General features: G+C 39.6%; 1 protein-coding gene and 1 long non-coding RNA gene across 7 annotated transcripts; both read left to right on the top strand.

The window, feature by feature from the left end:
• The first annotated feature begins 12,285 nt into the window (after nt 1-12,285).
• LOC122541859 (uncharacterized) lies at nt 12,286-23,300 on the top strand. Its single transcript, XR_006309693.2, has 2 exons — nt 12,286-12,595; nt 20,679-23,300. It is a non-coding gene; the product is annotated as an uncharacterized LOC122541859 (long non-coding RNA).
• Nucleotides 23,301-70,439: 47,139 nt separating this feature from the next.
• On the top strand, nt 70,440-135,170 carry LOC122541842 (testis development-related protein). Of its 6 annotated transcripts, none has more exons than XM_043678892.2 (5): nt 70,446-70,565; nt 71,304-71,383; nt 72,228-72,287; nt 105,178-105,272; nt 131,058-135,170. In XM_043678892.2, the coding sequence occupies exons 2-5, from the start codon at nt 71,312-71,314 to the stop codon at nt 131,392-131,394; spliced, it is 564 nt and encodes a 187-aa protein (XP_043534827.1). In that variant the 5' UTR covers nt 70,446-70,565; nt 71,304-71,311; the 3' UTR covers nt 131,395-135,170. The 6 variants fall into 6 exon arrangements, with proteins under 6 accessions (XP_087834343.1, XP_043534827.1, XP_087834341.1 ...); XM_043678901.2 differs by lacking the exon at nt 70,446-70,565 and adding an exon at nt 70,717-70,860; XM_087978217.1 differs by lacking the exon at nt 72,228-72,287 and having other exon boundaries at nt 70,440-70,565.
• The last annotated feature ends 9,009 nt before the right edge of the window (nt 135,171-144,179 follow it).

Here is a 144,179-nt window from a genome sequence, read left to right as displayed (position 1 = left end):
ACTGCGTTGGAGTATCAGCCTGGATTTTTGTGCTGAGATCCTGGAATAGGATTGGAATCCGCCTTCGAGTCAAAGATGACAATGCTATTCACATAAAATGTGGGTTTTTTTTCATCTTAAGTCAATTAAGAAAAGGTTATTCCTTCTTAATCAGTTGGAGATTGCCTTAACCTGACTTCCCCAAGTGTCTATATAATTAAATTGCTTGAACTATTCTTTTAAAGCTCTTCTATATGCTCTTGAATGCTTTCATGTTCTTCCTAATGTGTGAGTCCCAAACTGCACATAATGCTGTGGCTGAGGTCTAACTTGTGTCTTGCACAAGTTAGACCTCATTTACAACATCTCTGTTCTTGGACTGTCTGCAACTGTGAATAAATCATATGGTGTCCTCGGATTTATCAACCACTCTAACCATTTGTTCTAATGCTTTAAATGGCTTATGCACACATATATCTAGGTATTTCTGCTCCTGTGCATCCTTTAGATTAGTACTCTTTGTCTTACACAGTATTTCCATTTTTCTGCTGCCGTATACTTAACCAGATTGAACTTCATATGTCATATATCTGCTCACTCCACCAACTTTCCAATACACTCATAGCAGCAGTATAATAGGATAGCAACACAAAACATAATAACGAATCTTTCTTGGTTGTGGGTTCATGGTAGTCTTGGCATTACGCATGAGCAATCATAGTTCTGTCCATTGAGGGCAAGGATGCTCTTAAAGCTATTGAGCAGACAGGTATTGAACACCCCACTACCCACCTTATCTCTTTCTCTTTCTCTCTGCTCTATTGTGGGATATTTCCCTCTGAAATGAAACAAATGAAGGGATTAGTTGGACAAAAAATGACTAACATTACAGTTAGTACTGGTGCAAGTGGGCGATAGGGAGTGAGACATTATGAATGAGTGAGTAGGAGACACGCCCCATGTAGGGTTAGTAATGTGGTGGGTTGAACAGGTGAAGGTGAGCGTGAATGAGGGAAGATGCTACATGTAATAGTCAGAGTTGCAGATCATGAACCTTGTTGGGAGTTAGATCCAGGAGGGATAGAGTGAGAGTGAGGCTCCAATTCCTTGTCAGCAAAGCAGGGAGCTAACTTACCTTGCTCATCCATCTTTGTGATCATTCTTCATACACATGAGCTATGAAGGGCAGCACTTGACCTGGTGCACAGTTGTAGTTTAAATATGGTGCTAGGACCAGGAATGGCAGGAGATCCTAGCAGTGACAAGCACATTCACCATTACTGAGCACACAATAATGTGAGAGATGCACCGGAAAGGTTTGGTCCCCATAATGATACGTGAATAACATGAGGTAAAGCACAAGAGCTTAGGTAAAGAAACTCTCCATGAAAGTCCTCAAATTGGGCACTTAATCAATCTTGGTAAAATTTAGCCCACAGTTTCTGCAACATTTCTACTGAGAATTGTCCTCACTTTTTTAAAATTGTGGTTATACCCCAATAGATTGGTCTGTCAGTACCGTAGAATGTGATGCTTTCTGTACAACTTTCACTGTAGATGTAGATACATTGACAATTAAAAATGGATTATTTTATAGTGCTATGAGAATTGGAATCTAGAACTGCTGCCTATTTCAGTAGTACCCTTTAACAATACCCAGGTCTTGTCAACGTATGAAAAGATTGTGCAAATGGCCAAGTACTTGTGACAGTATCACTTATGAACAATACTGTTTTTTTGACTATACAGAATCATGAATAATGTTCCTATGCAGAGATTGGATCAGTTTTTAATAAACAAATAGACAGTTTAGTAGCTTATGAAGATCTAATTTAGCATTGTGCTGAACAACTGAATTGTTCAAATCACATTGGCAGTATTCTCAAAAAATTGTTTCTCTGCCTAGTCCTGGACCACTTTTTTATCCAAGGAAAAGCATCTTTTATATCTAATTTCATATTTGAGAATCTGAATTGCATATTGTTTCTGTTAATTTAGTACAAATGTTTGACTCATCAGATAATGGAAACTAATCAATTTTTTTGCTTCTTGGAAATGTTAACTTTGCACAATGAATTACTTCCAAAGTATCCAAAAGGGTCGTCCTTTGCACAATAGGTTACCTGTTTGACGTAAAATGTGCGTCAGTAGTTGGTCAATAATCAATATTTGTTTCTTTGGAAATTTCCAACATTGCACGTAAATTATTAAGTTACTGCTTTTCAAAATATTAATACTGTTTTCTTTTTTTCCCAACAAGTTTACTGCTTTAGCAGATATAATGAGAAAAATGATGATTCTATTCATATCAGGCCTAATCCTGACTACCTTTACCTGCAATTTTGTAGCCAGTGGAATCTGGATTAAGAGTGTTTTTTCAAAACATATTGAAGCAATTTTATGCCAGCTACTCTCCCAACACATAAACAATGCAATGGCCCAGTATACCCCATGCCAAAAATTATCAATTACAGTACATAACCAAGTGTTCATCTGCTAATTTGTTCTACCACACCAGGAGTGATCAGTCAGAAAAAAATTAAAATAAATTATAACCATTCTACCACTTTTAATTGCTGTAAATTTCAGCTTTTGGTGGAAATATTTTGATGAAGCCCTGTCTACTGTCACTGGTCTCTGCTCCTGGTTGTTCCACAACATGTCAAGGTAAAAACATGTGCCATTCTCTTCAAACATAAATACCTTGCATTTTCATCTCACTGAAACAATATATTTAGGGTCTAATTGAGAATGCAGGCCATGTTGAGGTCTTATGTGTGAATGTTTTTGAAGTGTGTGAAGATTTTTAACCCATCCCTTTAAAAAAGGGCCAGTGAGATACATAAAGAATGTTTTCCTTGTGGTGAATGGGAACTAGTTTTTACACAGTCTAGGAAATATGTAATATCCACTGCATCATCTTCTGATGGACCCCCACTATGTATGTAACACTTAGGAGATTGATTAGGTTGTAGAATTTTTAAACCATGTCTTTAAACTTTTGGATAGATGTTGAGCATTACAAGACCTGTTCTAAAGTCTTCAAAATAGCAAACCTGTGTGGTTTCATATGGATCAAAGTGAGGCCTAGATTGTTTCAGTGAGATGAAAATGTAAGGTATTTATGTTTGAAGAGAATGACAGCAGTGTCTGAAGTAACTCTGAGTAATCCAGAGAGCTGATGAAGGTAATGGATTATGAACAGTTATGCTATAAACAATCCATTTACAAAGGAACCTCGATTATCCAAAGGGCACTGGCGGGAGTATTTTGTTAAGTTAATCGAATTCCTGACAATCAAGTGCCGGATAACACTGTTTAGCCAAGCTTCGGTACCTTGCAATCTTGCTGGATAATCTGATATTCGGATAATTGAATGCTGTATAATTGAGGTTCTTCTGTACTTTGAAATGGAGTTGAGATCGAGAATAGTTCATTAGCATTTCAATCAAGAATCAAGTTTAATGTATTCATATTATCTGAGGGAAGAAGTCAGTAGAAGCCATTTTCAGATCATATAAAGTGTTTCCTGCAAGTCGATATGTAATATGATAACCATCAATTCTGTGTGATCTACAAAGATAAGAGAATTCTTGACTTTGTAAGCTACATTGGACAGATATGGGGAGGAGATGGCCTCTGGTCAAAGAGACATGCCCTCATGTTTCCTTTTATGAAATTTGTTGGATTTGTTCTGACGTATGTGAATTAGAATTATCAGGACAGCCTTTTTGACCAATAGGGAATTTAAGAAAGTCACTGAAAACTGAGAAAGGTACTTTCAAAGTAGCTAGGTGAAGTCAAAACTCAGGAATCCTTTTGGAGCTGGGAGCAAGTGTGAACAGTTTGTTATAAGAACTGTAATTCCACAGAGAGTGCAATATATTTTACATATAAAAGGGAAATGTTCTTCTGTGTACATTGCTTATAGCAAGAAGATGCTATTTTATGAGTTGTGCTTTCAGTTATTTATTCCATTAAATGATTAAAACATGGAATGTTGGCATCATTCCTTCAGCTATTGACTGAAAGTTTGAATTGCTTTTTAAACATACTCAATCTCTACAGAGATAGTGAAATTTTTAATGGAATCAGTGAATGCCAGGATTTCATTGAATAAAGAATTGCCGAACACAGAAGGAGGTCCTTTGACATGTTGATTCTTCACAAAAGCAATTTATAGTCAAGATTAGAGTGGTGCTGGAAAGGCACAGCAGGTCAGGCAGCATCCAAGGAGCAAGAAAATTGATGTTTCAGGCAAAAGCCTTTCATCAGGAATGGCCCTCCTGATGAAGGGCTTTTGCCAGAAAAGTTAATTTTCCTGCTCCTCAGATGCTGCCTGACCTGCTGTGCTTTTTCAGCACCATCTGATCTTGACTCTAAGCTCCAGCATCTACAGTACCCATTCTCGCCACAAAATCAATTGAGTTCATCCCAATTCCTGGTGTTCTTCCCAAAACTCTTGCAATTTTTTTATAGAGTCATAGAGATGTACAGCACAGAAACAGAGCCTTCAATCCAACCCATCCATGCCGACCAGTTATCCCAGCCCAATCTAGTCACATCTGCCAGCATCCAAACCATAACCCTCCAAATCCTTCCTATTCATATACCCATCAAAATGACTTTTAAATGTTGAAATTGTACCAGCCTCCACCACTTCCTCTGGCAGCTCATTCTATACACATACCACCCTCTGCGTGAAAATGTTAGGTTTCTTTTATATCTTTCACCCTCACCCTAAACCTATGCCCTATAGTTCTGGATTCCCAGACCCCAGGGAAAAGACTTTGTCTATTTACCCTATCCATGCCCCTCATAATTTTGTAAACCTCTATAAGGTCACCCCTCCGCCTCCGACGCTGCAGGGAAAACAGCCCCAGTCTGATCAGCCTCTCCCTATAGCTCAAATCCTCCAACCCTGCCAACATCCTTGTAAATCTTTTCTGAACCCTTTCAAGTTTCACAACAGCTTTCCGATAGGATTTCAATATTCCAAAAGTGGCCTAACCAATGTCCTGTATAACTGCAACATGACCTCCCTACTCCTGCACTCAATACTCTGACCAATAAAGGAAAGCGTACCAAACGCCTTCTTCACTATCCTATCTACCTGCGACCCTACTTTCAAGGAGCTATGAACCTGCACCCCAAGGTCTCTTTGTTTAGCAACACTCCTGAGACTTTACCATTAACTGTATAAGTACTGCTAGGATTTGCTTTCCCAAATGCAGCATCTCATATTTATCTAAATTAAGCTCCATCTTCCACTCTTCAGCCCATTGGCCCTTCTGATCAAGATCCCATTGCAATCCGAGGTAACCTTCTTTGCTGCCCACTACACCTCCAATTTTGGTGTCATCTGCAAACTTACTAACTATACCTCTTATGCTCATATTCAAATCATTTATATAAATGATGAAAAGTAGAGAACCCAGCACCGATCCTTGTGGCATTCCATTGGTCACAGGCCTCCAGTCTGAAAAATAACCTTCCACCACCACCCTGTCTTCTACCTTTGAGCCAGTTCTGCATCCAAATGGCTAGTTCTCCTTGTATTCCGTGAGTTCTAACCTTGCTAACCAGTCTTCCATGGGGAACCTTGTCGAACGCCTTCCTGAAGTCCATATAGATCACATCTATCCTCTGCCCTCATCAATCCTCTTTGTTAATTCTTCAAAAAACTAAATTAAGTTTGTGAGCCATGATTTCCCATGCACAAAGCCATGTTGACTATCCCGGATCAGTCTTTGCCTTTCCAAGTACATGTATATCCAGTCTCTCAGGATTCTGTCCAACAACTTGCCCACCACCGACATCAAGCTCACTGGTCTATACTTCCCTGGCTTGTCCTTACCATCCTTCTTAAACAGTGGCACCACATTAGCCAACCTCACCTGTGACTATCGATGATACAAAATCTCAGCAAGAGGCCCAGCAATCACTTCCCTAGCTTCCCACAGAGTTCCAGGGTACACCTGATCAGGTCCTGGGGATTTTCCACCCTTATGCATTTCAAGACATCCAGCACTTCCTCCTTTGTAATATGGACATTTTTCAAGATGTCACCATCTATTTCCCTACATTCTATATCTTCCATGTCCTTTTCCACAGTAAATACTGATGCAAAATACTCGTTTAGTATCTCCCCCATTTTCTGCGGCTCCACATACAGGCCGCCTTACTGATCTTTGAGGGGCCCTATTCTCTCCCTAATGTCCTTAGTGTATTTGTAAAAATCCTTTGGATTCTCCTTAATTGTCTTTGCCAAAGCTATCTCATGTCTCCTTCTTGCCCCCCCCCCCCCGATTTCCCTCTTAAGTATACTCCTACTTCCTTTATATTCTTCGAAGGATTCACTCGATCTATCCTGTCTATACCTGACATATGCTTCCTTCTTTTTCTTAACCAAACCCTTAATCTCTTTAGTCATCCAGCATTCCCTATACCTACCAGCCTTTCCTTTCAACCTAACAGGAATGTAGTTTCTCTGGATTCTTGTTATCTCATTTCTGAAGGCTTCTCACATTCCAGCCGCCCCTTTACCAGTGAACATCTGCCTCGAATCATCTTTTGAAGGTTTTTGCCTAATACCATCAAAATTGGCCTTTCTCTAATTTAGAACTTCAACTTTTAGATCTGGTCTGTCCTTTTCCATCACTATTTTAAAACGAATAGAATTATTGTCGCTGGCCCCAAAGTGCTCCCCCACTGACACCTCAGTCACCTGCCCTGCCTTATTTCCCAAGAATAGGTCAAGTTTTGTACCTTCTCTAGTGGGTATATCCACATACTGAATCCGAAAATTTTCTTGTGCACACTTAACAAATTCCTCTCCATCTAAACCCTTAACACTATGGCAGTCCCAGTCTATGTTTGGAAAGTTAAAATCCCCTACCATAACCACCCTATTATTCTTACAGATAGCTGAGATCTCCTTACAAATTTGTTTCTCAATTTCCCTCTGACTATTAGGGGTTCTTTAATACAATCCCAATAAGGTGATCATCCCTTTCTTATTTCTCAGTTCCACCCAAATAACTTCCCTGGATGTATTTCTGGGAATATTCTCCCTCAGCAGCTGTAATGCTATCCCTTATCAAAAATGCCACTCCCCCTCATCTCTTGCCTCCTTTTTTATCCTTCCTGTAGCATTTGTATCCTGGAACATTACGCTACCAGTCCTGCCCATCCCTCAGCCATGTTTCTGTAATTGCTATGATATCCCAATCCCATGTTCCTGACCATGCCATGAGTTCATCTACCTTCCCTGTTAGGCCCCTTGCATTGAAATAACTGCAATTTAATTTATTAGTCCTACCTTGTCCCTGCCTGCCCTGACTGTTTGACTCACTTTTATTCTCAACTATACCAGTTTCAGATTGATATCTTTCCTCACAACTCCCTGGGTCCCACTTCCCCACCTTACTAGTTTAAATCCTCCCGAGCTGTTCTAGCAAATCTCCCTGCCAGTATATTAGTCCCCTTCCAATTTAGATTAGATTAGATTAGATTAGATTAGATTACAGTGTGGAAACAGGCCCTTCGGCCCAACAAGTCCACACCGACCCGCCGAAGCGAAACCCACCCATACCCCTACATTTACCCCTTACCTAGCACTACGGGCAATTTAGTATGGCCAATTCACCTGACCCTGTACATCTTTGTGATGTGGGAGGAAACCGGAGCACCCGGAGGAAACCCACGCAGACACGGGGAGAACGTGCAAACTCCACACAGTCAGTCGCCTGAGGCGGGAATTGAACCCGGGTCTCTGGCGCTGTGAGGCAGCAGTGCTAACCACTGTGCCACCGTGCCGCCCACTAATTTAGGTGCAGTCCGTACTTCTTTTACATCTACCCTAAAAGAGATTCCAATGATCCAAGAATGTGAATCCTTCTCCCTCCACCAGCTCCTTAGCCATGCATTCATCTGCTCTATCCTCCTATTCCTACCCTCACTAGCTCGTAGCACTGGGAGTAATCCAGATATTACTACTCTCAAGGACCTCCTTTTTAAATTTCTGCCTAATTCTCTGTGATCTCCCTTCAGAATCTCAACCTTTTCCCTTCCTATGTCTTTGGTTCCAATGTGGACAATGACCTCTTGCTGGCCCCTCTCCCCCGTGAGATCATTCTGCACCCTCTCTGAGACATCCTTGATCCTGGCACCAGGGAAGCGACACAACATTCTGATTTTTCGCTGCTGGCCACAGTAACATCTGTCTGTACCTTGCACTAGAGAGTCCCCTAACACAATTGATCTCTTGGAACCCAACATACCCCTCATTGCCTTAGAGCCAGTCTCAATATCAGAAACTTGGCTATTTGTGCTACGTTCCCCTGTGTATCGATTACCTGCTACATTTTCCAAAACAGTATACTTGTTTGAAATGGGGATAGCAACAGAAGACTCATGCACTAACTGCCTATCTCTCTTACCTTTCATGGAGTTAACCCATCTATATGACTGTATCTGCGACTTTTCCCCTCTCCTATAACTGCCATCGATCACATACCGTTGCTGTTGCAAATTCTTCATTGCCTCTAATTGTCTCTCCAACTTAACAATTCAATCTGATAGGATTTGCAACTAACAGCATTTATTGCAGATATAATTCGCAGTAACCTATAAACTCTCCTTAAACTACCACATCTGACAAGAAGTGCATATCACTCTACTAAAGGCCATTTTTGCTCCTTCTCAATCTACAGACCCAGAAAATAGCACTGTCTTATTCCTCTACAAAACACTGTCCCAGGCTAAATTAACAGTTATGGCTTATATTTTAAGTTTAATCAAGAGACATATCTCAAAAAATATATAATCAAGAAAGAAGCCACTCTGCTCACTACCGCAGACTTTCTCTAGGCCACACCTAAAACTATTCACTTATCTGATTCTGTGCTGTGACTTCATCTAATAGTTCCTCCAAGATCAGTTGTGAATTTCACTTTTCTTAATTTTCCCAGATGCATTCCAATGTCCATGAATTCAAACAGCAAAGGCAGTATCTGTGCAGGTTCACTGTGATGTCAGTTTCTTTCTCTCTCTCTCTCTCTCTCTCTCTCTCTCTCTCCCTCCTGCACTGACTTCACCAGAAGTAAATGACTTCTGCTAGTTGGGGATTCTAGAACTAGGGGTCATAGTCAGATAATTAGGTCCAGACCATTCAGGAGATATTAGGAAACACTTCTATATACAAACGTTAGTAGATGTTTGGATCTGTCTTCTGCAAATGATAGCGGTTGCAGGATCAGTTGTTAGTTTTAAATCTGATATAAATTTTTGTTAAGCAAAGGTATTCATGGATATCAACCAAAAGCACATATACGGAGTTAGACCCAGATTAACCATGATCTCATTGAAAGTTGGAACTGGCTCAAAGGGCTTAAAGCCCTACTCCTGTTCTTATGTTGCGAAGTGGGTTGCTTTATCCTGAATGATGTTGTGTTTTCTGAGTATTATTGGAGTTGCATTCACTCAAACAAGTGGGGAATATTCCACCATTTTCCTGATTCATATCATGTTGATAATAAAAAGGCTTTGGGAGATAGGCAACGACTATGCATCACAAAATTCCTGGCCTGTGACCTGCTCTTGTAGTCATAGTATTTATATGGATAGTCCAGTTCAGTTCTGGTCAATAGCAACCCCTTGGATGTTGATAAAATTTGAAAAAGTTGTATTGTAAAGTATTGTCTGATATATTAGTTTATGACAGGTTTTGCCTTTGGTGATTTGAATAGAAACATAGAATGGAATAGGAATGCTCTTTGGGGCAGCACACTGGCTCAGTAGCACTGCTGCCTCACAAAACCAGGGACCCGGGTTCAATTCCAGCCTCAGGCAACTGTTTGTGGAGTTTGTACGTTCTCCCGTGTCTGTGTGGGTTTCCTCCGGGTGCACCAACTTCCTCCCAGAATCCAAAGATGTGCAAGTTAGGTGAATTGGCCATGCTAAAATTGCCCATAGTGTTCAGGTATGTGTAGGTTAGATGCATTAGTCAGGGCTAAATATATGATAATGGAATGGGTCAGTGTGAACTTGTTGAGTCGAATGGCCTGTTTCCACACTATAGGGATTCTAATTCTAATTCTTAAGAAAATGGGCACAATTGTAGGTAAAATTTGTGTCTGAGTTGCCAATTGCACCCAAAATGGAAGAGAATCAACAATGAGGAGACATTATCTTAACACTAGAACTAAACATCAGCAGATACATTTTTGGAATATGTAGCAGAAATCTGGAATTCTCTTCTCTAGAAGAAAATAGATGCTGGAGCACTTAAAACCTTAAAGATGGAGATCCATAAAACCTGATAAGTAAAGGGAAAGTAAGGTAGATAAATGGAGTTGAAATACACATGAATTGTGAAATCATGAATCATGCAACAAATCAGAGAGTCATAGAGTTTTAAAACATAGAAAGAGGCCCTACAGCCCATTATATCTGCAGCAATTATCAAGTGCCTATCTATTCTAGAACAAGTTCTCAGCACTGGGCCCATTGCCTAATGTGCTACAGCATTTCAAGTGTTCATTTAAATACTTCTTAAATGTTGTGATGGGTCCCATCTCTACTCTTTTAAAAGGTGAGTTCTATATGCCCATCACCCTTTGGGTAAAAAAGGTTCTTCCTTAAATCTCCTTTAAACCTCCTGCCCCTTTTTAAATCCATGCCCCTGTTTATTGACCATTCTCTGAAGGGTAAAAGTTTCTTCCTATCTATCCTATCCACCCTATCTTTAATTTTGTACACAAGATAACCCAGCCTAGAGAAAGTCCCTTCCATAGATGAAAATTCTCCAGCCCAGCCAACATATCAATGAGTTTCCTATCACACTCTCTACTGCAATCACCTCCTTCCTTTAGTGGCAACCAGATCTATTCTAACTGCGGCCCAACTAAAAAATTATCTATCTCCATCATAATTTCACTGTTCTGGCATTCAATGCCTCAAGTAACATGCTTCATTAACTACATTATTCACCTGTCCCTATGGATCTGTGGAAATGCACACCAAGATCCCTCTGATCTTCTATCCTTCATATTATTCATTGCCTTGTTAGTCGTCTCAAAATGCATCGCTTCATACTTTTCCAGATTAAATTCCATTTGGCATTGTTTTGGCCATTTGATCAACACATTAACGCTGTGTTGTCAGTTAAGCCTTTCCCCCTTGTTTTTTTAACACATCATCAATGTTTATGTCATCTCCAAGCTCACTGATCTAGCCAATATTTGTGTCTAGATCCCAAATTTACCCAACAAATAATAAGGGATCCAGCATTGAACCCTGTAGTGTGCCACTGGACACAGATGTCCAGTCACAAAAGTAATCTTTGACCATCACCCTCTGCCTCCTACCACTAAGCCAATTATGGATCCAATTTGCCAAATTGCATGGATTACATGGGCTCTTACGTTCTTGACCAGTCTCACATGTGACACCTTGTCAAAAGCCTTACTGAAGTCAAAGCATAGTGTAAGTGTACTATCCTTATTCTGATGAGCTCTATGGCTCTGTTTCAAACTCTGTAACTATCAATTTTCTGGCCACACTGGTTCAACTTTATCAAAATAAAAATATGATTCGTGTGTAGTAAAAATGCAGAATCATTTTAAAAATTCTTTGTGATCTGAATAAATAAAATTTCAATCTGAGTATTATTTAAAATGTAAGCCAGGGGGCAAAAGGCCAGAAATCTGAATACCCTGCACGTATGCTACACAAATGAAATAAGCAAGTTCAATCTGTCAGGTGGATAGTAAGCCCGAATCAGACATCTGCAATATTGGTTCAGCTTCCTCCCTAGTCACCCTAATCCTCACCTTAACCCTAAACTATGCTGCAGTCAGATTCTTCAGTCTTCAGGAACTACTGGAGATTTCAATATGAAAATTAGATTAAGATTTTCCCCATCCCTTAATGTGGAGCAAGCAAGAATAGGAATGCTCCTTCTGGTTCCAAATTAAATCCACAGACTAATTATGCCATCACAAACATCCCACTCTTTCCCAAATGAAATCCCTATTCTGAACCATTCTGAAAATCTCTGTCCAAAACCTCACCGTGACCACCAAGTTGTTTCAAGGGTTGCAACTAACACCAGTAGTAGTAGTGAAGAAAGTGAGACAGGTGCACTGATTTTCTGTGGCTGTGCTGGCAACACTGCTGGCCCCTTGCCAGCAATTAGGCACAATGTCCTACCTTTCAATTCTGAACATCAACATTGTGTAAAATCAGATAAAGCTGAGCCTATCTCTGTAAATATATTGCAGGTTGTCTTAGCCTTCTAGCTCAAGGCCTTTTGTCAACATATAAGCACTCCAGATTGACATGTGACAGATCATGCAATTTATTTAGTTTATTCTTACTTGAAGCTTGTATATAAAGCGCTCACAAAGACAGTTGAGTGCATTAGTCAAATTTACTGTTTTGTTAATTAATATTAATCTGTGAAAATACTGTAATTTTGTAAGCAAAAGATCCCAATGAAAATATAATTCAGTTGCAACCTCCAATATCTCTACAGCATCAAAAAAGAAATACTTGATTGAAAATGTTTATTCCACTACGAGCTATGATACCTGGATACATCAGACTGCTGCAGGTGAGCATTAGAAAAAGGTGGTTTGAGTGTGGAGAATTTGTCTGAAGTTTAAGTCAGTGTATTTTAGTTTTGTATAATAACTTTTAGTTCTTGCATATCAAAATTACTGAATTCACATGTACATGCAGTTAAATGATACAGTTTTGAAATCTATGTCAATAAATTAAACTAGTTTTTGGGAGACTTTGTAATCTTATGCTTTTAACTGAGCTTTTGCAAATTGGACTCATTCCATATAAAGCAAATTTTATTCTGAATTATAGATTATACATTTTCTAAAATTATAGAAAATGTTGCAAATCTCCTTAAATCCAAAATAAATGTCTTGTTGCATTTAGGCCATTGTTGATGTTCTGCATGAGAAACTCCTGAGTGTACTCAGTGTTATGACTGATATCACTGCCAGTTTCTGTTGTTTTGAGTAATATTACAACAAAAAAGCACGCAACTTCTAAAATGCCCATTTCATCATATGGCATAGGCACAGGGGGTAGTCTTATTTCTGAGCTTTTGCCTCCGAGCTTACGTTTTAAATAGATTTCAGATTAAAATCTGATTTACAAAGAACACAAAGATGAAATCCAGTAATGAATGGTAGCTACTGCGATACCTTGAATTACACACATCCATTTAAATGACGCTAAGCAATTTATAAACAAGAATGAGGACAGACAATTATGATGGAAACATGGTTATTGGGGGTAAAATATATTAATAAATTAGAATTTTGTAATGCATAGGATTTTATATACGTAATTTATGTAACATGGTCAACAATTTTGTGACAGCAGCTGGCAATGGATAACAATAGCATTATTATAAAATGTTGAATGTATTGTTCCTTTTGTTGAGCTGCTTAGTTTAATACTGTCTTTCTCAAAAAGTAGGCATTGCTGCATTGCATGAAAGAGCCAGAGAGCTGGATGGAAGTTTAACATTGGAAAGTGAATCAGGAATTTTTAAAGCTCACAACCAGTAGTAAATTAAGACAATTTGTGAATTCTGGAAATCTCAGGAATAGCATCAAAAACTTTAAAAATGTTCATCATGTCAGTAATCTCTTTATTAAAATGTTAGTAGTATCCTTTATCTGAATTGTAAATTAGTATTTATTTCAAACATTTTTAGAAGAATGTAACAAGAAGCACATTATTTTTTGAAGTACAGTATTTTACACATAAATAATGTTAACCATCATGTTAAACTTCTGTTTATATTGCCACAAAATACCCATATTATTAAAACTCAAAAATGTACTAACATATAAAGAATGGACAGTGGTCTCTCATCTCTTGACCAATAATAATTGATAATACTCTGGATGATTAACTAAGCTGCAAAAATTGAAAGTCTTTTAAGTTTATATGAACTATGGTACATTTTACAGACTCATTAAACTCACCTTCAATCAACATTCTGCAGACGTCCTCGGAATATTGTCATGCTTGGTAGGTTCAGGAAAAATTACAAGCTAAATGGATAAATCAAAATTTTCCACCAATTTGCAGCTCCTATCTTTGTATAACACCCCAGGACCTATGCAGTTTCACCACTCTACTTTTCCGTCACTGAAAATTCTTTTCTTAGCACATTAGACCTTTCACGCCATGATTTGTGCAACATTAACTGCCTCTCTACAACATTTATTAGTTTAGGTAAATGTTATTTCACTTTGCCTGACTGAGATTTTTTTCTTTCTTGTGTTTTCCAAGTGTTTATAAGACATCAACACCTGACAATGAACTTCCAGAAGCATAATACTGGGTTGTCCTTACCAGTTCTTTTTGGGTCACCTGATGTTTAGTAACCAATCATAGGTTTCACTCAGTGGTCAAATGTAAAACAAATAGAGCAGACAGAAGCAAACAAACAAAAGTATTAGTGTACGAGAAGATCGGGCACAACTGGAATTTTCCAGCTACACTGTAAACACACAATATGTTGTCTTCATTGTGAAAAAGAAATTAAATGCCTGATTTAAAAGCAAATTACTGCGGATGCTGGAATCTGAAACCGAAAGAGAAAATGCTGGAAAATCTCAGCAGGCTTGGCAGCATCTGTAAGGAGAGAAAAGAGCTGATGTTTCGAGTCTAACTGATCCTTTGTCAAAGCTTTGACAAAGGGTCAGATAGATTTGAAATGTCAGCTCTTTTCTCTCCTTACAGATGCTGCCAGGCCTGCTGAGATTTTCCAGCATTTTCTCTTTTGGTTTTAAATGCCTGATTTGTTAGGTGAGCATTTCTGAAAATCTGAATACTCTTAAAAATATAACAGCCCATCTGTGAACTTCATAAAAATTTCTTGTCATCCAAACTTGATGAAGCATTATGCCAGGTATGCCTTGTTTTATAAAATACATTCATAAAAAACAGGTGCTCCATTACAAGCATGATAATGTTTAGAAATTGCTATATCAAATAACACCTATGTACAGAGAGCACACTGACATCCCAGCTAATATTTGAGATATTCTTATGTCCATTGTTGCTGCCAGTTAACCAATGAGAAAAGAATGTTGCTCCCATTTGGCATTGCGATAAATTGTCATCCAATTTTGTGGAAACCACGAATAGTAGTAGGTGGCACAGTGGTTAGCACTGCTACCTCACAATGCTAGAGACCCGGGTTCAATTCCTGCCTCAGGCAACTGTCTGTGTGGAGTTTGCACATTCTCCCTGTGTCTGCGTGGGTTTCCTCTGGGTGCTACAGTTTCTTCCTACAGTCCAAAGATGTGCAGGTTAAGTGAACTGGCCATGCTAAATTGCCCAATGTGTAGGTGTAGGGGAATGGGTCTGGGTGGGTTGATCTTCGGAGGGTCAGTGTGGACTTGTTGGGCCAAAGGACCCGTTTCCATACTGTAAGTAATCTAATCTAGATTGTACATAACAATTAGTGCAGCAGTAGAAGACTTGTTTCAGGGAATCCCTCAGGTCAGAGTTTCAATATCAGCATGGAAATGTTTGCTGAAGAAACCCAAGTGTCAGTTATCTTAGGTATTTTTAGACTTTAATTCCTTACAGACACTTCAAACAAAATGCAAGTATCCTCCCCACTCACCTCATAGAGCAAAACTCCCAGCTTCCCGCGGAGGGATATTAGTAACATTTCCATCTACATGTACAGTTTTGAACTAGTCTACACTATTTTCATTAAGAGCCTTTGGGAAGAGAATTTGAAGAAAGAGTACATATTGACAACTTTCCACTGAAAATGTTACAAAAAGCAATTGATGACATAGACCTGGAAAGGTGCAGATGCACAGATCTTTGAAGGTGGCAGGTCATATTGAAAATGTAGTTAAGCAAAGAAATGAGTTTGAGCTTCATAAATAAAGACCTTGAGTAAACAAGCAAGAAAGTTATGTTGAACACTAATAAAACTCAGGTTGAGTCACAACTGGAATTTCACATTGAGTTCAGTTCACTCTCTATTCCTGATGAAGGGCTTTTACCCAAAATGTCGATTTTCCTGCTCCTCGGATGCTGCCTGAACTGCTGTGCTTTTCCAGCACCACTTTAGTCTAGAACCTGGTTTCCAGAATCTGCAGCCCTTGTTTTTTAACTAGTCCAGTTCACCATACTTAAGGTTGTGAGAATTCATGAGAGGATGCAAAGGATGGGGAATTTTGACTGTAAGGTTACATCAGAGAAACAGAGGCTGTTGTAATTTGAGTAAGGAAGATTAAGGGAATACTTGAGAGAGATATAGAAGAATATATTGGTTTGGATGAGGTAGATAAAGATTATTTTTTTTAGATAGATTAGATTACCTACAGCATGGAAACAGTCTCTTCTGCCCAAAACAACCCTCCGAAGAGAAACCCACCCTCCCTATATTTATCCCTGACTAATCCACCTAACACTATGGGCAATTTAGCATGGCCAATTCACCTAACCTGCACATCTTTGGACTGTGGGTGGAAGCTGGATCACCCAGAGGAAACCCACGCAGAACATGCAAACTCCACACAGACAGTTGTCCGAGGCGGGAATTGAACCTGGGTCTCTGGTGTTGGGAGGTAGCAGTGCTAACCACTGAGCCACTGAGCCACCCCAAATAATCTGTTCCCATTAGCTGATGGTGCAAGGATTATGGAAGATAGATCTAAGATTTTAAATCATGAAATGGAGAGGTTTGTGAGGAAGAAGCAGTGACTATCTGGAATATGCTGCCAGTAAGGGAGGTGGACATAAAGTCCATCAATGATTTCAACAGTCAGTTGGATGTAGATTTGAAACAAATAAACTTTCAGTACTAAGGGGATGGTGCAGAAGAATGTGACTCTCTGTTTTGCTCTATGGAGCGTCATCTTGGACCCAATTTCTTAAAAACAATTTTTTTTTTCTCTTTGGGTCAGGACACTACCACTGCATCACAAGAGGGCCCCACAGCAATTTTCAGACAGTGCTCTCTTTCTTTACTATAAAAGACTGATCTTTTCTATCTGTTTAGCATCAACATGGAAATGTCCTTGGAACTTTTTCAAGTTCAGTTTCAAGTTGTGAGAAGGTGCTTGTCCTATCAGCCATTCCTCAACACAGTTCATGTTCATAGTCAAAGAAAATGACAGGTTGCAGGATCTCCACATGCCTTTCTTCTCTGATGATTGGCTCATCAAAACCTTCCACTGGAAGTCTATAAGTAGCGAGAGACAACAGGATCTCAATATTTGCTGAGTTTTCTGATTATTTCCAAAGTGTACTGTCATATCTGAAGCAGCAATATTGCAAGTTAGTGTGAGCTACTTTTATTTGGATCACAAAGAGATCTTGTTTTATTCGAGCCATTTCAGAAACTGTCTCCTTGGTTCCAATGGTTTAAATTAGGTAATCAGTTTAGACTCACAATTCAAATTTTGTTTGAATTCATTTTTATGATTTAAAAGAGACTTATGGGGCAACGTTTTCATGCAAGGGGTGGTACGTGTATGGAATGAGCTGCCAGAGAAAGTGGTGGAGGCTGGTACAATTACAACATTTAAAAGGCATCTGGATGGGTATATGAATAGGAAGGGTCTGGAGGGATATGTGCCAAGTGCTGGCAAATGGGACTAGATTAACTTAGGATATCTGGTCGGCATGGACGCGTTGTTCTGAATGGTCTGTTTCTGTGCTGTACACCTTTATCACTTTTTATACTGTGTTTCTATTCAATTAGTAAAGCTATGTTGGAGATTAGATGCATTCAGTTTGGCATGTTAGCAGACAGTCTTTTGGACTCACGCAAAGCTTTTAACCTAATGTTATTTCCCACTTTCACTTGATTTAAATTGACTATCTGTCTTTTTATCTGCTGCTATACAGAACAGAATTTTGTTTCAACCCAGATAAACCCAAAAACCTAACTGAGAATAACATTCATTTCCGTGGAATAGGTCAAAGGCAAACAAGTAACTCAAGCAGTAGCAGGCCAAATAAATGAGTTCAATGTATTTCACATTGCTACAACCTTGCACCAAAAGACTACCACTTCTGACACAATTGCATCATGTGTTTGCAATTAAACAAACCCTTTTATCAAATTTTGTACAAGTACAGATTGATTTAAATGTAGGGTAATAGGGTAGGGCTATGGGTCTGGGTGGATTACTCGTGGAACCAAGTATTTGAAGTGTGTTAATATTCAAACTTTTTTCAAACTATCCTGTTACATTTCAGCAGCATGGTGTCTAAGTGGTTAGCACAGCTGCCTTTCAGCGTCAGGGATCTGAGTTCAATTCCAGCCTTGAGTAACTATCTATAGTTTTTAGCTCATGCAGCCAACCCACATTGACCAACTACAAACTTAAGGAGTTCTGTTTCCATAAAGCTGATTTTGAAAATGTATAGAATTTTGTTATATTTGCATTCATCATAATAAATTAATACCGTCATTTCCTGTGATTTCTGTAATAAACTAATAGAAGCACCAAAAATTCTTGGAAGTTAATGTTTCTAAAAACAAAGTTAGCAACTTAAATTGCTCAAGTAATTTACTGGTTGTGAAATATTATTTTAAAATAACAGAAACACAAAGGTATGAGGTCCTACTATTAAAAGGGTCAGATTTAGTGTGCGCCATTTGTAGAAAAATTGTAAATGCATTTATTAATAATTCCTTTACAATTTCACTACAAACCTCACATTTTATTTTATAATGCTTTCTATAAGGTGTGTAGGATTGGTTTTGTTCAACTTTGAATCATCATTGCTGTCAGAGCCAGTAATGGATGTTCTGGTAAGTCCACCCAATTTACTCTATGTCTTTGTATGATTAAATCAACAGTAGAGAATCAGTAAAAATGTAATAAAAACAAAGTACTGCGGGTGCTGAGGATCTGAAATAAAAGGAGAAAGTGATGGACAAACTCTGGCAGCATCTATGATGAAAGTGACAGAGTTAACATTTAGAGTCTAATATGCCTCTTCTTCAGAACTAAAGTGGACTGAAAAATGATCATTTTATGCCGTTGACAATAGGGGAGGCGGATTGAGTGGAACAGGTGGTGCCAAAGTAAAAGACGAAATACATTCTAATGGCAGTACAGGAAATATGTAGATTAAAAACAGTGGCGTTAATAGCAAAAATAAGCCAGCTTTGATGACCGCAAACCCATTCAAACAAAATGCAAGGTTGGGGATAGGTGATATAATCAAAATGGAGGATCAAGTTCAAACACTGTTCTTCATTCTGATTATACTTCCAACGACATACTTGTTTCCATGTGTTGCTCTCATTAGAGCTATTTTCTGCTATTAACGCCTATTATTAATATCTATTCTTCTATATCTCTCCTCTACTTCCATTAGTGTTCCCTTTGCCTTTTCTGATAGGCAGCCTCACCACTTGTTCCACTTGCTCCTCCTATTTTCTCAACAGCATAGAAACCATCAGTTTTAAGGCCCCTTCTGAGTTTCTCCAGAATTTTCTGTTTCTATCGTGATGAATTAGTAATTGTGATGAAACATGTGATGTTTCATTTCAATAGATAATTCATTTTATGATATATTATTGATAACTCTCATTATGTGTATGTATAAATTAAGGCAGCACAAAATATGAGTGAGACTAGACCATATGATCCTTGTAGCCAGCTCCATTATTCAAGAAAATCATGCCACAACTCCACTTTGAATACTTGCTCTCCGTAGTGGTTCTCAGAGAAACAAAATCTATTTATTCCAGCCTTAAGTATGTTGAACAATGGGAGCATCCACAACCCTCAAGGCATGTCATTTATAATGATTCCCAGTCCTTTGAATGAAGAAATTTCTCATCTTAGTCCTAAATAACTGAAACTTTTCTCCAATTTACGAGTCCCGCATGAGAGGAAACAACTTTTGTGTTTGTCAAACTTCTTCAGAATTCTGTAGCGTTCAGTGGGATCACTTTCCATTCTTCTAAACGACAATGGAGATAGGCACAGCTTACCTAGTCTCATAGGACAACCTTCTCATTGCAAGAAACAATCTGTTGAATTTTGGTATGCCACCTGCAAAGCAAGTATATCCTTCCTCTGGTATAGAGGTTGATGCTATGCACAGTATTCCAGGTGTGATCTCACTAAGGCCTATTCAGTTATAGCAAAACCTTATTATTCAGATACGATAATCCCCTTGCAATAAAGGCCAGCATGCTATTTGCCCTCATGGTTGTTTGCATTAAATGCATTCACCTGCAATTGTTCTGTCCACACAAAATTAATGTTTGAAGTTTCAAAAATTCACTATTGAAATATTTTAATGTTTTAAAATATTCATTTGAAAATTATTTTGCATTGTGTTACAATAATAGAACAATTCAATGATGTGTCCCAAATATGCAATGCATGCTGAATAAAATAGTATTGATTTTCTATTGTTGCAATTTCCTGTACATGATTACAGGTAAGCATAGATGGCTGCCCAGCAGACTCTTTGGCATCCTGACTGGCCTTAGTATTATGAATGAGAAACTGATTGTATGTTACCTGGAATCATACATAGGCAAGAGTAGAGTTATTGATTGTTCACTGTTATAAACAAGTATCCATTTCAAAATGGTTGCCTATAATATAACTGCTTATCTTTTATTGAAACTAAGAATAGTTTTTTTTGTCTTTTAGAGTCGATCTGCTGGCAAAATGACACTGAACAATACAGACACATTGATGCATGGGACAGCTCTATTTCTCGGCGTGTTAGGTTTCAGCATGTCCTACTATAGTACACGACAAATGCAACTTCAGCAGAAATCATTAACTAACTTTAAAACATCTACCTGATAAAGAAGTGGATACAGAATGTTCACTGTCAGGCCATGAAAGTGAGATTGTATTTGATGGTAAATGTTGTCAGATCACCTCCTGGATTTCGCCTGCTGTCTTAAAGTTTTAAAATCCAATAAGCTTCGCTATCATTACAAATGCACTAATGATTTGTCGTGGTAAAGGCAATCGGCCTTTAACCTAATGCAGACTGTTAAATTTTGAAACTTTGTGCATAGAAATTTGAATCTGAAGCTAAGTCTAAGCCATATTGTAATTAATTATGCAAAATGGAGACTGCTGTCATTCACTATGATGGCTGTGTGCAGAGATATATTCAAAGTGATTCCATGTAACTAGCCACAAAATTTTGCAGAAGTTAAAAACTGTTTTTACCATTAACCTCTGAAAACGTGGCTGACATAGTAGGCCAAATGCACCATAAGAATGGAAGGAGCAAATATAGGCCATTTGGCCCTCTGTGCCTACTCTGTTATTCAGTAAGATAATAGCTGATCTTCTACCTCAACTCCACCTTACTGCTTGATAACAAAACACCTAAAAATCCATCAATCTCTGACTTGAAAGTATTTGATGATTGAATACTTACAGCCCTCAGGTTTAGAGGATTCCAAATATTCACAGTCCTTTGAGTGAAGAAATTTATTCTCATTTCAATCCTTACTGTTTAAACCCTCCTTGTGAGGCTGTGATTCCTAGCTCTAGACAAGAAAGACAGCCTCCCTAGCAACTATCCTGTCAAGTCTCTTGAGAACTGTATATCTTTCAGTGAGATAACTTCTCATTCATTTAAATTTCAGGCAGTAGGCTTTTTCCTCTGAATTTCTCCTCATAGGAGAATCTCTGTATCCCAAGAGTCAATCTACTGATCCTTTGGTACCTTCCTTTGAAGAGAAGTGTATCCTTCGTTTGGTATGGAAATCAAAAGTGTTCTCATCATTGCACTTGTAATTTCCCTAAGGTCCTCTATAATTGCAGCAAGACTTATTTAGTCTTACTCCAAAACCTATGTAAGAAAAGCTTATATTCCACTTGTCTTCCCCTAATTTTGTATTGTTGACTGTGCTTGTTAACTTCCTGTGAATTGTATGTATGCAAATGCCTTTTGAAAACCAACATCTCCCAAACTCTTGCCATTTAATAAATATTTTGTTTTTATATTTTTGTTACCAAAATGAATAAATACATCTGGCTTCAAATTATGATCCATGAGGAACAATTTTGTTTACTCACTCATCCATATCCCTTTGTAACTGGTCTGCATTCTCCTCAGACCTTACTTTCTGATCAAAGTTTATATTATCAGCAAGCATGGACACACTACAAATTGTTGATGTAAATTATAAATAGGTAAGCCCCAAGCACAGATCCTTGCAGTACCACAATGCAGTTTGTTAGTGTAAAATGTCCCATTTATTCAGATTGTCTGGTTTATGTTGGTTAACCAAACTTCAATGCATACAACATATTACCCTCAATCCTCGAAGCCATGTTTTTTCTCCCCCTTCTTGAATAACAAATTTGTCTTTGCTGTTTCCAATCCCTAGAGATTATTCTAAAAGCTAAAGGATTAAAATGCTTCTTCTAATTTTGTAGCCATCTCCTATGACATAAACCATCAGGTCCAAGGGATTTGTCAGCTTTTAGCTCCATTAATTTGCCCAGTACAGTATGTGTACTAAAACATTTTTTTAAAAGTTCCTCAATCTCACTAATCTCTTTGTCCCTCATTATTTCTAGAATGCTCTTTGTGTCTTCTAACATGAAGGATACAAAGGGTTTGTTTAATGTTTCTGCTATTTGTTTATTCCACTAGCAATTTATCTGTCGGCCTATTAGAAAGATGCTTGCTACTATTAATCTCCTTTCTTCCATTAATGTTTTTATATACCTACAGAAACTTTTCCAATCTATTTCTATGTCTGTTCCTAGTTTACTTACAACTTCAGTTGTCTTTCTATCTTCTTCTTGGTCATCTTTTTCTGAATTTTAAGATCATCCCCAATCTCACACTTGATTTTCTTTGGGAACATTAGAAGCTCTTACTTTTAATCTATTCTGTCTTTAAATTATTTTATTAGCCAACTCTGTACCACTTTTCATGCTGGATTTTTATTTCTTAAGAATTGTTATGTGTTGTGGGTAATGATTTTAAAAATATTAGACATTGCATATCTACCCCTTACTTTACTTACCATATCTTTACAAAGGTATCAGAAAAATATACATTGCCAGTATTCTATTAATAATTTCATTAACTTTTGTGAATTAGTAACAGTACTGGATTAATATGTGGTTTTAAAGGATCATGGTATCTTTGTTCAAAATGCCATTAATTTCATTATCTGGCAATCATTGTAATCAATCAAATGCAATATTTTAAATATGAACAGAAGCACATCAATATGATGCTATGCAATGATATATATATATATTTGGCAATTTAAAGAATAACATTTATCTTACTGTATAAAGACCATTATTGACTGCAAATCATGACATACTTAACCAGAACGTAGCAGCAAAAATATAAATGAATTACCAGAGCAAGAGAAAGGCAAAAATTAATTGCTCAAGACAAAAATAAAAGTTAACTTTTGCCTCAATACTCAACTACCTCTGCTGACACTTAGAGATTAAAAAAAACTCTCATTACAAAATGAAAACTGCCAGGCTCAACTTCATGATCACAAAGAAAAGTGTATTTTACAGAAGTATGGCAAATGGAAGTAACTGTAATTTGTTTTAGCTCTGTCCTTTCAGTTTATTGTCCTTCAGCTCTCTGAAGGAAGACAGATCTGATGCATAGCACTCAAACCTCCACCATACAGGACAAGGAAATAGATATCAAATCCAACCCAAGGCGTCCATTTGCTATGGTAACACGCACTATCCATCCATGTCGTGGTCTGGAGCTACAAATACTGATGGTACAGGTTCCAACATTTCTGTCTTGTTCAAAGTGCCTCTGATTCAGCAATGTGACTAGGTTGGTATAGAAAACACGTTGGCACACTCTGCCTAATGCCCACTATCATCTTGGAGTGAATTCCTTCATCACGAATGGAGCATGACATATGGGTCAACAAATGAACCAAGCATCTTGATTGTGTATGTTCATCAGCATTTTCCAATCAGATTTTGTAGCAATGACAGATCAGACCCCATTTTATGATCCAGATAGAGACTATAACTTTTTATTTCAAAATAGACAAAATTTGAAATCTCCAATACTTATTTAGAGAATAACCATACGATTTTGCATTTTAAAAATCTTTAGAAAATCAGAAAGATAAAATAATCTATATTACCTTTTTTTTATCTTTAACACAGGCTAAGCATAAATTAACAACCAAATTGTAGTAAAACACAGCCCAAAGGAAAAATAGAGACAAAAACTGAAATTGCTGGAGAAACTCAGCAGGTCTGGCAGCATCTTTGGAGAGAGAGCTGAGTTAACATTTTGTGTCTAGTGATCCTTTTTTAGGACACAGCCATTTCATCTACTGTTTACCAAAATGTATTTCCTATCAACCTGCTCCACTTCAACTTTTAAACTCTGAAAATCTGCCCTTTTCCGGTCTGGAATCTTAATCCTTGACTGATTTTTAAAAAAAAAATCCTTTCCCAATTTAACATTGACCTTTATTACGTTATAACTGTTATTTCTCAAATGCTCCCCCACTTTGACATTCTCCACTTGGCCTGCCTTATTTCCTAGGATCCAATAAAGCACAGGTCCATCAATAGTAGGACTGGAAATGTACAATTCCAGAAATTTCTCCTGTCTCATTGCAGGATTTTCTCCCCCTTCTATGCCCCACAATCTCACTTTTTTCCCAGTCTACCCTGCATAATTGAAATCACTGACTATCACAACCTAATTGTCCTGCAGATTTCCATAACCTGCTTACAAATGTTCACTCCTACTTCCTTACCACTATTTGGATGTCTTTAATAAATGCTGCTAACGTCACCGCTCTCATCCTGTTTCTCACCTCGAACCATATAGATTCTAATTCAACAACGTCATCTCATTCAAAGGCAATGATATTATTATTTACCAAAACTGCTATACCTCTTCTCTTTTTACCCACCCTATTTCTACAAATAATCTTAAAAGCTGGAATGTTAAGTATCTAATCCTGTTCTGGCTTGAGCCATGTTTCTGTCAATGGTGTTATATCATATAATTTCTACTTCTAGTTTCCCAATTTGTTCACTACACTCTGTGTATTTACATATATACAATTATTTTTGCCTTTATCTCTTGCTCATTAAGATGCAAGCATGATTTTGTTCACTGTCAACACTCAAGCCTTCCCTCACTTCCTTTTCTCTGTTCCCCATTTTCTCTCTTTTGCCCTCTCTGGTACTTCTAAAACTGGGCTCATTCGTCAATTCACCTGCCTGCCTTATAAGTTTAAATCTATCTCCACTACAGTATTTAATCTCTCAGCCAGATGCTTAGTTCCATTTCTGCGCAGGTCCTTTCCCAAAAGTGATCCCAATGTCCCAAAAATCATAACCCTTCCCTAATAAACCATATCTTAAGCAACACATTTACCAAAACATCCATCCAACACATTTACCTCTACGCGGGTGAAGCTCATGGCACAGGCAGTATTTTTGAGATTACCAGTCTGGAGATCTGGTGTTTCAATATTCTCCCTAATACCTGAAACCGATTATACAAGATGTCCAATCTATCCTGAAAATGTTGATGGTTCTCACATGAACCTCAACCACGGGTTGTGCATTTTCCATTTCCAGATGTTTATTCAGCCTTCACCAGCACTTGCATCCCCGAGGCAACCGACCATGCTCAAAGACTCAAAATCTCAGCTGCAAACTCGCCTGTCTATCCCTCAAGCTGTTGAGTCAACCACTTTCTAACACACATCCACCAACTTCAATACCACTGAGTCACCAACATCACATATCATTCTGTTCTCCTCCTGAGGGGTTTCAACTCTTTACTTTCAAAGACCCAACTTGCCTCAAAAACCACACTGACTTGGACTGCGTCAGAGACTGCTCACTTCTGAGTGGCTTAATCTTGTCTCCTGAGGCCATGCTATTCTGGATTCCCAAGCTTACACTCCAACATTGACTTATGGGCACCATTCCATTTCATTAGCCACATTGAGCCGATATTCGCTGCTTTAGAGATTTGCGTCTGCAACAAATGTCAGCAATACCGAGCCAGTGACTTTATACCACCTTCTAAACTCCGAAAGACTTCTTCCCGGCTTCAACTGGAATGGTTTGACTGGACTTGTGGCAATTGCTAAATGTCTGAAAGGAAATCAAAGGGGATGATAGAAGTCAGGAAAGGGGTCATACATGGGAAGCAAATGATCCGTGATCACACTCACAGCGGTTTGCTCAGTATGGTGGCAGAATCAAGGTAAGCTGACAGTTCAGGAAGATCATGAAGCAACCATCCTCAACATTCTCAGTGACATTAGATGCTTTGTCACAGTTAATTCCATGATGTTGAAAACCAATTCCACCAGAGGATGTAGGAAATAGAAGGATACTTGTGCCCTGCCAATCCAGTTCTATTCTTCTCCTTTCTACTTTGTGTGACCTTATCCTGAAAGGGACTGGTCAAAATGTCACTATTTGTATTGCACTACGTTTAGGCAATATAACTGCCATGGCTGAATATCCAGCGGTGTATGGGAGCAATATTGGTTCAAATATCTGAATATTAGATATGAGTCTGAAGTGCTAGTGACTACTGATAGTTTAGTTATGTACTGAGCAGTGAGAGAGGCGGGTGATGTGATGCCGGTCAAAATGTGTGGTGCTAGAAATGCATGGTCGGTCATTCAGCACCCGAGGAGCAGGAGAGTCGATATTTCGAGCATGTAGTGCATGAAATAGGATGCAAAGCCGTGTTCACTGACTATGACTATCTATATAAGATCATTAGACTTCTTGAGTCACTCTGTTAGCTCAGTAGATCCAGATTAAAGGGACTGACCTCCGTGAGCACCTGTTCCCTTCTGAGGGATGTCCTTGGAGACCTCCTGAGCTCCTGCCCCACCACCATTATTCGTGGAACCATGTCTTGCCATTTACCTCCAACAACCATCCCTGATGCTGGAGCCCCACTTTGGCTCACAAACCATTCTTCTTTTTAAGCAATACACAAATAGAACTCAGCACAGCCTGCTATTATTTAGCGTATATTCCCTTTAAGAGGATCAGACTGCCTTTAAAAACAGAGGTCTGGTTAGACCTCATATAAGCACGATACTGCTTTGCTGCATGCTGAGTACAGAGGCAACCAGCAGCACAGAGACTACACAGCTCAATAGTACCACTAATGTAAATGACGTGACAATACCAACTTTGTGTGCTGTCTACTTGTACCACAGTTAGTGCAAGCGGATCATAACTGGCAACCCATTGGAAAGTTAAAGATTCAACAAGTTTAATACAAGGACAGAGATCAGAAAAGTGGCAGAGGTCAGGATAAAAAACCAAGGGAAAGGATTGTAATGGGATGAAAGGCAAAAGAGTTTAATGACAGAAGAGCGCAAAGTGTAAAGCTAAAGATGGCAGTGGGGTTGTGAAGAAACAGAAGATGGAGCTGGAGAGATGTGAGTGGGCATGGCATTAACAACAACAGTCATCCAAAAGCAACTTAAGATTTGTAGTTATTGAACTCAGCGTTAAGTTTGCAAGACTGTGATGTCCCTCATCTAAAGGCGAGGTCTCATTTCTCAAACTCATGTTGAATTTTATTTGAACAGAGTAGGAAGTCCAGAACAGATGTCAGAGTAGAGATGGTGGAGCGGGAGAATTAAAATGACCAATGACTGGAAACTCAGGGTCACGCTTGCATACTGAAATGAGGTGTTCTACAAAGTAGTCACCAAATCTGGTGATGATATTTCCAGTGTGGAGGAGCAGCATATATACTAAAGAATTAATTCATTGTTTCACATATTTGGGGACTTGGATGGTGAAAAGGGAGAGATAAAAAGACACGTGTACCTCCTCTGCTTGCATGGGAAGGGGAGGCAGTGTTGAGGGGGTAACTGTGTAGTGAACCAGGGTGGTGCAGAGGGAATGGTCCCTTTGCAATACTGAAAGGGGAAGGAGGTGGAAGATATATTTGGTGGTGGCATCACACTGAAAATGGCAGAAATGGTGCTCAATGATCCATTGAATATGAAGGCTGATGGGGTAGAAGGTGAAGATGAGAAGAATCATGTTCTGGTTCTTAGAATAAGGTGGAGGGTTTAGAGTTGAGGTGCAAGAAATGAAATGGAATAGTCTGGTTGACAATCTCAGTAACAGCAGTGGGGTTGCTCCAGTGACAAATAGAGGAGACATATGATGGATCAGATGCACCAGAAATGATTGGTGGAAAGTGTAGTCAAGGTAGTTATTCAAGTCAGTGGGCTTAAAGTGGATATATCCAGAAATGGAGACAGAGAAGTTAAGGAAGGAAAATAAGATTTAGAGATGTATCATGTAAAGGGAGGAAAGAATGGAAACTAGAAGAAAAGTCATTGAGATTTCTACATTCAGACTAAAGCAACAAAAGACACAAACACAGTCATATGCTGTAAAATGTTGTTAGGAATGCACCTGAATAGCACTGAAACATAATATTTTCTATGAAAAAGAAGAGAGGACCTATACAGTTATCATCCCTTTCTCAAAAAATTGGTACTATTTTCTGTATTATTTTCCCAGATGATTGCTCTCGCACCTCATGATGTTTGCATCTTCTGGTATGTTGTACAAGGTAAGGGTTGTTTGAGACAATGTGCTGACACCAATCTTCCTCCAAAACCATATTACCAACTCCATCCCTGTCCCTTTGGTCAGACAGAGATGATGAAGAGCTTATGCTCGAAACATCGATTCCCCTGCTCCTTGGATGCTGCCTAACTGGCTGTGCTTTTCCAGCCCCACACTCTTGACTCCAGACTGAGATAAGCCAGACTGTTCACAACCTTGTGTCACATTTGACCCTGAGATGTGCCTCTGACTTCATATTCACATGATAACTAAGATTACTTATTTCCACCTCATTATATCACCCAAATTCACCTGTGTCTCAGATCATCTGTTGCTGAAACCCTCATTCAGGGCTTTATTGCTTAAGGACTCAAGATTTTCAATGCACTCCTGGCTCTTGTCCCACATTCTACCTCCAGAAGATCTTTTATCACTCTGCTGGCCATTTCTTAACTTGAAGCATCACTCCTGTGTTTGCTGACCAACATCAGCTCCCAGGAATGAGAAATGTCTTAATTTTCAAAAATATTATTCTTGCCTTCAAATTCCTCCCTATCTTTGAAATCTCCTCCAGCTCTTTCATCTTGTCTCTAGAGGTCCATGATTGTAACCCACCAATGGTGCCTATACCTTTAGTTGCCTGGGCCCCAAGCTCTGGAAGACCATACCTGCATCTCTATAATTTCTACCTCTCTTCTGACATTTAAGACACTTATTAAAACCTACGTTTTTGACTTAATATCACTTTATACAGTTTAATATTAAATTTTGTTTTATAATGTACCTGAGAAGTTCCTTGCAAAGATTTATTAAGTTGACAGCATTCGAGAAATCTAAGTTGATGCTTTAGATTCCATAAAGATAATGAATGAAGGTAAAGTAAAAATTGTTCAAATGTGAGAATAAGTTTATCTTGACAGAGGTTGGGTTAGTTTGTGGAAACAATTTGGAATTCTTTACAAGGAGGAAACAGAAACATTGGTAATTGAAATTCCATATTGAAAAGAGAATGAAGAGGTTTTTTTTATCTCAGCGGGTTCTGTGATTATGGAACTTCCTGCCTCAGAAGCAAGAAGAGGTGAGGAGACAATGAATATTTTAAAGTGTTGGCAGATAGGAGTTTGTTAGGCAATGAAATCAATCATCAGGATTAGAGAGGAGTGTGGAATTTGAAACATAAACAATTTGGCCATGAACTTATTGAATAGCAGAGTAGGCTAGAGAAGCAAATGGTTTACTTATACTCCTAATTTTTATATTTATATTTTAGTCCCATGCAACTGGAAACTGATAAATTGGTAGTTTTTTTCTCTAGAATTTTTCTCGGGTGCTAGAAAATTTGAACGTGTGGCTGGGAAAACCTGGGACAAAGAGAGAGAAAGCAGAGTCAATGTCGGAGGCAATATGTTCCATGAAGGAAGAGCTGACAGAAAATTCCTGGTCTTCACTCTTAAGAAGGAGGTAGATGTGGACTATTTGGGTTGAGAGATCTATGAGAAATTCAGTCTATCTTTGACTTACTTTGAACAAGACATAATTTCTGCTTTACATCATCAGGCATATGAATTTTGAATGATTATTGGCTACATTTCTATTTTAAAGTTGTATTTTAAGAGACATACTTATGTCATAAACTCTAAGAATTCCTGAAGACAACAGAATTATTTCTTCTGAATAAGCAACAATGAGATGTTTTATTCGTATTTCATGCGTGAGTAACAAAATAATGTTTCATTTATAAGATACTAAATGCTAGTTTACAACACTGTTACAATTGGTTTGCCCACTTATATATTGTTACTTTGTCTGTGAAATTTATTAAAATATATGTAAATATTTAGGGAAATAGTTAGGGAAACAATTAGATTAGATTAGATTCCCTACAGTTGTTAGATTCTTCTGCAGCTTGGTAAATTTAAATAAATAAACTTTGATTTTTTTTCCACTATTTATAAGTGCAAAATGCTGTTGATGCTGAAAATCTGAAACAAACAGGAAGTGCTGGAGAAACTCAACAGATCTGGCAGCATCTGTGGAGAGAGAAAAACAGAGTTAATGTTTTGAATCTGATATGACTCCTTGAGAAACTCAAAACATTAACTCGGTTTTCTGTCTTTCTATTGATGCTGCCAGACTTACTGAGTTTCTCCAGCATTTCCTTTGTTTGTTCACTATTTCTTGGTTTTGTATGAATTTGTAAAAAAAAAAATCATGCTTCCAATCTTTGCATGTGCTAATAAAAACAAGTTGTTTCAACAGGAGTTACAGGACTGTATGTTAATTTGGGGTTTCTATGAATAAACCATAAGAACAATGATTCTGTAATACATAGCTCAGTGTGTAGCTCTTTGATTAAATTATGGCCTTCGGTTCCATTCTCAGCAATTGTTTTCATTGCATATAGCCAATGTGCTTTAAATACATCTTCTTAAATGTTGGAACTTATCTGTGCTACAATAGGACCATAGGACCCTGAAGTAATGTAAAAAGCAATCAAATGAGATAAGCTACAAAAATAGCATGTGAGACTATAAGTAAGATAATATTGCTGCAAAACTTGGGAACAAAACTGCAATTAGATAATCAATTAGAAGAAATACTCATGTAAAATTAAGTGCTTGGTACTCATCAAAGAATATGATCCGAAATTTACATGAGGTTTCAGAATTGTAAGCATGCTACATCTCAATACACCTTTGTACAACTGTTATTAAATGTTTCCATCCCAGTGACTGAGTGCTTAGGAGACCATGTGCACCTATCACTAGGTGGCACTATCGTTGTGCAGGTCCTATTTCCAAAATCAACTCAGTGAAAAGGAACTCACTTAATTCTTAAATAAAACTGTAATTATGACAGATCATTTATTTTGCATGACTTTGGTTGTTCCTTTATGATTATGAACATGAAAACATGTTCAGCAAATATGCAAAAAAAAAATAATTATTATGGAGTCTACAATATTCATTCCCACTTATCAAGTTAGTCAACTGTAACTAGGAAATTGCTATACAGTGACTAAGGTAAAGGACTGCTCTGCCATTAGACAGAGGTGACCGGTGGTGGGTTTAACCTGAATGTCACGGTGCCTCAGGCAAAGGGAAAGGTTGAGAATGAGATGCTGTTGGCATCATTCTATGTTGCAAACTGACTGTTCAGTCAACTCAGCTAACCAACCCCCACACTGACTAAAATAGTTTGCAAACAGTTAACATCTAAATTAACCTTGTTAATGAGTAAATACTGTGAAAAGATAATCACTGGTGCACTAGAGAATCTAGGTGTACCTTCTTTACCTGTCAATGTCTTAAAAAAACATAATCAGACCATAAGAATTTTTCAGCCCAGAGGAAAACCTTTTGGGCACTGCCAGATGAAGTATTTTGATGTTAACCTAGTCACCCATCTCGCTCAATTTTCCATCCCTTCTTCCAAGAGAAACACCCATGTCTTAATTTTGAAATTTTATTTCATATCTTTCAGTGGAAGTTCATGGCAACTCACTTCTCATTTCTATTCCAGATTTGGAATTAAATTCTGCACCTGCTATCCCTTCATATTCTTTCTTTTGTTTTAGCCACAATGAACAATGCACTTTGTAGCATATTCTTGTAAACTCCAAAATGATGGAAATGAAATTCCTCTTTTTCCAAGGAAATAAGTTCTACTTTCCTAAGCTTTCTAATAATTTTGGTATTTTCTGAAAAGTAGTAATTTTCTTCAAACGATTAGTACTCCACAGCACACAATACTCCAGGTAGAATCCAGCTAGATTGCAGTAGCATTTCTTCTTTAGCTGCAGTGACATTGCAGTTTGGTTCCCAGAGGAAGCAGCTAACTGAGACACTTGCTTACGTTTATCATAGAATCCCTCCAGTGTGGAACAGGCAATTTGGCCCATCAAGTCCACTCTGACGCTCCAAAGAGCATCCAATCCAGACACAGGACCCTACTCCATCCCTGTAACCCTGCAGTTCCCATGGCTGGACCTGCATATCCCCGGCCACTATGTTCAATTTAGTGGGATCAATCCACCTAACCTGTACATCTTTGAACTGTGGGAGGAAAGCCACACAGATATGAGGAGAATGTGCAAACTCCACACAGACAGTCACCCGACAGCGGAATTGAACCCATGTCCCCAGTGCTGTGAGGCAACAATGCTAACTACTGAGCCATCATGCCGCATGTTTATTTTACAGCATGCGTAATGTCTTTCTGTGAACTGGTTACAAAGTGGATACTCAACATTCCAGGTAGACACAGGCTGATTGTGAAATTTTGACCAACAGATGTTCATGGAGTTGCATCACTATATTTTGTGAATATCCTACTATGAAAATAATGCGAAAACATCCTGCAGGGTAGCATTGTGCAGCACCATGCCATCATTACCATTATGGCATACCTGCTGAGGGTGGAACAGGACATTTACTAGCCTCATCAAGAATGCTGACAACAAAAGAATCGGTGGCATGGTGGCACAGTGGTTAGCACTGCTGCCTAACAGCACCAGAGACCCAGGTTCAATTCCCGCCTCAGGCAACTGTCTGTGTAGAGTTTGCACATTCTCCCCGTGTTTGTGTGGGTTTCTTCCCACAGTCCAAAAATGTGCAGGTTAGGTGAATTGGCCATGCTAAATTGCCCGTAGTGTTAAATGTAGGGGAATGGGTCTGGGGGGGTTGCTCTTCGGAGGGTCGATGTGGGCTTGTTGGGCTGAAGGGCCTGTTTCCACACTGTAAGTAATCTAATCAAAAAAGCCCACATTTTCAGTGGCCTAAAATGTACTGGCAACACAAATTGTTGGAGTTGTTTTCTGTAGGAGACATGTGCTACATAGTGATTGAAGAGAAATGTAAAAGCAGTTCCTCGATTTGTTTTCTATTTCATCAATAATGCCTAATAATTTCAAACAACTAAATACTGTGTTCACTGTTTCATAAATGTATCTGCTTTCCTGACCAGCAAGCTGTACCACTATTCCGATTAACGCACAAGTTCTTTGATGGTTTACTCCCATTTATACCAATCTACAACTAATTTGATTTTATGTATTTATTTTATTCATGACTTTACATATCTAAATCCTTTGGTTGAAAAGTAACACAGAATCAGGAGAAAACCATTCAAGTCTATCAAGCATTATCTGCCGTTTAATTTGATCAAGAGTGATTTACATCTTTTCTCCATTTACCTGTCTTGGACATGCTTATGTAACAAAAATCTTTCAATCTCAGTCTTGAAATTTTGAACTGATCAAGCCTAAACAATGGTGATGCAGGTTTATGCTGTCCTTTGACTGAAGAAGTGTTTCCTAGCATCAGCTCTTAATAGTCTTATTTGAATGTTATGCCTTTTTGAATTCGGATGTCCCAATACAGGAATGAAAGAGAATGCCTGTGGTTGGACCCTGATGTCTCCCTGTTCTGTCGCAACATCTTATAATTTAATTGATACCCTGACCAACACTACTTGTGCCTAAAGCAGATGACTAGACATGCAACCCACCCCAACTTAATATGCCCCATTTTTCCTTTCTGTGAACAGAAAACAGAATTAATCTTCCAATTTCTTGAATTTCCTTGGCAATTTCCATTTTTGCTTGTTTCAGACCTCCAGCTTCAGCAGTTCTTTGTTTTGTTTCTGCTTTTGTTACTTGTTCATAATTATAGTCTTCATGTTATGTCTTTATGGCAATAAAAAGCTATACATTCTTATATTATTTGGTGAAGCACTTTGAAATATTTCACAATTCTTAGTGGTAAAAATGAGTCATTGCAATTTCAGTGTAATGGTAATGTTACCAGATTAGTAATCTGGAACACCCGTCTAATGTTATGGGACATAGATCTGAATCCCAACCATTGCAGATGATAAAATTTGAATGCAATACAATGTGGAATCAAAAGTCAGTCTAATGGTGATCATTAGCCATTATTATAAATAAAACCAATCAGATTCACTGAAGTCTTTCAAGGAAGCAAATCTGCCAGCCTTACTGTCACAAAGCTGGTCCTTTTCTCAAAGCTGTTCTTTTTACTCAAAGTTACTGTGCCCTTGATTTTTTTCAGAGGGATCGTAAAACAGCCCAGGCTCTGAAATGGCTGGGTTGGTGCAGAGATGATTGGTTTATTGGGTCCCTTTTTGTTTACACCTAAATAGATGATACCTCAGGTCAAAGGCTTTCATGTTTTAGAAATGTATAATGAAAGGGGAGTGGCCAGTGCAGACAGCTGGGGTTTTTTTGGTTCAGTTGCAGCAGGGGATGTGCTGCTGACTTCTCTCTCTCTCCTTGCAAACTCTAAGTTGTCTGTGCCATGTTTTACTGTTTGTGCTAAGGGATGTGTGTATTGGGACTGTTGCAAGTACTTTTGGAAGAGCAAAATGAAATTGGGTTTGGATAGGATTAGTTATGCAGTATTCTGTTTTCTGTTCTTTGTGTTTCATTCCTTAATTTTGTAAATAAATCTTGTTTGTTTAAAACTTGGCAGTCAATCCAGCTAATTTACACCAGGAATATCCACTATACAAGAGGCTAAACAAATAGCAAAGCTACAGTCTGGGCTAACCGTGTAAAAATGTTTTGAGGGGTCTGGCCTAGTCCATAACATTACCAGTTCTGTGCTACATGCAACTCCAAATCAACAGCAATGTGGTTGACTCTGGATTGTCTTCTAAAATGGCCTAGTGAGCCACTCAATTGTGTCAAACTGTGACAAAATCTAAACAAAAGAAAGAAACTTAGCAGAACACTTGGCATTGACCTAGGCACTGGAAAGGACAGCAGCAAACATAGCATGAGCTGAAAAATGTGTTGCTGGAAAAGCGCAGCAGGTCAGGCAGCATCCAAGTAGCAGAAGAATCAACATTTCGGGCATAAGCCCTTCTTTTTGATTCTCCTGCTCCTTGGATGCTGCCTGACCTGCTGCGCTTTTCCATCAACACATTTTCAGCTCTGATCTCCAGCATCTGCAGTCCTCACTTTCTCCTAGCAAACATAGCATGGTGAACCCTCCAACATTCTCCCTCCGAACATCTGCGGACATGTGCCAAAGCTGGATGAGTTGTTCCACAGAATAATCAAGAAACAATGTGGCATTAGCTATAATGCTAGAATTACCATTTATAGGCAATGTTCCAGTCACAACCATCCACCCTCCTTGAGAATGTCCAATCCCACTGGCAGCATTGATTCAGACCCCTCCTCCCCTTATAGATGATGGAAAAAAAATGCAATCAGAAAGAAATTGTTCTGGGAGTCCTGAGCATTGACTTTGGACCTCATGAAGTCTCATGGCATCAGATCAAACATGGGCAAGGAACCCTCTCCACCCCCCTCAGCTGATGCATCAATAGTCCACCATATTGAACACTTCTTGGAGGAATCACAGAGAGATGCAAGGGCATAGAGTGTATTTTAGGTGGAGAATTTCAATAACCAAGAGTAAATCATTGGCATAATACTGAATAAGCTGGCAGGGTGCTGAAAGGCATAGCTACTGGACTGGGTTTTCAGCAGTTGGTGAGGGAACCAAAAAGGGACAAATCTACTTGACCTTTTCCTCAACAATCTAATGGTATTAGTAGGAGTGAACACCACATAGTCAATGTGAAGGCAAAGTCCCATTTTCACAATGAAGTAACCTCCATAATTTGTGTGGAACTGCCTTCATGCTAAATCAGTTGGGTTCCAAACAGATCTAGCAAATTTCAAGACCAGGTATCCATTAGCACAGTGGAGCATCAGCAGCATACAATGGTAAGTAGTTTGTAACCTCATGGCCTGCCAATTCTCCAATATACCATTACCATTAAGCTGGGCAATTATCTCTTGTTCCATACTGTAGGAGGACATACCAGAAGCAGCACCGGATATAATTAACACTAAGGTGTCCACTTGGTGAAGCTACACTATGAGGCTACTTTTATGCCAAACAATCAAAGTAGTTTGAATTGAACAGAACTAAGCAATCTATTAGCTAACAGATCAGATTGAAGCTCTGTCCCTGCTGTATCCAGTCATGAATGGTGGTGGACAATACATTAACTAACAGGAGGAAGAGGCTCCACAAATATCCCTAACCTTGATGATTGGGGAATCTAATACAGCAGTGCAAAAGACAAGATTAAAACATTTGCAAGCATCTTCAGCCAGAAATGCCAAGTGGATGCCAGGTCTTGTCCTCCACCTGAGCTCCCCAACAGATTCCAGTTTTCAGCCAATTCGACTCAGTCTACTTGATACTGAGAAATGGCTAAAGACACTGAATACAGTGAAGGCTATGGTGTCTGACAACATTGCAACAAGATAACTGAAGACTTGTACTCCAGAACTTGCCATGCCCCTAGCTACTGTTCCAGTACAGCTACAATACTGGCATCTATTTGACAATATGGAAAATTGCCCAAGTACATTCTGTGAACAAAGGGCAACCCCAACTGGCCAGTTGCCATGTCATTAGTCTAATCTCAGCCATCAGCAAGGTTATAGAAAGGTGATAAACAGCACTGACAAGCGGTACTTGCACATGAATAATCTACTCATTGATGTTGTGTTTAGGTTCTGCCAGGGCCACCCAGTTCCTGACCTCATTACACCATTGGTCCAAATGTATACAAAAGAGCTGAACTGCAGTTTTGAAGTGAGATGTAGCGGCCTCAACATGAATATTTTGTTCCACAAAGTGTGGCATCAAGGAGCTGAAGTAGAACTGGAGACAATTGGAATTGAGGGAAAACTGCTGGAGTCATATCTTGCTCAGTTCAATCATTCTAGCCACAAGGCATCACTGTAGACTTTCTTAGGGCAGTGTCTCAGCCCACCATCTTCACCTACATCCTCAATGATCTTTCCTCCATAATAAGGTCAGAACTGGGGATGACCGCACAATGTTCAGCACTATTCAGCACTCCTCATATACTGAAGTAGTACATGTCCAAATGGAGCAAAATCTGGGCAACATCCAGGTTTGTACTGATAACTGGAAAGTAATACTTTTGCAAGACAATGACCACCTCAACAACATTGCCCTTCAAATTCAATAGCATTACCATCATTCCTCCATCATTAGCATCCTGGTGGTTACCATTGGTCACAAAATGAACTAAGTCAGCCATATAAATACAGTGGCTGTAATAACAGGTCAGAGACTAGGAACTCTGCAGCAAGTTGCTCGCCAGTATTTTTTGTCATCTACAAGACACAAAACTTGAAACTATGCAGGGCCAAGCAACCCACATGATTGCCACACCAACTACCACTTCCAACATTCACTCCTTTCCCCACTAATGCAGTTGCAGTAATGCATGTTGTCCGCAAGATGTACTGCTGTAACTTACAGAGGCTCCTTCCAAGCCCATAACCTCTACCATTTAGAAGGACAGCAGATGGGAGCACCACCACATGTGAGATCCCTGTAAAGACACAGATCATCCTGATGTGTGTAATGGACCATACCAAACCCTCAAAATATATTAAGAAGATAATTTAGACCCAAACTTTTTCTTATATTAAAGGCAAGGGCCAGGCATTGCAAACCAATGGGTCAAACTACCAGATTTGAAGCAAAACACACATGGAAATGTATCACCATTCCTTCACTGTAGCTGGATTAAATTCCTGGAACTCTCTCTTTAACTGCACTCTGTATGTCTCTGCATTCCATGCAATGCAGGGGAAAAAAGACAGCTTACCATAAATTTCTCAAGGGCAAATAGCGATGATCACTAAACATTGGCCGAGCCAGTGACACCCACATCTCATTTAGGTAGGTTCTGATCAAATTATTCAGGTATGTTATTACATACACCTGTCCTCCTGGTTCAGAGGTGGAGCCACAAGAATAGCCCCTTCTGGCTCCAACCCCACAATCCCATTTATAAATATTAAAAGATCCAAGTGGGATTTGCTTAATATAGAATTAAAAACATCTTTACTGAAAAGTCAAAATTGAATGGAGTAAAAGCAGATTCCCTGTCTGAAATTGTATAACATGCCAAATTTTACAATCTATTCAGATATCTGCAAACTATGCAGAAGCTTATGATTTGATTTATTATTATTGTCACATGTACCTAAGTACAGTGAAAAGTTTTGTTTTACATGAAGTACAGACAGACCATAACATACAGACACAAAGATCATCGTGTGAATGAACAGAGCGAGGAATACAAAGTTACAGCTGCAAAGAAAGTGCACAAAAAGCAAGATCAGCATTAGATTTGAAATTTGTGAGGTCCATTCAGAAATCTAATAACAGCGGGGAAGAAGCTGTTCTTGAGTCGGTTGTTACGTGTATGAAAACCTTTGTATCTTCTGCCTGATGGAAGAGATTGGAAGAGATTATAACTGGAATGGAAGGAGCCTTTGATGATTTTAGCTCCCTTTCTTTGGCAATAAGAAGTATAGATGAAGTCAATAGATGGAAGGTTGTTTTGCAAAATGATCTGGGCTGTGTTAACAACTTTCTGTAGGTTTTTTTATGATCTTGGGCAAAGCAGTTGCTATACCAAGCCGTGATGCATCCAGTTAGAATGCTTTCTATGATGCATCTATATACGTTTATGAGGATCCTTATGATGTATGGACTGTTTAGGAATTCTGTCATTTTCTCTCAAAGAGAAAACTTACATCCAAAGCAGTACTGCCAATCAAAATTCTTTACTTATTATGGCATATAAACCCATTTAATAGCCCGCGATTATTGAAAATTGCTGAATTTTGCAATTTGTTTGGCTGATTCACAATTTATACATTCCATTATCAATCAGTGATATAGGAAATAGAAGTTGTGACGGAAGTATGATAATATTATAACAATTTATTGACCCTCATGATACAAAGGTCTTATTTGTTAAGGTTCATATAATAGCAATTTATTTTATAGTTAACGTTTTCTTTGTAATTGAATTTGGAAATAGGCCTGAGGCAAAGTAAGTTAAATGAGAATGGGAAAACATCCCTGAAGTACAGGTATATGTTCTATAGGGTGCAATGCATGTATGTAATGTTGGAAATCATGAAAAATGGGATACTGTGTTGGTGTCATCATGTTCACGGAATATTAACATAATCTAAGACAACACAATGATGTAATTATGAGGAAGCGCTACTCTGCTGGAGGTACTATCTTGTTGATAATCCAGAAATAGGAAAGGCTTATTTGTTTGGGGGGGTAAACAGCAAAACTTCACCAGAAGGTGTCGCTAGTTTCAAAAATAGTTGAAGCTTTAATCACCATCCAATTATCAAAGAATATATTGTATGATTCTGACATGATTTTGATGGAACCAAATATTGATATATTAATATATCCATTACCACTCACATTCTCAAAAATAATTTAATAAATTTACCAAGATTTGCAAGTAGCTTGACGTGCATTTGGCTTCTTGAATTCTCTGCCAGAAGACAGATCCAACCAATAGCACCACACCTCCACACCACCTTGTAAAACAAGGAGGCAGTTCCCAAACATACCCCAACTAAAACAAGGATCAAATCTATGATGTTAGCATATTGTCAGCAATCTGATACATATCAGCTGACCATCCAACTTCGCGCCCCTCCTCCAAAGAGTCCAAGTTGCTATGGCAACATATACTTTTGCATAGCCTGGAGCAATGGATAGTGATGATAAAGACTCTAAATTCCTTCCATCAAACAGCTGAAGTAGAATCTCTCTTGACCTGGAAGAATTTACAAGTTGCTATTCAACCGGTTGGTTATGTTATGTCATACACCCTCTGGACAGCTGTATGACTTGAATCTGGAGCTTTTGTCTCAGAGGTAGATGCTACCTACAACACCAAAGGACCACCTCCATGTGACTCCCTTTACTTAATCTTGTCTGTCATCATCTTACAAACTTCTAAAATGTCAGCGTAAACAATTACTACACCTTATAAAAACTTATACTGATGATCATTAAGCAATTTAAAAGTCATGCCTGCAATATTTAATACAATATTGTTACAAAAAATATTCATGTAAACACTGGTATTGAAAGCAATGGTGTTTTTTTCTAACAATGGAGTAATCTGATAATTCTAGTTATTTAATAACTGTGCAGTATTTGAATATTATCTGGAGAAAAAAGATGAGTGGCGAAGCTAATTGGCCCACACTTTCTGTTGCAGACACTAAGGAATTTCCTCTGCATTTTCAGCACATGATGTCTTTATATTAAACTTCCTATCAATGATTTCCATTTACTTTTGCAAAGGTTGATGTAGCTACTATTAAATTCTGGCCCTTAATCATTGTGAGACAAGAATTGCAATCTTGATAGCTTCATCTTTAGATCACTGGCTTGAACTTAGTTAAATGCAAGTACGAAGGAGGTACTGAAGGGAAACACTGATAGAGATCAAAAACAAGCCAGCAAAGCATTTGCTTTACTATGAAAATGACTGCAACTTAAATTCATTAACAGAGCACTTATGTATTACCCTCAGACGAATAAAAACAATCCCCTGGTGTAAAAAAAAGTGAAACCTGATGTCTTCTGTGATAATGAGAAAAATGTCCTTAATAGTGCCTGTTCATATATTAGCTCACTGGCAACATCTATGGAATGCAGACTCTTGTGATTCTTGTCTCAATTTTTTCTGTTTTGCAAAATTAATTAAGTTTCCCAGTTTTTTTTTAACTGCTTACGAGATTTGCAAAAGTTATAACAGGGAACATAAACATAATCAGCATTTCCCTTGACATCCACTATTTCACCATTACTGAGAGCTTTCAGTTGATTTAGATCTTGGCAAACATTTTCCAAACTGATTGATTTTCCAGTAGCAGTGCTATTCAGTGCTTCGATAACACCCTGCGATCGAATGGCTGGTTTCCCTGGGGATGGCGATAAAATGTGTCTGAGGCTTCATATTGATTTTTTTTTCATTTTATGGCTTTTGTTTTGTATTATTAATGGGCTTTAGATTCACATGGTGTCAGTCCATGGAATTGCAGAGTGCCAGTAATCAGCATACAGAACTGGGTTTTCCATCCATTTGTACACAATTGGCAGAAAATGCAGTTCTTTAGAGTTCAATAGCCAAAATGCTTGGGCTTACTAATCAATACTTAATATCATTCAGACCAGTACATCCCCTGTTCAAAAGATATTACAATGTTATACATGCTTTATACTATTCTTACAAAATGTTCCTATTGCATTTGGGTAACAAAATTAATTATTTTGATTCAACTTCAGTACTATTATATAGTGTAAATATTAGAAGAGTGACGACTATCTGTTGGACTAGTACAAATACAGTCAATGGAAATCAGTTAATAATGGAGCAGATTTTCCACTTACTAAAGGGAGGGTGTGATAGGCACAGTTTAATTCTATTCTTAATATTAGCTGATGCTTAAATATTCAGGTGACAATTAATTTTGCCAAAGTCCATCAGTTTCTATGCCTGCAATTATACTTAATTTTGATGCTTTTCAAAAATTGATATGTGTTTTCAATTGTCATATTTTGTATGCAATAGATCTTCCTAACACTTTGTTCATAGGCAAAAGTAATAAGTACAAGAAAATAACACGTGGGTGATTTAGGAAATTCACTTCATCCAGTAGTTCAGACAGTATCATTAATCTCAAGAACAAAATTTAAACAGTTCTATGTTGCCCGTTGGTTATTTGTTGTATAATTGTTTTATGAAGCTGTGTTATATTATGACTTAGAACTGCATAATTGTGAGGTGAAGTAATAATTTTTTTGCTTTGATGAAGATATATTCACCTTCTTATCTCTAGTGTGTTTCATAATGTTGATGTTGTCACAGAGGATATGAATGGAAAGAACACTTCACATAGTAGGTAGATAATTTTGACAGATTATGTTTATAACACAATTTCTGCAATTCAACTACAGTTCCATCTACTGTAGATTGCTCTAAGATTGCATTATTTTGGATATTATATAAAACCTTTTTTAGTGATATTGGGAGAAAAATTTTGGAAAGCTCTAGAGAAGAGCTGGCATAGAAAGTATGGATTGAAATTTTGTTTGACTGCAAGGTAGGGCCAGAGACAAGGGCATTTTCCCCAACTCCCATTGACTCCAGTTTTACTAGAATTTGGTCACTTGATGTAACACTTTTTCAAATTGACCCTTTGACATCTATGGAAGAGAAAAAGTGTTCATGTTTCATGCAGTGGATATGAAAGAATAAATCTTTTTTTTTCTCCATTAATGCTGCCATACCTGCAGAGATTGTCCAGCACTTCTTTGAATGACTGAAAATACTTGGTTAATAACCTCATTTATTTTTATGTTTGTAATGACCTGATGCTAGTGGAATCCCTGCTTGATGATCTTTAGGACTTCCCTGTATTAAAATCTCATGTTTCACACAGGAAAGCAGAGCAACACGCATTACTGCAGTCGGAGAAGTGGTGACGGGGAGAGACATGATAGGCAAAATGTATTAAAGATTTCTCTCTTTCTCTTTATGTGTTTCCCCTCTCTCATAAAATTCTATCCTCTGAAAATCCAGCATCTATCTCCACTTAGCAAATGACAGATGAAAATATTCTAAACAGTCATTATTGAAACATAAATAGAAATTGCTGGAAAAATTTAGCAGCTCTGGTAGCCACCTATGTAAAGAAAGCAGAGTTAACATTTTGAGTCCAAATAGGTTTTTGTTTCTGATTCCCAGCACTAGAAATTCTTTCCTTTTTTTCAGCTTATTATTGAGTATGGCTTAGATTATTCTCGTTACAGTTGACAACCTAATGATGGATTTTCAAAATTAAAGGGTGCATGTTTTCATGGAAGTCTGATCCATGGTAATCTTATCACTGGGCAGTTCTACAATTCTCTCGCTCACTCAGAAGCACATGTTTGATTAAGATTAGGGGCCCTGCAACATGAACAAGCAACAGAGTCCATGATTTCTCTTCTGGATGCTGTACATTAGTTCTAAGGTAGCAAGTTGGCATCTCATACAAAATCTATAAATTTAGCTTTACTTGCATTTATCCAGATTGGTTGGCCTACATTTTAATTACAAGGCAGCACATAATCAATGAACGTACAACTATGCCACAAGGGCAGTGACAGTATGTGAATCCATAACTAAAATATTTTCCATTCCTGTTTGACTGCTTCAAACCAAGCTGTATCCAATAAATACTCAGAGAACTTTGTTTTTTATAATATTGGTACTTTTATTATATCATTGCAGAGTCAACACAAAGTAATAGAAGAAATAGACACATGTTTTATAATAAGCTCACTTGAATTATGAATTCTAGACAATGCTGTAGGAAAACACAATCCTGTATAGCTTGGATGTTTGCCTCAGTCTCAAAAGAATAGCATTTGCTTTTCCCATCAATAGAGGTATGCTCTCTTCAGTCATTCTTTGCAAAGTGGAAAATACTACAAGAGATCTTTGGTGTCTGTGAAAACCAGATTGAAAAATTCTCACTGTAATGTGGATAGTTCAAAACATTAAATATAAAGAACAAAGCATTCATTTATTTTAAATATTGTGCAGCAAGCAAAATATGAATAGCACAAAAGAGACAGAAAATGATTTTTTTTAAATACATGCACAATTTTAAAATAATCTCCAATACTAAATTTCTTTTAATGCAATGAAATCCGACAATGGTAAAATTACATTTTTAGGACCAAACAAGTTATTCAGTAATTATTATTACGTAACTATTTTTTAAAAACACGCTTACTTCTAAAGGCATGCATTCTAACATTCGCAGTTATTTTTAATATGGAGTGAATAGGTAAGTATCTCAAGTTTATGCTGTTGCATTCATTTCAACTCTGAGAATATCGGATGGCAACCATGTTTTTTTGTGGGGAAGCAGAGTACCTCTGATGGGAACCGTTGGAATGTCAGGTTTAATTGCACAAATGCATAAGTGCTGATAGCTTTACCATTATTCTCATTGCAAATTCTAGACCTTTGTCCTTCCAATCAAGACTAGTGTTTGGACATTCAACACTCTCAACTATTTAACACTGAGGTGATACCATTGGAAGTGATATTACAGAGAACTTTGTTTATATTTAGAACAATCTATCTCCATTTAGCAAATTACAGTTGAAATTATCCTTAACAGTTATTATTGAAGCAAAAATAGAAATACGTGTTTTAAAGGGTAGAATGTGACTTAATGATTTGCAAAACTAGAATGTCTAGGTCCCACTCCAGGATTTGTTGTCCAAAGAAGAAACATTCATGATGACTTTAATAAGTTGTTAATTAGCCTATTAATACTTCCAACTTCCCTACTATTTTCCAAAGGGAAAAAAATGTTTGTGAGTACATGAAAGAAATATTTGCAGGCCTATATATGTTTGGTAACTTTATTTCATTGACTTGTGGAGAAAAATCCCCATGACAGAAAACCTTTATTACCCTTATGACAACAGTGCACTTGCACAGTAATTCAAGTGATATAGTTTGCTCTGATCTTTGAGCTCAAGCCAATGAATTGTATGCTAATTAAGATAACAAGAAGATGACAATTATATTTAAATTATATGCAAAAAAAAGCACTCAGATGAGGCTGCACTTTGCTTCAACTGTGCTACACAGCTCTCAATTCACTACGCTTAATGGAGCTACTTGATTTTCATACTAACTTGTAGTCTACACATATTAACAGAATATTGTGCTGCACCCTGACAATAAGTGACAAATTTCCTGTTGAGTAGTTTCCTTTCTGCAAAATAAGTCTCCATCTGTCTCCATTTCTCTCCACTCCTCCCTCTCATTCTATAACTTTCCCCACTGGAAGCTGATGACCAATGTACTTCACACTTTCCATCTATATGCAATGAATTGTATCAGCACCTGGCCAATTCATTGTGTCACCTGAATAGATCTTCCTGCATCTGCTGCTTGATCTAGTTCCATCAATTAATCACAGAAGAAAGAACAGCAACACATTGCCTTGCAAGTTCAGAATAATATCCTTGATCAAAGTCATTGTCATAATTATCTCTCATCTCTTACATCAGCTTCAAACTATTTTCATTGCTCATTCTTTTTCACCTAATGTTCTTAGCATATGTACAAAATGCAATGAATCAAACACTCCAGCATCTGTCCTATTAGTCATTAAAGTTTCATTTCAGTCATTCTGTGCAATTATTATCACTTCACATAAAATTTACACATTCTACTTAGTTGCCAGCTTCAATTTGTAATCACACAGAAGATGCTTCACCACATCTTTTGCATTGTCATTTTTAAGTCCTTTGTTATGTCAATTATCCAAAATTATTCAGCTACCTGTAAAAGGAATAGGTGCAGTTGTCCAGTTCCTGAGGGGGCAGTGAGTGTGACATGAGTGTGAAATTCATTTAAGAAACTAGTTTCTGACTAGTTTCTGCATAGCATATGGTAAATCAGAGAATTGGAAGTTTTAAAAGTCATCAGAACATTACCAAAGAAAAACGAAGAGGGAGAAAATAAACTAAGAGAGCAAACTAGAAATCTACATAAAACAGACAGTAAGAGCTTATTTAAATCAACCAAAAGGAAAAAAGAGTTTGAACTCAACATAATCCCCTTAGAGTCAAGAGTGAGGATCTGGAAAAGCACAACGGTCAGGCAGCATCTGGGGAGCAGGAAAATCGATGTTTTAGGCAAAAACCCTTCATCAGGGTGCTGCCTGATCTGATGTGCTTTTCCAGCACCACATTCTCGACTCTAATCTCCAGCATCTGCAGTCCTCACTTTCCCATAATCCCCTTACAGAACAAGACAGAGGAAATAATACTAGGGAACCATGAAATGGCAGAGGAGTTGAATAAATACATTGCTCGGTCTTCATAGTAGAGGACATTAATAACATTTAGAAAACATTAAATAATCAAGAGGCTACAGGAGGGGTGGAAATAAACATAATAATTATCACTGAAGAAAACATTCCAGGGAAACTAATGTAGTTGAACACCAAGACATCCCATGGATTGCATGTAAGGATTTTAAAGAAAGTAACTTCAGAAATGATAGATGGTACAGGTAGTGATCTTCCAAAATTCTTTAGATTCCAGAAAAATTCCAGAGGATTGGAAAACTTAATGCATCACTCTTATTCAAAAGTGTGGGAGATTAAAAAAGATCAGTTAGCTTAACATCTGATATTAGGAAAATGTTAGTGTCTGTTATAGAAGATGCTATAATAGAATATTTAGAAATGCATGTATTTTCAACTAGAGTCAGCAAGACTTCACTAAAGAGAAACATGCCTGACAAAAATTATGAGTTTTTTGAGATAACAAACAGGATGGATTAAAGGTAACCAATAAATAATATATTGGATTTCCAAAAGGCATTTAATAAGGTATTGCACCTAAGACTGCCTAATAAGTTGGAGACCCATTGTGTTTGAGGCATTGTATTAACATGGATAGAGGATTGGCTAATTAATAGGAGACAGAGAGTTGAGTTTAAAGGTTTCATTTTTAAGATGGTAACCTGTGACAATGATCAGCATAATCTACAATACATACAAATAGCTTAGATGAGGGAAATGAACATAATATAGCCAAGTTTGTGAATGACATAAAAATAGGTGGGAAGGTAAATATTGAGGATAAAACAGAGCTATAGATAAGTTCAGTGAATGGGCAAAAAATGATAGGTGGAATATATTGTTATAAACAGTTGTGCATTTTGGCATTAAGAATTGAAGAGGTAAATATTATTTAAATGGAGAGAAACTGGAGAAAACCATATCACAGAGCTGTTTGTGGTCATCGTGTATGATGCTTTTTAGCTAGCATCCAAGTTCAGCAAGTATTAGGGAAAGGAAAATGATGGTAGGCCATTATTTCAAAGGGAATGGAGTATATAGCGTAAACAGTATGGGGTTTTCCCCTTGGTAGAGGGATTAATGCACAGGGGTGATAAATTTGAGATAAAAGGCAGGCAATTTAGAGAGGATGTGAAGAAAACATTTTTCACCTAGAGGATAGTAGGAACCTGGAACTCAGGTGTTCGAGGAAGACACCCTCATAACATTTAAATAGTATTTAGATGTTCACATGAGATGCCAAGGCATGCAAGGCTGTGGGCCAAATGCTGGAATATGGGATGAGAATAGTGAAGTGGTTGTTTTTGACTAGCACAGACTCAATGGGCCAAAGGGCCTTTTTCTGAACTGTACACTTCTATGACTCTATAAAAATAAAAAGGTCTTACTAAAACTACAAAGTGACCATACCTGGAATACTATAAACAGTATTGACCTCTTTATCTATTTTGTGAGTATTTTGTTAACCCCGGTATTCTTTTCTAATATTCTCTTATGATCTTATAAGCTCATAAGCAGATCCAAAATGCAGCTAGCTGAGGCTGTCATTCAGTATAATGGGTATGAGACCTGCCTCCTTTCGATAGCAATGTTGGTCCTCAGGTGTCCCTTGACAGTGAGTACACAACAGCTAGAGGACTGCTTGTTTCACTAGGTTGATTCAGATATGGATGAAAGTTCAAATGGGGATAGGTTGAGTATCTATGGCTTCTACCCATTCGAGTAGAAAAGAATGGTAGGTGATCTTAGTGAAATATAAATTCTTAGGGGGCTTGATAGGTAAAAATATAGAGAGTTGTTTCCCCAAGGGAGAATTTAGGTTTGGAAGACTTAATCTCAGAAAAAAGGGTTGGCCAATTAGGAAGAGATGAGGAGGTTTTTTTTTTCAATCAGCAGGTAGTAAATCATGGATCAAAAACAAAAATTGCTGAAAAATTCAGCAGGGCTGGAGAATGAAATGAGACTTAATGTTTTGAGTCCAGTCACCATTCTACTGTTAAAAATAGGGTCACTGGACCAAAACAGATGCTGCAAAACCTGCCTGAATTTTTCCATCAATTTATACTTTTGTTTCAGATTGCTAGCATCCATTGTTCTTTGTTTACTTGAGGGAATCTGAGGAGTTGTTTACTATAGAGGTCTGTCAGGGCTGGATTATTAAGTATATTCAAGGCTGAGATAGTCATATTTTTAATTGGCAAGTAAATTCAGGGTTAAGGGGATGAAGCAGGAAAGTGGAGATGCATGTTATCAGATCAGCCAGGCATGATCTCATTGAATGGCAGAGCAGATTTGATGGGCCATATGGCCTACTTCTGCTCCTACTTTATGGTCTCATGATTTGTGTCTCTGTGAGCCCTGGTATTCTTCTTTAATATTCTGTATTGGTTCCCACACCCGTACCAAGTTAACTTAAAGCCTTGCCAATGGGATCAGCAAAATACCCAATAAGAAACTCTGTCCCAGCTATGTTTGGATGCAAAATGTCCAGTTTGTACATGTGACATCTTCCAAGGGAATTTAAAGCCTTCCTTCTTGCATCATCTTTCCCATCACTCATTCAGCTGCCTTTTCCTCTTTATTTCTGTCCTCACTTTCACACTGCACTGGGACTAATTTTTTTATTCATCTATGGGATGTGGAAATCACTGGCTAGGCCAACATTTATTGCCCATTGCTAATTTCCCAGAAGTTCTGTTGCTGTGGATCTGGAGTCATGTGTAAGCAGTCCAGGTAGGATGGCAGATTTCCTTCCCAAAGAATATTACATGTATTTTCCCAAAAATCATGATCGGGGCAGCAGGGTGGCTCAGTGGTTAGCACTACTGCCTCACAGCACCAGGGACCCGGTTCAATTCCCACCTTGGGCAACTGTCTGTGTGGAGTTTGCACATTCCCCCGTGACTGCGAGGGTTTCCTTCGGGTGCTCCGGTTTCCTCCCACAATCCAAAGATGTGCAGGTCAGGTGAATTGGCCATGCTAAATTGCCCATAGTGTTAGGTGCATTCATCAGGGGTAAATATAAAGGAATGGGTCTGGGTGGGTTGCTCTTCGGAGGGTCGGTGTGGACTTGTTGGGCCGAAGGGCCTGTTTCCACACTGTAGGGATTCTAATCTAATCATTATCAGACTCTCAATTCTAGGCATTTGTTTACAGAATTCAAGTTACAACATCCAGTGGCAGATGGAGTTTATTTCAGATAAAGGTGCTGCATTTTGGGAAAGCAAATCTTAGCAGGACTTATACACTTAATGGTAAGGTCCTAGGGAGTGTTGCTGAACAAAGAGACCTTGGAGTGCAGGTTCATAGCTCCTTGAAAGTGGAGTTGCAGGTAGATAGGATAGTGAAGAAGGTGTTTGGTATGCTTTCCTTTATTGGTCAGAGTATTGAGTACAGGAGTTGGGAGGTCATGTTGCGGCTGTACAGGACATTGGTTAGGCCACTGTTGGAATATTGCGTGTTATTCTGGTCTCCTTCCTATCGGAAAGATGCTGTGAAACTTGAAAGGATTCAGAAAATATTTACAAGGATGTTGCCAGGGTTGGAGGATTTGAGCTATAGGGAGAGGCTGAACAGGCTGGGGCTGTTTTCCCTGGAGCATCGGAGGCTGATGGGTGACCTTATAGAGGTTTACAAAATTATGAGGGGCATGGATAGGGTAAATAGGCAAAGTCTTTTCCCTGGGGTCTGCGAGTCCAGAACTAGAGGGCATAGGTTTAAGATGAGAGGGGAAAGGTATAAAAGAGATCTATGGGGCAACTTTTTCACGCAGAGGATGGTACATGTATGGAATGAGCTGCCAGAGGATGTGGTGGAGGCTAGTCCAATTGCAACATTTAAGAGGCATTTGGATGGGTATATGAATAGGAAAGGTTTGGAGGGATATGGGACGGGTGCTGGCAGGTGGGACTAGATTGAGTTGGGATATCTGGTCAGCATGGACGAGTTGGACAGAAGGGTCTGTTTCCATGCTGTACATCTCTATGACTCTATGACTCTATCTGCCATGGCAGGATTTGAAGCCAGGTCCAGATAACATGACCTGAGTTGCTGGCTTAATAGTCCAGTGATAACATCATTACACCATCATTTCCCCAGAGGTTAATCACTTTCAGGTCCTGACTGCTAATTCTCAATCAAACTCCCTAAATTCTGATTGCACAACCATATTTCCCCTTCCTATCTAAGTCATTGATACTTGCACTATCCAGATTTCTGACTGTTCTTATGGTTCTTGTGATCTTCACCCTCCTCAAGTCCAACGTCCTGTCAGCTACAAATTCTGGATCCTGGTACCAGGCAACATCTCAGCCTGGTGTTACATCAATGACCATAGAAATGCCTGTCTGCTCCACCCAAGTAATAAATCCCCCCTCAATATGGCACTTCCCGCTCCCATTCAGTCGAGCTGCTCATGACGCCACAAAAAAGGCTCATTCATTCTCTTCAGGAACTGGTGCCCTCATCAGAATCCGAAATGGAAAACCAATTTGCTAGGGGGCTATTTCACTACTATCTGTTTCTCCTGAACTGCCTGGTGGTCAATGATTCCATCCCCCAACCACCACTTATTTTGCTCTATGCCCTTCAGCTGCCTATCTCCAGTGCCGATTTGGAGATGCCAGTGTTGGACTGGGGTGTACAAAGTTAAAAATCACACAACACCAGGTTATAGTCCAACAGGTTTAATTGGAAGCACACTAGCTTTCGGAGTGTCACTCCTTCATCAGGTGGTAGTGGAGGGCTCAATCCTAATACATAGCAAAATTTATAGCAAAAATTTACAGTGTGAATTGATTGAAAAATTGATTGTCTGTTGAGTCTTTCATCTGTTTGAATAGCATGGTAGTTTCACTTCTTTCATGTGTAAATCACAAAACCTTTTTTTTAATAGTTGCATTCTCAGGTTAGCTGTTAACAATGGGTGATAGCTAGAAAATGTGTTGAAGGTGTTATCCTCCTGTGTTCTCTGTCTATGCCATGATGTTTAGATTGATTCTAATATTAAAAGTGAGATAACGGAGTTTTACATGAATTCATGCAGTTTTTGAGCTCAGAGTTTTACATGAATGCATACAGTTTTTGAGCAAAGTACAATGTAACTCTGCAAGTACAAATTCACCCCACAAAATATATGTATGCATGCGGGTCTTTGTATGTGTGTGTGTCTGTCTGGGTTGGGGGTTGTGAGTGTGAGAAAGTGCATGTGTGGGTGTGTAGTGAGTGTAGAGTGTCTTAAGTCTGTGAGGGGGGTACATGTGTGTGTGGGAGTGTGTGTGTGGGTGTCTGTGTGCGCGTCTGTGTATATGTGTGTCCATGTGAATGTGTGTATAGGAGTGCGTGTGTGTGTGTGTGTAGGAGTGTCTGTGTATAGTGCAATGGCGATCACCTGTAATGTGACATGAACCCAAGGCCCAGTTGAGGCCCTCCCTATGGGTACCGAACTTTGCTATCAGCCTCTGCTCGGCCACTTTTCGCTGCTGCCTGTCCCGAAGTCCGCCTTGGAGGATGGTCACCCGAAGGTCCAAAGTCGAATGTCCTGGACCACTGAAGTGTTCCCCACCTGAGAAGGAACACTCCTGTCTGTTGATTGTTGTGCGGTGCCCATTCATCTGTTGTCGTAGCCTTTGCTTGGTTTCCCCAATGTACCATGCCTCCGGGCATCCTTGCCTGCAACATATAAGATAGACAATGTTGGCTGAGTCACATGAGTACCTGCCATGTACAAGGTTGGAGGTGTCCCCACACGTAATGGTGGTATCTATGTCCACACTCTGACACGTCTTGCAGCGCCTACCGTGACAGGGTTGTATGGAGTTGTCCTGAGAGCCGGGCAGCTTGCTACGAACAATGACCTGTTTGAGGTTTGGTGGTTGTTTAAAGGCAAGTAGTGGAGGTGTGGGGAAGGTCTTGGTGAGGTGCTCATCCTCATTGATAATGTGTTACAGGTCACGAAGAACATGGCGCAGTTTTTCAGCTCCTGGGAAATACTGAAAAACGAAGGATACCCTGTCGGTTGCAGCACGTGTCTGTCTCCTGGGGAGGTCATTACGATTCCTTGCTGTGGCACGTTGGAACTGATGGTCGATGAATTGGGCATTGTACCCCATTCTTGTGAGGGCAGCCCTGAGTACTTCCAGGTGTCCGTTTTGTGATTTACACATGAAAGAAGTGAAACTACCTTGGTATTCAAACAGATGAAAGACTCAACAGATAATCATTTTTTCAATGTATAATTTTAGTTACATCACACTGTAAATTTTTATTATAAATTCTGTGTTAGGATTGAGCCCTCCACTATCACCTGATGAAGGAGCGACGCTCCGAAAGCTAGTGTGCTTCCAATTAAACCTGTTGGACTATAACCTGGTGTTGTGTGATTTTTAACTATCTCCAGTGCGACATGGATAATATCTTAACTCTCAGCAGTGTGACTCCAGCCACTGCTCAAGCTCCAAATCTCAGAGCTCCAGTTTCTGCATCTGGCAGCATCCCCTACGCATCTGATTATCTAGAGCACCAGTCATATTCATAAATGTTACAGGCTACAAATTCTAGTCAATGAGCTGTGCTGCCATGTCTTAACTTTATTTCCTTCCGTTGGAATTATTCTGTTTAGCTTACTTATATTACTTCATCATATTGTCCTTGATCAACGCTTATTCTACACTAGATGAAAATAAAGCATGTCCTCCCCACCTATCCCCAACTCCCAACTCAGCATACATTACTTATTTTAATAAATCTTACTTAAGGATCCTGTACAATTTTTTACCAAAAGGCTTTACACAATTACCAAAAATGGTGGGTTTATTCATTAGGATATATGAGGAGAATCAGTAAAATAACACCTACATATACATTAAAAGTAAAGTGTGAGCATTCAAAAACATAAAAGTTAATTTACAAAAGATTTATAGATCAGTAGTTGCTGGAAAAGCTCAGTAGGTCTGACAGCATCTGTGCAATCAAAGAGAAATCAAAATTAATGTTTTGGTTCTGAGGAAGGGTCACCAGACCCGAAACATTAACTTTGATTTCTCCCACCCGCTGAGCTTTTCCAACAACTTCTGTTTTTGTTTCTGATTTACATCATCCACAGTTCTTTTGGGTTTTTTTTATACATCAGTCTCTGAATTGTTCACAAAGATTAGATTGCATTACATTACAGTGTGGAAACAGGCCCTTCGGCCCAACAAGTCCACACCGACCCGCTGAAGCGCAACCAACTGATACCCCTTACCTAACACTACGGGCAATTTAGCATGGCCAATTCACCTGACCTGCACATCTTTGGACTGTGGGAGGAAACCGGAGCACTTGGAGGAAACCCACGCAGACACGGGGAGAATGTGCAAACTCCACACAGTCAGTCGCCTGAGGCGGGAATTGAACCCGGGTCTCTGGCGCTGTGAGGCAACAGTGCTAACCACTGTGCCACTGTGCCGCCCACAAAGATGGGTACTTATGTTTTGCAGCTGTTGCAGTAAACATTTCCAGTAGCATTCATGTTGGTAATCAAATAGATCCTTAGTTTATGGTTCAATTGAGATTCTGTAGTCCTGATTCCTTTCAAGCATAATTGAATTCAAGCATTCAGTGTGAGTGAAAGTCTGTTATTATCTTATTTATTTTTGTCTGTTTTGCAGCACAGAGAGTGAGAGAAAGTCTTTCTTTACCTGAGACACAGGAGTGTCTCGTGGACATCTCTAAGGCTGTGACCCTCACAGCACATCAGTGTTTGAACCAAGATTGATTCATATGAGAAGGTTCAGTCCCACTTGATAACCCCTGTCCTTGTGTATTCTTCAAAGGGAAAACACAAAATGTGTCTAGTTTTGGGCATAATCTGCAGAGTAGGGGCTTGCAATTGATTAGGAGTCTGTCAACCCCTCATAATCTTTCTAGTCACAAGAGATCATAGTTCAGTCTTTCCTTGACATCTTTAGGAACTACTTTAGAGACTGGATAGTTCTGTTGGCTGTACAGGTGGTTTGTGATGCAGAATGATGGCAACAACTTGGTCTCAATTCCCTTACTGTCTGATGTTACCATGAAGGGCTCTCCTTCTCAACCTCTCCCCTCAGCAGAGGTATGGTGACCCTCAACTTAAACCACTATCAGTCATCTCTCTAATGAGAAAGCAGCTCCATGGTCTGGTAAGACCATGATGTCTTTATCTTTATCTAGTTTGAAATTTAGTTGCTCCCCCACAGAATTCTTACCACTCAGCACTAAAACTCTATCTCCAGTTAGTTTTTCTTTGTCGTAGTCCTCTTTTTTAAAAACCCATTTTGGAAATAATGAGCCAAAAACACCTAAAATATTTCAGGGTTTCAACCCACTGTTGTAACACAATTAAGTTATCATGGCTGCTTCTTGAATAACATGCATAAGTGTGCACGATGGCATTTCTGTGATGAGGTACCAGATGTACAATCGTTGATGACAATCCCTTCATGTTCATTAGGCCTTGGAGTTGATGTGGAACCTGATGTTCATATAATTGACTCTTTACATTCAGTAGAAGTTTTTCATTTAACGTAAACCCTATGCCTTGTTTGGCAGATGGTTCCTTTCAGGACAAAATGGTATAGTCTCTGACAGACTGTTTGTTCCTATGATATGGAGGTGTGTGTGTGTGTGCATCTGTGGTGCAGTAGGGTCACCTGTTGTGTGACATGAACCCAAAGTCCTAGTTGAGGCCATCTCCATGGGTACCGAACTTTGTCATCAGCCTCTGGTTGCCACTTTGGGAGGGAACACCCCTGGCTGGTCATTATTGTGTGGTGTCCATTCTTCCGTTGCCTTAACCTCTGCTTTATCTCACCAACATAACATGCCTCAGGGCATCCTTGCCTGCAGCGTATGAGACAGACAACATTGGACGAGTCACATGAGTATCTGCCACGTCCTTGCTGTGTGGTGTCGCCATGTGTAATGGTGGTATCCGTGTTGAGACTCTGATAGTCTTGCAGCATCTACTGTGACAAGGTTGTATGGTGTTGTCCTGAAGGCTATGCATTTTGCTGTGAACAATGATCTATTTGAGGTTTGGTGGCTGTTTAAAGGTGAGCAGTGGAGGCATGGGGAAGGTTTTGGCAAGGTGCTCATCCTCATCATTAATGTGTGGCAGGCTGCGAAGTACTGGAAAATGAAGGGTATCCTGTCAGTTGCAGCTTGTGTCTGCCTCCTGAAGAGGTCATTCAGGTTTCTTGCTGTGACACATAGGAACTGGTGGTCGATGAGTTGAGCATCCTACCCCGTGCTTAAGAGGGCATTCTTGAGTACTTCCAAGTGCCCATCACGCTCCTTCTCATTTGAACAGATCTTGTGTATGCTTTGGGCTTGTCTGTCGGAGATGGCTGTTTTAATATGTTTTAATATGTTTTGGGTGGAAGCTGGAGAAATGTAGCATCATGGGGTTATCTGTGGGTTTGCAGTAGAGTGAAGTACTGAGGTGCCCATTTTTGATGGAGATGCATGAGTCCAAGAATGAGACAGATACTAAAAAGTAGTCCATGGTGAGTTTGATGGGGGTGAAACTCATTGCTATCACTGTGTAGTTGTTTCAATGACTCCTCGCCATGTGTCCAGAGGAAGAAAGTCTCATCAATGTACTTGGTGTATATTGTCTGTTCCTAGTTAGATATAACCTGCACTGCAGACTGATGTTCCCCAATTGGCTTTGTAGGGTTCAGTAATATTTAAGATTTGAGGTATCCTTATTCCAGATGTCATTTGCAGATTACCTTGCAATAGATATTAAAATGCAGTCATTGTCCATTTTGCAAAGAGTAGCTAACCAAGACAGATCTCTACACTTTGCTGTGTGAGTGGAGGTATGTATAAACACACAGGATAATGTGCAAGAGATGGACAGAGCTAAGCAATTCCACAAGCTCTGCAGTCCTGTCGTATTTAGTCATGAATATTGATGGACAGTTAACTCACTGGAGGAGAAGGCTCCATAAATATTTCCATCATCGATGATGGAAGAGCCAAAGGCATCATTGTAAAAGATAAGGCTGAAGCATTTGCAGCAATCTTCAGCCCAGAAGTGACAAATCAACGGTCCATCTTGGCCTCCCTCTAACGGTCCCCAACATCACAAACATCGGTCTTCAGCCAATTCGATTCATTACACACAATCAAGAGATGGATAGAAGCACTGGATACTGTTAAGACTATGGACCCTGATAACAATCCGGCTATAATACTCAAGACTTGTGCTCCTGAACATGCCGCTCCCCTAGCCAAGCTGTTCTAGTGCAGATACAACGTTGGCATTTACTCGACAATGTGGAAAGTTGCCCAGTAAGGTCCAGAATTGAGGTGAGGGTGACACCTCTTGACATCAAGGCTGCATTCAACTGGGTGTGGCATCAAGAAGCCCAAGGAAACCTGAGGTCATTGGAAATTAGGGGAGAAAGTTTCCGGTGGTTGGAGTCATACTAAGCACATAGAATGATGGTTATGGTGTTGGAGGTCAGTCAGTTAATCTCCTGGACAAACTGCAGGATTTCCTTAGGGTAGTGTCCTAGGCCCAATCTTCTTCATCTGCCTCATCAATGACTTGCCCTCCATCATAAGGTCAGAAATAGGGACGTTTGTCGACAATGACACAATGTTCAGCACCATTCGCTACTCTTCCGATAGTGAAACTGTCAATGTTCAAATGCAACAAGATCTAGACAATATCCAGGTTTGGGCTGATAAATGGTGAGTAAATGCCAACCAATGACCATTAAGTGGTCATTGGTTGGCATTTAAGTGAATTGGCCATGTTAAACAAAATTTGTGCAGGTGAGTTTGGTTAGCTGTGGTAAAAATCCCCAAACACAGTTATAGGGGTGGGGTAGTGGGTCTGGAAGGATGCTCCCTGGAGGATTGGTGCAGACTCAAGGGGCCAAAAGCCCTTTTTCTGCGAAGTGGAGATTCTGTGATTTAATGAATACTGCAGTAACTCACTCCTGAATCCCCAAATCCTGTCTACCATCTATAAAGTACAAGTCAGGAATGTGATAGAATACTCCCCACTTGTCTGGTTGGGTCAGGTCCAATAGTACTCAATAAGCTTGACACCATCCCAGACACAGCTACCTGCTTGATTGACAGAACATCCACAAAACATCTAGTGAGGAGCAATGACCTGGTATTATTATCACTAGACTATTAATCCAGAAACTCAGCAAATTTCCAGAGACCCAGGTTCAAATCCCACCACGGCAGATGGTGAAACTTGAATTCAATAATGAATCTAGAATTAAGCGTCTAATGATGACCATGAAGCAATTGTCAACTGTCAGAAAAACTCATCTGTTTTCCTTTAAGGAACGAAATCTGTCACTCTTATCCGGTCTGACCTAGACGTGACTCCAGACCCATTGCAATGTGGATGACTCTTAACTGCCCTCTGGGCAATTAGGCATCGGCAATAAATGCTGACCTTGCCAGAGGCACTCACATCCCCTGAGTGAATAAAACAAATTCACTCCCTCCATCAGCAATTCTCAGTAACAACAGTGTGTACTATCTACAAAATGCTCTGCAGAATTTCACCAAATTAATACCTTCCAAAACCATGACCACTTCCATCTAGATGGACAAGAGCAACATATACAAGTTCACTGCCCAACCTCTAACCAACTTGGCTTGGAAATATATCATCGTTTCTTCATTGTCACTGGGTTAAAATCCTGGAAATCTCTCTCTAAAGGCATTGTAGATCTACCTAAGCACATGGACTGCAGCCGTTTAATACAGCAGCTTACAATCACCTTCTCAGGGGCAGCTAGGGTCAGACAGTAAATGTCGGCCAGTCTGCAACACCCACGTTTCATTCTGATGATTGAATAAAAAAAAATTCAGACCAATCATAAACTCTGAAGGAATACATTACTCTTCATTCACAACTAGCAGCAAACAACAACAGTGAAGCAAACAATTGATAAGTAAAGATACAAATGGAGGACCAGCAAGTGTAATCACATAATTCATACAGTAAAATGTAATGAGATAAATCTACCAATTTTCTGAACCTGACCTGTCCCAAGCATAGAAAGGAGCTTTTGAAAATTGTGGTGTCAGTTCTCTCCTTTGCCATCCTTGAAAAAAAATACATTGATTTATATAAAGACTAAACCCACATCTAATACATAAGCCTATCAAAAGTTGATGGTTCAATTATCTTTTTCAGATGTCAATCAACCCAATTCAACTCCTCCAGCATCCTCTTCTGAAATTTGTTTCATATGTCCACTATCTGTGAATGAAAAATCTATTTTTATTCTTTCACTCCAACTTGGCAAGCGTATGCATACTCATTTTAGCTATTTTGATTGTTCAAATAATTAACACCTTTCATTGTTTTCTGTCAATGTTGCACTGTTGAAATTCTCAGCTTGACTTGCTGTTCTATTTGGAATTAAAGGCACGATGGCTCATTGGTTAGCACTGCTGCCTCACAGCATCAGGGACCTGGGCTCGATTCAAGCCTCAGGTGACTGTCTGTGTGGAGTTTGCACATTCTTCCCATGTCTGCGTGTGTTTTCTCTGGCTGCTCCGGTTCCCTCCCACAATCCAAAGATGTGCAGGTTAGGTGAATTGGTCGTGCTAAAATTGCCCATAGTATTCAGGGATGTGTAGGTTAGGTGCATTAGTCGGAGTAAACGTAGACTAATAGGGCAGGGGAATGGGTCTGGGTGGGTTACTCTTCGGAGGGTCGGTGTGGACTTGCGGGGCCAAAGGGTCTGTTTCCAGACTATAGGGCTTCTATGATCTATAAAATTAACTGATTGCATGTGTGTTTGTGATGTAGGACCACAAATGGCCACAATCTCCTACTGTCAGGGAGGGTTAAATTTTTTTTTACTTTTAGTTACCTTACTGTGAAAGAAGTTAGACGAGATAGATCAGCTCAGTGCTAACCACTTTCTATTTGATAATGGTGAGAAGCAGAAGCCCTACCTGATTTATTTTGCGAATTCTGGGACTTAATTGTGTGACACTCGTAGCAACCCAATTTCATCTGTAAGGAAATGGAACATCTCTATTGTTATTCAAAACTGATAGGTTCTTCACCTGCACAGTTAGCTCATGTTGACTCAGCATTAGCCATTTTTCCACAAATGGAAACAAGATAAATAAAAACTCACAGAAAGTAATGATCAATCACCAGAATCCTTTGTTTAGTTTGCTGTATTCACATCAAAACTGCCCATTTACTAGACCAAAGTGCATGGACTTCTTTTTAACAAAACCTGCTTGTACAATCTAAAAGTAACTAAAATTCCAAGTTTTCTGTGCACTGTTTGGTGCTTTAAAGGCTTAAGGCTTATCTGTAAGTGAAAAAAATTGCATTCAAATGATTTATTGTGTTTTTCCTCAGTATAACAGCTTATTTCAGTGTGTGATGAAAGAAAATACATAAGTACCAAAGTATATACATAATATGTCTTCAATAATTTGCATCTAATATACCAATACAATGCTGTGACCTTACTCTAAGTGTTAATTAAAATGTGGGAAACATGACAGCTATAATGGGGCTCAGGCAGAATTAGAGAACAGAAACATAATAGTTTCAGTACAATATAAGGCAAATTCCATGATCAACACATTATAAAATGAAACTAAGCCAGTTAATAAATTCCTGGAAGAATTGTTTTTAGCTTGTAATGTGACTTCCTCGCCTTCCTTGTTTCCTTTTGTAGAGTCCAGGATAAATGCTGGGACACAACTCCATTAGCAACAACAGCCCTCCGGCATCATGCCAGACTATTTGCTTCTGGATGACATTATAGCCATGTCTATCTCGACTGATATCTATCGATGTGCATTTTGCAGTTGGGTCACTTGCAATAATCAGAAGCAGGAGCACCAGCGTATTCACCGCCATCTTTCCCAAACTAAAGATGTGAGGTTAGTTGCAATGCCTCACTGAAATCTTACTTAATTTTTGCTAAATTAGCATGAGGATCACCTTTAGATGTAACCATTTAATGGGACGATTCAGTTATCTGGATTCTCCAGTACAAGATGATGTAATTGTAAGTTGATGGTTGGGATTGCATTTGTGTCAGCTTGATATGGGAGAGAAGTATCACTGACGCTAATTATTTATTCATTTTTATTCAATACAGAGACAACAACCTTTCATAATGTCTATGGACTGAAATGGGGAAGGTCAGAAAGCAATGTCTAATGTCTATCCAACTTCATCTCTTTTCAAAGCACCCTGAGGCATTGGCTGGAACTCCATGAATGACCCAATTATTAGCTATATAAAACATTCTTTCAAAAGTATACTTAGGACATACAAGTAATTGTATCTATGGCTACTAGAGTTACAGCATTTAGCTGCTGCTATGGCATCATTATTACTGTCAGAATAGATCTCAATGTTTCATCAATTCCAAAGCATCAAAACTGCAAAAATATTGAATCTTTAGCCAGCAACACACCATGGGAGGTAAGTTTTAATAACCCACCAAAAAAAACTGCTGCATCAGAGGGAGTGGAACGAATCAATTGCAAAAGTTAAACCATGAACCTTCTTCAATATTTTACCAAAGCAGTATTTACCTAAGGCTGATTGACCTGTCAGAGTAGTAAGTGATTCAAATTATATTAAGACTAAAGATTGCCCATTAATTCAGCCATTTTATTTTTAGAAAGCACAAATCAGTCCAAATTCACTAACTTGCATTTTTGTCAACTGCAGGAGAATTTCGCTTGACATTGTTTTCAAGGTCACTTTAACTTGGCTGTCCTAGGTGTGTCCCAAACATTGGAAGTGTCTGTCATTGGAAATGCTCCCATGAGCAGGGAAAGACAGGCTACCAGTGGAAAAGCTGCAAAGATGCCAATTTTTAACCAGTGATAATAAACTATTGTGGCAGATAGTGTGCAGTTTTTAATTCAGTGATTGATTGCAGTCCTTAAAGAAGTATTTTAACATACTAATCCTCTTCTGTAAACCATCACTTTTCTGGTTGCTAGCAACATGCTTATAGCCCTTGTGTGGTATTGCTATGGTGTCAGTAATGGAAAATGTGATGTATAACCTTCCACTTATAATTGCATCACAGAACAAATCATATAAGTATGCCAATGGCCACCATGATCAGCCCGCTTCAATCTAACTCCCACCACATAGCCACAATCTACCTGTAGCCAAATGAATTCATGTTTAGTTCAGAAAAATGGTGGAGATGGCTGGGAAAATGTCAAGCAGGACTGTTACTATACTAAGTCCAGAATAAGGCATTATTTTGGACTGATTGACAGAGGCCCCCAAGGAAAGCAATAACAGAAAAATGGAAGCAGGTTGCCAGAGTAGTGAATGCTAATTCTAAGATCCAACATTAGACAAAGTCATTAAAAAAAAGACTAAACCAGGTCAAGCAAGGTAAAAGGAATTAATCATATATTTAAAGAATTCAATACTGTAACTAGATCTTCCCCTCACTGTGCTACAATGCTGAGAGACCTTACCATTAACATCAATTGCCATCTTTATATCTGTAGCTTTCATGTGCAAGTATTCCTTCTCTTACATGCTTACATGCAATTAGAATAAAAATTTTCACACGGACTGCTATTACTGAATGTGCTAAGCTATCTACACCCTTTAATGCCTGCATGCAGATACGCAGGTTTGACTACACTTCAACATTACAAAAGTTGATTTGGTCCTTGCATCTTTCCTTCATTGAAATCAGACAAAACATGACAGGATAAATTAGAAATAGTAAATAGATCTCAATACCCCACCCTTTCATCAATTACAAGGAGAATTGATGGTCCCAAGGAAAGAACAGGGAAAGACAACTGGTGAAAAAGCAAAAGTAGGGGAATAGAGCTGTGGGATGGAAGCTGCAACCTGAAGGTGTGTGGTGACCCTTCTGTTTCTGTTACAAATGTTTTCTTGAACATCAAAACATCCTTCCATTCTAAGTATTGATCAAAGACATTCAGGAAGGACTCACTTTAAGCATGTTATTGTGCTTAGAATGTATGTTGCCTGTTATTGCAATCAAAGTGTTGCCTGATCATGTGATTGCAAAGAAAACACCCAGTATCATGCAAGTTGTCAATAACTGATTTTGCATATTGTGATTTAAAGGCAGCCTTCACTTCTTAAAGGGGAAGTGCAGTTGGTTTAAGATAAGTATCTAGCAGATGCAAAAGAAGCTACAAGGAACCTAGATTTTGACCATTTCTTTGGAGGTTTTGATAGAGAAGCTGAACAGGAGAAAGGACACACTACAAGGCAGCCAAATATTTCCAGATTCCTACCTAATTTAAATGACCAGATCAGGACAAGCAGTATTACTTCGGGAGGCAGATACAATGCCAGAAAAGTACAAAAATCTCAGAACGAAAGCTAATGTAAGACTCCAAATTCATACTGATCATTACTCTTTGAGGAGCTTTACATTAACCAAGAACTCAATACACTACAGCAATCGTTGTAACGCACTTCCCTGTATCTCCTTCTGTTCCTATCAGGAGTCTAGATTTGCTCCTCAGGATGAATGGATTTTCAATAGTCAAACCCAGGATGTATTAGAAAGCCATGAGAATTGGGGCTCTGTGATAATTGACATATTGAGTGACCAAGAGCAAGAATCTGGGAAGCGAGCAGTTGACGCTTAGAACTCATGTCATGCTGTTTATTGAAATATGTCCAGTTTGAATTGATAATGCTATTCTGCTAATTATTTATCAGGTGTCATTATCAATACAGCTTTCAGCGTGAGGCAACATGGTGGTTCAGTGTTTAGCACTGCTGCCTCACAGTACCAAGGACCTGGGTTCAATTCTGCCCTGAAGTGACTGTCTGTGTGGAGTTTGCACATTCTCCCATGTTTGCTTGGGTTTTCTCTAGGTGCTCTGGTTTCCTCCCAGAGCCCAAAAAATGTGCGGATTAAGTGGATTAGCTGTCCTACAGTATCCAGGGATATGCAGGCCACGTGGGTTAGCCAAGGTAAATGTGGGCTACTGGGATAGAGAGGGGTGTGAGTGGGATTCTCTTTAGAGGGTTGGGTAAACTCAATGGGCTGAATGGCCTGCTTCCACACTTTAGGGATTCTCTGTCAATAGCACCAAAAGGATAGTCTCCTTTTAAGTTATTAAAGGGTGTTGAGGTTATGTGTCTGCTACAGGCCATGCAATGTAATGTAACATATTTTTACTGAAAGAAGGATGAAATTTCATACTAATTTCCTCCCCTAAGCCCACTTTATATTTGACAAAACTGGAAAAGGTGATGATCAGGCAATCTGAACTATTTGTAGGAAGTTGTTGAGACACCAGGGCATTTAATGAAAATCCTGACTATCTCAGCAGAATCCAGATATCTGGTTACCCGTTGTGTAGCAGTAACAACACAATTTCACCTCTAATTTCACAATTTCAAACCTCCCACTACTCTAACATTGATTCAATGCTTTTTTTTTGCTGCATAGAGTTGCACATAATAACAAGGGGCAGGAAACACAGAGCTAGGGCCATGCTTCATCCAAGTGCTATCATCATTTGAAAAGTAGGATATAGCCATCAGGAGCAGTGGATAGTCAGGGCCATGGTATTTAGTGAATTTGGAAGACAGGTTGTGCAAGGTTTTTAACCATTTTCTCTTTCTTTCCTTCATCCAAATGAAATCCTTCCCCAGAGTAATAAATGTTAGCCGAGCTAGCAACCTCCACATCCTGTGAATGAACTTTTTAAAAATGATGTATTTCAGACCGTAGCCGTTTTCATAAGTTACTCATTTGTCCATGCAATATTTAACCATGCTATTAAAATCCAATCCTAAATTCAGGTACAGAGACACACACTAACCACTGGCAAGAAGGGGATGAGAAGAGGAGATATGCAGACACCTCAGTAACTCATACAAGAGAAAAAATAATTAGAGGGAATGCTGTTCATAAACAGGATGTTTTACTCAACCATATAATTGCAGAAACTGGGATATAATCTTGTTAAAAACATTGAATGAATGATGACTGAATGATTTATTTATTGTTGCTTGTATCTAGGGAGTTATAGTGAAAAAGTGTTCTGTCACCACAATCTAGTGCCATTTTGAGATATAAGAAGAATAAAAGAAAGCAATTTAATAGAGTTCATCTTCATTGGCCCGGGTCTCAAACACAGCTCCAGGACTTCTGCAAGGTCCCCGGTCCGTGCACCGCCACCACTGCAGTCAATGACCCGTTGCTGCCACCGTTACCAAGACATCATGCTCTGGGCCTATGAAGCCAGGAATCCCCATTCTGCCATCACTACCGCTATTCCAGGAGTCCACGTGTTAGGACTACAAAGCCAGGAGGCCCCGCTGTCACTGCTCCGGCCTCCCTGCAATGTCAGGAAGATTAAAAAAACAAGAAAAACAGACTAAAAAGGGAGAGAGAAAAAGAATGGAGCTCAGCCCACTACCTGCTCCTTGCTTGCCAGAAACGCTGGGCTGGGGCGTAGCTGTGTCTGTAACCCCTTGAGCCTACCCCACCATTCAATACAATCATAGCTGATCTTCCAATTCAATGCCTATTACTGCATTTTCCTCATATCCCCTCATCACACTGGTATTTAGAAATTTGTCAATCTCTAACTTACTTGTTAGTCAAGAATCTATCTATCTCTGCCTTAAAAATATTCAACACTGTTGTGGCATCAGGCCCATGACTGCTAGCTGGACAGCTGATAAAAGACTCACACTGTGTCATTTTAGGGAGATTTGTCAGGCCACAACCAAGCAGACAATGGTGAGGCCATTGACGGACTTGCCCCTAGGAAAGAGAGCCCATGGGCAGAAATCTCATCTTTACTGAGAGGCGCTATGCAAACAGAGGCTGGCAACCTTTTTGCTCAGCAGTGTTACTGGTGTGACCATGGCTGCCGCCAGAATGGAGGTCTTGAAGTCCCAGACTCCAGGTAAATAATGTAGGAGGTTGTTTGTAGGATAGGTGTTGATTGGAGAGGAAGTCTGGGATTCAGCAGCACGTACAGAGCAGTAGCTCTCAGCAGGACATCCTCCTTCTTGATGTTCAGTCTCTTGATTAGGTACTGGGTAACCGACCCCAACAGCCACCCCTACTGTTTCCTCCAGAAGCAACAAGTCTGTCGCTATGAGGCATCAGGTCAGTGGCAGCATGATGAGGCAAAGATGACATCATGAACTGTCCAGACAAGGACCTCAGTTGTTGGAAAGTTTGCACCTAATCACATATCCTTCCCATCTGCAAGTTCACCAACAACAGAAGCAGAAGATTTGGTCTACTGTATCCAAGACTGGCACTGCACAGCTTTTAACTTGTAGGTTTGAGTCTTCTAAACGTGCATACAGGAGAACACTTGCATAGTTCTCATTATGTCAAGGCATATGGTCTGTGCCTCTGTTCCTGATCAAAGACATGAATCAATTGGTGAGGGCATTCCTTTTATCTCTTGAAAATCAGCCTAGCATCTAAAGGTCTAAGGGAGACAAAGGAACTATTGAGGACTGTCACATTGTGGAAGCATTATGGCTATCCTCAAGAAATGGCAGAGAACTTGCTGTCTGAGTTGGCAAACAACTTGCGCACTGAACTGGTGGAAGCCCAGCTAGTTTCTGATGGAAAGCGTGCAGAGCTATATCCTGTCCATTCTGTGTACTTTTTCAAAGTCTATTCATGTGGAAAATGTCAGTACACTTCCTTTGGCAGGTTTCTTGTGACTACTGATCTGCTCAATCATATCCTTGCCTCAACATATAATATAAAATGTTGACTCCCTCACGATGATAGAGTACCACTTCAAGGGGACTTAATTGTTTATGACAATCCATCAGTTTGGCTATTCAAATGATCTGGCTATACTGCAAAATGCTAGCTTTTGTCTTGCCAAGTATGTTTACTATGTTTACCTGTTTATGTTTATCATCCTCGAGTACCAAGTTAATTCCTGGCTTTCCTGACTAATTCCTTGCACCACAATTTGACATTTAAACTATTGCCCTCCAGCCTCTCCAAATTCTCCTTCAACAACAATTGAGAAGTTCATGGGCTTTTTCATTAAATTGAGTCAGACCATTCAGCTCCTTCTGCCATTTCCCTCCCTCCTGCAGCCCAGCAAAATGTATTATTTTCTAAGCTTGTCCCTACCCTGGTCACAAATTTGCTTCTTTCTTTCCTAACTCCTCTCTTGCCAATTCCAAATTTAACCTGCCAAAGAGATCCACGCCTGCCCCCTTGTCCATATTCTCAAGAAATTGTGGACTACCATTCTTTGTTGATTGGCCCCTCTTTAAACTGATATTATTAAGCATTCCCTCTCCTCAGGTACAGTCTTCTTGCATTTAAGGTCTGCTGTCATCACTGACACCTCAGGAACCCCTTGATCTCTTTGATCTCCCAAATTACTGCCCCATCTGTAATCTTCCTGTTCCTCTGCAAATTCCTTGAACATGTCATTCTCATCTGCGCCCATCCTCCTTGGAACCTCATGTTTGAAGCCAATGCATCAGGCAAATGCACTGCTATACCAATTGACATCCTATATAAGTAATAAACTATCAATGTTTGTCCTTCTTGACCTATCCACAGTCTCTGGTGTTGTTGACCATTCCAACCTCCTCTAATGTCTTTCATCCAGCTGGGACGGTGGAACTGTATTCTCCTGATTCAAATCGTATCCCCAAGTCATAGGCAGAGAATTTCCAATCATGGCTTCTCTTCCTGCTCCCACACTGTTAGCACTGGAGTTCCACAATGATCTACCTTTGGCCCCCTTCATTCTTTTATTTCCATGATGTCTGCCAGGGCCATCTTCCAAAACTCAAATGGCAGGTAAATAATAGGAAGATGGAAGCCATTCTCTTAAAATTACTTTTGCAAGTGAGGAACTCCATTTCCCTCTGTGGCTGAACTAGACTATTTACAGCCTTCTTATTATGAAGGGCTTCTGCCCAAAATGTTGATATTCCTGCTCCTCGGATGTGGTCTGACTTGCTGTGCATTTCCAGCATCACTGTAATCTTGACAGCCTTCTTATTATATTTGACTCCAAGCTTGGTTTCCAACACTGTGTCTCCATCACCAAGAACAGCTTCTTCCATCTCCATAGTATTTCATTTCCATCTCTGTCTCAGCTTTTATGCTGCTGAAACTCTCTTTTATACCTTTGTTACCTCCAGGACTGATTATTCTAATGCTCTATCTGGCTTAACTGGCCTCCATTACACCTTTCCCCTTCATAAATTTGAGATCATTCTAACTTGCATCATGTCTCATTTACCTATTACTCCTGTGCTTACTGACATTCATTGGCTTTAATCTCACAACATTTTGATTTTAATATTATTAATCCAATGCTGCCGTGATCCATCCCTTCCTATTTTGGTATATTGCCCTAGTCTGACAACTTTCTGGTGTGTTTTGTTAAAACTGGAGTCACTTGTCCATCCCTGATTTGCATTGCATCACCATTAATAGTAGTACCTTATGTTCCTTGAGTCTTCAACTCTATAATGCTCTCGTTGTATAGCAAAAAAGAAAGATTTGCATTTATACAATGCCTTCCTTGACCACCTGACAGCACAAGGCACTTTACAGCGAATGGGGAAAATCTGGAATTGTTGTCATTGTTTTAATATAAAATTTGCATGGGAAGCACCCACAGACATATGTGATCTTTTGTAATGTTATAGAGTCATAGAGTCATACAGCATGGTAATACACTCTTCAGTCCAGCCAGTCAATGCTGACCATAATCCCAAACCAAACTAATGTTTATTGAGGGAAACAGTTGTGACCATTGACTAATATATTTAGTAAAACAAGTTAACAGCCACAATGATGAAAATAGGCAATAACTTGATCTGGGACGGCACAATGCTAACCACTGAGCCACCAGCACCAGCACCAGGGGCGCAGGTTAAATTCCAGCCTTGGTCGACTGTCTGTGTGGAGTTTGCATGTTCTCCTTTGTACCTGCGTGGTTTCCTTCCAGGGTCCAAAAATGTGCAAGTTAGGTTAATTGGTCATGCTAAATTCCCTATAGTGTCCAGGGATGTGTAGGTTAGGTGGATTGGCCATGGGAAATGCAGGGTTACTGGGATGGGGAAGTCTTTGGAGACTTGATGTGGGCTTGTTGGGCCAAATGGGCCTGTTTCTACACTGTAGGGATTCAATGATTCTAAAATTACCTTGATGGCTTAAAGTGATTACTCCAAATTTTACCTTCATATAGCTGGGGGTAGGGATTTTGTTCAGTACTTATTAAAGATTCTTAACCACTGTTGCCACCATTACATGCTGGACTTGTTAAGAAAGTCCCATTTCAGGTTCTTAACTATTGTGCCACTGTGATATTTCCTATTTCAGGAATAGAGTTTAAGACAGAAACTAGAGACAACAGTTTTGAATATTTAACTGGAAATAAACATGTATTGACCGTAAGACAAAGGAGCAGAAATTAGGCCAATCAGTCCATCATGTCTGCTCTACCATTCGATCATGGCTGATCAGCTTCTCAACCCCATTCTACTGCTTTCTCCCTGTAACCCTTGATCCCCTTGATACTCAAAAACCTATCTATCTCAGTCTTAAAAATACTCAACGACCAGGCCTCCACAGTCTTCTGTGGCAATGAATTCCATAGATTCACTACTCTATGGAACCATTGAGAACTGTGCCCAATATTGTCAGATTTCAACTGGCATTGGCAACATCCTGATGTTCAGGTTGGGAGTATCGCAATTCACCCCAGAGCAGATTGTAGTTCCAGAATGTCCATTTGTCCAAGCATCTTAGTGAAGCTTGAATTAGGAAAGCACACACATCTAAAAGGAAAGGTCTGCTGCCTGAAGCAAAAATGTATCAATGCTAAAGGAGCTGAAAATATAATTAATGGACATTTCCCAGTGTGACTGAGAGAAGGAATGTTAACATAAGGTAGTGACGCTGGAAACATAGGAAGATGTAGGACTCTGATTATTGGTGGGCTATTGGATAGTATAACCACCGGTATTTAGATCGATTCGGATGCAAAAGCTTTTGACAGACTTTAAAAAGGTTGGACTGAGGGAAACTGTCAGCTCCAGAAATTCCAGGCAAGCAGAGCAGAAACTGACTTGATACTTGGATTTTTACTTCTGAAGAAAAAAAATCGTGAAATCTTCCCAGAGAATCGGGAATCTGTCTTAGATGATTGACAACAGTTCGAACAAATGTCCAAAATAAATATTCTGGTTAACCAACTTGGGGGATAAGTTAAGGCAGCATTTTTCAGTGGATTGCATTGACTTTATAAATAAATATTAACATTGAAATGAAAGTGAAAATACCTTTATTTAAAAGGTAAATATTGCTCAGTTGACAGATTCGTTCACTTTGCCAGTGGTAAACAATTTTGTCACAGAAAAGAACTCCGAAAGAACTGCAGATGCTGTAAATCAGAAGCAAAAAACAGAAATTACTGGGAAAGCTCAGCAGGTCTGGCAGCATCTGTGGAGAAAATCAAAATTAACGTTTCGGGTCCCGTAACCCTTCTCCAGACCGGATTTGGTCACATCAAAGGGAGTTTAACTCTTGCGTGGCAAAGATAAACTTCACAAAGAGAAAAAAAAATCCCCAAATCTATCTATAATCAAATTGTTCGTAATTAAATCTTTTCTTGGCGTGGGCAGGTTTACTTTACATGTACGGTCAATCTGTTTTTTTTTAAATAAAGTTTTAGCGTGTGGGTCACAATAAGTGCAAATCGGATGCTATAATGTTTACGGTGCTTGTGTTTTATGGGTGGGGAGTTTAACTGACGCTCTATGTTTTGTTAAAACAAGACCCTTCACTCCACACTTTTTTTTGAGTAAAAGGTAGATTCCGATCATCTGAATCTGTCTCCATAGTTCTCTGATCTTATCTTCATCCTGTTCGGATATCCTGAAGCTGCTAACTGTATACTTAACCTATTTTCTACAGGGCCGTTGTGGAAATGATCAAGATTAAGCCTAAGTCTCTATAGCAACCCCACTCCACCCCCAACCCCCCACCACCCTTCAATACACCCCTTCCTGGCAACACAGGCTATCAAAACAAGTTTTATGGATGAACTCTGGTCTGCGCATTTTGCTGCACAAAAACATCGACTCAACCTGTAAGGTCAGTATAAATTGTTCCGGCTTTCATGCTTGAGTAAATTAATGCAAATTTTCAGATTTCAATGTACAAGTTCACCATCAGGAGAGATGCATGCGTTAAGTTGGAATTGCGAGAGCAAATGCCCCATATTCACATTGTCTGCATGCAACTGTGCTTCTTGAAGTACAGTAAAGATTAAAGTGGTCAGTTTGCGATAGTATTGGCACTTTTGAGAAAGAAAAATCCTCTTTTGCATTTGATCAAAACTCTCAAGCAATGGGAAAAGAGTGCTGTGTATCCCATGGCAACAACAGAGGTAATAAATGACCCCACCTCCCCCCCAGTACAGTACTAAGATTTCTGTGTGTGTGGATTTTGAATGTGTCGGTCAAACAGGTGAGGGGGAGGGGAAGAATTTTTTTGGGGGGTGTAAGCGTTAGTTAGCCTTTTGATCTTTCCTTCTTATTAGGCCGGGGAAGCAAAACTGTTCCTTGGCGATTGGTCAGACTAATCCTCCTGAGCACTGTCAGCCGTTAACCATGTGAACAGATTAGACCGTGGTTCTGCTGGACAGGCTTCAGCTGAGGTTTGTGTTGTTCTTCTCGCTGTGTGTTGCTGCTGGCCTCCTGCAGTGTTCAGGAGTTTCAACTCGATGTAGCCTTCGGCGTTTGGCGGGGAGAGAGAGTCAGAAAGGGAAGGCAGGAGAGCAAAGTAAAGACAAAAATAAACCAAAATCTTCAACATTTTGCGCACAAGCAGACTGAAGAATGTGGAGAAATAAGCATAAAGGACTAAAAGATTCTGACTCGGAGGATGACAAGCCACAGGAAGTGTCGAAGGTACGATCCCCATTAATTCTGACCAGATATCTTATATTTTAGTAGCTGTAAGAAGAGTCCTGATGCTTTCCTGCACTCGCTGAGGTTTCTCTCGCACACACAAGACTCCCCAGTCCGTTATGTCTGATGGAAAAGGGGTTTATGCTGTCTGTAAATGTCCCTTAAACTTTATACAGCCTGGCCTTCCGCTGGCAGTATGCTTTAATGACGTTTCGTTAATGACAATAAGGGATGGCGGATTTCTTTTAGGCCGAATTGAGCGCGGGTCACTGTTTTTCAGGCTGGGATGGTTCTGATGTGTTCACCCCGGGGATAAGCTTCACTCGCCTGGCTGCGATGTGGCTGGTGCAGGCGAGACTGCTTCAGCGCATCTCCCAGTGAACCGGCCGAGGGCGCCCACTGCAGTTTTCACCGTCCCACTCTCTCGTTTGGGATGGGGGTGGGGGAACTAGAGCTGGCTACAGGGGGAGGGGAATAAATCTGAAACGGGCAGGAATTCGAGAAATGTTTCTTTCTTTCTAACGTATGCGACAATGCGCGAAGGTTTTGTTTTTAAACGCCAGTTTCTTGAGGGTTCCTGACCCATCTCAGGCGATCATCTTTCAGATACCATACACGCTCATGATAACATTGGTACTTTCACCTTGCCTCAACGGTTCACTTCAAAATGAATTAACTGAAGAATAAAGTGTATCAAAATAGAGTAAAGGTTTCATATGTTTGGCGCTATACCGCATTGCCATTTAAGGGCTGAGTTCAGAGGATTTTAAGTTCTCATGAGATTGCATTGCCTTCTATCTGGGCAGTAACATATTTGGAATGTCTGTTTCATGACTTGTTTCAGAGCAAGGACCCTTTGCTTCCAGAAGAGTCTACAAGTTCTGTGTCTCAGCTTGCTACGAAGGTAGGAGTCTGTTTTCACTCAGATTTCCTAGTCTGCTTTGATGGATTACACTGAGAATTTCCACTCCTTTTTAAAAAAAAAACTTATGCTTTTGGTTTTTTTTGCAATTCAAGCAAACATTACTTTCTGATGAGACTACTGTATTAATCCAGCATAATCAATAATAAATCAATACAGGCATCAATGCTGCATTTGTCCAGTTAAAATGTGCTTTTGATGGGAACAATATTATAAATTAGTAATGACTGGAGCAATATTATAAATTAATAATAGAACAGATCAACTACGGCCAAAAGACGCCCTGCTAAAATATTATTTTGCTTTTTACATGAGCATATGTAGTTGTACAGGAATTGACTGCTAGTTTATTTACATTGATTTTTAAGCATTGTATGTCACTGTCCACATTTAGTGATCATTCTGAAAGAGGCAGTCACTTTCTGGATGAAAGTCTATTGATGGATCAACCCTAAGGAAATCTTGATTATCTTCTTCCACCAACCATGACAGAGAGAATTTCCTGACGTCTCTATATTTGTAAATTTACATACTGCTGGTGGGAGAAATGTGGTCTGGCCCACTATTTTTAGATTTTCTGCCTGATAACTCACTGGTGAATCTTCGAAATACATTTCAGTCCAGTTCAGCTAGCATATTGTATGCGCCCCATTTTCAGGAAAGAATTTTATCCCCTTGAGTGGATGTTGAGAATGAAAAATAGAATACTTTTTCCAATTTTTGTCATGCAATGTGCATCAAGTAAATTGTACTCCAGATGCAGAGGAAACTGTAGCTGACTTGCCCCAGTATTGAGTCTTATGTCTAATTTCAAAACTGCACCTATTTCAGCCCACCACTCTGAAAATTTTAATTTCCTAAATTGCTCATCCTTGTGTTTTCTTGTAAGATGGCCCCTCAGACTCTGAGGCCTTTGGCAAAAGCACACATGCTGATGGGAAAGTGAGATAGATCCCACTTCCATTAGGATCCTGCGGCCTTCCAATAGCTGAACCAGTTCCACTTTTTGGATCTTGCAGCTCTTCCAAATGAATGAGGGAAACCTCTAGAAATATTTCTGGGAGTGCTGGTGTGAGTCTAGCTGAGATTCCATGGTAGGACTCAAGTCTTGCAGAAATAGATCTCGGAAAAAAATTAATTGTCTTCACTACACTTTTGTTGTCCCTTCCTTTGCTACCTGAAGAACGTACTTTTGATCTTTGTTGCCACATCTTTGAGCTGGATACTGTTGTAGTGTTTTCACTCACAAGTGACCCCATTCTCATTAATTGAAATGGATTCCAGCACTCTTGAAATGGGTGGACTGAAGATATTCTCTAGCACTCTTCTGTGGGAACATATTAAAATATGGTCCATTAACCCTTCAACTATGGCTTCTGATCCTTGAAAATTAGTTACAACCTGATGATGACTCCTGACAGCCACCAGTGGTTTGATTGCATCTCAACCAGATTCAAACCGAGCCCTGAGTTTGAAGGTTCAGGATGAGAAACCACTTGCATTGCCTACTCTAGAGTCAACCTGTTTTTTTTGTTATAACTTGTTAAATATTTGCCTAACTGTTTAACCAATTAAAGAATCATAAAATGATACAGGATAGAAGAGGTCATTTGGTCCATCATACTTGGACCAGTTATTTAAAGCAGGTACCCAATTAGTTTCACTTCTTTGATCTCTTTTCATAGCTCTGCACCTTTTAGAGAGTTATTCAGTTTTATTTTGAGAAGTTATTAATCTACTCTTATTACCTCTCATGCAGTGGTTTTCAGATTAAAAGTGGTGTGAAATATTTTGTTTCATGTTGCCTCTGATTCATTTACCAATTTTTAAAAATCTTTCCCTCAGATTTTGTTGCAAACTGTTATGACCAAATGAATCCATTCCCTTTGTTTGTTAACCCTTTCACAACTGGTACATTGTGGCTGCAGTGTGTCACACTTAGAACATGCACTACATTGACCCTCAATGGCTTCTTCAATGGCCCCTTCCAAATTTTCAAATCCTGACCTTTTAGAAGGAGAAACACAAGAGGATAATGAAAGAGATTTTGTAGGCGGTGATATTTCCCAAGTTCCCATCAGGGCAGCATGGTGGATCAGTGTTAACATTGCTGCAGTGTAGCACCAGGGGCCCTGTTTTGATTCCAGCCTTGAGTGATTATCAGTTGAAGTGTGCATGTTCTCTCCAAGTGTTCGTGGGTTTCCTCTGGATGCTTTGGTTTCCACAGTCTAAAGATGTGCAGGTTAGGAGGATTGGCCATGTTAAATTGCCCTTAGTGTCCACGGATAAATGTTGGGCTAGGTGGATTGGCCATGATAATTGTGGGGTTATGGGAATAATGTTGGGGGCTAAGTCTAGGTGGGATGCTCTTCGGAGGGTCTGTGTGGATTCAATGGGCCGAGTGATCCCTTTCTGCACTGTAGGGCTTCAGAGTTTTTCACAATCCTGACTTGGGATTGTATCACAAAATCTTATACTTCTCCAATATTCATCCGTTGTACCAATTTCACGTTCACTACACTGGTTTGAGAAGGCAGCTCATCAATATCTTCTAGAGGATAATTTGTGATAGCCAGTGATGTCAATATGCTATGAACTAAAAACAAAATCTCTGTCTCAATTAATAAAACCTAGGATCTGTGTACATTTTTTTTAAACAGCCTTTTCAACTGCTGCCATCAGTGATTTGTGCATGGGCTTCTGCTGCTTCTGTAGTCTCATTAAAATTCTGGAATTTAATTTTTGGTGTCCCCCTCATTCTTACCACTAAAAAGAATCCTTTTATATATCTTTGTTTATTTATTGTGGGTTTTCCCATTTCCTCACTTTGTTCCTGCCTGCTGATGGTTGTTATTAAGGTTCTCCACCCCGCTGAATATTGTCAACCAATAACTAATTATCTTCCACACGTCCAACTTCAATTATTAATATAATCAGTGAGAACACTGCTTTATATCAGAATCTGTCACTCATATTCTCGTTAATTCAGTTCACCAACTATAAATGATCAGGAGCTGAACCTGGAATCTGAAGGATTTATGTTGATCCCTTTCAAGTATCCTATTTGAAGAATTATGGTGGTCTAAACCCACGGGGACAAGTTTGCTTTGTTCTGTAATGAAATCATAAACCTGACAAAAAATGGCTTTAAAATAAGAGCATGGAAAACAAGAGCCAGGAACTTTGAAAATGACTGCTCAGGTCACTGATGCCATCCCAGTTAGAGCAGTTTGTGTAATTTCAAGATGCCATCATCGAACGGATCCAGACCAGAGAGTGTAGAGTCATCAAGATCATGATAAAAGAGTGTAGTTATTATTTCCATTGCAGGAAAGGAGGCCAACAGAGGACTGGACTGAGGTTTTAAAATTGAATGCTTTTTAGATTCTGGGATTAATGTTAGTCTTTGGAGTAAAGGCAAAACAGACAGTCAGGAACCTGTCTGTATTCATGATTCATGACTTGCTAAATTATACTATTGCCAACAACCAGTTTCATCCCTTATTTTAAATTTCATAATCATTTAAAACATGCACTAAATGAGGAGAGAACTTGGGAAACATCTGTTTACACAGTTGAATTGCTTGTATTTCCACTCTTGAGACATAGAAATATACAAAATAGAAGTAGACCATTCAGCCTTTTGAGCCTACTCTGCCATTCAGTTTGATCCTGGATGATCATTCAACTCAGTATCCTATTCCGTTTTCTCCCTATGTACTTTGATCTCTTTACCCCTAAGAACTAAGTCTAACTGCTTGAAAACATTCAATGTTTTGATCTCAAAGCTTTCTGTGCCTGAAAATTCCACAGTCTCACCACTGGGTGAAGAAATTTCTCCGCATCTCAGTCTAAAATGACCAACCCTGTATCCTTATGGTTCTGGACTCACCAGTCATCCAGATCATACATCCAGTGTTTACCCTGTCTCATCTAATTGTAATTTTATAGGTTTCTATAAGATCTAAACTCCACTTAATATAGTGTCAATTAATCTGGTCTCTCTTCATACACAGGTCTGGCTATCCCAGAATCAGTTTGATGAATCATTATTGCACTGTCTCCATAACCAGAACACCCTTCTTAAGACAAGGAGACCAAAACTGCACAAAACTCTCTGGGTTTGGGCTCACCAAGACCCTGTACATTTCCAGTGAGAGATCCCTGCTCTTGAACTCTAATCTTTTTGCTACAAAAGCAAAGTACCATTGGCCTTCTTCATTATTGGCATCTTTACTTTCAGTAGGTGTTGTACAAGGATACCCAGAACTTTTGCACATCCCTCTTTCCTGATCTATTGCCATTCAGATCATCTGCCTCCCTATTTTTGCCACCAACATGGGTAGCTTCACATTTAACCACATTATACTTCATCTACCATTCATTTGCCCACTCATTCAACTTGATCAAGTCACTGAAGCATCTCCGCATCCTCCTCACTGCTCATCCTCCCACACAGCTTTATGTCATCTGCAATGGTCATTGAACCTTTTGGAGCAGATTGAATATATTTTTGAGGCCGATGAAAGACAATGGAGAGTGGAGTAGGCTTGTTGGGCTGTCCTTGGATTGTGTTAGCAAAAGGTTGGGAGAAACATGATGGAACTAAATGACTTCTATGTGATAAACCTCTGACTTTCTTAAAAATACACATTAAGGAGATCTGTACACCATGGGTATTTGTGAAATTTAATACATACTATTAAACTAAATTATACTAAATCTTATTGCAAATATTAAGACAGATGAAAATATTGTTTAGGTCCATAATGGTATTGAATTACTCAATGATGCAGTTTATATACATAGGTTTTTATACATTTCTAAGTCATACAAATATTTTGTTTCTTTCTAGTTAGGCGAGCATTTATTAATTGTCCTTGAGAAGGTGATGGTGAGCTGCCTTCTTGAACTGCTGTTACGTTATATATTTTATGTGTGCGCACTATTCATCATTTAATATGGCCTAGCAGGAATGCTAAAGACCAACTAGAACTAAAGAGCATGTGAGGGTTATATGTTGGGATAATTGTGTGTGTGTGTGTGTGTGTGTCACATGGGAAACAAGCAGTTGGTTTATGGGAGTTTTGTGATGTGAGAGCTGGAATAACGTGGTGACCAGAAAAGTACATGCCTGAACTCTGTCTTTAATCACCTTTAACGTCTGGTGTCTGTCATGCATATCTTTACCTGGAGTAAAATGGATCATGTGCTGCAGTATGGCAAAGTCATGGGACGTTAAACTATTTGTGCCCCTTAACCACAACTGTATTTTTATTCTTTATCATTTTTGTTAAACTGAACCTTAAGTGGGAATGTACCATTATGCATTGATCAATATCTACAGTATACAATTAACGTGAGCAGTTTAAATTTAAGATTTCTGCATCTCTTGCAATGCTGATGTTAAACATTTTGAAATTTGTAAGATGGTTATGTTATCAGATTGTCTCTTTCATTCTGGGTGGAAAAATGAAGGGGTCACATGAACTGTTCCAAATTCTGCTCATAAAAGCTTGTGGTCATCATTATGAAAGGTGAAAGAGGAGCCATGGAGTTATACTCCAGTGGGGTGAGAGGAGGGGGAGTGGACAATAGCAAGTGTGTGATATTCATATCTGTAAACAATGATCAGGGCTGACAGCTTTCAAGTACTGGTAGTTTTCAAGTTACAGGGAGGTATTGGGTTTTGTATATAGTTATACCTCGACTTCTCTTTTTAATTCCAAGTTAGAATGGAATTTGAGATGAGAGTTCAAGAATAGTTAAGCAGCATTTCTGCCTGGATATACGATCCATTGTCATGGAAAAAGGTCTTGAAAGCAGAAAAGGAGAAAAAAAACCATTTGTATCCTCGTCCAAGGTTTGTTTGTGATATTTCTAACCTTCACACATCAGTTGGTTTGCAAGATTCTGGGAGAGACAGCAAAAAAAGAGGCAGCCAATCTCTTGTTCCTCATGTGGAAAGCTCCTGTTTGAATTGAAATTACCAAATTTGTGAAGATTTAAGTGAAGCCAGATTCACGGAATTTAGTTTGATCAGAATCTCTTGGGATAACTGGGATAGTCAGTTCAGGTATTAGAAGTTATTGCAATGGAAAATACAAAAAGAAGGGCGGCATTGAGAACAGAGAAATGAGTGCTGTAGTAGGAAGTAACAATATGTCTGGGACAATATAAAGTACTACCATTTAAGGGATTCAAAAATTAAATTCTTTAGTGGAGTGTAAGCTCCGTACTAGAATAGTGTTTAGACAATGTTGTTTTTAATTTGTTGTCGTAAAAATCTAAAAACTTGAACTCTTGTCATGTGATACTTCTAATTAGCCACTGGATATTCAAGTATCTTAAATGTTATTGGTCTCTGTGCAGATCATAACTTGTTTATTTCCACGAGGTTTCAATCATAAGTTTGAGATAGCATGGGCCTCCCAGTTTTTATCATGATGTTGATGACTTCACTGAACCATGCCTTTTGCATATAAAGTAAGCACCTGCCTACTGGGGGCAGGCAGACTCCCCCTTCCTACACGTGTTCTGTGCTTTGAAAAAGAGCAAACGTTCCTCCTATCCAACTGCCATTTTGTCCGGTGTGTGTGTGTTTTTGGGTGTGTGTGGTGTGCTGATGCTACAAAAGTGGAAAGAAGTTGTTTATAATTTTGTAACATATTTATTTTTAAAGAACAATGCATCTCATTGCTCCAGGCGAGTAATTTGCTCAAAATCAACATGCACAGACCACTACACCACATTTTTCCGGATGTGGCAGCATGTCTGTTGCTGCTATCACTGTGCTGGTGTCTGGTGAAATTCATTCAGGTTGTGGCTGTGTGAAATAGAGGTTTGCTTGGGACAGGAAAGTTGTCAACATGTTATAGAAGTGAGATTACTGAGGTGCAGGAACGTTTTAAAATCTGTATAAACAAGGGACGATGTAATTGTTTTAACATCAAGTAGTTTGCCTTTTAGAACAAAATTGTGTAGATGACATCTGGCATTTAAAACTGATAGATGAGAGCAAGTGTCACCTTCACACCATACACAGTTAGGGGACCAAAGGGTATAGGTGTAAAGATTCCCAATTTTACTGTCATAAAGTCTGTGTATCTGGGGAATGGACAGGGTTAGACGGATGGCAAGATGAAGAGCCTGGAAATAGTGAACAGTTTAGGAATGTAGATATTTGCGCACCAGAAGAGAGTGGTGGTGGAGATTTGGCTGCCTTGGATCTACAGGCTCCAGCATTAGCTGCTGGCACCCCGATGGGATGAGAGACTGAATCAGAATTAGAATTAGGTTTAATGTCACATGTACTCACATGAGTACAGTGAAAGGTTTGCAACCTGTTACTTATGGCGCTATCTTAGGTATAAAGGTATCTAGGTACAGATTCTTTGGAATAAATTAGGAAAATACAATATCATAGGAATGTAATAGAAAAATAAAGGAATTTAAAAAATCAGAATTACAGTCCTTCCACCCAAGTCCATGCCGGCAAAAGAAATAAACAAGAAATTACATAAATAGCATTCATCTTGGGTAACACAGTGGTTAGCACTGCTGCCTCAGCACCAGGGACCCAGATTCGATTCCCACAACTGTCTAAGTGGAGTTTGCACATTCTCCCTGTGTCTGGGTGGGTTTCCTCTGGGTGCTCCGGTTTCCTCCCACAGTCCAAAGATGTGCAGGTTAGGTGAATTGGCCATGCTAAATTGCCCATAGTGTTAGGTGCATTAGTCAGAGGTAAATGTAGGGGAATGGGTCTGGGTGGGTTGCTCTTCGGAGGGTCGGTGTGGACTTGTTGGGCCGAAGGGCCTATTTCCACAATGTAAGTAATCTAATCTTCTGAACAAGGGGTCTACAATCAGGGCTTTTGAAAGGTCCTGCAGTCAGAATTCCTTGCCACTGCCTACCCCTCTGCTGAGTCTATGCTTCAGCCACTGCCACAGCAAAAGGCCCTTGTCAGTCACCAACTCAACGTTGTGGGCCTACTGCAGGCAGGATTCCTCTTTTGGGCACTGCCACTGCTGCAGACGATGACTCACTGACTGCCTGAGTTCAGGCTCTAGGCCTACCGCAGTCGGGAATCTTTACTCCCGGGCACCATGATCACTAGAGCCTACCAGCACTACCCATGCTTTCCACAATGTCAGAAGATGAAGAACACAAGAGAAAATAAAGATGAAAGAAGAAATAAAAAGGTAGAAGCAGATGAGCCCTGGGCTCCTGGGCTTAGGAGCCTGTCCACTGTATTGATACTCTGCCACCATCTTGAGATGGTTGAGATATCTTCAAACTGTGGGTCAATAGTGGAGAAGGTTGACAATTCTGAGTGTGAAAGATTGGAGAATAGCAAGAGAAAGAAGTGCAGCCTCTGTACTTGTGAATCAGAAGCAGTGGATACACCAAAACCAATGTCTCAGAGTAGCTGAAAGAGGAGAATGAGGTATGGAGGTCTTACTCCCAATACAGGTTAGAGACGAAAAAAAAACTGCAGATGCTGGAATCCAAAATAGATAAACAGGAGGCTGGAAAAATGCAGCAAGCCAGCATCAGGAAGTGGAGAAGTTGACATTTCAGGTCGAGAGCTTTCATCAGGCCTGGGCAGGGGGAAGGGAGCTCAGAAATAAAGAGAGGGAGGGGGTGGGGTTGGGGGAAAGGTAGATGGGATAGCGATAGTTGGATGCAGATAGGGAGTTATTGTGATAGGTCAGTGCAACAAGTGGAGTAGATGGGTGAGAAGGAAGATGAACAGGTAAGGTCAGGTCAAGGGGGCAGGGAGGAGGGTAAGGGCTGGACATGGGATGAGGTTGGGGCTATGGAGATAGTCCTCACTAGCTTCACTATGTTGAGGCCTGGTTGGTCGATGGCAGGGGTGAATTTGGTTGGTAGCTGGAAGGAAGGGTTGGGAGGTGAAATGGAAGGGAGGAAATGGGGCTGGAAAAGGAGCCACAGGATGAGTGGAAAGGTTATTTGAAAAACATTTCAATTTCCCCTCCAACTTCCTCTCTGACATGTCCATCCTTGGCCCCCTCCATTGCCACAATGAATCAGATCGCTACTTGGAGGAACAACACATCATCTTCTGCCTGGGCAGCCTGTAGCCTGCAGGCCTTAACATTAAGTTCTCCAATTTCCCTATCCTGTGCATGCAATGTTGTCGAGGTTTTGGATTTAATGCAACTGGTTTCCTCCGTGCTGTCCTTTGATTTTAGACCATCTTTAAGAATTCAGTACATGATGCAGTGTTGTTTCACTTGGGAATCATCCTTTTTACATGAGGAGAACAAAATGTCAAATCAGAAGGAATGCCAGGAAAGAAGCTTATGGCATTTTACAACCGTACTCTTATGTTGATTTCAGTAGTGATCAATATATGTGAGACTGTGCAGAAATTGTTCTGAACTTGCAGCCCATTGTTATCAGAGACACAGATATTGCCTATGTAAGTTACCACAAACCTCAGTTTTTATACCACAGGGTTTTAGTGAGGATAACAGTGTAATGTCAGCAAATCATATGTATGCTACAGTATTAAGAAATCACAGAGGATGCAGATTTAAATTTTCCTGAAACAACAGCATCAAGGAAGTCCATATTTGTCAGAGCCACCATGACTGTGCTTGACTCAGTTGGATCAGTAAACTGCAGGAAATAATACTAATCATTTCATTGAAACTAAGAGATGTCATAGTGCAATGCCTAGTTTCTCAGGAGGCCAAAGGAGATGTCCCTTTCCACTCTACCACCCAATATATCTTTTGCATCTGTCACCATTTCAACACTCAAATGCTTGACTATTGCTGGATCTTTTGGGGGAATCATGCATTGCAGGTTATTCTGGAGTTAGCTGAAAGACCTCAATGCAGGTAATGAAGGGCGGAGTGGAGAACAAGTGTGAAATGACACATTGAAGACAATTAGGCTGTACATGCTGTTGCTGCCAGGTGAGGAGACCGAAGTGCCAGATTTCCCTCTGTACAATCACCTCACTTCCCAAGAGCTGAGCTCTCAACATAGGCTGCGGCTGAAGATGGGGTTCTGCCCTTGCAATTGTATTTAAACTGAACCAGGGGAAAAGAATCAAAATTTATTGCTACAAGTTCTGATGCCCAGCGCTGTCATGTGGAAAAAATCTTGTCCTGTATGTGTCTGTTGCAGTCATCTTCTAGAGGTCATTGACAAATGGCCATGTTTGATGCAAATGCATGTCCTCAATTATTAAAATAAAATGAAAGTGACTTTTTTTTTCTTGCCAGTGCTCAAAAGAGAAAGTTGCAACAAATTGAACATAGACATGCACTGTTTGAGCTTAACTAATTCTATATTCTTCCTTTGGCCGTGAAGTGGAAAACAGAGGAAATAGAGACCAGCCAAGGATCCATTTTTTAAAAAAACATCTTTATTTTCAAAATGTATATCCCTCTCCTATTATTGGACAAGGTTGAAAAAGCTAAGTAACTGACTAAGTGGCCAAATGTAATTAATGACTGGACTAAAAGCTCAGGAAGCAAATGAATGTCAAAAGGTAGGATGCTGGGAGGTATGCCAGAATTTGATAGATACAACCATGATATGCCAGGAATACATTCTACTGGAAAATGCATGATTCTGTCCAGGCAGCAAAAAATAAAATAAGCTTGTTGAAAAATGTCTGAAAAAAATCCAAATGAAATTTCTAATATTCTGTTACCATTGATGTATAACCTGCAAATGCTGCATTTATAACCCTTCAGTATGCTTACGGGAAAAAATGTTTGCTGACCTGCAGTCCAAAAGCTTAACATATATCTGGTTATCATTGGAATGACAGAACAGTCTGGAATGTTGCGAAATATGCACTTTGATATTATTATAATTTTAATCAGTTATTTGTAAACTCCATGACTGGGTAATAATTATAAGAATTGGCCAAGTGCTAAATTTTGTTTTCCTGCTTGGCTTCCTACTATGTGCCTTATTTTAATTAAAATTTAACTTTACTTTTAATCAAGTAATGTATTCCTTTACTTAATAAACTGATACTAAGCCGGAGAAGCAATAAAGCAGGGTAGGAATAGGGAAAGGAGAAACAACAAGTTAAGAGTGAGAGGTGTTCAAAGTTTATGAACACTTGGGTTGCAGGTGCTTTGAAATATCAAATCCTTTAAGCTAGAGAAAAAAAAATTCACTGGTGTAATACTTTATAAAAACAGTAGACTACTTTGTAAATAATGTTATTCTGTGTTATTAAAGATCTAGGAAAGGTTGATTGTCAGTTTATCCTAGAAACATTTCAGTTATAACACTAAACTCAATGTTTCATGCATCTTATTCTTAAACAATACACATGATACATATGATTGTTTTTCAAATATTAGGTCATCCAGATGTGTGACTGTATAGTTCCAGGTAATCAGCCTGGAGTGCACTAGAGTTTTGATGCAGTATTTTTGGTGGCCCTGAGCTTTTGTATTTTTGATTAATTTAATATTTTCTTGGCCCTGTGGTTTATACCTGGCACCCTCTTGCTGACTTCTTTATCCAAGAATAACATAAGCTTAAGATTTTATCTTCAGCTTAAGAGCACTTAGAGTCATAGTCATAGAGATGTACAGCATGGAAACAGGCCCTTCAGTCCAACTCGTCCAAGCTGACCAGATATCCCAACCCAATCTAGTCCCACCTGCCAGCAGCCGCCCTATATCCCTCCAAATCCTTCCTATTCATATACCCATCCAGATGCCTTTTAAACATTGCATTGTACTAGCCTTCACCACTTCCTCTGGCAGCTCATTCCATACACGTACCACTCTCTGCGTGAAAATGTTGCCCCTTAGGTCTCTTTTATATCTTTCCCCTCTCACCTTAAACCTATACCCTCTAGTTCTGGACTCCCCAAACCAGGGAAAATACTTTGTCTATTTATCCTATCCATGCCCCTCAAGATTTTATAAACCTCTTTAACTCATCCCTAAGCCTCCGTTGCTCCAGGGAAAACAGCACTAGCCTATTCAAGATCTCCCGCTAGCTAAAATCCTCCAAACCTGGCAACATTCTTGTAAATCTTTTCTGAATCCTTTCAAGTTTCACAACATCTTTCCGATAGGAAGGAGACCAGAATTGCACGCAGTATTCCAACAGTGGCCTAACCAATGTCCTGTACAGCCGCAACATGACCTCCCAACTCCTGTACTCAATACTCTGACCAATAAAGGAAAGCATACTAAACACCTTCTTCACTATCCTATCTGCCTGCAACTCCACTTTCAAGGAGCTATGAACCTGCACTCCAAGGTCTCTTTGTTCAGCAACACTCCGTAGGAGCTTACCATTAAGTGTATAAGTCCTGCTAAGATTTGCTTTCCCAAAATACAGTACCTCGCATTTGTCTAAATTAAACTCCATCTGTCACTTCTCAGCCCATTGCCCCATCTGATCAAGATCTCGTAATCTGAGGTAACCTTCTTCGTTGTACACTACATCTCCAATTTTGGTGTCATCTGCAAACTTAGTAATGACACCTCTTATTATAAAAATGACAAATTATAAAAATGACAAAAAGTAGTGGACCCAGCACCGATCCTTGTGGCACTCCACTGGTCGTAGGCCTCCAGTCTGAAAAACAACCCTCCACCACCACCCTCTGTCTTCTACCTTTGAGCCAGTTCTATATCTAAATGGCTAGATCTCCCTGTATTCCATGAAATCTAACCTTGCTAACCAGTCTCCCACGGGGAACCTTGTTGAACGCCTTACTGAAGTCCACATAGAGCACGTCCACTGATCTGCCCTTATCAATCCTCTTTGTTACTGCTTCAAAAAAACTCAATCAAATTTGTGAGACATGATTTCCCACGCACAAAGCCTTGTTGACTATCCCTTATCAGTCCTTGCTTTTCCAAATACATGTATATCCTGTCCGTCAGGATTCCCTCCAACAATGTGCCCACCACTGACGTCAGGGTCACTGGCCTATAGTTCCCTGGCTTATCCTTACCACCCTTTTTAAACAGTGGCACCATGTTAGCCAATCTCCAGTCTTCTGGCACTTCACTTGTGACTATCGATAAAAATATCTCCACAAAGGGTCCAGCAATCACTTCCCTCCCTTCACACAGAGTTCTAGGGTACACCTGTTCTCTTTGCTAGATATAAAATTTAAGAATGATTATCACTTCAAAAGTACAGTGGATTACCTGATGTAAAGCAGATGGAATAAATACTATCCTTCTGGTTATTATGTTTTGATAATACCAAAGACACCTAGGCTTCATGGGGCACTCCTGATTCCAGAGTCAAGGAGTATCATCTCAATCAGTGAAAGTAAGGGATAGACTGATTCGCCCAAAGGAGCTATTACATTTCAAGAGATTGAAATGTTTCATGAATAGGGCAAGGTTGTTTCCACATAAGAATGGTTCTGTTTTAGCTATTGTGTAGTTTATATGTAAATTAATTCAGAGATGTAGTCTTCAACTTACATGTTCTCCAGTCAGTCTTTTAACATGTTTAGACCAAATAAATCCAAATGTAATAGAGAATAAAGATACAGGTTGAAGTTGTGACCTGCTATTTCCACAAGTAATGATTAAGCAGAAATATATAGATCATAATACTGTAGCATAAAATGAAAATCATAATTAAACCAATTATGGCAAAGCATGATTAGCCTTTTTTGGTTAGTTGTTCAGATTATATCTTTGACATCTTTTGAAATAAGAAAAATGAACTTATCCAAAGATCCTTCACCATTAACCCTTTCAGAATCGCTACTTTGTGTAACATTCTTCACACTGGAAGTTTATAATTAGAAATGTGGAATTTCATTCATTCAGATGTTAAATATTGATGGAATTTTAAATTTATTTTTCTGCCTAATGTGTGCTATCCCCAAAGCTGTTTTTCTTTGCTTCTCTTTATTTCACTTTTTGTACATCACTTGGGATTTGAAGTAAATATTCCAATGTGCACGTCCTGGTTTAGAATCTGTGTGTCACAGTGAGGATTCTTTAATCTGATTGGCTAAGACAATGCATCATTTTCTTGCACAGGTTCTAGATCCCATGAAGAAGGTACAATGTTGAAATGTTTAACCACTGCCTCACAGTGCAAAAACCCACAGAAGTGTAATGAATCGCGTATGTTGCTCACTTTGTGCCGATCAGAGTGGTGTTATTTAGTTAATTACAGAAATAATTCATTCTGTCAGACTTTCGTAAATATCAGGAAACTTTTATAAAATGTTACCGAACATCTAAGTTTGAAAATTAGATGATGCTAATGCTGCAAGGAATTAAAGCAAATGAGATGAAATGATTCGGAAGCTTGAATTTTGATCTCTAGTTACCTGCTACTCTTCAATTTTCCAGGACAGTAAATCACATCTGTTCACACCCTTTACCATTTAATTATCTCTACAGTGAAGCAGTCAACTCTAGATTTTGCAAAACTAGGTTTTGCCTCTTCTTTTTACTTCATGTTACTTTACTTAACCTTTTGCAACATATGGTAACCAAAATATATGGGAGAAAATACTAGACAGTTACTGAAAAGTCCCTTGCATAATTAGAATGTTCATACTGCAAGTTTGTTATTTGTTATCACTTCAAATATAGCAACCTGTGCAAGGGAAGTTCTGCCTAAGTTAATAGATGTACTGCATGCACATTTTACTGTAATGTATAGGATGTCTTTTATCTTTGATACCAGTTAAGCTCGAAAAAAAAATTCAAGTTGTGATTTAAAAAAAAAATCCATGTAAATCTGTCACTAATTTTAATACTATTTGACAATGCATCAAAAGTACAATTTTGCTAATGTTTTCCTTTCCTTGGAAGTCGATAATACCTGTTCAGATATGGTTCTGAGGGTGCCAGTTGCTATCTGCAATTTCACTTGTGACCATTCTAAACAGGTTACATTTATGCTGTAGCTTAATCATACAAAACATCCTAAGGGTTTTTATGATGACAATTGGTCTGTAATAGTAGTAAGAGAGCTAAGAGCTAAATTTTGAGAATGTAATGAAAGAAGGAAATAGTATAGCATACTTGAGGAAATGCCAGAGAATAATCCTTTTATCTATCTTGGCGTTAAACTAAAATAGAATGTGTTGTACAGCTGGACGCAGAAGGTATGCAATAGGCCCGATCTGGAGAGTGAAGAATGCTTACTGAGAACCAAGGTTAAATGAGGTTGCTGAGTTGTTGTGAGGCAAAGGTGAGGAGGAATTCTATTGTATCCACTATCTAGCTGGGTGTATGTCTGTAGGAGATGTGAAGGGAAGAATCACAGCTAAGTCCTATCCTCCTTCAATATCCAGAATTGCAACCCAAGGCATGGTAACTAAATGATAACTCTCATGCACCGACATGGCTATCAGAAAATCATTAGTATGATGGCCAGTGTTTCTTCACTAATTTAAATTAATGCATCAGAATGCATGAGGAATGTGTCTGCAATTTTCTGAAGCAGATATAATTGGAGCTGTGCTTGTCATGTAATTTTTGAATATTAGCCCAATAAGGTCTTTCATTTTTAACTGCAGACTTTGCCCATTATTGCACAATATTTTTCATGTGCTTGGCTTGAATTTACTTGATAACACATCAAACAACAGCTTGAACTGGATGACTTTCAAATATGTTATTTAATGATAGAAATGGCATTTGGAAAAATGAAACATGGATTAAAAAAGAGACATATCTACAGCGTAATTAAATGCCGAAGTACATATTCCTTAATATGGGCCATGCTAGTGTTCACAAAACACTCTTTCACAGCAACAGTAAATGTAGTAAATCATGTGACACGTCCTCACTAGTCTCCCAATGGTGGGAAAACCTTCTCCAATTCAGATGAAGGATGCAAAGGGCAGAAATGGGGTTCCAAAGCAACAGGATGACAATTAGGCTTTTGTCCAAGTGACACCTATTATCTGAGTCCATCATAAGTTATTGATGACTCAGTCATTATGTGGAGACTGTCGATATGTTCTAATCAATCTGCTCAGAGATGTTGTGGAGTCTTGTGGCAGTGTCCCTACCTCCTGAGGCAGAAGGCCTGAGTTCAAGACCCATCTGCTCCAGAGGTGTGTTGTAACATCTCTGAAAAGGTCATTAAGAAAAATAGTTTTTAAAAATTCAGAGCAGGTGGGACTTACATCTAGACCACATGGCTCAGAGTTAGGGACACTAACACTCACCATGATACCCCTTAAATGGAGGCTTTATCGCTTTTTGAGCCTCTGAAAAAGTCTTCTGGTGTAATCTATCGGTGGAGATAGGAAAGGCTCCCCCACTACCTTTAACATCTGCCAATTGAGGACTCCAACCTTGGTGCTGGATGCTGATAGCCATCCCTTGCATTACTTTTTATCTCACTTCCCTCATTCCCCTCAACTCACATCCATCTCTATGCATGTTTTGGCTCTCGGGTCTCATGATGGTCCTGGGCCTCTGGTGGGTGCAGTCCCTCCAGCAGCCGTTAGGCACACTGATGCTGGTAGCCAGAGGAACTATTGGTCTCTGGCTGATACCTATTTAGACAGAGGACTTCCACTGCCAGGGGTCTCAATTGTAGGGGAGGCTGCACAGTGGGCAGATAATTGGCTGGAGGGCACTTGATTCTATTTGATGTTCTCCACAGAACTGATGGCATCTCCCCCACAGTTTCCCACCTGTGGCTGGGGTTTCCATCAGCCTGACGCAATTATGGCCACAGCAGGATTGACTTTCAGGATTCGAGATCTAGTTTTGGATCAAGACTCGGACATTTTCTTGATAGTAATCTAGATTAACATGATTGTAATTACTTCTCCATGATCTCTAGATTACTTGTCTACTTGACCACTATCCAGTATTGTAGGAGCAGGAATTTCAGGATGATCATTGTCTTTGACTCTGGCTATAAGCTCCATTCTTTAGTTACATGATGTCACCCCTTTACCTGGCAACTGTCTCAGACTAAAATAGATTGTTTCCAACTTGGTGTTGCATTGGACACTCAGATGAACTTCTAGTCACCCATCCACTTCAACATCAAGACTGCCAGCTTCCACCTCTGCAATATTGCTGACTCCACCCCTCTCAACTTAGCTACTCTTAAAATTCTCATTCAGGGATTGGTATCTGTAACTTGACAACTCCATTTGAATCCTAGCCAGCGTTCCATCTTGCTCCCTCCATCAACTTGAGCCCACTTAAAGTTTTGCTGTCCATTTCTAAGGTTGCAGCAAGTGCTATTCACCATCATCCCAGTGCTTGCTGACCTGTGTTGGCTTCTGGCCTGCACTGCCTCAAATTCCACATCATCTCAATTTTCAAATACTCCTCATGTTCTGAACAGACCATATCATCCTCTGTGTCATCCTCCTCAATCCTACAGTTCTTTGAGATTGCTATAACGCTGAAATTTAACTTCCTGAGTTTACCTGCTCCACCATTAGTGGGCACACCTTCAGCTGCCAAGGCCCTCCTCCATTAAGGTACATCTTTAAACCAAGTTCTTTGTCCAAGCTTTTGGTCCATTTGCCCTAATATCACTATGTCTTAACAAAAATAAGTTTATATATTATCGTGTGCAGCATCTTTTGCAACAATCAGGCACTGAAAATGTGAAAGCTTTTATGCATTTTAAATTAGGCATTCTCATTAAAAGGTTCCCTTATTTCTTATGAGATGCCTATTGAAATGCCCCTTGTGGTTGTTAAACACTGTGTTCTTGATAAACTGTGTACTAAATAAACTTTTACTTTGTTTAAAGAAATATCACTATCCTTTAGGGAAGTTGTCGGGAAGGTTGAAACAACTTTAAATTGAATTTTGCTCTTGAGAGATCGATGACAATGCCACTTCTGAGTGCTACTCTCCTGCAGTTATGTGAAGGCTGATAATAGGTAATGGGGAGCAGATGTGCATAAGACTGCTGCTAGTTTTCAAAGTAAACTCCTCCTACATACCAAGAAGAGCAGGTTTACATTTTTTGCGTTTTCATACAACGTTGTCTTTAATTTGAATGTGCCCCCTTGCAGGAGGTTGGAGGGAGGAGAGGGAAGTCAGCTGGGGTGAAGCTTGGAAATATGAGTATTAAATTGCATTAATGTACTTTTCTTGTCATAGGTTGTATTGTGATCTTGTTCAGTACATCTGTAAGCCATGAAGGGAAATCTTAAGTTCAATACAAAAGACCCATAGATAAACTAATTATCTACTGCTGCTAGACATGTGGACGACAGAAACTTTATACTTGCCAGTGTTGTCAACAACCTGAGACCCGTCTGTTTGGGGTCAATGACATTGCATAAATATAAAAATGCATTTAGTTGCTTGACTAACATCCTCTAACACTGTGTTTACTATGCTGGATGCTGGTAAAGCAGCTGTAATATTTCATGGAAAATATTGAGTTACAGAGATTTTTGTGAATTATTTGTTGCATCCCAGGTTAGATGATAAAAAGTAATTTTACTAGAAATGCTATTGTAATCCAAAGAACATAAGTAATACGATCATTATTGAGGAATATTTGTTATACGCTAAGCTGTTTCTTAATTATGTGATCATCTGAACATAGTAGCTATAATTGACTAGATATTCTTCACCAGAAACAAAAGCACTTACACCCAAATTAACTTAATGACAATAAATCTTTCTTTCCTGATCTGCCATAGCCACACACTACTATTGGTAAGAGTTGTGTGGGTAATTGACAGTGGGGGTGGGGGTGGGGGGGTGGGGGTGAATTGTTAATTAATATTTGTTATTGGATGCTGAGAGCTACAAACTGTGTGCACCTGTGGGGCAAAATGTACCAGACTCCATGTTTTTAAAGGCTCGGCAATTTTCAGGGAGTAAACATGCATTAGAAGTATACAGTGCAAGTAGATCATGACATCAGTCAGTCTGCAGTGCTGATGGATGAAATACCAGTGCTGCCTTTATGAAGCGTGGCTACCCTGCTTACCTTTTAACTCTCACTGCTGAACATGTGTTTAACAGCAAGAAGCATCCTTCCAGTGCTAATGAAAGGGAGCATTAAAGACTTGCATTTTAGTTACTGGTTGATTTCATCAGGTTGTTTCTAATATATTGCAAGTTTCAACTCTGTAGGAAATGCTGAAGGATTTTTTTTAACTGACGTTAAGGCTTGTGCTCAGACATGAAAGAGCCGTAGGCATTTCCTTTAGAAAACCTGGTGCCCAGGTTCTGGATATCTCATCTGGGCTGCAGAGGAACTTGGAGTTGAAAGGGAAAGATCCATTTGTGGTCCATGTAGGTACCAATGATAGATATAGAAAGAGGAAAGGGGTTCTGCTGAGGGAATAAGAGCAGCTACATGCTGAGTTACAAAGCAGAACAAAAAAGGTAGTGATCCCTAGATAACTGAGCCAAAGCAAATTGGCACAGAGTCAATAAAATTAAAGAGGTAAATGTGTGGCTCAAATATTGGTGTGGGAGAAACATGTTTGAATTCAACAGGTCATTGGCAATAATACCAGAGAAGGAGGGAGCTGTTCTGATGCAATGGGCTTAACCTGAATTGTGCTGGGGTCAGAGTCCTGGCGAATTGCATAACTAGGGCTGTTTAGAGGGCTTTAAGTTAGATATTGGGGAGGGTGGGTTCAAATGTATGGAACATTATGGAAAAATTAAAGAAGAGGAAGGCTCAGGTGAGGTTATTAAAATTTTCAGAGCAAATAATAGGTCGGAGAGTATAGAAAAGCATCAGGAATCTAATGTGGACAACAATGAGAGGGGGGACAGTCAATGCAGGACTGAGGGAATTGTATTTAAATGCAAGCAGTGTACAGAAAAAGGCAGATGTGCTTGTAGCACAGATTGCAGTTGTCAGACACAGCTGCAATAGCATCAGGGCTGGGAACTAAATATTCAAGGATACACGACTGATCAAAAGAATAGGCAGTTGAACAGGGTACAGGTTGCCCTGTTTGGAAGAAATGAAATTAAATCAATAGCAATAATTGACATAGAGTCGGAAGGCATAGAATCTGGGGGTAGAGTTGAGGAACTGCAAAGGAACAGTTATGTACAGGCCTCCCAGCATTGGTCAGGATGCAAGGAAGAAGATATGTTAGGAGATACAAAAGGCATGTAAGAAAGGCACCATTACAATAGTTGTAGAGGACTTCAATGGAAAAATCAGTTTGGTAGCAGATCAACTGGTGGAAGCAGAATTGATTAGGGAGCTTAAGGTGAAGGAACACACAGGCAGCAGTGACCATGATATGATAGAGTTCCCCCTGCAGTTTGAAGTTGAGAAGCCTGAATCAGATGTAACAGTGTTATAATTGAGTAAAGGTAACTACAAATACATGAGAGAGGAGCTGGCCAGAGCTGGAAGATGATGAAACAGCAATAATTTTCTGGGAATAATTCGGGAGGCAGAAATCCATCCCAAGGAAGAAGACGCATAATAAAAGGAGGACAGAGTAACAGTGGCTGACAAGGGAAGTCAGGGACAACATAAAAACAAAAGAAAAAGTTTACAATATGGTAAGAATTAGTGGGAAGCCAGAGGTTTAGGAAGCCTTCAAAAAAACAGCAGGTAACTAGAAAAACAATAAGGGGGAGAAGATGAAATTTGAGCATGTAATAGTCATTTAAATCGTTTGGCAGCACAACTGTGGCCTTCTGTCTACATTGTGATTGAGAGGCAATTTTATGACTGCAGGGTGTTTGCTCACTCTGTATTTGAGAGATGCCTAATTTAGCCCAGGTGAGGCAGGCTATCTACTTCACAACAGCAACTTCATTATTTGTAAGTTTATTTCTGAGGGCATATTTAGTGATGCACATGCCTCAGAAGTCATCATTCCACAATGTTGTGCTTTCAATCTTCATTGGTAATGAAGCAGCATTGATGAGCCTGTTACTGACACTGCCATGAGATGAGCACTTAAACAAATGGGGAGAATTTATTTCTGCACTGATTATTACAACTATCAAAACATGAAGCCATCTGTGCAGTGTAATGTTAAATAAATGGTCATGTATGGTAGTGGGAAAAACAACATGCCATTTAATCTAGGTCTGGGTTGCTAGGAGCTAGATGGGAGCAGCTGGAGGTGACCTGGCCATTTGATTATATTTTTCACTGCCCTGTGGGGAAATACATTTTCTATGTCTACCAATGCAGCATGGTATGGGGACATTAGAGGGTAGGAGGAAATAAAATGTATCTCAGCAACAAAGTTGCTACTAAAGTAAAAAAGAAATATTATTACAAAAGTACATTAATTGTTAAAAGGGACACTTTTAATAAGTCCAAGTGTTTGGCAAATTTACAAACATGATACAGTGACCTAAATCAAGTTGAAATATGTATCTTGTTGCATGCATATGATCTTGTAATAAATGATGCAGAGGTTTTTTTCCCTCCAGCTACCATTTAGAAAATGTCTGGTAAGTACTTCTCCATGAAGTGCATCCCTCTATCTTTCAAAAATGGATCTCAACGTTTAATTTCAATTTGAGTGAAGGATTGGAGTGACTAGTGTTCTGTGAATTAATAAATTGCTCAAAACAAGTGAATTGATTTCATGCCAAAAAAAAATGCTGATTTATGCTGACGATATCCAAAACTTGGGGAAAAATCAGTATTGTCTACAATGTGGAAACCTATGTTGTAGAAAACCAAGATAACAGGTTTGATTTTCTGTTTATGATATATGTCACAACTAATTACCTATAACCAATTAAAGGTTTCCTTGCAAAAATGTGTGAATAGGGGTCAGTCTCATAAGATAATCTGGCAATTCCATTAATAATGGCTAATCTGTACTTCTACAACATGCTTAACAGTCTTTAGTCCATAGTCTTTGCCTCTCTTGCCTGACAATAAAAATCTGTCTCTCCATTTTGAACATTTGAAATGCTCAAGCCTCCACAGCCTTTTGAGGACAATTTTTGAGATTTCCCTTAATTAACCAAACTCTATTTGTGACATTGTGCTATCCATTTCTGAATGTCCACCACCAAGGAAATAGCTTCACTATATTTATTATAACTTGAGGCACTTCAATTAGATCAACCCGCTATCTTCTACATTAAAACAATTCAAGGATCTGAAATGCCTTGGGACATCTTGGATTGTAGAAAGTGCCATGAAAGTATAAATCTTATCTTTCTATATTCAAAGGAATATCACAAAATATATTCCATCATCTTCACAAGGTAACCAGTATAGTTCTTTTAGATCCATATATAAACCTCCCTAGCAATGCCATATATCCTTCCTGAAATATGGTGTTTAAAACTGAACACTGTTTGAAAGGGGTCTGATAAAAACTTTATCCATTGGGTGCATAAATATCTTGCCTTTGCATTTCAGCCAAAATGAGATACAGGTCAGTTATTTCATTAGTGTTTTTGATTAATTTTTGCACCTGTACATTGATTTTTAATAATTAGTACATATGGATTCAACATGTGTTCCCCTTCACCAGATGTTAATGCTTGACAATAAAAAAGAAAACAAATTTATTTCTCAGATCCAAAGTGTTGCTCTGTCATTTCTCCACACTGAATTCTATCACCTTTTGTTTTGCCTAATCTCTGCTATGCACCAGACCAAACCCCCTTCAAATATATCAAAGAGATAGCCTAAACTCTAACTTTTCTCACTTAAAGGCAAATTTAAGGTGCTGTGCTCCAAATGTAATTGAATTGGTTACACTACTGGCTTTAAGCACAACAGACTTTATTTTTACTCTACAGTTAAACTAACAAACAATTGGAAGATTACTTGATATAACTTTAACTTTATTGGAAAATTTAACAGAATAATGGATTATTTAACTACTAAAAAGCAACTGTTCCAACATAGTAACATCCCACAAATGCATCCTTGGCAAAGGCAAATTCAGTAAAATTGATTGTTTCAGTTGGTGTTTCTTCAGTCCAGGAGGAAACAACATCAAGAAAATATTCTGGCTGACAGAGAGAATTCTAGTTTTTAGCTGTAGCAAAGAGAGAGAGAGATGTAGCAGCTTTCACAACCACCTTCCAAGAAACCACTGAAAGCTAATCTAAACCTTGGTTCTTTGGGAGTCTGACTTCATGCATTCATGCAGCTTCTATTGTTCAAACTTAAAACAAACCCCAAGGCCTCACAAGTTCTTTACTTTGTTGCCTTGGAATGGACAAAATATAATTCTGAAAGCCTTAGTATCGTCACAGCAATGATTCTTGAAGGTAAATGTTGTGGAAGGGAGAAAGTGATTTAAAAAGGGATGAAGATCGCAAGGCAGAAGGAGATGGTTTGGTACAAACAAAGAAGCAAAATAGCTGCAGAGAATGTGTATAGGAATGATAGAGAACCATTACCAATAGCTCAGGACAGTGGTTAGACTCTGAAAATGTTGAATTCATTGAGTCTGGAATGTTATAGAATGTCTAATTGAACGGTGAGGCGCTGTCCTTCAACCTTATCTTGAGCTTATTTGGAACAGTCTTGCAAAGTCTTCCCTACTTCTAGAGAAGTTCATCATAATTTTCCTATTCCCTATTACACCTCCTGTAAGTTTATCTTTTTCTTTACTTGTCCCGTGACCATCTCCTTTTGGCTTGGACTATCATCATTTCTGCCATTTAATCTCTCCTGCTTTCACTATGTTCCTGCCTTGCTTACCTCTGCAATTGTGTGACACACAGAAACATAGAAAATATGAGCAACTGTAGGCCATTCAGTCCTTCGAGCTTGTTCTGCCATTCAATATGATCATGGCTAATCATCCAATGTAGTACCCTGTTCACCTCACACCCTTTGATCACTTTCGGATCACGTTACATCTCTAAACATTTTCCAGTTCTGGCTAAATGCATTGACCTGAAGTATTAATTCTGTTTCTTCTTTTACAAGTGCAGCCTAAACTACTCTTAAACAAAGTTTTTCACTGTACTTTGGGACACGTGACAATAAATCGATCAATCAATAATGTTGTTTGTTTTGCTTATGTCATGACCTAGCAATGATAGGAGATAACCATGCTGACTGCCTTTGCTTAGATCATAATTGTTAAAATACTCTGTCACTTTATATTCATGATCAACTTCACCATGATTAACATTAGACGAATCTGTGGTAAGTTTCTTGTTTCTCTTCATACTTCCTCAATAAGTAGTGTAGTAATAGCTTTCCAGTCTGAAGGTGCTACGTCTGAATCTTGAGAGAATTGGAAACTTATGAGTATTTCATTTGCAATTTTTCAATCTCTTGCTTTCAGTACATTTAAGATGGAAACTCTTAGGTCTGGGAGAATGATCTTTCTTGAGTTCCATTATTTTCTCCATTACCATTACTTCCAGTTGTATTAAATTTGATACGTTCCCCCTACTTTCAACAATGTGAAGGTTCCCTTGTATTACTGCAAATTTATGCTCGCTCTTTACTGTGAAATAAAAGTAAATGGCAATTATTTTTGTCATGCGGTCAGGTTTTTTTTTCTTGAGCACAATGGCTGTTGCAACAATGTTATTCAGTGTCATCAGGAAGATCTTTGATTAAACAAAACTGACCTCAGAATAATTGAGTGAATTCATAGTAGACTGAGTTGCGGATAATATCCTGGAGACTTTGGCACTGAACCTAACTTAAAAAAAAATTCCTGAGATTCACTGTATAATTATTGTAATGGTGCAAACGATCCAATTTCATGCCCATAGCATAATATCAGAGAGAAAGAAAAAGTCCTAATCTGCTAGAACAAATGCATGTGTCTCCAAGGCTGTGTTTGTATTCCATGTTATGTTCTGTATAAAATGGACCATAGGTATTGGCTGATTGGAACACAATAGCACCCACTGACCTTTATTTCTGGCCTCCATTCTCATCATGAAGTAGTTGGGAAAGGCAAGATGTGCCAGAAAATTAAGATAGTAACACATCCATCTGAGTAAGAACAATTGAATTTCATAGAATTCCCTACAGTGCAGATAGAGGCCAGTGCAGCAACCCTCCCACCCAGGCCCATACAGCACCCTATCCCTACATTTACCATAGCTAATCCACCTTGCCTGCATATCCTTGGATACTACAGAGCAATTTAGCATTGACTAATCCACCAAACCTGCACATCTTTGCCTGTGAGAGAAAATCAGAGCACCCAGAGGAAACCCATACAGATACAGTGGGAATGTGCAAACTCCACACAGACAGTGATCCAAGGGTCGAATCAAGCCTGTGTTGTTGATGCTGTGAGGCAGCAGTGCTAACCACTGAGTCACTGTACTGCCCCTTTTCCTGCAATAAGAAACAACAGGTAGCACAAGTCCATTATATTTTGTCTCTGACTGGTGACATGGTTTTGAGGACTGCTCTTTTCAAAATCAACAGTTCACTTTTCTCCACATCATGACATCAAAGTTGAAGTGCCAGGATAGAGAAAGTATAATGTGTACTGTTTTAATGGAGAGAGTGAAATGGTCATCAGGTCAATGGGTCTCCCCTAATCTTAATTTTCTTACTTCCCTAAATAAAAGATTCTCACTAACTCCTTGTGGGCCATCAGACAAGCCACATTATATCTGTTCCCTGCACTAGAGGAATTTGGCTTTAGTTTTTCTGTACTTTGATCAATAAGTCTTTCTAAAAGTCTAATCTAATGCTTCTTTTAGATATCATCTCTATAGGAATTCAAAATATTCATTCATGTGACATAAAAGTTTGGATTAACTTGCCAATCTTAGAGTTTCAAATTGCTTTGGTTCCTGCAGGTCGTTGTATTTCCCTTCAATTATTTATACTATTCCTAGTAGATAAACTCACTTGTTCCAATATCAAGCAAATCATTGAAAAGATTTTAGAGAAAAATTAGCAACATTGGCTTCATTTCCAGTGCCAAATTGTAACATAGGTCTTCCAAGCAGGAGTAGGATATGCTCCACTGTTTGATAATCTGGTGTAATATAATCTTTTTCCTTTTAGTCATATAGTTGAAAGTGGGTGGGTGAGCTACAAGGGGTAGGTATGGGGCGCATTATGGGGTGAGGGCTGAAGGAATATTTCATTGTAGTCTCCTATTGGAGAGTTAAGTTACGCATTTGGATCTGGTACCATCACACCTTTGGTGTCGATAAAATTTCCTCTGCTTTGTGAAAAGGCATTCTTGAGTGTAAGAAGTGCATGAACCCATTGGGATCTGCAAAGTTCCAAAAAAATGTAGAGTGGTGGAAATGATGGCTTTTCTCTCAGGGCTCCATCTCTACTGATTGTTTACTGCTCTTCCCTTCCTGAGAAAATGGCTTGGCATTCTCTCCACAGATGCTGCCAGACTAAGTGAGTTTTTCTAGCAATTTCTGTTTTTGTGACCTTGTTAACTGTCTTAATTCTCAACATTTTACCCAAGGAGTTCCAGCAGTACCTGGACTAGGTTGCAGCCTCCACACAATTTATGGGGTATCGGTCTATCACTGATCCTATCTTTCTAATCTTACCTTGCATTTTAGCAGGTGAAATAGTTCTTAAATAATGGGATGGCACATATTGAGAGCATTTTCTTGCTCTCCCTTCAAGGCTAGAGCAATGCTGTCTGCATTTCAATTAATATCGTAGCTTAAATGAAATGCCACGTTGCAAATTAGGAAATTGAAGTGATGCAGACAGATCAGGTCCTGTGCATCATTTATAAATTGTTTCAGTGTGCATTAGATATATTGCAAGAATAAGAACAGATTGATCAATGTTTGTGAAGTATGAGAAAATTGAAATCACGGCTTTGCATCTGGTATTTACAGCTATTCATTCTCCCAGGCTGACCTTTACCCACTCCTTTGTCTGCCCAACTGCCTCTCTGTCTCTCCCCCCTTCCCTTCCTTCCTCCCTCCTGTGGCTCCATCTCCACCAATTGTTGGACACTTTTCCTCCTCCTCACCAACACACACACAGTTTCCTAGCTATATTCTGGAGAAGGGCCACTGGATCTGAAACGTTAACCTTGCTTCCTCTCCACAGATGCTGCCAGACCTGCTGAGTTTTTCCAGCTATTTCTGTTTTGGTAACTGATTTAGAGTGTCTACAGTTCTTTTTTTGTTTAGCAATTGACAAGGTATCCGTTTTGACACTTTGCTCCAAATTTTTGTATTACCAAATGAAAACAGGGCAAAGTCCAAAGCTCCTTCACCGTTGTGACACTTTAACCAGTCAATTGTCCATTAATCTCTTTAAGGGAGGAAAGTCAAGCACCTGATCAGATGCCGTTCTTTTCCCACCAACACAGGACTATTTTAGGTTGAAAATCAAAGAGGAATTAGTTATACATCTCGACAATGTTGCAGTAAATGAACAATGATTACCCTCTATCCATGTTGAATTTGGATAACTGCAGCAAGGAAATACCAATTGTTACAATCTGATAGAAAAATGTGGAGCAGGCAGATAAAGATGGACAAAGACAGCAGTTACATGGTAGCATCACCAGCTGCAAAGTCCCCTTGAAGTTGCATAACATCCTGACCTGCAACTTTATTGCTGTTCCTCCATGATAGCTTGGGTGAAAGTTTTGGAACTGCCTTGCTAACAGCACTGTGGCATCCTTACACCACATCGATGCAGTCGAGAACAAAGAACAATACAGCACAAGAACAGACCCTTCAGCCCTCTAAGCCTGCACAGACACGTTTTGCCCTTCCATACTAAAATTGTTTTTACTTACAGGATCTGTACACCTCTGCTCCCTTCCTATTCATGTATTAGTCCAGGTATTTCTTGAATGCTGCTGTTGTCTGCTTCCACCACCACCTCTGCCAGCGCATTCCAGGCACTCACTACCCTTTGTGTGAGAAACCTGCCTCGCGAGTCTCTTTTAAAGTCCGCCACCCCTTGTCTCCCCTAGTAATTGACCCCTCCACCTTGGGGAAAATGTCTCATACTTTCACTCTATCCATGCCATTCACAATCGTATAAACTTCCAACAGATCGCCTGTCGAACTCCTGTGTTCCATTGAAAACAAACTCCATCTATTCAAGCTCTCTTCATGGCTAAAATCCCCCATACTAGGCAACGTCCTGTTAAACATTTGCTGTACCCTAGTAAACATCCAAGAAGATGGCTAACCACCATGAGATGTGTAATAACTGCTGGCCTTGCCGGTGCCACTTGCATTTCAAGACTGAATTTTTTAAAAAACTGTTCTGTCCCTGATCTACAGCAATTTGAAAATGCCTGAAATTTCAGGAGTATGACACACTTTTGTGACAAGTTAATCTGTGTAGATGTCCTTTTACTTCAGTAGGACCATAGTACAATCATAAACCAGAGCGTGAATGGGGTGCTCACAGCAATAATCTGATAAGACTACTAGTTATTGATTAAAGATTTCCTTTATGGGGCCAAGATGAGGAAGAGCCACAACAGGCAGTGTAATGAGATTTGACACACACACGCACTCTCACAACTTTTTGTCCCTTGCTGCTGACCACGGCAGAACTACACTTTACTCAGTGTCTGCGTCTGCTCTCCAGCTGATTGACTTTCTGCCAAATTTCCAGGCGTTCTGGTTACTGTCGGCTAGTGACATGTTATTGAGGCCCAGCCATTGAAAATTGGCTGGACCTCCTAAGGACGCCACCAGATGGGCCTCCTGCACACTGGGCCGTTTTCCTGCTTGGGGATTCAAATTCCAATCTTGATCTCAGCTGCAGTCTTGTGGAGACTTGCCAACTGGAGGTGAGGCAATCCATCACGGGAAGGCCACAAGTAAGGTGTGGTTGGCCTAATATAGCAGGTGGGAGGTTGAATTACAACAATCGGGACCTTGTCTGATTGTGATTTCATTCCTTTTCTCCCTCGCTGATGTTTTTTTCTGTAACTGTGACCTTCGCTGTCTCCCACCTTTGTCCTTCATCGCCCAGATCCAGCTTACAATCAATAGACCTTGGCCAGCTTACTAACAGAAATATTTGCATGCTGTTGGAGATAATGTGATTTCACAGTTACAAAGCTGCTACAGTACTATTAAAATGAGCTGTTAAGAATGAAAAGACACTAAAATCGATAGATACGTTATTTAACGTTATCTTACTACATTATAGTTGAGTCTGTTATATACTCCTTACAAATCTTTGCATCAGCTTAAAGATACATGGTCACTTTTAAGGTAAAACGACAGATTAGTTCCAAACCAATCACCTTACTCCATAATGTGAAAAAAACTAAGAATGTGCTACAAGGCATGAACACACTGAAGGCTCAATTCATTACACAAATGCTGAGGACAAAGCTCAAATTGTTTACATAATAATCCAGTGCAGGAGTGGTATATATTTTTGTAAAACAGCATTTAGTTCACCTGAGTATGAATGACGTTTTATCTGTTATGGCTACTGAGGCATTTTTGTTTTCTCTGTGGGCTCTGTTGTAACAGAAAGATGGAGTTTGGATGTTTTTCAATGTTCTCTTCAAGCTTCAAGTTAGACATTATAAACAAAGATAATGGCCCAGATTTTGCAGTAGAATTAATAGTGCATCTGACAGCATTCACTGCCTTTCATGAGAATTGGGCAGCATCGTGCAAACCACCCATGTACAGTTGACTGTGGGAATCAGAAAGATGCTGTCCACATTGCCCTGCTTCCCCCATAGTTGTCAAATAATAGTAACTGCAACCAAAACAGAAATTGCTGGAGAACGTAGCAGGTCTGGTGGCATCTGTAGAGAGAAAGCTGAGATAACGTTTCAGGTCTGGTGACCCTCTTTCAGAAAGGTCTGTTTTTCTGATTTTGACTCAGATTTTCAGTATCTACCATTTTTTTTTGTTTAAAAGCAATAAAGATTAAGTTGCTATGGTTTTAACAGACCATAGAGCTGTTTTCTCATTAGGGATAGGCAACTGGTGGTGGTTTAACCTGAGGATCACCGTTCTCAGGCAAGGTAGAAGTTGTGAAGGGCAGTTCTTCATGGTAACCTCAGTTAGTGTGTAAATTCTGTATCACAAGCCAATCACCTAACAACTTAAGCTAAACCAACCCCTCTCACTATCCAGACTCCACCAGAAATAATTGGGTGTAGCCAATTGTAGTGCAGCCTTTAAGAGTGTGGTAAATTTTAATTACTACCAACAACTACTTTGGTTCTGAAAATGAATGCTTTTGAATATAGAATTTCATTTCTTCAGATTTTAATTTTTCTTAAAGACTTTAAAAAAAATTTGCACAAATGTCTGTCTCCTATCTCTCGCTCTCAGTTCAATCTTTATTCTCTTTTTTTCACTTTCTGTGGCAACTCTGACATTGGATTTGTTCCTCTATCTTGTATTTTCCTGGTTCAGGCTTCACATTGTTCATTGACAATTATAGAATCAAATTTGTTAAGCTTACAGCCTTCAGAGGACTCACATCCAGTGTGTACATGTTGAATCTCTGATTCACAGTGCAATAAAAAAGTGTTCTGAAATGCGGTAATGTGGTATAATTCTGCATGTAAATAATTCTGAATGTTTTAATATTGTGATTGAATACTCTTTTTCAGTAAGATTTTGTTATGTACTCCCTTGCTGACAAACAGTATCACTATTTTTATGTTATTATACCTGTTGAGTATTTCCAGCACTTTGCTTTTGTTCTATTTTCATCTGTTCCCTGGATTTGAATTTTGCAGCAAAGAGAAACAACATATTTGTTTAGCTGCCAAGTATCCTCAGATGCTCATGACCACTTTCTCCTGGTGACTCCTACAATGAGGGAAAGCTCAGCACTTCACATTTTTAGGGACTGCCAATTTAAAACTGAGATGAGGAATTTCTTCTGAGAGGTGAGAGTGTTTGGAACTCCTTACCACAGAGAGTTGTGGTGAGGGCAGGAACCTTATGTATATTTAAAGTTGAGGTATATCCTTGATCAGTTGGGGTATCTAGGGTTATGGGGAAAAGGCAAGAAAGTGGAAGTGAGAAATGCTAGGTCAGCCATGATCTGATCGAATGGCAGAGTGGGCCTAAGGAACCAAATGACCTAGTCTGGTTTTTTTTATATAGTCTTCTGATCTTCTGGACTGGGGTGTTGCAAAGGGGACAGACCATAGGGAATGCTGAAAGGGGACAATGTGATTAGTGTGTCATCATGCTGATGGAAAGGGTGAAGGATAAGCCATTAAATGTAGAGGTGAGTGGAGTTGAAGTTGAAGACAATAGGGACCCTTGTGGTTTTGAGAGGGGTAAGGGTAAAAGCAGAGAAGCATGAGGTCACTTGGACATGTTGGAAGGTCTATTCAAATATGCCAAGTGGGGAAACCTCAGCTGAGGGAAAAGGAGAACATTTTAAAAGCAGAGGGATGAAAGGTGGCAGCATTGGAAGATATGATGGGAACTCTGAAACCAGGAGAATAGAATGGAGTCGTTGTGGGAAATTCACATTTTCTTATTTCTTCGTTATATCCATTACCACTCTTCATCATAAATATTTTGGTATTTAATCTTTTTTCTTGTAGATCTTTTTCCCTTTCTGCCTTCTCCCTCCTTCCGCTAGCATAACAACTTTTACATCTGTATTTCTATCTTGCTAGGTCTCGTCAGAGAGTCAAAGTTGTTCTGGACCAGACCAAACCCTCTCAAAATATATTAAGAAGGCAGTCTTGACCCTAATGTTTTTTATTTCAAAGACAAATGCCCGGCTTAGCATTCCACATGCAATTAGATTGGTCAAACTACCATTCTTGAAGAAAAACACACTTTCTTCAGACGCTATAGTTAAAATACAGCAAAAGAAAGGAGAAATTGGAATAACTTAAGGCTATTGAACAAGTTAACAGAATTGTAGATTGTTTAACTACTAAACAGTGACTGTTCCAATATAGCAACATCTCATAAAGACATGGCCTAGGGATATCATCACTGGACTTTTAAATCCAGAGACCCGGTTAAAGTTCTGGGGGCCGAGATTCAAATCCTGCCATGGCAGGTGGTGGAATTTGAATTCAATAAAATTCTGGAAATAGGAGACCAACAATGACCATGAATCCATTGCTGATTGTTGGAAAAATCCATTTGGTTTACTACTGTCCTTTAGGGAAGGAAACTTCTGTCTTTACCGAGTTGGACTACATGTGACTCCAGACCCACAGCAGTGTGGTTGACACTTAACTGCCCTCTGGGCAAATAAGTGCTGCCCTTGTCAGCAATGCCCTCATCTTGTGAAGACTTTAAAAAATAAACACTTGGCAAAGGCAAATTCAGTAAAATAGGTTGTCTCACATTGCAATTCTCCAGTTGAGGAGGATTCACCTCAAGACAAAACAGTGAAAAAGTAGCAGGGGGAGGTGTACTGTAGCTTCCTAATCCAGCTTCAAAACCCCAGCAACAGCTACTGAAAGACTAAAACTAAAAAACCTGTTTCTGTGGGAATGTGACCCCACCCATTCAGGCTACTTCTATTGTTCCAAATTTGGAAAAGAACCCCAAGGCCTCAACTTGTTTACTTTATGGGCTTTGAAGCAGACTGCTTGATCTTAACCTTCATTAAAAAAAATACACCTCCTAAAACCATAGCATTGTCAAGCGTCTTGTGTAAGAATGGAGTTACTTATAGCCCAGATGAGCCAGGGGTTTAGGCTCTCTCCTGAAGCTTATCCAACCAGTGCACCTCATGTTTATTCTAGAATGATTCAGTAGTTAGTATTGAGGAGCAGGAACATGAGAATATTTTGACTTCCTTCCAAAACCATCAATTCCAACATCTTTACTGTTGATCAGGCTGAAGTCAGCTTACAACCCAGAGCAGGAGTCAACTCAACACAGGGGCTACTTTGATCTGTGTGACTGTTCCATGCTAGACACTGCATTTATCAACAGAGTCCATCAATAGAATCCAGGCATGATTTCTGTCCTCACACATTTTTGTGTACAAGTCATAACTGCATTAATAAATTTTTTCCTTCATTTAGGTTCAAGGAGCAAGTCTAAAAGGTTGGAAAGAAGTCACCTCACTTTTCAACAAAGATGATGAGCACAAACTGCTGACTGACAGTGAACCTAAATGGTAAGTAGTTTCACCATTTCAGGTGGGGATTGAAAACAATTATGGTTTTCTAAACGATTAAATGAATTAATTAAAATAGTTATCATTAATTTCAGCAAATCGGAGAAAATGGATACAATAAGAATTTGCTACGAAAAGAGAGCAATGCAGTAACAAAGTTGGAAAGGATTAGGGATGATAAAAATTGAGAACTGGAGCTAGCGATGGGGAGACAAATGATTAGTATCTGTAGGTGAGAGAGTTTCATCATTTATTTAAATATAGAAAATAATTACAACATCTTGAAATAAAAAGTAAAGGAACTCTCATTTGCAGATACAAATTAATAATATTCCCCATCTCTAGCTCCAGATCTCAATTCTGATCATCCCTGATCCTTTACAACTTTGTGACTGCATTTCTCTCCATTTATACCAAATTCTTATTGTATCCATTTTCTCTGATTTTCTTTTCTTGTTATGAAGTTACAGTTAGCAGCCAGTGCCTGCAATTATGAAACTTCACACCTTGAGATATGGAGAGACCCAAGGGGAATTTTGAATGTCATAGCAACATATTTTTATTCTCCTATATTAGTGTTTCCCTGTCTGTTGATTCAAGCCTGTGACTACTACTTTGAACAAACCTTAGCATCACCCATAAATAATTCCAACGCTACGGATCCATCTCCTCCTCCAAAATATTGCTCACCAATAACACCAGCCATACTGAATACCACCTGGAAATCAAATATCCTGACTGTAGCCATAATGCTAGTCACATTGATCTTCCTCCGTCACCCTGAAACTTTCTGAAAATAGCTATTAAATGCAGAACAATATTGCCCTCATCACCCTATCAAAATTGCAAGCTGATCAATAACATTTATTATGTTGACGTTTTGAGTCATAGAATTCCATACAGTATGGAAACAGGCCCTTTAGCCCAACAAGTCCACACCGACCCTCCGAAGAGTAACCCACCCAGCCCCATTCCTCCTACCCTATATTTTACTACCAACTAATGCACCTAACCTACACATCCCTGAACACCATGGGCAATTTAGCACAGTTAATTCACCTAATCTGCACATCTTTGGACTGTGGGAGGAAACTGGAGCACCCAGAGGAAACCAGAGCACCCAGAGGAAACACATACAGACATGGGGAGAGTGTGCAAATTCCACACAGACAATCACCCGAGACTGGAATCAAACTCGGGTCCCTGGAACTGTGAGGCAACAGTGCTAACCACTGAGCCACCATGCTGCCCCAACTATAATTGCCATACATAATAAAAATGTTAAACTCTACCAACACTTTGAATTAATTGCAGTACATAATAAAATTTTGTATAGAATCACAAAGGATGGTGCTGTACTTATGTCTGACCCATACAACCTTTCATAATTTTTAGTTACTCAACCATGCTGAAGTCATAAATTTTCATACTTGTGTTTAACATGTAAGCTTACATAATAAAAAAATGACATGGATATTTTAGAATTCTATACACGTTCATAGTGACTGAAGCAGATTGTAACTGTTATTGTTGTCCAGATCATGCTATTTAAAATTTTCATATATATTTGGATAAAGTGCTGATTAAACTTCAAATTTCCTGAAATGTTATCATTATCATTTTCTTAGTCCACAGATTTCTAGTATGAGATTTATCAATATCTCAAAATATGTGAATATCAATATAATTTTCCGACAGATGTCCACACAGTTATATATTTGCTTCATCCTGTGCTGTTGGTTGTAAATGGTTTCCTTCACTTATACCAAAAAAGCAAAAGTTTCCACATGGATAACAACTTTCAGGTCTCCTTTACAGTACTAAACTTCAGTTCTAAAGTGGAAAGCTTCTTATAATCTGGTGGTAACCAATGTGAGCATTCAGGTCATGATTTGTAACCAAGTTATACTGAACTTCAGTAAAAACATCGAAATCCAGAAACTGTAGTGATGGTGCATATCTCCACTCTTTCCCCACCCAAATGAATCTGTCTGAAATACTGGGAATTGGACCATTTGCAATATCAGGATTTTGGAGTGGCACCTTTCTATCTAGATAGTCACAAATTCAATAGTAGAGGTAAAAACAATGACTGCAGATGCTGGAAACCAGATTCTGGATTAGTGGTGCTGGAAGAGCACAGCAGTTCAGGCAGCATCCAAGGAGTTCCTTGGATGCTGCCTGAACTGCTGTGTTCTTCCAGTACCACTAATCCAGAAACAAATTCAATAGTTGTTGTCTCTTATCATGATACTACTTACTGCTAGGTTTTATATTTAATCAGAAATAGATCTCTCCTGGGACTTCGGAATTTAATATTTCACTCTCAAACCCATTGCGTTGGTCACATTTCACAGTAAGTGAAGGTATGATGAAGTTAATATAGAAACCAAGGCTGTCACCTAAAGTCAGATGCTCTGGGTTCAAGTCTTATTCCAGGATGGTTAAGGAAAATTCCTTCTCGGTGTTTCACCATAAAGCCCAACTGAATTATTTGTTCCAATTTTAAGTGGGAAATGAATGCACAACTACCTGACTCAAAAAGAGTGCTACATTTGATCCATATTTGACACTTTATAGCAGCAGAATAATATTTCCAAGTGGAAGTTCCACTGATCTTGGAAGTTTTGACACAGGAGCCATAGCGCCATAGAGATGTACAGTTTGGAAACAGACCCTTCGGTCCAACCTGTCCATGCTGACCAGATATCCCAACCCAATCTAGTCCCACCTGCCAGCACCCGGCCCATATCCCTTCAAACCCTTCCTATTCACATACCCATCCAAATGCCTCTTAAATGTTGCAATTGTACCAGCCTCCACCACATCCTCTGACAGCTCATTCCATACATGTACCACCCTCTGTGTGAAAAAGTTGCCCCTTAGGTCTCTTTTATATCTTTCCCCTCTCACCCTAAACCTATGCCCTCTAGTTCTGGACTCCCTGACCACAGAGAAAAGACTTTGTCTATTTATCCTATCCATGCCCCTCATAATTTTGTAAACCTCTATAAGGTCACCCCTCAGCCTCCAACACTCCAAGGAAAACAGCCCCAGCCTGTTCAGCCTCTCCCTATACCTCAAATCCTCCAACCCTGGCAACATCCTTGTAAATCTTTTCTGAACCCTTTCAAGTTTCACAACATCTTTCTGATAGGATGGAGACCAGAATTGCATGCAATATTCCAACAGTGGCCTAAGCAATGTCCTGTAAAGCCGCAACATGACCTCCTAACTCCTGTACTCAATACTTGCATTTATCTGAATTAAACTCCATCTGCCACTTCTCAGCCCATTGGCACATCAGGTCCAGATCCTGTTGTAATCTGAGGTAACCCTCTTTGCGGTCCATTACACCTCCAATTTTGATGTCATCTGCAAACTTACTAACTGTACCTCTTATGCTCGCATCTAAATAATTTATGTAAATGACAAAAATTAAAGGACCCAGTACCGATCCTTGTGGCACACCATTGGTCACAGGCCTCCAGTCTGAAAAACAACCCTCCACCACCACCCTCTGTCTTCTACCTTTGAGCCAGTTCTTTATCCAAATGGCTAGTTCTCCCTTTATTCCATGAGATCTAACCTTGCTAAACAGGGGGACCTTATCGAACGCCTTACTGAAGTCCATATAGATCACATCTGCTGCTCTGCCTTGATCAATCTTCTTTGTTACTTCTTCAAAAAACTCAATCAAGTTTGTGAGACATGATTTCCCACGCACAAAGCCATTTGAAGCTGTGTAACAGGTGTTCCTTGGAGTTGCAACATGCTTCTTGGTGAACTGAATATCTGTTAAATGCTTTCATACAAGGTTGCACACATCAATATATTGGACTTGTCCACCGCTACCATGAATGTACCTGGCATCTTGCAAGAAGGTCTGGTGATAACTGAGGACAAGTCCACTAGTTGCACTTGTAGTACTCCTTAATTAAGTGCATAATGGAACATTGGCTAATATGTATGACATCTGTAGCTCAACCCTTGATGACCAGTCCTATGCCAGTCTGACTATATCCTAGCTATAGAGGTGTATCTTCCAGAGCCTAAGATTTCTAAGTTATCCAGTCCTCCTTTTCTGCACATCTTGCTGAAGTACCAGTTTTCTTCATGAAAACCAAACAATTTCCTTTATATTGCAATGTCAAGCTTTTATGAATGGAAACTATTTTGAATTATGCCCTAAACTGATAACAAGATAGTACTTCATTGTCCAAGTGGTTTCAGGAAATTACCCAAGTGCTACTTTGGAGTTCTGAGACAGTAACATTTGTATTAATATTTACTAATATAACTGTACAATTTGTATAATGAAATGAAGTTGTGTTTAACTTGCTGATGGCCAGCAAAATTGATTGGACTGGCCCACTGGCTCATGTATAATGCAGCACCACAGCATATTGAGTATTGAGTTGCTGAAACCCAATTTCTACACTACAATGAATTAGCTGGATGGACTGCATAGAAGGAAACAGTCCGAGGAAGACTACTTTACCTCGGTGTTTTCAGGCTTGGTGATTCTTGATGCCTAGGCACAGGAATCTGGAGGCTTCCTGCCTCTATTCCTGATGAAGGGCTTTTGCCCGAAACATCGATTTTCCTGCTCCTTGGATGCTGCCTGACCTGCTGTGCTTTTCCAGCACCACTCTGATCTAAACCCATTCAGCTCATCAGACTTCCTCACCATTCAATATGGTCATGGATGAATGGACACTTCAATACCTTTTATTCACCCCATCTCCATACATTTGCATGCCAATGGTAATCAGCAACCTATCAACCTCTACCTTAAATATAATCAAAGACTGAGTCTCCACAGCCTTCTGGGGTAGACAATTCCAAACGCTCACAACCCTCTGAGTAGAATAATTTCTCCATATCTCAGAACCAAGTGGTATTCAGTACTCCCTCTAGCTTTTCTTTGGCACACAATGGTTTGTGCACACAATGAATTCCAAAACCAGACATCAGTGCAGTGACCTATCAATCAGCATGTACAAAACAATGTAGAGGGAATATTGGTGGTACCCACTTGTATTTTTTTAATTGCATTGCCTGGTTTCACTCAATCCAACATCTACCCTGTCTATACCTTAAGTATTTTGTAGGTTTCAATGAGATCATCCCTCATTCTTGGAAAATCTACGAATGCAGCACCAGTTTTCCCAATCTCTCTTCATCAGACAGTTCCTCCATCCCAGGAACAAGTCTGGTAAACCTTTTGTTACTCTTGCTGTATGGCAATAGTAGCTTTAATGAGATAGAGACCAAAACTACACATAATAATTCCCATGTAACACGCTCCTATACAATTGAAGCAAGACTTCTCCACTCTTGTACTCCTGTATTCAAGTCCTTTCTATGGGAAATGGAAGATCTTCCTCATTTGGTTGTTAATGGTGAGCTTCATAGACCTTCCTTAACAGGCAGGAGAAAAAGCTAGAAAAACAAAAAAAAAGTTCCTTCACAGTTTTACACATCTGTTCCATCATCTTTTCAGCTTGGATTTGACATATCTTCAGGGACTAGCATTCAGACATGCTCATAAGCCTGTTGTACTTTAGAAGTAATAATTGTGCTTGAATTATTGGCACTAATGCTGAGTCCAATCCAGTCCATGTCCATATATCAGTCCAGAACAAATCATTCCCAGTTACGTACTGCTCTGTAACCAAGATGAGTAGAATTCTAGGTTTAGAGTGAGAGGGGAAAGATTTGAAAGGGACCTAAGGGGCAACTTTTTCCCGCAAAGGATGGTGTATGTATGGAATAAGCTGCCAGAGGAAGTGGTGGAGGCTGGTACAATTACAGCATGGGTATATGAATAGGAAGATTGGCAAATGGGACTAGATTAATTTAGGATATCTGGTCGGCATGGACGATTTGGTCCAAAGGGTCTGTTTCCATGCGGTACATCACTATCTCTAAGTCTGTGTGAGGATCTTTTGGAAGTTTGTTATTTATAGATTACAATTATTTTAAGCTCTGAAATTGCAAGAGTAATTTTGCCTTCTTTTGCTGTGTGGGAAATCTTCGACATTGGCTAGAATGCTCGTTTTATACTCTTTCCATTGACCATAATGCAACTTTTAATCAAACCCTGGAAAACCTCACCAAGACTCTGCCCCCTCACAAGCAATCCATAAGTATTCATTCTGATGCACTGGAAGCTTATAGAATAGAGTCCCTACAGTTTGGAAACAGGCCCTTCAGTCCAACAAGTGCACTCCGACCCTCCGAAGAGAAACCCATCCAGACCCGTTTTCCTACATTTACCCCTGACTAATGCACTAAACCTACACATCCTTGAACACTGGGGCAATTTAACATGGCCAATTCACCTAACCTGCACATCTTTGGATTGTGGGAGGAAACTGGAGAAGCCGAAGGAAGCCCATGCAGACAAGGGGAGAATGTGTGGACTCCACACAGACAGTCACCCGAGGCTGGAATCACACAGGTCCCTGGCACTGTGAGGCAGCAATGCTAACCACTGAGCCACTGTGCCACCCTCTTGGGCTTGAATGTCTGACATGGATATTGGCAGTTACCCTCCTAGTTACCCTCTTCTGTTCCTCATGTGTAAAAGAGGAGTGCAGAGTGAAATCAAGTGACACACAGTGAAACCAGTGTTTCTCCTGATCCAGGTAGCTTCCTGTTAAGCAGGTGAGGATTAAATTGGCCCCAAACCGAGCCTGTGCTCCTAATGTGCACATTGTGCGAGTATCACAATTTTCTAACCACTGAGCATTTTTTAATCCTATTGGGCCCATTGGATCATGTGACCCTCTCCAGCAGCAATTTAGCTCCGCCTACTCCTCGACCCTTGCCTCAGAGCCCTGTAAGTGTTTTTCTCTTCAGATACGCACGCAATTCACTTTAAAAAGCTACGTCTGAATTTGTCTCCACTTGTCTCTGGAGATTATAAACACTTAACTGTTTTTTTTTATGTTGCCTATGATTCTTTAGTCAATTATTTTAAATCTGTGCCTTTGTTTCTTTTCTTTCATTTGTGGGATTGGTTGGTTGGGCCAGTTGGGCCAGTGTTAATTGCTCATCATGAGTTGCTTTTGAGAAGGTTATGCTGAGATCTCTTCCTGAACTGCTGCAATCCACTTGATGTTGGGTAAGTCCATATTGCTGTTAAGAGAAGATTTGTTTATTAAACTTACTAGTCAATAGGAATGGTTTCCATTGATTGTGTTGATCTCTCGTGATTTTGAACACTCAATCAGTTCTCCTCTCAACCATCTCTTCTTTAAAGTCACTAACTCCAGTTTCTCCAATCCATCTGTGTAACTGCATTCTCATAGAACTTTTCTGCATTCTCCTTAAACCCTTTATGTCGTTTCTAAAGTTTGGTGGCCAGAATTAGACACAGCTATCCAGTGAGGTTTAAGCCAGTGTCCTCTAAAGGTTCAAATCAACCAGAAGAAAGTGAGGACTCAGATGCCGGAGATCAGAGTCGAGAGTGGTGCTGGAAAAGCACAGCAGGTCAGGCACTATCCGAGGAGCAGGAGAATCAATGTTTTGGGCAAGACCTCCTTGCTAAATCTGGCAACGTGAATTTCCAAATACATCGACAATATTCATCAATGCAAAGTCAAAATCAGTGGCAGTCGGTGCAGAATGTTTAGCATGCCTGGTCTTTCATTGTCACGTTCACTGGCTGGAAGTCTGTTTTCGCACCAAATGGATAAAATGCTTTCCACCAATAATTTGACCAGAATAAGATCATAAGACATGGCCAACAGCAACATTTTCTGTTTAGAAGTTTAAGTTTCTCATTTAATATGATCGATGTTGTAGTGACATCCGGAAACAATTCAATAATGCTGCAAGCCAGAGTGAGAATTTCAGTTTGATTCCTGACATTCGCACATATAGGCAAAAGTGAGGACTGCAAATGCTGGAAATCAGCATCTAGATTAGAGTGATGCTGGAAATGCGCAGCAGGTCAGGCAGCATCTGAGGAGCAGGAAAATCAACGTTTCGGGCTATATCGACAGTGCTCCTCTATAAAAACAAAAGCCAGTAAGCCTGATGTTCGATGAAATAACTGCACAGAGGCCGGGTCCCATCACCAAGTCAGCCCTTACCAGTGCACAGTACAATGGCTATGGCCAGCTAGCTCAGAATCAGTCCTCAGCTGAAGAGGTTCGAATATCCTGGTTTTATATATACAGGACACAATCCTTTATCTGAAATGCTCGGGACTAGCTGGTTTTCGGAATTCAGAATTTTCAGATTTCAGAATATTCACAGTTTTATGGTGAAATGTTAAAAAATCTTACCAGAGGAGCAGACTCACTCAGTAAAACGGGCCCTGAGATAGAATCGAGGCCTGCCATTGCTGGGGCACCCCCCCACCACGTCGCATCTGAGTGACACGCATTGATGGGGTGTCAACTTGGGTTAACTGTTTGCATGCCAAACAACCTTGTTAATGAGAAAAAAAACTTCACAATGAAACCTTTGGACTTTGGAACTTTTTGGATTTCGGGATTTCGAATAAAGGGTTGTCAACCTGTATGTATGTGTATATATATTATATGTATAAAATGTAACCTACTTTTCCTAATCAACCTGTTCAGACATGTTATTATGCACCTCTGGAGCAGGCGGGGCTTGAACCCAGGTCTGTCAGTCAAGGGGTTGGGACACTACCACTGCCAACCAAGAAGGCCCTTTCTCCTGGTTTTTTTTTCTTTTTATATTTTTCCTTTTTATTATATTAAACAGTACAGTTTACAAACGTTAACATTAACAGCTGTATACAGTGAAAGAGCAATTTACAAGGGAGAGGAGTGGCAAAGCCAAACCCCAAATCCCATTATTCAACCAGTTTTCAGGGAAATGAGGACAAACCTCAAATCCCTCTCCTGGTTATAATATTTTATTAAACAAATTACAAAACAGTTTACAAAAACAGTTAACATTTACAGCTGTATACAACAGCAATTTTATAAGGGAGAGGAGCAGCAAAGCCAGACCCCAAACCCTACCATTCAACCAGTTTACAGGGGGATGAGGACAAACCTCAAATCCCTCTCCTGGTTATATTATATTTTATTAAACAAATTACAAAAACAGTTTACAACAAACAGTTACATTTATAGCTACATACAAGAGACAGCAATTTTACAAGGGAGAGGAGCAGCAAAGCCAGGCCCTCTCCTGGTTATATTATTTTATTAAACAAATTACAAAAACAGTTTACAACAAACAGTTACATTTACAGCTACATACAAGAGACAGCAATTTTACAAGGGAGAGGAGCAGCAAAGCCAGGCCCTCTCCTGGTTATATTAGTCATCCCAGGCTTTCCTAATTGGCCCACATTAACAACCCCAATCAAGAATCTCATAGGCCACTTGGTCCTAACATTTTGATTTATGAATTTTCAAAAACAATACAATTAACAAAATAACTGTTTTTGTTCAAGCTGCCCCACGACCTTGAATTCATAAGAGAACCTCTGGTTGAATGGTTGAGTAGAAAAATCTTTGTTGAATTGTTAAGTAATAAATATATTCTCGAATGATAGAATGAAATGTTTTTTAAATAGGCTGATTGAATTTTTCATGTGTCCTGAAGCATGCAGTTATATTGTCACTTCTGCATTAATATAAAATTGCTTTGAATGCATGTTGGTATGAATATGACAATGTAATTTGGGAGAGCAGTCCTGGTTGACCACTGAGTATAAAGAAGTCAAGCTATATTAGACTTCTTCAGACAGTCATATCCCATCACCTGCGATGTAAATTCCACCTGTTGGGAAACCACATTGTGAGACCCGGATTGAGAGCTTTCAAAACTTTGGTTGGAGTCATTTTAGTGTTCTAAGAGCTGCTCCATGTTTTTCTAATACTTCCAATTAGCATAGAGTATTAGTCTCCTGTAATAGTATGGTTGATAATTCTGTCAAAAAGTTCCTCACTGTCACGTCTAGAAAATGCAAGTAGTATTTCCTGATCCAATTTGATATTTTGATTTTGATTTGATTTATCATTGTCACATGTACCAAGACACAGTGACAGGTATTGTTTTGCGTGCTATTCAGACATCGGTACGTCAGGTCTAGTCTGCTTCCTGAATTCAATGACCAACTCCTCTTCGCTAACATTGAGGGAGAAATCACTGTCTTCTCACCATGCCACTAAGCTCTCTACCTCTTTCCTGTACACTGTCTTGACATTGTTTGAGATCCGACCTACTACAATGGTGTCATCAGCAAATTTGTAAATGGAGTTAGAGCTGAAATTGGTCACACAGTGTATATGGAGTACAGTTAAGGGACTGAGTATGCAGCTTGCAGGACACCATTGTTGAAGATTATTGTGGACGAGGTGAAGTAGCCTTTCCTTGCTGATTGTGGTCTGGTCAGAAAATTGAGGATCCAGTTGGAGAGGGCGGAGCAGAGTCCTGAGTCTAGGAGTTTGGACATAAGTTTGTTTGGAATTATAGTTTTGAAGATGAAATTCAATTTAGCAACTTTCAGGAGGTACTGTGTGCTACTGGAAGTATAATGAGCAGCATTAGTGTCTGTGGTTAGCACTGCTGGGACCCAGGTTCAATTCCAGCCTTGGATGACTGTCTGTGTGGAGTTTGTATGTTCTTGCCACGTCTGTGTGAGTTTCCACTGGATGTTCTGGTTTCCTCCTACAGTCCAAAGATGTGCAGGCTATGTGGATTGACCATGTTAAATTGTCTATAGTGTCCAGGGATGCGCAGGCTAGGTGGATTAGCCATGGGAAATGCAGGGTTACAGTGATACGATGGGGGCTGGCTTTGAAGGTTGGTGCAGATGCAATGGGCTGAACAGCCTCCTTTTGCATTGTAGGGATTCTATGATTAGTTAAGTTACTTTCTCCTTTGGCGTTGTTATCAGTGTTCAACTTGACAATCACTTAAGCATGTCAGGTAAGTAAGACCTATTTGCGGTACTGATTTTTGTCCTTCATTGATAAAGGCAGCACAGCCAAATGTGGATGGAATTAATAGCTCAGCCCAGCAAATATTCCTCAACCTCTCTGGTACAGCGTTGCATAAAAGCAGAAAGGCTTCACACTAAAATGCTGCCAAAATCAAAACTGTATAAACTGCTGAGAGAACACTGGAACTGACCAATTCAGGAAAGAAAGATTTACATTTACATGGTCCCTTTCATGACCACCAGATGTCTCAATGTGCATCTCCTCAGTTCCGCACTGGAGCTTCAACTTAGATCTTTGCACTCAAGTTATAGAGAGAGACTTAGATCCACAATTTTCTGTGTTGGGTAAGCATTCCCCTCTGTAACTAAGCATCCCCACAGATAGGATAGAGGTTTGGTCAGCTCTCCTACGTCTGTAGCAGTTCTGGTGGCTTCAGTTGTGGACTGCTCCAATTTAGGAACGTAAGCGAGCAGTTCAGCTATTCTAGTGCCAGTCAATTGTTGCCAGCAGAAAGAACGGAGGCTGGTGCTGGAGAGGGCTGAGTCTGACAGATGGGAGAGCAATTAAATACTGAAGCAGTAATCAATCAATAGTGCAATATGGGAACCCATGATTAACTAATGTTTCCTTCATCTACTAAAGTATGGGGTGTCTCACCTTCATTATGGTGAATAATATAAGTTCCATTGTATTTGTGCTCTCAGCTTTACAGCTTTTAATCTGGATCTATTTCTAATTAATCAAACAAGCCCTTTTCTCTCGAGATCAGTTGTGTTTTGACTGTTGTTGACCTTGGAGCTGTGATAACCTCACTAGCCTTCATCTCTTGTTGGTATTTTCTGAGTACTGTAGCAGAGGGAGTGGCTGTGCATGTAATGCTTTCTTCTCTTACACCTCAAAACTAGGGGAGAGGCCAGATTTTGCTAAAACAGAGCTTCAGAAGAATAGATAAAAATTTTGTGAGGCATTTGCTTATTAATGTCAGTCCTGTCCAATGACTCTGTCATTTGTAAATTGTATCTCGTAAGTATAGCTTTACAGATGCTTATGTCTTAATCTCCCATCTGCTCAGTTTGTCTTTTAGTTCCTAGTTTATGCTGGTTATTCACTGTTTCTCTGATGTAGGCTCTACAATTTCTCCATTACCCTGTGAACAAAGGCCATACAGAGCTTTTAACATCATCTTCTGCATCATTTAACTGTATTTGTATTTCCTGTTTTATTATCTGGATAGTAAAGATATCAAAACACTGATACACAAATGTTAAAAAAAAAGCTTTCTTATTATACCATCAGCATTAACTTTCCATTATATATACAGAAGCTGGTTGTCAATTTTAACAATATTCACTGACAAATAAAGCTTTGTTGAATTCTGTTTAACCAATTCTGTATGTAATGAGGGAATCACTTTACTAATGCTTTGCTTTTCTTATGCTTTTTTTATATAATGGTTAATCTGCAGGATAAAGTTTGCTAGTTAAATTCCTGGTATTGGAGTCATTTCCTTAAATTATGTGGGTTCATTGAAAGCTAGTCCATGGGCCATCCAGAATCCTGACAGTTCAAGAACGCAGAGGTGTCAACCAAATCTCGGCATCTGCATGTCACAGAATTGTTAGTGTTGAAGATGACCATTCAGTCTAATGTGGCAGCACCAACTCTCCTGATGAATTTTAACCTCCTGCCTTTTTGCGCTGCACATTGTTTCTATGCAAATAATCATCTAATTGAGTGATTCACTTGAACCTGCCTTCACTACGTTTGCTGGCAGTACATTCCCGACCCAAACCACACACTGTGTGAAAAAGTTATTTTTCCTATTGCATCACATTTTCTTCTTTTGAAAATTAATGTAAATCTGCACTTACTCAATCTCCCCTCAGCTTTCTCATCTATAAGAAATGATGAGGAGGAGCTGGTGTTGGATTGGGGTGGACAAAGTGAAACAACACAGATTATAGTCCAAGAGGTTTATTCGGAAGCACTAACTTTCGGAGCTTGTTTCCGAAAGCTAGTACTTCCAAATAAATCTGTTGGACGATAACCTGGTGTGTTTTTTAACTCTGCAAGAAAAACAGTTCCAACTTCTGAAAACTGTCAACCATCTAAGCTACTCATCCTTGGAATCATTCCAAATTGTTCATGTCTTTCCCAAAGAGTGGTGGCCAGATCAGTACACATATTCCAACTGAGATCTATTTAGTGCCTTTTGAAGGTTCAGCATATCCTTCCTCATCTTTTTCTCTATGCCACTACTAATCATTTTATAGTTTATTAACCAAGTAAATTAGTACCTAATACTTTTCTGTAACAGACATGTCAGTAAGAATATATTAATATTTCTATTAATATAAATTGTGTTAATTGTATTAGTATAAAAAGTTTGCCGTAGATGTGTTGCTGGAAAAGCGCAGCAGGTCAGGCAGCATCCAGGGAACAGGAGAATCGACGTTTCGGGCATAAGCCCTTCTTCAGGAAGAAGGGCTTATGCCCGAAACGTCGATTCTCCTGTTCCCTGGATGCTGCCTGACCTGCTGCGCTTTTCCAGCAACACATCTCCGGCTCTGATCTCCAGCATCTGCAGACCTCACTTTCTTCTATAAAAAGTTTGCGCTGTCTGTTTGTATCTAGCTAGTTATCCTCTCTCATCCCTTCATGCTAACTTAGAGTCATAGAGATGTACAGGACGGAAACAGACATTTCGGTCCATGCCGACCAGATATCCCAACCTAATCTAGTCCCACCTGCCAGCACCCGGCCCATATCCCTCCAAACCCTTCCTATTCATATACCCATCTGAATGCCTCTTAAATGTTGCAATTGTACCATCCTCCACCACATCCTCTGGCAGCTCATTCCATACACGTACCACCTTCTGTGTGAAAAAATTGCCCCTTAGGTCCCTTTTATATCTTTCCGCTCTCATCCTAAAACTATGCCATCTAGTTCTGGACTCACCGATCCAAGGGAAAAGACTTTGTCTATTTACCCTATCCATAATTTTGTAAACCTCTATAAGGTCACCCCTCAGCCTCCGACGCTCTAGGGAAAACAGCCCCAGCCTGTTTAGCCTCACCCTATAGCTCAAATTCTCCAACCCTGGCAACATCCTTGTAAGTCTTTTCTGAACCCTTTCAAGTTTCACAACATCTTTCCGGTAGGAAGGAGACCAGAATTGCACGCAATATTCCAACAGTGGCCTAACCAATGTCCTGTACAGCCACAACATGACCTCCCAACTCCTGTACTCCATACTCTGACCAATAAAGGAAAGCATACCAAATGTCGTCTTCACTATCCTATCTATCTGTGACTCCACTTTCAAGGAGCTATGAACCTGCACTCCAAGGTCTTTTTGTTCAGCAACACTCTCTAGGACCTTACTATTAAGTGTATAAGTCCAGCTAAGATTTGCTTTCCCAAAATGCAGCACCTCGCAATTATCTGAATTAAACTCTATCTGCCACTTCTTAGCCCATTGCCCCATCTGATCAGGATCCTGTTGTAATCTGAGGTAACCCTCTTCGCTGTCCACTACACCTCCAATTTTGGTGTCATCTGCAAACTTACTAACTGTACCTCTTATGCTCACATCCAAATCATTTATATAAATGAGGAAAGGTAATGGACCAAGCACCAAACCTCATATCACTCCACTGGTTACAGGCCTCCAGTCTGAAAAACAACCCTCCACCACCACCCTCTGTCTTCTACCTTTTGAGCCAGTTCTGTATCCAAATGGCTAGTTCTCCCTGTATTCCGTGAGATCTAACCTTGCTGACCAGTCTCCCATGGAGACCCTTGTCGAACGCCTTACTGAAGTCCATATAGATCACATCTACCGCTCTGCCCTCATAAATCCTCTTTGTCACTTCTTCAAAAAACTCAAATCAAGTTTGTGAGACATGATTTCCCACGCACAAAGCCATGTTGACTATCCCTAATCTTGCCTTTCCAAATACATGTAAATCATGTCCCTCAGGATTCCCTCCAACAACTTGCCCACTACCGATGTCAGGCTCACTGGTGTATAGTTCCCTGCCTTGTCCTTACCATCCTTTTTAAACAGTGGCACTACGTTAGCCAACCTCTAGTCTTCCGGCACCTCACCTGTGACTATTGATGATAAAAATATCTCATCAAGAGGCCCAGCAATCAATTCTCTAGCTTCCCACAGAGTTCTTGGGTGCACCTGATCAGGTCATGGGGATTTATCCACCTTTACGCATTTCAAAATATCCAGCACTTCCTCCTCTGTAATATGGACATTTTGTAAGATGTCACCATCTATTTCCCTACAGTCTATATCTTCCATATCCTTTTCCACAGTAAATACTGATGCAAAATACTCATATAGTATCTCCCCCACTTTCTGCGGCTCCACACAAAGGCCGCCTTGCTGATCTTTGAGGGGCCGTATTCTCTCCCTAGTTACCCTTTTGTCCTTAATGTATTTGTAAAAACCCTTTGGCTTCTCCCTAATTCTATTTGCCAAAGCTATCTCATGTCCCCTTTTTGCCCTCCTGATTTCCCTCTTAAGTATACTCCTACTTCCTTTATACTCTTCTAAAGGATTCATTCGATCTATCCTGTCTATACCTGACATATGCTTCCTTCTTTTTCTTAGCCAAACCCTCAATTTCTTTAGTCATCCAGCATTCCCTATACCTACCAGCCTTTCCTTTCACCCTAACAGGAATATATTCCTCTGGATTCTCGTTATCTCATTTCTGAAGGCTTCCCATTTTCCAGCCGACCCTTTATCTGTGAACACCTGCCTCCAATCCGCTTTTGAAAGTCCTTGCCTAATGCGGCAAGAATTGGGGCAGCACGGTGGCTCAATGGTTAGCACGCTGCCTCACAGCACTATGATCCCAGTTTCAATTCCAGCTGAGGGCAACTGTCTGTGTGGAGTTTGCTCATTCTCCCTGTGTCTGTGTGGGTTTCCTCCAGGTGCTCGTGTTTCTTCCCACAGTCCAAAGATGTGCAGGTTAGGTGAATTGGCCATGCTAAGTTGCCCGTAGTGTTAGGTGCATTAGTCAGAGGGAAATCGGTCTGGGTGGGTTACTCTTCGGAGGGTCGATGTGGACTTGTTGGGTCAAAGGGCCTGTTTCCACACTATAAGGAATGTAATCTAATCTTATCTCTAATACCGTCAAAATTGGTCCAAATTAGAACTTCAACTTTTAGATCTAGTCTATCCTTTTCCATCACTATTTTAAATCTAATACAATTATGGTCACTGGCCCCAAAGTGCTCCCCCACTGACACCTCAGTCACATCCCCTGCCTTATTTCCCAAGAGTAGGTCAAGTTTTGCACCTTCTCTAGTAGGTACATCCACATACTGAATCAGAAAATTTTCTTGTACACACCTAACAAATTTCTCTCCATCTAAACCTTTAACACTATGGCAGTCCCATTCTATATTTAGAAAGTTAAAATCCCCTACCATAACCACCCTATTATTCTTACAGATAACTGAGATCTCCTTACAAGTTTGTTTCTCAATTTCCCTCTGACTATTAGGGCGTCTATAATACAATCCCAATAAGGTGATCATCCCTTTCTTATTTCTCAATTCCACCCAAATAACTTCCCTGGATGTATTTCCAGGAATATCCTCCCTCAGCACAGCTGTAATGCTATCCCTTGTCAAAAATGTCACTCCCCCCTTTTCTCTTGCCTCCCTTTCTACCCATCTTGGAGCATTTGTATCCTGGAACATTAAGCTGCCAGCCCTGCCCATCCCTGAGCCATGTTTCTGTAATTGCTATGATATCCTAGTCCCATGTTCCTAACCATGCCCTGGCTTCATCTGTCTTCCCTGTTAGGCCCCTTGCATTGAAATAAATGCAGTTTAATTTATTAGTCCTACCTTGTCCCTGCCTGCCCTGACTGTTTGACTCGCTTCTGTTCTCAACTGTACCAGTCTCAGGTTGATCTCTTTCTTCACTATCTCCCTGGATCCCACCCCACCACCTTACTAGTTTAAATCCTCCTGAGCAGCTCTAACAAGTTTCCCTGCTAGTATGTTAGTCCTTTTCCAATTTAGGTGCAATCCATCCTTCTTGTACAGGTCACTTCTACCCCAAAAGAGATTCCAATGATCCAAAAATGTGAATTCTTCTCCCATACACCAACTCCTCATCCATGCATTCATCTGCTCTCTTCCTATTCCTGCCCTCACTAGCTCGTAACACCAGGAGTAATCCAGATATTACTGCCCTTGAGGACCTCCTTTTTAAATTCCTGCCTAACTCTGTAATCTCCCTTCAGAATCTCAAACTTTTCCCTTTCCATGTCATTGGTTCCAATGTAACAATGACCTCTTGTTGGCCCCTCTCTCCCGTGAGAACATTCTGCACCCTCTCTGAGACATCCTTGATCCTGGCACCAGGAAAGCAACACACCATTCTGATGTTTCTCTGCTGGCCACAGAAACGTCTGTCTGTACTTCGGACTAGAGAATTCCCTAACACAATTGATCTCTTGGAACCCGACGTACCCCTCGTTGCATTAGACCTAATCTCAATACCAGAAACCTGGCTGTTTGTGCTACGTTCCCCTGAGAATCCATCATCCCCTACATTTTCCAAATCAGCATACCTGTTTGAAATGGGTATATGCACAAAAGACACCTGCACTAGCTGCCTACCACTCTTCCCTTTCCATAGATGGAGTTAACCATCTATATGACTGTATCTAAGATTTTCCCCTCCTTCTATAAGTGCCATTCATCACATACTGTTGCTGTTGCAAATTCCTCATTGCTTCTAACTGTTTGTCCAACTGATCCATTTGATCTGCTAAGATTTGCAACCAATAGCATTTATGACAGATATAATCTGCAGTAACCCTTAAGCTCTCTTTAAACTCCCACATCTGACAAGAAGCAGATATCACTCTACTAAAATCCATTTTTGCTCCTTCACAATCTACAGACCCAGAAAATAACACCATCTCATTCCTCTACAAACATTGCCCCAGGTTAAATCAATAGTTATGGCTTATGTTTCTTGATTAAACTTGATAATTTTTTTTTGGAGATATATTTTACCCACTCTACTCACTACTGCAGACTTTCTGTAGGCCACACTTAAAACAACAATTAACTTATCTGATTCTGTGCTGTGAACTTTGCCCAACAGTTCTTTGAAGATCAGTTGTGAATTTCACTGTTTATTAATTTTCCAACATGCTCTCCGATGTCCAGCGATACATGAATTCAAACAGCAAAGGCAATGGTTAGTTTCTTTCTCTCTATATCTTTCCTGCACTGACCTCACCATTTGCTTCCTTTGTCTGTTCTTCTCCCTTTTAAAACTGCTGCTGTTTTGAAAATGTAACAGCATATAAAACAGTAATTGCTGCTCCTGGAATTCGAGGAAATCACCTCCAGCACCTAAAATACCTCAAAAAAAGAAATGTTTCCTGTCCTCCATCTTGGATTACCCAGAATCACTTGTCGGGGTACAGCTTTGTGTGCTCTGTCAACTTTCTGATACCTTGTCCCAGTGTTTATCCTTCATAGTGAGTCTAGATAGAGATTGTTGAAAAGCTGAATATTGTCTGTGTAATTCCATCAACATCTGAGGCTCAAATGCTGACTTTGTGGCAGTTACTGGTTTGGTTTCAGGACCAAGAATTCTGGCTGATATCTTCAACACCTCTTCGGCATGGGTGCCAAGTAAATGTTTTCACCACTACTGCATTGTGATTGCCTGTTTAGAACATAGAACATAGAACAATACAGCGCAGTACAGGCCCTTTGGCCCTCGATGTTGCGCCGATCCAAGCCTACCTAACCTATACTAACCCACTATCCTCCATATACCTATCCAATGCCCGCTTAAATGCCCATAAAGAGGGAGAGTCCACCACTGCTACTGGCAGGGCATTCCATGAACTTACAACTCGCTGAGTGAAGAACCTACCCCTAACTTCAGTCCTATATCTACCCCCCCTTAATTTAAAGCTATGCCCCCTTGTAATACCCGACTCCATACGCGGGAAAAGGTTCACACTGTCAACCCTATCTAACCCCCTAATCATCTTGTACACCTCAATCAAATCACCCCTAAACCTTCTTTTCTCTAATGAAAACAGCCCTAAGTGTCTCAGTCTTTCCTCATACGATCTTCCTTCCATACCAGGCAACATCCTGGTAAACCTCCTCTGCACCCGTTCCAGTGCCTCCACATCCTTCCTATAGTATGGCGACCAAAACTGCACACAATATTCCAGATGCGGCCGCACCAGAGTCTTATACAACTGCATCATGACCTCAGGACTCCGGAGGTTTGTACCTCAATTTGGAGCAAAGTACAGCAGAAAATTGAGATCTGAAATAATGAGTGCTGGAGAAGCTCAGCAGTTCTGGGAACATCCCAGATTAGTTAACTCGATTAGTTAAGTTTAGGTATAGCCTTGGAGAAGACTAAACAAGGTAAGTATGGAGCAGGAATTTTAAATGACTGAATAAAACTTGTTACACACACACGCAGAAATTGGTCTTTTATCTATGATTAGTTCAAAGGCAGTTAAGTATACATCTGTCTGCTACACTACACTTGGGCTGCATGACCCTGCCAGTTCTCTCGAGATTAAGGGCAACTTCGATATGTCTCTGGCAAGCACACACTTTCTCCTGGTATCTTATAAAACAAAGTCACATGACACTCAACCTTTTAAGGTAAAGTTTTCAGATAATTTTTGGAATGAGTGTTGCTTGACCATTGAAGCCTGGGAAATCTGTTGTACAATGTCTTCCGATATGATTTAAAAGTGCTCTTGATCTCAAAGGGCAAGAAAAAGGTGACATAATAGTACTCAAAATTCTCAGCAGCAACAAGTTCACTTCCATTTAGCTCCATGGTAGAAAAGAACATGAGGTCAAGTACTAGCCACCAAAGTTCAGTACTGTCTTATTGGTCAGTGCTGGCCGGCAATTTAGTTGACCATCAACTGTTTATCAGTCCTCTGGGTGGCATTCATGCTGTGTATGTCAACTCTTATATGAATTGGCTTCTTGCACGCAACATGGGTGAACCAAACATTTCAGCTTAAGACACTTCCGAGCCTCCTTACAGCCTCAAGTATCCAGGCCATATCTCTCTAGCATTTTTATAGACCTTCTCCAAACTATTCGGCAATGTTTTTTCATTTCTGCTGAATGATATTCCAGGATGACTTCAGCCCTTGGCTTGAGGGATCATAAGTTGCATTGAAGGCAACCTATAGACACGAAGTTTGAAAACAAACATCTGCGGTTCCCAATGTTCAATCGCTTTTCATGTTTCTTAAGGTGAAACGTTGAGCACAGTCCATGATGACCAGGCTGTGGTTCTGAATTCTACTTAGGAAACACCTGAGGGCTGTTTGGCTTGATGTCAAACTGATAAATGAATGTACACTCTTTTGATTCCCTGTTGTTGCTGCTGGACAAGTCCAATCCCAGAATGACATTTGGCCTGCTAGATCTCTTGTTTTCTTTAATTTCAAGTGATAGTCTTTCACTGGAACATTCACACTCAAGACTGCAGGCATAGTTTTAAGAATAAAACAGAAGTTTATAACACAAAAGGAATAAAAACAAACAAATCAAGCTATGTAAGTATAACACAGGAGGAAAGATGGCAAAACACACAGCAAAACAAAATCCCTTTACTCCCCAGCACCAATTTATCAATGAAGTCATGAGAAATGCAAGTTGTTCAGAGTTCCCTGTTTTACATTTGTTTTGTAGTTGGAATATGCATTCAGTCCATGAATTTGGTGCCCCACTGTTTTGACTGTTGTTACACAAGTTGGTTGTGTCACTGTAAATTGTCAATAAAGTGTGGTGCTGGAAAAAGCACAGCAGGTGAGGCAGCATCTGAGGAGCAAGAGAGTTGATGTTTCGGGTTTAACCCTTCATCCTGACTTCTCCAGCATCTGTAGTCCTCACTATCTCCTAGCTGGAAATTGTACAATGTTTCTACTGCAAAGTGATTTCAGAAATAAATGAACAATTACTTTCCTTCTACCGTGCATGATCTTGAGATATATTAATCATAAAGCAGTATAAGTTTCAGTTTATGATGCCTACTCACAGTGGCTCAGTGGTTAGCTCAGTGGTGCCTCACAGCACCCGGGTTCGAATCCACCCTTGGGGCGACTGTCTGCATGGAGATTGCACGTTCTCCCCGTGTCTGTGTGGGTTTCCTCCGGGTGCTCTGATTTCCTCCCACAATACGAAAGATGCGCAGATGTGGTTTCTTGGCCATGCTAAATTGCCCATAGTGTCTAGGGATGCGCAGGCTAGGTGGATTAGCCATGGGAAATGCAGGGTTATGGGGATAGAGTAGGGGGAGTGGTGGCTCTGGTGCGAATGCTCTTTAAGTGGTCGGTGTGGACTTGATGGGCTGAATGGCTCATTTCATGCGCCGTACAGATCCAGTGATTCTACAGTTAGATTCTGAGTTTATTTTCAAGGCTACCACATGGTGTAATCCACAACTTTTTAGTTTAGGTGTGATTGTTGCAAATACAGTAGCACCTCGACTTACGAACTTAATCCGTTCCGGGACCTGGTTCGCGAACCGAAAAGTTCGCGAACTGAATCAATTTTTCCCATGTTCACAGCGCACGCTCCAAAGACGAACTGCGCACGCTCCAAAGATGAACGGCTCGTGCGTTGAATTTTGTACGTTATGTTGAAGCAAAATTTTATATGCAATGCTGTTCGTAAACCGATTTGTTCGTGAACGGGGTCGTTTGTATGTCGAGGCGCTACTGTAATAGTATGTTTGGCAACACAATTGTTATAGCTTGTGTGTGGTTGCTTTGCTGAAAATGTGTTGCTGGAAAAGCGCAGCAGGTCAGGCAGCATCCAGGGAACAGGAGAATCGACGTTTCGGGCATAAGCCCTTCTTCAAGAATGAATGGTTGCTTTGCAGCTGGTGTGAAAGTGACCCTCTCTGAATTAAAAATTTTGTACCCATTTATGTTTTTTGTATGAGTCTTAATGAAGAGCAAAATTTTTTGAGTTGGGATCCTCTTAATTCTTGTCATAGTCCTTTACCCATATACTGTAAACCCAGCCATCCACCTGATTAGGTTCCTTATACAATTGTAAAGTTTTTTTTGTGTATATTGTGGTTTGACACTTAGTTTGTTTCAGTATTGATTTAAGAAAAAACAAGCTTTGGAGTTTATAAAGTGGAGAGACTTGGAGTAACACTGTCTTATCTACAAAGGCTTTGATGTCTTCTGCGCTTGTCATGTTTGTAACTTTCACAGAATCAATCAATTGTGGATTTAACCTCAATGGTGTATTGAGGGCATAAATGTAGCTCAAGGCTGTGTCAGCAAAATAACATGAAATCGATTATGACTGCAAACAATAATTCAATCCCATCCAATTATTCATAATTATCTAGGGAATGCACAGAGACATTCTGTGGTTGAAGGACAAAAACAGACAGCAAATGGGTACAACACAACTGTTTGAAAGTCTGGTTTCAGCATCCAATTTTCATCCTAATTGCTTCTAATCAAAATTTAAATTTTCTCAGAAGTGTTAGACATCTGCAGATTTGGCAGTATGGTGGTAACTTGACACAAATTTCATGGAGCAGTTTGTGACCTAGATTCACCCTGCTGACAGGGGCCTCACCGCTGAGAAAAGCCAAACAGTTATCTCTGGTTTACGTGATAGAACTGTGACCTTCTTCTCAGGTTTTAAATTGTTTCCAATGTGTTTGTAAAATCTCCCAATCCACCCTCCCAGCTCCATCGTCCCTTCTCTGTGAACCTGTGGGAAATCACACCCACACTAGCACAGGCCGAATCATCTGGCAGAGTGAGTACAGGCCGAAAACTCCGGCGGAGGGCTATAGGCCGAGTCTCTCGGCAGAGAGAGTACGGGCCAAGTCCCCCAGTGGAGGGATCACAGGCCGAGTCCCTGGTGGAGCGTGTACGGGCCTAGTCCCCCCAGTGGAGAGATCACAGGCCGAGTCCCCTAGTGGAGGGAATCACAGGCCAAGTCCCCCGGTGGAGCGAGTACGAGCCTAGTCCCCCCAGTGGAGAGATCACAGGCCGAGTCCCCCCAGTGGAGTGAGTATGGTCCTAGTCCCCCCAGTGGAGAGATCACAGGCCGAATCCCCCCAGTGGAGTGAGTATGGGCCAAGTCCACCCAGTGGAGTGAGTATGGGCCTAGTCCCCCCAGTGGAGAGATCACAGGCCGAGTCCCCCCAGTGGAGCGAGTATGGACCTAGTCCCCCCAATAAAGGGATCATAGCCGAGTCCCCTGGCAGAGCAAGTATGGGCCGAGTCCCCCCTGTGGAGGGATCACAGGCCGAGTCCCCCCCAGTGGAGGGACCACAGGCTAAGTCCCCCGGTGGAGCGAGTATGGGCCTAGTTCCCCCAGTGGAGGGATCACAGGCCGAGTCCCCTGGCGGAGCGATCATGGGCCAAGTCCACCTGTGGAGCGAGGAAGGGCTCAGTTTCACGGTGGAGAAGCAGAGGCTGAATCCCCCAGCTGAGCAAGAACATGCCAAGTCACATGGCAGAGCGAGTACGGGCTGAGTCCCACAGTGGCAGTGGAGCACACTGGTGATTCCTGGAGTGACGATGCAGTGAGTACTGGATGGAGGTCAGCACGTGGAGGCAGTGTGGGCTCGTGCTCTGGTGCCTGCAGCCACAGACTGGAACCTAAATACTTGCGGTGACTTATTACCATTCTGGACAACTTCACCTTTTCATGCTCACTTATATTTTCTACTCTGTAACAACACCATATTTTTTACTCTGTAAAATTTGTACTCAGATACTTGTACCAAAGATAGCGCCATTAAAGGCAGCCACTGTAAAAACATTTTACTGTACTCCTGTACTTTTGTCCTGGAGCACATGTGTCAATAAAGGATATTCTATTCTATTTTAAATGAAGATGCAGTGTTTGCTCATCATGTACAGCAGCAGATTTCAGCATTGCTCAGAGATCGAGTGCAAGCGAATACTTGAGGTTCGAAAAGTGTCAGCCATGATTTCAAAAGCAGAAAATGTTTAACAGAGATTAAGCCTTGTCAATAAATAGGTTTGTGATGCATTTTCCTACTGCAAAGGCCCAAGCACAATGAAACAGATGATATGCCCACCTGGAACAGTAGTTTTTTTCCTGAAACTTATATGGTGGCAGATACGCTGGTACATTTTTGTAGTAATCCATATGACATCGCCAAGATATCTGTCAAACCCTCCCAACACACTCATCACTAAAGCTGGAATGGTGCAACGAGCTATAAACCCAATGCAATGCCTCAATAAGAGTGGTGAACCAAACCTGTAAAATTATTTGGTATTTGGGAAGAACCTCTAAAATCTCCCGAAGCCGGTGAAATACAACTCTTGGATTAGCACACAGTCCAGTTATAAATATTCAATCTAACAATCTCACATGGAAATGTATTTTACAAACGTGTGTGATCATCTTGATCAATTTCATTAAAAAATCTAGACCATATTATTTTAAGATGTTATCACTTGTCTATAAGGCTTTTAAATTAGTTGATTTGTTTTTTTGTGATTATATATGTAAAGAATGAGCCATTAATATGTCTTGTATGAAAATGTAATTTCAAACCCAGAATGAGTAGAGGGGACCCATATTATCTTTAAGAAGAGTTAGAGGCGATCTCAGTAAAATGTAGAAGATTCTGAGAGGGATTGATGCAATAGATGCTGTCACCCTGGCTATCAGGTCTAGAACTAGTGGCAGATACTCAGAATAAGGATGCTGGCTATTTAGGGTTGAGTTGAGAGTAAATTTCTTCACACACAGTTCAGAATCTTCGGAATTATTTACTAACTGTGGATGCTCAGTCTTGGAGTGTGTTCAAGATATAGATCAATAGCTATTTCAAGATTAAGGGAATTGAGGGATAGGCAGGAAAGGAAAGGGAAGTTGAGATGGAAGGCCAGCTTTGATGGGCCGTATGACCTACTCCAGCTCCAATTTCTAATATTCAAAGGAAAAAGTTCTTTTTTCTATAATCAACTTAGCTGGAGACAAATGGAAAACTCAGAGCTTGGCTTTCTGCTATAAATGTTTGTATCAAGGACATAATTGAGATTAATTGTTTTCTTGTATTTCTAACATTTGTGAAAATCATTTCATTTCAATCTGGTATAATTGATTGCATTTTCTTATTTCATTTGTACTTGGGATTCATTGTTTGGAACACTCTGATATACAGAGTGTTATTTATTCATCAGTTATCGAAGGTTGAACTTCAACCATTCATTTTTGAGGTAAAAAAGTTCATTATTTCTAAAATCTTCCAGATAACTTACTTCATAAGATCATGTTTGGATCCTAAGCATGGCTGTTGTGCCATTGCAGTTCCTTTGAACTGTAACTGTACATAGTGCGTGGAATGTACTGATTCTGAATAGTGTAAGTTTTTTTTTGTCTTTTCTCTCCTCTCGACTCACCTTTCTTTTTTTCAGGGACACATGGTATATTTACTGAAAGTATTAGTTTAAAAAAACATTACTAATTTACCAGCTGGTTTTATTCTCTAATGTTACTCCTCTGGCACCTACTCTTGCCTATCTTAAAATCCTATTGATCACCATTCCTTCCTATAAACTAAACTCATCCATGGCAATCCTTAATTGAGAATGATTGCAAATGGTGACTTACCTATGCAGGTCACTGAGGATGGATGATCATATCGTAAAAGTGAGTTAGTCACATTGTGGCAGAAAGCTTTACGCTATAAACAAAAACTCTCGAGTAGATTGTATGTCCAGTGGCTGCAATTATCTTTTTTTCCTTTGTATCTTGGCAGGACCACAGTCAAACTAAAAGAAGAAGTGAAAATGGAGAAGAAATCTAGTTTCTGGGACAGTTTAGGAATTAAACAGAATTCAGCCAGCAAGATTCCCACAGAGGACGAGGGTTGGGATCCACAGGTAAAGATGGAGAACCCTTGTAGCGGTCTAACTGATTCCAGTGCCTGGTCTGACTGGACGAGTGAGACTTGTGGCAGTTCCAAATACACAAGCCTGGACAGTGAAACAAACACGAGTGGCTCCAAGTGGAGCATTATGACAGCAGGGAAGCTGCCTGGAATTAGAAGACGTAGCAAAGGAAATCTGACTGACTGCTGGGAAGAGACAGAGTAATATTTAGTTATCTGCCTTAATACTAATTCAAGATTTAGTTTGCACCATTCTTCACTTCTTGTATTTATAGTCATGCTTTCTATGGATATTTTCAGAGTCAAAATTTTGTTTCAAATTCTGAGCAATTTTGTGCACTAGTGAAGAAATTGGTGCCTGATCAGCACTCTATTTTAATTAAGTGGAAGAGTTGATAACCTCCTTTCTGTTTGTGCCATAATTATTCCAATACACATAAGTACACATTTCCATTCAGATGACCTTTCACAGCAAATTGCTCCCTAGCGTTCATTATTTTTGACTCTTTGACATCAGCTTAACTGAGTGCCTAAATACAGTTATATGTATTAATATTTTATCTCACTCTTATCAAAAGAAATAGTTCTCACTACCCTTTCTGTACCATGCAAAGGAGGTGATGGAACGACTACTGATGGTACAAGTGATATTGCCTTTAAATTAAGGAAGAAACCACTGTTTTTGCTCCTCCTCCCGGTATGTAGCTATGCTGTATGATGTTTTGTTAGTCTGTGAGAGGAAATAAAATACCATTCAGGCATTGAATTTGAATGATTGTCAAAGCTAGGATTTGTATGGAGACCAATGTCTTCCCAGCACTGGGTGTCATTCTGGGCCAAGTGTGCCACACATTATTATCTTGTTTTGGCAAGCGTTCTAGAGCAACCTAGTGCCCAGTTACAACAGGCACCACTGTGAGAGATATTTCATCTCAGTGATCCAAAAATCTTCATTTTCAATTCATGGTGTGGTGCTATTGTCGTTGGATTAGTAATCTAGAAGCTCTTCCTCATGAAGGGCTCTGGCCTGAAACGTTGATTCTCCTGCTCCTTGGATGCTGCCTGTGCTTTTCCAGCAACACACTCTCGACTAGTAATCTAGAACCCCATGATAATGTTCTGAGGACCATGGCCGATGATATTTGCATTCAATAAAAATCTGGAATGAAAAGCCGCTCTAAAGACCATAATGTAAGTATTGTCAGTAGAACCCATCTGGTTTTTTAATGTCCTTAGGGGAAGGTAAATCCTTATCTGGTATGACCTGCATGTCACTCAGATCCAAAGCAATGTAACTGTGTTTTAACTGCCCTTTGGGTAATTAGAGTCGGACATCAGCCAGAGATGCCAACATACAATTTAAAAAACAAAAATCCAGGTCAGTGACATTATGTAGTGTATACCATAATTTTTAGTTTTACAAACATCATTTTGCTCCTCTCTTACCTGAAAATGCTAATTTCTGCTTAGTTACAGTAATGGTATTATTCATACAGTTCCATAATGTGAATCTGAAGAATGAGACTTATTGGTCATGAGAATTGTTACAAATACAAATCCCTACTCTGAAGGACATTCACATGCTTCCAACAATAAATTAGGAATTATTGCTAAATTGTTTCTTTAATCACAATTGGAGACATTGGGTCTAATTGGAGAATACTGAGTCACATCTCAATAGAGAACCACAAGAGAGCAGTAATTTACAATGTGTACTGAGGTAATGAATATGGTGAAAGTACAGAGGAGACATTTTTTTAAAAGGCAATTTCCTAACTTAACTGTATATTCCAACATCTTAAAAAATATTTTAACAGCTCGAGATTGAAACCAGAATTTATAAATCTGTGTCTCCAGATTTACACATGCCTTTCTAAGACTGCAAATCTCTTTCATATTTTGTCTTAATCCTTTTGTATAAAATCTCCAAAAATGTGTTTTTTGTGTGTAAATTGTTAATCAAGTACAATTAGAGAAACACTGGACAAAATTAATAGTTCTTGTAATAACCTGCTGAAAAAGTAATTTTATGAAAGGGTTCTAGCACTTGTTTTAGGCCATCACTAAGGGTCAATTGTATTAAATTTGTCCTGGTTCTCTCTCTTTTTATATTTGGATTGCATAAAACTAATTATGAAATTACAATGAAAATGTTTAGGAGCGAATTGAAGAAGTAGTTTTTCATAAGGAGGATGTTAAAAACTTGGAACTTTCTTTCTCATTCCCCTTTCAAATCCACCCACCCACATCACTCAAAAGTCTGTGCACATTTTGCCAATCAACGTAGTCTGTTTGAGATTGATAAATTTCTGTTAGTTTTAAGGTATCACAGGCTGTAGTGCAAATGTGAGTACATTGGGGTTGGAGCATAGATCAGCCATGTTCAAAATTAGCTACAGAGATTGAATTATCTACTGCTTTTCCTGTGAGTTTCTCTGTGTCAAGTAGTGACAACACTGAGTTTGGTTGTGGTGATTGCTCCTGAGGTTGGCTTTGCCTTCTAATACTCTCTAACAAATTTTGGACAAGGCCTGACACTCTTGGAACCATACCCCAACAAAAAAGCACCCAAGCAATAGACAATGTTCATGGTTGCCTTTTTTCATGTGGATTATTCTGAAATTGTGCTATAGTTCCTAAATTAGACTTTAAGCAGGAGATTTGTTGTATGCCAGCTATATGGTGCTAGAACACTTTGTCGTAATGTTTGCAAAATATTTCTGACATGATGCAAGTACCAGTGGCTGGAGAATATCTTAGTTGCCTAATAGATTGAAATAAATTTGGTTCTTCAGTTAAAAATGCAAAACCAGGCATATGCTTAAAAAAATGATGTTCATTGAATCATTCCCAAAATATCTTAAAATGAATATGAGTAAAAACGTAAATAAAATGTTATAGGTCTTAATGTTCCAATTATGGCTTTGAAATCTGACCATTACAAATAAGATCCTTAATCATTGAAGTTTTGCTATTTGTGGTGTTGTAATGTAGGATGGTCAGATTTCAAGGTGCATTATACCATGAGTCAGAAGCATGTTGTTACGATTAAAGCATTAATAGCCGAGTAGATTCTGGTTTGGGAAGGAGTGTAATAAAATCATTTCAAAGCAATGAGTGATTTATTAGGTGTTGCCTTGGATAAGACTGCTTAAGTGCTCACCCTAACCCAGTGTCTAGTTAAAATATAGTTGGAAGACTGATTATATGCTGGAGGTGAAAAAAAAAACTACTAGAGTTTTGCCATTCCTCAGTGATGCATAGTTGGCAAATGATAATAGGAGTACAAAACTGTTTCATCAAATCACATCTCAGGGTGATAATACACTTTATTTTTTAGAAAGGTTGTTTGTTTTTGACATGCTGTCAGGTAGTGCAAGCTTCAAGATGGATCAGCATTTTCATCTACGAAACCTTACTAATTTCTTTGCTTTCTGCAAGATCATTGTTTCATTTTCTAACACACTTTTATTATTTTTTGTCTGCTTACTTGTCAAACAATGCTGCCAAAGTAATTTAATACACAAATGAAATATATTTCTAATTGCCAGACCAAAATTTCTGGTATACATACTATATACTTTATTGTTTATTTGTAAACTGAACAAAGGCAGACATAATGAATAAATATAACTATGCAAAATCTATGGTATTGTTTGGACATTTACCTTGTTAAATTTTAAAGGTGGGAGGACCATTTTCTTTTAATACATTGTTGTTATAAATGTAACTTTGTAACCAGTGAGAGAATTTTCCACCTAAACCTTATAGTGTAATTTTAGTGCAAGGCTTCTTGCTTTGTATACAGTAAATACTTTCATTTGATTTCGATGCAAAATGTTTAAAACATATAAAAGCAGATGACATTTTATATTGAGAGTTGAATTTGAAACTTGATTCATAGTTAGCACCTTGTTTTCTCTGGTTGTTTTGTTTTGCCAGACAATACTGCTTTACATCAATAAAATATTATAACAACAACATTTTTGCTTTTCACTTACTTGGAATTGAAGAATTTATTGATATACACTCAAACTAGATTCCAGGATGTGATGCTGAAATATAATCCTCTCCTCAACATTGTACAATTATTGCCAATTTTCACTTGCAGCAAACGCAAGTTGGAAAATTCTGGAATAGAAACATGGAACAAATTGAATATGTAAAATTAAACCTCTCTTTTGAGTCGAGAGATTTCTTACAAATACAAGAAACAGGAACAAAACTCAACTTTTACAAAAATGAATCACAAACAAATAATTGAAATTATCAATTAAAAGGACAGTGAACCTAAAATACAGACAGTGAATTTTCTCAGTTATGCCACTGTTTGAGAAAGTTTTGGATTTGCCAATTAGGTCATTAGATAAGATTCTCTTTACTAAGCTTATTTGTATACTCACTGGTATAGTGATTGGCATCAAACACATGTTCAACTGAAAGAAATTGAGTTTTGGCACAGGCTTCAAGATAAATATGTCAGCCAGAATTATCACTTTTATTTAAGAAGATTGGAGTGCAATAGTGAAAAGTCGTCTTATGATTCTGTGAGACCTTGGTGAGACTGTGTACTGTTTTATTTTCTTTCCCCGAAGGGAAAAATATGATGTTTGGTCAGAGTAAATCAAATGTGCACTAGATTGACTCCAAGTATGAGAAAGGCCAGAAACAGCAAACAAGTAAAGTGAGCACCTACTATTTAGAAGACTGAAAGCTAATTGTTTTGAAATGTACAAAATGCTGTGGGTTTGACTGAGGTAGGTGCAAAGATGCTATCTTTGGACAAAGATGTGAAAATCCGCGATCATAGTCTTAAGATGAGGAGGATGCATTTTTCAAACTTTGCATTTTTCAAGATCGGGATGCTTTGTTTAGATTTTTGGATGCTCAGTCAATCAGCATACTCAAGACAACAGAGATTGATAATTATCAAAGGATGTGTAGATAGGCTGGGAAAATGAGATTAAGATGGTGGTAATGTCACTGAAATAGCATTCTAGAACCTTAACCTAATGTTCTAAGGACATGGGTTCAAGTCCCAACATGGCAGATGGTGAAATTTGTGTTCAATAAAAAAATCTGGAATAGAGAATTGGGTGTGTGGCAACCATATAGTAAAAACCCATCCTTTATGGAAGGGAATCTGCTACCTTTATTTGATCTGGCCTACATGTGACTCCAGACCAACAGCAATGTGGTTGACTGCAGGCAATTAGGGAAGGTCAATTAATGCTAGCCTGAGCAGTAATGCCCACCTTCCATGGACAAACTTTAAAAATGTAGAAGTTCAACCAATATCTTACCATCTGGTAGAGTAGACTTCAAGGAATGACATGGCTTATTTCTACTGCTATCTTACACTGTTATATGTAAACTGGAGATAGGTAATACCTCAATTTTTTTTTTGTAACAAGATCGTAGGACAGTGCTGAAAGAAATTCCATTACCTTATTAGGAATGGCAAGTTAACATACCATTTACTTCTGTTCTTGCTTACTCTGGGAAGCAGCACACTCTTCACACTTTGAAAACAAAACTTGCCCAACTCTCCCTTTAGAGAATTTGTGAGATGATGGATGTATACATTGCGATATACTAGGCATCACAGTTGTGTGGGACATGCTGTATCAGCCAGAGTGCTGTAACCTTGCCATTAGTGTCTGTACGGTATGTAAAATCAGTGACACAGAGGAATTAATTCCATTAAAATAAACTATATTGTCTTTTTTTCTTTAAATTGTAAAACAAAAGGATATGCATTTTCTAAAAGCTTGACAGTTGCTTGACAGTTGCAGCCACCCTCTGCAGCTGCCATAGGCCTACCTATCACTGACTTTCAGAACAGCAGTTCTCTAGACCCTTTTGGAAATCAGTAGGATCTGTGCAGTAAGACAGAATTGTTACAGTGCAGAAGAAAAGCATTCAGCCCATTGTAGCTGCACAATTCTTTCACTCATGAGATTGTTCGGGCTCTTCTAAACCTCTCTTCATCCTCAGGTTAAACTACCACCAATCGGTTCTCTCTAATGAGAGTCTTATTGTGACTTTATTTTTTTACTTTGTCCAGAACTTCCTGATGTGAAAACTTCTATCAGACCACCTCTTAGATTGAAGAAGGTTATCTTTTGTAGATGAAATTGATCATTCCTTGCACCAATGTTGCAAATCTCTTGTGAACTCTCTCCAATGTCTTCACACGAGGCATTTGGATGGGTATATGAATAGAAGGAGTTTGGAGGGATATGGGCCGGGTGCTGGCAGGTGGGACTAGATTGGGTTGGAATATCTGGTCAGCATGGATGGGTTGGACCAAAGGGTCTGTTTCCATGCTGTACATCTCTATGACTCTATCTTTTGTAAAATGTGACATTGAAAACTGGGTGCACCACTTCAGCTGAGGCCAAATTAGTGTCTTATACAAGTCCAATATAATCTCTTTATGCCCCATTAGTAAAGTTCAGGACGCTGAATGTTTAATTAACTGCTCTTTTCGCCTGTCCTGAAATTGACAGTGATCGCTGTCAGGTCTCTCTGCTTCTGTGCATCTGGTCCCTCTTTAGAGTGGTACCCCTTATTTTATCCTTTTGAAGTCCTACATTGTCAGCTTCAGAGTTTGCAACGTTTTCATGTTTCATATCAACTATTTGCCAGCTAGCTAATGACTTGCATTGCTCATGTGTTCTGTGCCATTTTGTCATGGAGCAACATCACTGTGTTAGGTGAAGGAAATAATCTGGGAAATCTCCATAGTAGAAGAAAGATGCTTGAAGAATTGTGTAATGAAGCATTGAATTTGAAAAGATCCTCTGTACACAAGACATAGTTAGAGAACCATTAAGTGACTGCATGGTAAGTGAAAACTTGTCATTCAGCTGCATTGTACTTTTACATAGCATGTTAGACAGCTCTTCTGCCATCCTGACCGCTGCAACCTACCACCATCAGGTATGGTTTGTACTGACTGGCTAGACTTTTGTAAAGTTGCTGGCCGAATTCCTAACTTTGGCTGTGACTGCATTATATATAGAAGGTAGGTGACTTTACAGACAGCACTTGAGCCAAGTGATCTTCAGGAGATTTTGATCACCTCAAAAGTTTGGAGAGCAATTTTCCAGAGCATTTTTAATGCAAACCTGCTATGGCTTTAAGACCTTTCAGCCACAAAGGTTTTAAGATTCTGCATGTGCAAGTTTCCTTATCCCCTCAGCAATTTAGACTGCTGCCAAGTATTATACAGGAGTTGCACTTTTGATGCACGATTAAACATATTAATAACTTGATCTTGCAAAGTACATATGATTGGTATTGTAGTGCTGGTAGACAGATGATCTATCCACCATAATCACTGGAGCAGAAAGAGGCTCAAGGGCTATTGAAACAAAATCAGAAATTGTTAGAGAAACTCAACATCTGTGGACAGAAATGCAGTAAACATTGAGTCACTTCATGTCAGCTCTGACGAAGAGTCATCTAGACTCGCAACATTAACTTGGTCGACATGGCTGCTGCCTGACCCGCTGTGACTTTTTCAGCTTTTTTAAATTTTCAGTAGTGATTCCACATAGAGTCATGGAGTCATAGAGGTGTACATCACGGAAGCAAACTCTTCGGTCCAACTCGTCCATACCGACCAGATATCCCAACCCAATCTAGTCCCACCTGCCAGCACCTGGCCCATGTCTTTTGTCCACGTTTGGACCAAGTGTAATAAGGCCTTGAGCTGAGTGACCATGACAGAATTGTTCAAACTGAGCATCACTGAACTGCTGGCTACTAAGAAAGTTTTTCTTAGCCCGATGACACATTCCATCATTTGCTGATGGCCAAGAAACTGATTTTGCTGGAGCGCAGGGAAAAGTCCCTGAACAGGACATCATCTGGGCACTTTTCCACTTTAAAAAACTAGTAGCTTGTAGATCACCTTTCACTTTCTCTAATACTCTCCCAAGTTTTGAACATTGGTGCTGACACTGTATTCTTCTATGTTCTATGTTCTAACCCGTTGCCACAAAGTATAAAACATGGAGGTCATAGTCTCAAGATACAAGAGGTTGACCATTTATGATAGAAATGAGGAAAACTCTATTTACCAGAAGGGTTACCAATCTTTGTTACTCTTTACGTGAGAAAGGAGACCTTTGTGCACTAAGGGATATAGGCATATGTGGAATTAATCTTACTGAAGTCACAATCTAAGTCATGATCTTACTGAATGACGGAGCATGCTCAAGGGAATATATGGCCCATTTTCCTCCTGTTTCTTTAGATTCCCTACAGTGTGGAAGCAGGCCATTTGGCCCAAAAAGTCCACACTGACCCTCCAAAGAGTAATCCACCAGACCCATTTCCCTCTGACTAATGCACCTAACACACTCTGGGCAATTTAGCATGGCCAATTCACTTGACCTGCACATCTTTGGACTGTGGGAGGAAACTGGAGCACCCGGAGGAGGAAACCCGAGAAGAGACGGGGAGAATGTGCAAACTCCACACAGTAGGCTGAGGTTGGAATCAAACCTGAGTACCTGGTGCTGTGAGGCAGCAGTGCTAACCACTGAGCCACCTTGCTGCCCTGAATTTTATATTTCTTCATCGGTTGGATCAAGAGCCAAGTACATTCCGTAATTTAACAAAAACGTTTGAAAAGGTGGAGGCAGCTCAAACGGTTTCCTTAACAGTTATCAGGTTAGTGGTGCATTTTTATTCAGGCATACAGCCAAATATGCTGGAAATGCAGAGCTATTGTTGGTAAGTGCAGAATAAATATCCATAATTATGTATTTGTCATTAGTTTATTTTTTTTAAAAAATACACCATCTTTAATAAAGCTTCAGGAGTATGAGATTTTGAAACAAAATACCACAAGCCATGAGTAGTAGTAAGCATTTCAGCACATGGAATCTGTTTTGCCATTCAATGACATCATGGTTGATCTGATAATCCTCAACTCCATTTTCCTTTTTCCTATAACCTTTGATTCACTTACTAATTAAAAATCTCTCTTAGCCTGATTTTACACTTAACGGCCCAACCTCTTCAGTTCTCTGTTGTAACGAATTCCACAGATTCACCTCCATCAGGGAGAAAAAAAAAGACACCCTGCTTAAATCTGTTTTAAATAGCGACTCCTTATTCTGAAATTATATCCTTTAGTCTTGGTTGTTCCCACAAGGAGAAAACACCTCACTGGATCTACCTTGTCAAGTCCTCCAAATATTTAATGTTTCAATAATGTTAGCTATTATTCTTCTAAACTCCACAGAGTACAGGTCAACCTACCTAACCTCACCTCATGAGACAGTCTCACCATATCTGGCGTTAACCTAGTGAACTTTCTCTGGACTGTCTTCTATACCAGTATATTTTATCTTGGACAAGAGGGCTAGAACTGTTCACAATATTCCAGATGTGATTTGACTAGAACCTCGTGTAGTTTTATCAAAACTTCCCCACTTTTACAGTGCATTCTTTGAAATAAAAGGTCAATATTTCATTTGTCTTCCTTGTTACTCATTGAATGTTGGTTTATTCCCTTCATTGAATCCTTATTCATCACGAGAATATAATTAATATGAGTTATGATTTTTTTTTTTTAAATGTTTTGGAATTACAAAGTTTAAAACTAAGAGATAAAATGTAAAAGAAAACACCAGGTATAGGCTAACAGTAAAACATAGCTTTAGAAATTGCAAAGGTTTTCCTACAAGTGGAAGAGATATCCTTCCTAAAAATGCGTTATCAAAAAAAAACCACAAGATGTTGCCTGCCAGAAATAGGAGGCAGAAATAGCTCAGGTATTAATATAGCAACTGGGCTTAATGGAAATACACAAAAGGACCCAACTTCAGAAGGAAAAGCATCAAAATATAGTTCCTTTTTGTTCTGGGTGCAAAAAAGTAAGTGAATTCAGCTCCTGCTAACTGTTCTCCCCCCCTTTTTCCCCGTAAAATTCCCCTGTGAAGCAAGGTAAAAGGTAAGCCTTTTAGGCCATTCAAAGTATCAATTTGCAACCAACAACTGACAGATGTTCTTTGGCAACATGAGGTTGTTTACACCAGCGAAAAACCCTGAAAAGGTATCAAAAAGAAACTGAAAAGACTTCAAACTAAAACCACTCACTGAATCCTGCACTCCAGATTGATACTTTGGACTTCTCGCATTTCTTTTCACCTTTAAAATCCACGTGTGTAGATAGGTGTGCTTAAGTCATTAAGCAGGAGTAAAATTGCAGAGTTTGCAGTTTTAAATTCATTTTTATTGCTTTCATCAGTTAATGTCAATTTCACATTTAATGGTCTTCTTCTGCTGAAGTGAACAAACGTTTTGGTTTTGTATATTCTTTTCACCAAGTTTGTTAGTCAGGTAAATTGAATAGTTTAACTGAATCTTTTCACATTTGGACAACCTGAGGAATAGTAAGTCTCAATCTCCAGCAAGATACCCAGTGGGTCATAAAAATATTTTTTTGGGGAGATCCACTGTGATTCCTTCAGATTAAAACACAACACCACAAAATATGCTAGAATCAGGATGGGTTTTAAAAAGCCAGTATATTAGCCACCTTATGTTCATCCTCACTGTTCCCTTCATGAATTCACTTGAAAATATAAGCAATATTTGTTTACTTAAGTATAACTAAGCACAAAGGGATAAACTAAGTTTGCGTTGAGCACAGACTGTTCAGCATCAAGGATGGAAAGGTCAGAGGGTGTAGGGAATGCATGACAAAAGGTAGGATTAGAACAAGCAGTGGATTAATGGAGGAAGAATCCAGAGGGACATCAACATCTACGAGGTTTTGGAACTAGAGTTCCTTAACATCTCAAAAGAGAATAACTTTTTTTTGTCAAAAATGTCAAATGAGACAAAAGAATGAAATGGTATTGCGAACCAACAGAGCTTTGAGCTAGTGTAAAGCAGCACTGATAGCACAGTCAAATGTGCATGTATTGCTGCAAGATAGAGTGTGGGTCTCAGAATGAGTGGGAACAGCTTTGAGGAACACAGTACTTCAAAAATACTTGCAATCTTTGGTGGATTCAAAACAATTGAAATTGTGGATGGTAAGGCAGAGCCAATTGGTCAGTCAGTCATCAAGGAAGCAGATATAACTATGAAAGCCAGTGTTCTCAAATACTAGGAGAGTTTGAAAGCAATGAAGGTAAATAAACAAAGATAAAAACAGAACTTCCAAAGATATTCAAGGTGGACATAATTGGAAGAGAAGTGATTGATGTCATTCTGACAGACAGAGCAAAGGTGTTTTGCAAAGCAAAGCAGTCACCCGGTCAATGTTTGGTTTTGCCAATGTAAAAAAAGGGCTGCTTTGAGAAGAGTCAACTTAGTATACTAGATTGAAAGAAATGCATGTAAAATGCTACTTCACCTGGAAGGTGTATTTGTGGCCACAAATGGTAAGGAAGGAGAAGAATTGTCTGCATTACTCTTTCTGCAATTGCATTGTAAGGTGACATGCAGGAATAAGTGTTTGGAGTGATAGAAAAATGGCCCAGGGCTTCAGAAACAATGGATCTTTGCAGAATGCTGCAGTGGAAGCTGTTTGGTTGTGGTATCCTGCTGGAGATGGCAGTAAATTATTCTTTGAATGCAGAGACTGGTGGTGAAAGTGAAGACAAAGGCAACCCTTGCATTCTGGAATGGACAGTAGAGACAAAGTCTGAGAAATTGGCGTGGGGTTGAATTTGTCAGTTAAGAAAAATGGAGGATACATTAGAAGGCATTCCAATGGCAGATACCTTCATCAGACCAGATGCGACAGAGATGGAGAAACTGGGAAAAATGGAATAGGATCTTTGGCAGGACATAAGAAAGTGTAGTTAGAGTCATAGAGTGATAGAGATGTACAGCACAGAAATAGACCCTTCAGTCCAACTCGTCCATACCGACCAGATATCCCAACCCAAATCTAGTCCCACCTGTCCTATATCCCTCAAAACCCTTCCTATTCATATACCCATCCAGATGCCTTTTAAATGTTGCAATTGTACTCGCCTCCACCACTTCCTCTGGCAGCTCATTCCATACACGCACCACCCTCTGCATGAAACAGTTGCCCCTTAGGTCTCTTTTATATCTTTGCCCCCTCACCCTAAACCTATACCCTCCAGTTCTGGACTCCGCCCCCCATCCCCCCCCCAGGGAAAAGACTTTGCCTACTTACCCGAGCCATGCCCCTCATGATTTTATAAACTTCTAAGTTCAAGTCCTCCAACTCTGGCAACATCCTTGTAAGTCTTTTCTGAACCCTTTCACGTTTCACAACATCTTTCCAATAGGAAGACGACCAGAATTGCACACAATATTCCAACAGTGGCCTAACCAATGTCCTGTACAGCCACATCCTAACTCCTGTACTCCATACTCTGACCAATAAAGGAAAGCATACCAAATGCCTTCTTCACTATCCTATCTACCTGCGACTCCACTTTCAAGGAGCTGAGAACCAGCACTCCAAGGTCTCTTTGTTCAGAAACACTCCCCAGGACCTTACCGTTAAGTGTATAAGTCCTGCTAAAGACTTGCTTTCCTAAAATGCAGCATCTTGCATTTATCTAAATTAAACTCCATCTGCCACTTCTCAGCCAATTTGCCCATCTGATCATGATCCTGTTGTAATCTGAGGTAACCTTCTTGGTTGTTCACTACACCTCCAATTTTGGTGTCATTCGCAAACTCACTAACTGTACCTCTTATGCTCACATCCAAATCATTTATATAAAATGATGAAAAGTAGTGGACCCAGCACCGATCCTTGTGGCACTCCACTAGTTACAGGCCTCCAGTCTGAAAAACAACCCTCCACCATCACCCTCTGTCTTCTACCTTTGAGCCAATTCTGTATCCATAACTGTGGGAGTTAATGAGTTTGTAGTGGATATTGGTGAGCAGCTGGCCCTTAGAAATGGAAACATGACATCAAGGTAGGGCAGCGTCAGGGGGACCTGATAAAGCAGAGAGAAGGTTCAACAT

This window comes from Chiloscyllium plagiosum, unplaced genomic scaffold, assembly GCF_037043375.1.
Source record: "Chiloscyllium plagiosum isolate Xiang-an unplaced genomic scaffold, Cpla_swu_hap1 HiC_scaffold_3, whole genome shotgun sequence".
Lineage (NCBI taxonomy): Eukaryota > Metazoa > Chordata > Chondrichthyes > Orectolobiformes > Hemiscylliidae > Chiloscyllium > Chiloscyllium plagiosum.
Note: the sequence above shows the minus strand (reverse complement) of the source record. Positions and strands in the feature narration are given on the sequence as shown.

What these genes read in the sequence shown, in the direction of transcription:
- LOC122541842 (XM_043678892.2), top strand. Translation starts at nt 71,312, where the DNA reads ATGTGGAGAAATAAGCATAAAGGACTAAAAGATTCTGACTCGGAGGAT. An exon ending in AGCCACAGGAAGTGTCGAAG is followed by an intron (nt 71,384 to 72,227) that starts GTACGATCCCCA and finishes GACTTGTTTCAG; the next exon opens with AGCAAGGACCCTTTGCTTCC. An exon ending in TGTCTCAGCTTGCTACGAAG is followed by an intron (nt 72,288 to 105,177) that starts GTAGGAGTCTGT and finishes TCCTTCATTTAG; the next exon opens with GTTCAAGGAGCAAGTCTAAA.